General features: G+C 43.2%; 3 protein-coding genes and 1 long non-coding RNA gene across 8 annotated transcripts; 1 reads left to right on the top strand and 3 right to left on the bottom strand.

The window, feature by feature from the left end:
• Window positions 1–6,715: 6,715 nt before the first annotated feature.
• Window positions 6,716–18,432, bottom strand: MLANA (melan-A). The gene is made up of 5 exons (XM_083482375.1): window positions 18,274–18,432; window positions 16,206–16,300; window positions 10,886–10,982; window positions 10,101–10,205; window positions 6,716–7,362 (listed from the first exon to the last, which is right to left on the bottom strand). Exons 2-5 carry the CDS (start codon window positions 16,277–16,279, stop codon window positions 7,294–7,296), a joined length of 345 nt encoding a protein of 114 aa, XP_083338501.1. The 5' UTR covers window positions 16,280–16,300; window positions 18,274–18,432; the 3' UTR covers window positions 6,716–7,293.
• A 2,161-nt stretch (window positions 18,433–20,593) lies between these two features.
• On the bottom strand, window positions 20,594–38,555 carry LOC310696628. Its single transcript, XR_014520658.1, has 3 exons — window positions 38,469–38,555; window positions 21,874–22,006; window positions 20,594–20,633 (listed from the first exon to the last, which is right to left on the bottom strand). It is a non-coding gene; the product is annotated as an uncharacterized lncRNA (long non-coding RNA).
• On the top strand, window positions 29,825–71,512 carry ERMP1 (endoplasmic reticulum metallopeptidase 1). 4 transcript variants are annotated; one of them, XR_014520630.1, is made up of 16 exons: window positions 29,825–30,280; window positions 38,462–38,763; window positions 39,740–39,867; window positions 43,783–43,888; window positions 46,298–46,444; window positions 47,727–47,819; window positions 48,445–48,657; window positions 51,355–51,572; window positions 53,462–53,636; window positions 56,850–57,040; window positions 58,335–58,487; window positions 59,945–60,147; window positions 60,709–60,824; window positions 62,674–62,840; window positions 65,617–67,703; window positions 67,738–69,514. XR_014520630.1 is itself a non-coding variant. In XM_083482252.1 (16 exons), the coding sequence occupies exons 1-15, from the start codon at window positions 29,949–29,951 to the stop codon at window positions 65,779–65,781; spliced, it is 2,709 nt and encodes a 902-aa protein (XP_083338378.1). In that variant the 5' UTR covers window positions 29,840–29,948; the 3' UTR covers window positions 65,782–65,799; window positions 69,001–69,514. The 4 variants fall into 4 exon arrangements, 3 of the variants coding, with proteins under 3 accessions (XP_083338378.1, XP_083338380.1, XP_083338379.1); XM_083482252.1 differs by having other exon boundaries at window positions 29,840–30,280; window positions 65,617–65,799; window positions 69,001–69,514; XM_083482254.1 differs by lacking the exon at window positions 67,738–69,514 and adding an exon at window positions 70,726–71,512 and having other exon boundaries at window positions 29,848–30,280; window positions 65,617–65,799.
• RIC1 (RIC1 homolog, RAB6A GEF complex partner 1) lies at window positions 69,980–112,128 on the bottom strand. 2 transcript variants are annotated; one of them, XM_083482211.1, is made up of 26 exons: window positions 111,493–112,128; window positions 103,157–103,264; window positions 97,481–97,557; window positions 93,647–93,754; window positions 92,235–92,377; window positions 91,901–92,034; window positions 90,636–90,727; window positions 88,066–88,154; window positions 86,672–86,816; window positions 85,780–85,828; window positions 84,827–84,970; window positions 84,334–84,537; window positions 83,782–83,820; window positions 83,463–83,573; window positions 81,937–82,026; window positions 81,270–81,430; window positions 79,847–79,985; window positions 78,395–78,511; window positions 76,903–77,631; window positions 75,783–75,941; window positions 74,881–75,017; window positions 74,340–74,626; window positions 73,535–73,729; window positions 72,802–72,979; window positions 72,449–72,637; window positions 69,980–71,947 (listed from the first exon to the last, which is right to left on the bottom strand). In XM_083482211.1, exons 1-26 carry the CDS (start codon window positions 111,631–111,633, stop codon window positions 71,659–71,661), a joined length of 4,254 nt encoding a protein of 1,417 aa, XP_083338337.1. In that variant the 5' UTR covers window positions 111,634–112,128; the 3' UTR covers window positions 69,980–71,658. The 2 variants fall into 2 exon arrangements, with proteins under 2 accessions (XP_083338337.1, XP_083338338.1); XM_083482212.1 differs by having other exon boundaries at window positions 90,636–90,724; window positions 111,493–112,119.
• Between the last annotated feature and the right edge of the window lie 8,467 nt (window positions 112,129–120,595).

Genomic DNA, 120,595 nt, shown 5'->3' with positions numbered 1-120,595 from the left:
ACTAAGAAAAGGTTTTCTAGCAAATATGCTGGATGGGGTGGGCTACAGATGCTGCAAGCTGGAAGAATTGGGGAATTGAATCTTATGTGAGAAATTGCTGAAATTCTGAATGCTCCTTCCTGGTAACAGATAAGCCTGGGACAAGGGCTGCACTTGTTAGAAGGACGGAAGATGAATAAAGAACTGGATTGCCTGTTTTAAGAAACTGAACTTAAAGTTGAATTAAGCAGCAAGCTCGGGAACTGTTCTCTACATAAAACAGTTTGAAATGTGACCTTTCAAAACTGAACCTATCGGAAGGATAGAAATCTAAGTCATGCTTATTCACACTTTGCTTAATTTAGTTGGGCAGGATTTTATATTTGCAGGGCTAGGCTGTCTTTAGCCAAGTCTAACTGGGAGTATCAGCCAGAACTGGCCTAAACATTTTTCCTCCAGGTGTCCTTATTTTACCTCAAACTTTACAGTAGGCAATGAGCAATAGCCAGGTTTCCTCTTTTTTTTGTCTAGTGATAGCACTAGAGTTATCATAGAGATTCATGTTGTGGTAGGTGACTGTCACTAAACAAATGTTTTTTGTTGAACAAAATTAAAGATTACGAATTGTAGAGAATGTTTAGGATTTGATAATGTTTTGTCTCCGTAACGATTTCTGTAATATAGATCTTTGAAAATGCTAACATTTAGAGCCTGTTTCCCCTTCACTCAAACCACTAGGACTTCCAAGCCATTTGTAGAAGAGTCTCTTAGATGTACATCAAACTCTGCTTCGGGCTACATCTAACATACCTTGAGGAGGGGGGGTGTTGGGGGTGTGTGCGGGTATATTCTGCAACATATTACTGACACAATAATAGTTCCACTTTTTTGCTCTGTGCTGCTTGCCCAATGTTACCAAATCATTGCTGTCTACTGCTGGCTCCAACGCAACAAAGGTGTGTGTGTGTGTGTGTGTGTGTGTGTGGGACAACCACTGCAGAACATTTATGAGATTTCAGCATATGGTTACCAGACGTCCCTGTTTCCTGGGGACAGTCGCCGGATTTTCAAATCTGTCCCCGGACAAAATCCATCCTTGGAATGTCCTTGGATTTCATTTAATGTCCCCAGATTTATATTTTAAGTGTTGCAGATTTATTAGAAGGGAACGAATGTTGTGTGATTGGTTCAACGGCACAAGACACATCATATGGGGACTTCTGGCGAGGTAAAATGGTGGGCGCCATGGCAGCGAGCAGCTCCTGAAGCCAGCCAGAGCCAACTGCGCTATCAGGCTGACTCTGGGCTGCCGCCACTGCTTAGGGGGAACCGGGGACACCCAGCACATCAACGGGGGGAACCGCTGACTCCCCCACGATCCAAATCAAGCTGGGGGCAAGAGCCCCCAGCCACCCAGTTGACTGCCCAGCGGCGCTCTGGGGCCAGGGAAACCCCAGAGCCGACGCAGGGAGAAGGAGGAGAGGAGAAGAAGGAAGAGAGAGAAAGAGGAAGGAGCAAAAAGAGGGGAGCCCCAACCTTGCCACGCAGCTGCCGCCACCGCTGAGGAGGAGAGGTAGGAGAGCACCAGGAGGGCAAGGACACGTGGCCGAGCCCAGGCCCGACCCAAGCCTACTCCACAGCGGCTAGTGCTCCAAGAGAGCATGCTGGGGCCCAGAGAAAGGCCACGCGACAGAGGAGACCACAGAAGAGAAGATACTACTTTTTAAAAAACAACTTTTTTTAATAACTTTTTTTTCTCTTTTCAAAAAAAAAAAGTGTCCCCAGATTCGGGGGGGGGGATGGTAACCTTATTTTAGCAGGAAGTTACAGGATGTGCACTGAATGGAACTGAAGCAATATGACTGCCCAAAATGTTGCGGGCACAAACAGTATTAAAAGCAGGATTGTCCACAACTTCCACAATAGCATAATCGGCACAAATCATGAATGCATAATGGAAAGATTCGTTATTGCTTGATATGGAGGGGCATGGTCGTTGAAATTATTGGAGGCAAAGTTGTTTGATTAGAGAAAAACCATTGCTGACATCATGTAATAATAATAGAGAACCCCTTTTGGACTTTTTGTGTGAAAATGAGAATGAATGAATTTGAAACACTTGGGTCTGAAGAATGGAAAAAATATTACTTAACAGAAAGTAGAATGGTTGGGTGTCAATTTAGAGTGAATGTTTTGAATAATTTCTTTTATCTACTAACAGACGGAAAATCGGAAGTCCTTTTTATTTGTCTTTCTTTTCTTCTTTTCTTTCCTTCTCTCCCCCCCCCCCCATTTTTTTCTCTTTCTTTTTTCCCTTTGGTGTCCTTTGCTCTGGTCCATTATTGAAGGTGATAGATGGTTGGTGGAAGGACCCTGAGTGAGAGGCAGGGAAGGGAAGACCTCCCAGGACGAGAGACTGGGGGGAAGAAAGGAAAGCTCCCAGGTGGGACCTGGGAAGGCCCACCACTTTCTGTGGGTGACAAGGATTAAGAGCTATCTTTGAGAGTCGACTCCACATTTTCTTTTTCCTTGCTCTTTGTTTTTATTGAGATTAGTTTATTTTATCTTATTATGAAAAATGAAATCTCATGAGGAAAAGTGAATGCACAATTAATGGCATTCAATTAAATTTAACTCAGAATAGATGCATTGAAACTAGGAACATGGCTAAATTTGGTTCATTAATTTGAATAGATCTACTCCTGAGTAAAACTGAGTTGAATGTCCCCTATAAAAATTAGGTCTGTAAGTGCCCTTGCTGTCAGCTCTCAACTCACCACTCCTTGGTTCTTGGAAGTGCCTCTTACTTTGCCTTGATCTTTTGAGTACCTTCATGGTATGGAATTGATGCTTTTGAATTATGGTGCTGGAGGAGACTCTTGAGAGTCCCATGGACTGCAAGAAGATCAAACCTCTCCATTCTGAAGGAAATCAGCCCTGAGCGCTCACTGGAAAGACAGATCCTGAAGCTGAGGCTCCAATACTCCCTGGAAAAGACCCTGATGTTGGGATAGCTTGAGGGCACAAGGAGAAGGGGACAACAGGGGACGAGATGGTTGGACAGTGTTCTCGAAGCTACGAACATGAGTTTGACCAAGCTGTGGGAGACAGTGGAAGACAGGAGTGCCTGGCGTGCTCTGGTCCATGGGGCCACGAAGAGTCGGACACGACTAAACGACTAAACAACAACAACAATGGTATGGAAGGGAGGTTGGGTAAGAGGGATACTACAATTGTACACAGACATATTCATGGATATTCGTACCTTCCCTGAAAGTCAATACTGTCCCCTAGCTGCAAAACTAGAGGTCCACAACCAGAGAAATGTGCTGCACCAAAGTATGTTGGTGCTCCATTCTTTCCACGAGCTGCTGTTTGGTCAGTTACATATGCTTCAGGTTACATACGCTTCAGGTTACAGACTCTGCTAACCCAGAAATAGTACCTCGGGTTAAGAACTTTGCTTCAGGATGAGAACAGAAATTGTGCTCCGGTGGCGCGGCGGTGGCAGGAGGCCCCATTAGCTAAAGTGGTGCTTCAGGTTAAGAACAGTTTCAGGTTAAGTACGGACCTCCGGAACGAATTAAGTACTTAATCCGAGGTACCACTGTATTGGGAAAAACCCTTACCTTTCACATCCTGATTTACAGTCCTTGTTCTTGTCTGCTACTTTGGCTATCTTCACTTTGTTTGCAATAAAACAGAATGTTATAGTAGATATGGTAACTTCCTGATGCCACACAGTAATGATGCTGAGGGCAAACAAAGCCTTTCCATTTCCCCACCAGCATTTCCAACATTAGAGGTACACAGTTGGTTTACTGCCAAGAAAGTTAGGCTGACACTGTCAAAGGGTGGATTGGGTTTTGCTGCGGTCAAAATGTTCACAGAGCACATTATCTTTCACCCCATTTAAGTGCAACACCAGTATTAACTGCGCATTAGCTCCCCTTAGCTGCTCCTGGTTATGGCTGAGACAAATTACCACTATTAATTTTATCATGTATGTGCTACAATTTGCTTGATTAATGTCTTCCACCTGATTGCACATTTAGTATCATCTCTGTTGGGCTAGACAGTTCCTTTACAAAAAAGCAAAAGCAAATGTGGACTGTTCAAACGGAGTCCAGTATCTGCAAAGATTTCCTGCTGCGTTGATAATAATAAATACAATATAATTCACTCACAAATGTAACCTGATGACCAATAATTCTCATGTTTCAGTTACAATCAGATTAATTGAATTCGTAAAAATTGTTTTGGACCCTTTCCCCTTTGCTGGTACTTATCCCAAACCGTGTTGGCATGCTCAACAGTTGCAAAAATCAAATTGGGAAAATGTATTCGGAATTAACAAGTTCAACAGTTGCAAAGATCAAATTGAGAAAATGTATTCGGAATTAATAAGTTTGGTTTGTATACAAAGCTGAAGAGAAATCCAGCTCCAGGAAGTGCATTGGCCATTGGAGGTACATTTAGAGGTCTGAGGCAGGCATGGCCAAACTTGGCCCTCCAGCTGTTTGGGGACTACAGTTCCCATCATCCCTGACCACTGGTCCTGTTAGCTAGGGATGATGGGAGTTGTAGTCCCAAAACAGCTGGAGGGCCAAGTTTGGCCATACCTGGTCTGAGGAACTGCCCTGGGTGTTAGAAAATCAATTTCACTCACCCCACCAAAAAAGCAGACAAAACACCTACACCCAAAAAGCAGTGGGTGCTGAGATAAGTCACCCAGGGTGCCATGAACACCATACTATATGCCCAGTGCCTACACTATAATGGGCTTGGTACTGGAAACATATGCTGAAACAATTGTATAGGATAAGTCTTATTTGGACAGCAACCACAGTGCTGTGGGATACGTAGTTTAACACGTTTTCCCATGCACATTTTCCTTGGTGTAAGCCTCTCCAAGCAGCTATTGGCTTTGGAGCAATGCAGGCGCACAGATACAACACAGGCAAGTCCAGTGCTTTCTTTTCTATTAAAAAATGTTTAGGGGTACTCTCATTTATTATTATTATTATTATTTATTAATACCCCGCCCATCTGGCTGGGTTTTACCAGCCACTCTGGGCAGCTTCCAACAGAATATTAAAATACAATAGTCTGCCTTCAGGTGTCTTCTAAAAGTCTGGTAGTTTTCTCTTTGACATCCAGTGGGAGGGCGTTCCACGGGGCGGGTGCCACTACCGAGAAGGCCCTCTGCCTGGTTCCTTGTAACTTGGCTTCTCGCAGTGAGGGAACTGCCAGAAGGCCCTTGGTACTGGACCTCAGTGTCCAAGCAGAACGATGGGGGTGGAGACACTCCTTCAGGTATACTGGACTGAGGCCGTTTAGGGCTTTAAAGGTCAGCATCAACACTTTGAATTGTGCTCGGAAACGTACTGGGAGCCAGTGTAGGTCTTTCAAAACTGGTGTTATGTGGTCTTGGTGGCCGCTCCCAGTCACCAGTCTAGCTGCTGCATTCTGGATTAGTTGTAATTTCCGGGTCACCTTCAAAGGTAGCCCCACATAGAGTGCATTGCAGTAGTTCAAGTGAGAGATAACCAGAGCATGCACCACTCTGGCGAGGCAGTCTGCGGGTAGGTAGGGTCTCAGCCTGCGTACCAGATGGACCTGGTAAACAGCTGCTCTGGACACAGAATTGACCTGTGCCTCCATGGACAGCTGCGAGTCCAAAATGACTCCCAGGCTGCGCACCTGGTCCTTCAGTAGCACAGTTACCCCATTCAGGACCAAGGAGTCCTACTCGTATTGAAATACTGCCCCTCAATGATGCCAAACTTAGATTCACAACATATTTAGGGGTATGCATACCCCTGCGTACCCCCCAGAAGAAAAAGCACTGGGAACGTCCATTCTCCCACAGGTGATTGCTTCCTAGAGAGTCTGAAATTGCAGAAATGAGAAAAACAGTTAACCTGGTCCCAGAGTAATGGCCCCAATCCATAACCTCCATGGTAACTATAAAGAAAATAAAGATGTAGGTAAAACTTGCCATGGAATCTTCCATATCACAAGGAGGCTATGTACACGTGAAATGCAGCAAGGTCATTGCTGTTCACCCCAGAGAGGAAACAGGGCTGTCTTCACCCACATGCATTGCTTCCTAGATTTTCCTGCCCCTGCAAACCATCCCCTGAATGTGGAAATATTCCCTTAAGTTACTCCATCCAGGATTTCCCCCTGAAATGGCTTGACACCAGCTTTTCTTTCTCCCCATAGAGTCCCGATGTACAGTGGTACCTCGGGTTACATACGCTTCAGGTTACAGATTCCGCTAACCCAGAAATAGTGCTTCAGGTTAAGAACTTTGCTTCAGGATGAGAACAGAAATCGTGCTCCAGCGACGTGGCAGCAGCAGGAGGCCCCATTAGCTAAAGTGGTGCTTCAGGTTAAGGACAGTTTCAGGTTAAGTACGGACCTCCGGAACGAATTAAGTACTTAACCCGAGGTACCACTGTAAATCTTTAGCGGGAGAGAAAACAAGAGAGAAACGGTTTGGCATCAAAATGCAAAGGTGGGTTTCAGGACCCATCAGAATCTCCCCTTCCCCACCACACACTAGAAATCATTATGTTGTTATTTGAATTAAGTGGGATCTCAGATGGGCTATTCCACCTTCACGTCTAGTTTGCCTTGCAGAGAAATAGCTCCTGAGACGATGGAGGAGGCTCCTGAGAGGCCAACTTGTTCGCTGAGAGCTGAGCTGAGCAAATGAAGCACAAGAAGCTAAAAGCGGCTTTATTTATTGGCAAGCTACATAATGAGAAGCATTTAAGAGATAAAATCATTTATTCTTTTAGTAAATCTCAAAAAGAACAAAAGAGTAATAGAATCCATGTGTGAGGGTTATTATCAGTGCTTTTTTCTGGGGATACGCATACCCATAAATATTTTGTGAATTTTTGTACTTTTGTCCATTTTCTGTATTTATTCTTCCCGATTTGAACTATAAAACAGTGATTTTCTTGAGTCAAAATGAAAGTATCCCTAAACTACTTTTTTTTTAAAGCACTGGTTCAGGAAGGCTGGTTCCTTGCTCTTCAGTATTTATTATGCTTGGTATAGCTCCTGGAATAAAATATATCACAGCATCTCTTACACTGAATGACTCCAGGCAACTGGAATGAAGGTACAAAGGCATGAGCATTCCAGGTATCTCATACAATTGGGAACAGCTGCATTTTCTTAAGCAATAATGGCTTCTAGAAACATTTGCAACAGCATGCATTATTTTTCAAGAGGTGTAGCTAAAAATCAAAGATGGTGCGTGTAATCGTTCAAGCACTGGATTTAATGGTTCCTGCTTCATGGTGCATATGGCGGTGGCAAAAGGGTGGCAGATATTTTGTCATAGGCTGGTGGAGCATCAGGCACCTGTGAAAATGGAAGTCAGGAAAGGGAAAATAATAACAATATAATAATTTATTACTTATACCCCACCCATCTGGCTGGGTCTCCCCAGCCACTCTGGGCGGCTTCCAACAGGAGATTAAAAATACATGAAAATATCAGTCATTAAAAAACATCCCTAAACAGGGCTGCCTTCAGATGTCTTCTAAATGTCAGATCGTTGTTTATTCCTTTGACATCTGATGGGAGGGCGTTCCACAGAGCAGGAGCCACTACTGAGAAGGCCCTCTGCCTGGTTCCCTGTAACTTCACTTCTCTCAGTGAGGGAACCGCCAGAAGGCCCTCGGCGCTGGACCTCAGTGTCCAAGCCGAACGATGGGGGTGGAGATGCTCCTTCAGGTATACTGGGCCAAGGCCGTTTAGGGCTTTAAAGGTCAGCACCAACACTTTGAATTGTGCTCGGAAACGTACCGTTATTCATATGCTAAGTTGTAAATACTAAGGTGCTTTATAGCTTCCTTAAGCTAATATTGTGTTTCTTAATGCAATGCGCTTCCCATAATCATCACATTCAAACATCATTATGTCAACATTGCTGGCATCTGTCTGTCTCGAGAGACAATGGAGCATGCCTCCGGGAGTGAAGCTGAACCACGGTGTTAGCATCAACGAAGTGACCCGTGCCCTGGGCTGCCCAAACAACAAGACCCCCTTTCAGCATTGCTGATGTGGTCCAAAGGAAAGCAGAGCAATACGTTTGGCACTAGCTTGGTCGCAGGAGCTGCCAGAAGGAGACCTACTAGACACCATCCAACCATCTTAGCAACTCCACTCTGTATTTGTGTAGGGTTTAATCCTTAGCCTTTTCTTCTCCCGAAGATATCCAACAAGGCAGCTTTAGAATCAGAGTTTTCCTCTTCCTAGACGGACTACCTTCTCAGGTTGATGAGTCCCATCTCTCCCTCACTTCCCTTTACACCACTATTGGTCTTGTTTGCTGAATCTGCTGGAGCCTATCTTCACATACAGGGGAAGTCTGTTACTTGCTGAGGGTTTGAGACCCATTGGCTACCTTCACTTGGCTTGGCCAGCCAGTCCAAGCCGCATGGAAAAGCACATGAACTTGACTTTTGAAGAATTTGTAAGTAAACCATTTTCTATGCTAAGGGAAGAGGGAAGTTTTGGAGCTCATAAGGGAATATTTTAAAGGTCTAACAGACTACATTTCCACACTTTATTTCGCTGTATTTTTTTATTTATTTTAAATCTCTGCTGCGGTTCACTCACCGAAGTGTAATCGTCCGAAACCTGGACCTCAGCATGCAGGAATTCTTTTCATATACCTATTCCCCCTCCCCTTGCCAACCAACACTATTGAGAAGTAGTTCCACAGGGCACTAAAGCCTCATAAAGGCTTATTGAACCTCAGGGCCCATGGGCTCCACCACCAACCACCCCATCAGAAGATCTCAGGAAGGAAAATTCATTTTTTAAAAAAATAATTCAGCCCCTATGACTCTGTACCAGTGTGATGTTGATTCTTCAGCAATAGTTACTGTATTTTTCGCCCTATAGGGCAAAACAGCCCATAGGGCACACCTAGTATTCAGGGGGGGGGGGAAATCAAGGAAAAAAATATGATTTCCCCCCCGCAGCTATGGGAGCAGCGGACAGGCCGCACGCAGCCTGTGCGCTACCCCAAGACCTTCTCTCTGCTTTTGCGGGAGGTGGCGGAATTCCCCCACCTCCCGCAAAAGCCCACAGGAGTCGCGTGCGACTCCTGTGGGCTTTTCGGCCAGGAGGGAGAAGGGCCAGTCAGTCCCTTGTCCGTCTTCGGGGAAAAGCCCCCAAGAGCAGCACACTCTTTAAAGGGTGCGCGGCTCCTGCGGGCTTTTGCGGGAAGTGGGGGAATCTCCCGCAAAAGCCCACAGGAGGGAGAAAGGACTGACTCGGCCAGTCAGTCCCTTCTCCCTCCTTGGTGAAAAGCCCCCAAGAGCGGTGCGCTCTTTAAAGGCTGCGCGGCTCCTGCGGGCTTTTCGACCCAGCTTGTGGGGCTGGCGGTGGAGGGAAGAGCTGCTTTCCCCCACCGTCAGCCTCCAAACCAGGTCGGAGAGTAGCGCGAAGGCATCACGCGCCTTCCCGCTGCCCCCCGATCCTCTGGGGCTGGTGATGGGGGGAAGCGCTGCTTTCCCCCACCGCCAGCCTCCAAACCAGGTCGGAGAGTAGCGCGAAGGTGTCGTGTGCCTTCCCGCTGCCCCCCGATCCTCTGGGGCTGGCGATGGGGGGAAGCGCTGCTTTCCCCCACCGCCAGCCTCAAAGAGCAGACTCTCCTGGCTTCAGCGAAAGCAACGCGAAGCCTCCGGAGCGCAGGCTTCGCGTTGCTATCGCTGAAGCCAAGGAGCCTGCATTCGCCCCATAGGACGCACACACATTTCCCCTTCACTTTTGGAAAGGGAAAAGTGTGTCCTATAGGGTGAAAAATACGGTATATATTTGTTCATTTTATGTCCCACTTGTCCTCTAAGGAGCTCAAAGGACACCCCTATTTTAACCTCAGAACAACCCTGTGAGGTAGGTTGGGCTAAGATGCAATGACTGGTCCAAGGTCACCCCATGAGCAACGTGGCTGAGTGGGGATTTGAACCCCAGTCTCTCAGGCCCTAGTCTAAAGCTCTAACCACTCCACTCCACTGGGCCTCTCACTGCACTCTCTGGTGGTCCCAGAAAGGGTTTCCAAATGTTAAGAGAAAGGATAATCTTACCACATGGCTTCTGTTGCTGTTGTATTCCTGCAAGGGCAATTTGGAGCCCAACAAACCACTTTTGCCTTCCGAGATCCTTCCAGTGGCCCCTCCAAAATTCTTACTCTGTGGCACACAGGGAGAAAAGGGCAGAGAAACGAGACATTTGAGTGCAAGGAAAATTAGAAGGTCCATAAAAAACAACAACAACCAGTAATGAGAATTAAGTCTAAGAGTGTTTTGCACATGAGGCCTAAATCTCTTTGTGCCTTACATCACCTGTCTGTAATGTCAATGTGCTTTCTTTTTTATCCACATTTAACATTCACATGTGATCTCGCACAAAATTTGCTCTTTAAGTCACTGAAAGTGGGGTCCTACTTGCTCTCACTCTACAATGCATGTGTGATTCTTAACAAGCTATAGTCTTGCAATACATGCCTCCTGCATCAACCTTTGGCAACCCTCTCTGGGCTGCGTCTGATGGGGGGGTCTCACCAAACATCTGGAGGGCAACCAGTCTGGCAAAAGCTGTCATAGGCTATTGTGCACATTGAGTACAGCCAAGGCTTAACTTACGACAGGGCTAGTACCTGCTCCCTATGTTTAGGTTTAACTCTAGATCATAGGAAGTACAGTACCATACAAATGTACCTCTGAGCAGGGGCAGAGTGTATTTGTCTCACCAGTACTGAGTAACCATGAAGTATATTTGCACATCAGAGTTTAGGGGGAAAGATTACTGGACTGTGGATCCCGGGAAGAACTGAGATTCAGCATTTTTAATTTTTAATTTTTATCCTTACCAGAAGGCTTCTATAACCATTGCGCTTTTTGTAATACCAACAGCCAATAATCAGCAAAGCTGTAAGAATCACAACAAGAATTCCAATGCCTGCAGCCCTGTTTGGGAAAGAAGAAGACACCGTTACAAAACACATATGGGAACAAGGAAGATTTTACTATATCCTGTGCAAAGCACAGTTTTAACACAGGGCCAAGCAAACCAGGAGACGCAACAACCGGTTTTGCTTTTGTAGCTTTGTGGGGAACGCGATAAGCACAGAGCCTAGGACTTGCCGATCAGAAGGTCGGCGGTTTGAATCCCCGTGATGGGGTGAGTTCCCGTTGCTTGGTCCCCGCTCCTGCCAACCTAGCAGTTCAAAAGCACATCAAAGTGCAAATAGATAAATAGGTACTGCTCCGGCGGGAAGGTAAATGGCGTTTCTGTGCACTGCTCTGGTTCACCAGAAGCGGCTTAGTCATGCTGGCCACATGACCTGGAAGCTGTACATCGGCTCCCTCGGCCAATAAAGCGAGATGAGCGCCGCAACCCCAGAGTCAGCCACAACTGGACCTAATGGTCAGGGGTCCCTTTACCTTTACCTTTAGGGAACGCGATAAGCATGTTGAATCAACTCTATGAAATTCTGCATATTCAGTACAGAATTTGTGCAAAAAGATACACAGGCAGCTAGGAACAAAGAAATAAATTGGGCTTTTGATTATGGGCTGCAATACAACTGGCACGCTGCATGATGAGGCTTCCATCTGAATAGATTTTGATATGGAATTATCTCCTTGTCATGACACTGACACAATAGGATTTAGAGGGGATGAAAGGGCTGAGTTCAAAAATATTTCAGTACCAGCTGCATGCTGCAGGTGGAAATGGCATGCACATAACTGCATCTCACCGAAGAGACAACCTCTCACACAGCGGAGGGGACAGGTGCGTCCCCCTGAGGGTGATGGGACATAAAAGTGAATGCGCAAATGATTATTTGTTTATTTGTGGTGTTTATAGTCCACCTCTCACCTGAAAGTCCCAGGGTGGAAAATACATAAATACGCTGAAATTGAACAATGGCAATAAAATGGGAACAATGAAAATAAGAAATAAGGCAGGAGAGGCAGTGAAAACAAACTTATCAGAACTCAATGCGCCTCTGCCAAAGGTTTGGGCAAAGAGGAGGCTCTTCACCTGCCATAAAAAGGAAGCAGAACTGAAGCAAGATGCCCCTCAGAGAAGTCATTCCAAAGGCACCATGCTACTGCAAAGAAAGGTAAGGTAAAGGACTCCTGGATAGTTAAGTCCAGTCAAAGGTGACTATGGGGTTGCGGCGCTCATCTCACTTTCAGGCCGAGGGAGCTGGCGTTTGTCCACAGACGGCTTTCCAGGTCGTGTGGCGAGGTTGACTAAACCGCTTCTGGTGCAGCGGAACACCAAGACGGAAACCAGAGCACACGGAAACACCGTTTACCTTCCTGCTGGAGCGGTACCTATTTATCTACTTGCACTGGCATGCTTTCAAATTGCTAGGTTGGCAGGAGCTGGGACCAAGCAACGGGAGCTCGCCCTGTTGCGGGGATTCGAACCACCAACCTTCTGATCGGCAAGCCCAAGAGCCTCAGTGGTTTAGACCACAGCGCCACCCACGTCCCTTGCAAATAAAAACCTCCCATGGACACCCTCAACGTAAACCTCACTGGGTTCTCAATAAGATGACATCTTTATGTCGAAAGTCCGGTCAAGCTTGGGATATTCAACTTAGGAATGTAGGAAGGTGCCTTAAATTGAGTCAGACCCTTGCTCCATCTGGCTAGATATTGTCTACCCAGACTAGCAGAGGCTTCAAGCAGGATTCTTTCCCAGGCCTCCCTAGAAATGCCAGAGATTGAATCGGGGAACTACTGCATGCAAAACGGATGCTCAACTACTAAGCTACCACTCTTCCCAATTGCATATATTCCCCAAAGCATATCTGCAGAGCAAACTAAGCCGATTCCATTTCCGACGGGATTATTGTCAGGTGTGTGTGCAGGAGCCAGGCCCTGTGACCAATAGGACTGCAGGACTGGGGCCTTCCTAAGTTTGTTCTGAAGAGGCAAGGCACGGCCACACAGGTGAGGCCGATTGGTAACTCACAGCACCTGGTGGCAAGAGCCGGGAAGGGCAGCATTTCCCCTTTGGCTCTTTGCCACAGCAACACCTTCCCTGCCTTGCCGCGTTTGACTCCTTGCTTCTTGATCCTTGGACCTTTGACTTCGTGACTTTGTGACTCCTTGCTTCTTGATTTTAATTGTTTTAATGTTGTATTTTAATCTTGTTTTTAAGTTGTATTCATTCAACTCATTTTTATTATTGGTTGTTAGCCGCCCTGAGCCCAGCCTTGGCTGGGGAAGGCGGGGTATAAATAAATTTTATTATTATTATTACTACCGGTATTATTGATCCTCGGACCCCTGACTTCATGACTCCTTGCTTCCTGACCATTGGACCCTCGGCTTCTTGACTCCTGGCTCTCTGACCCTTGGACTCTTGGCTTTCTGACTCCTGGCTTCTGGACTCCCATTCCTGCTCCCACCCCGCCATCTTGCCCCCGGTCCCAACATCCCCAGTCAAGACTTCAATCACCCGTGAACCGGACCATGACAATTATTTTCACAGCTATTGCATGTGGCGTTGTGGATGCCCCCTTCATATGTGAGCACAACCGCTTCGTGTGTAAGCCCAACCCCATCGTCTCATTTCCAGCACTCCTATGAACTCAAGTTCCTGGTGACACCTGAAAAACCATTACAGTATAGCGTAAAGTAGCAGAGAGTGGGAGCGTAAATAAGCAAAGTATGTTTTCTTTCTTTCTTGAATAAGGCTGAAGAGAAAGGGCGACGAGAGTCTCTGTGCTGCAAGTGAAGCAACGAGAGCTGAACAAATCAATAAGATATCATAGAATCATCAACTTGTGGAGTTGGGATGAGGGTCACCTGGTCCAAGCCCCTGCAGTGCAGGAATCTTTTGCCCAACGTGGGGCTCGAACCCACAGCCCTAAGATTCAGCATCCCATGGTCTACCAACTGAGCTATGCCAGCCTCTCAAATCAACCTTGGGCAACCCTCGGTGGGCTGGGTCTGATGGGTCTGACTCCAACCAGAACGAAAGACACAGAGGAAGATACCAGAGGCCTCAGAGGAATGTGGGAAACGCTCTACTTGTGCAGAGATGTGTTTGCTAGCACAGACATCTGAGTCACAGGAAATCCCAGAACACAGACTGTTGACAACTTTGGGTCCAGCAGATAACAAGGCAACAGCGTTCTGATCAAAGCTCTGTAGAGCATCACCTATGACTCCCCGCTAACCCAAATCGGCTACATTGGACCTGACCCCCTCAATCAAGTGATTGTGTAAGTACGAATGTAATGCAATTAGAATTATGAGCATAATTAGTGTTGCCAACCTGTTACTGAGAATTTCAGTAAAAGGTGAATTAATCACTGTGTTGTCTTATCAACTCCCATCTCTCTAAGATTCTTGCTCTGTTGACCAGGGCCTTGACCGCTTGCTAGCAGGAGGTATTTTAAGAGATAATGTTGCCATCACTGGCCTCTTTAAAGGTAAAAGTACCCCTGACCATTAGGTCCAGTCGCGGACGACTCTGGGGTTGCGGTGTTCATCTCGCTTTACTGGCCAAGGGAGCTGGCGTTTGTCCACAGAAAGCTTCCGGGTCATGTGGCCAGTATGATTAAGCTGCTTCTGTGAACCACAGCAGCGCACGGAAACGCCGTTTACCTTCCCGCTGGAGCGGTACCTATTTATCTACTTGCACTTTGATGTGCTTTCGAACTGCTAGGTGGGCAGGAGCTGGGACCGAACAATGGGAGCTCACCCTGTCGCGGGGATTCAAACCGCCAACCTTCTGATCGACAAGTCCTAGGCTCTGTGGTTTAACCCACAGTGCCACCCACGTCCCTGAGACTGGCTTCTTTAGGTCTACATATTCATATGTAGGTCCTGGCTTTTGCAATGCTTACTGGCCCTCAGTCCTCACAGTTTTGTGACAGTCTATTCAACTACTGTTGTTAGAAGGGTGGGGTACGATTTGGCTTAAATTACTGGGGAAAGTCAGGTTTTGGTTTTCATTAGAAGCCCCCAAGCTCCCCCCCCCCCCCCAGTAATTTGAGCCCTGGGCCAGGCTGCTATTGCCTCTTATGGTGTAGTTTAGACTGTGCCATTCTCAAGTTACCCCTGGTCTACTGCATAAACTGTGAAGAACTGAAGTCAGGGTGGACAATCTTCAAAAGCCTGGAGAAATTAGCGATTGGATGCAGCGAACCAGCACATCAGAAACCTAACAAGAACAACACATTCATACAGAAACACCCTTAGGACAACCACAGTTGGGGATAGTGGTTATAAATATTCTCCATTCATTCCACAAAGTATGAAAGTGTACATTAAAAGCAAAAGGGGGAAAAGGCACTTTACATTGGCGAGTCGAATCCCATCTCTCTCCCACCCTGAAATTTGTTCCCCCCTGGCTCCGTTTTCAGTCTTGTTTGTGGCCAGTTTCCCCTCCGACAGCAGTAGGGCTGTGGCTGCAGCAGCTCAGCTCTTGCAAAGCTGTTCCTGGGTGGAAATGAGGTTCTGCAAGGTGGAAGCCCCTGTTTTGTAGTTTAAATTAAAACCCAGCAGCTGCTCTCTGCAAGTTGGGTGGGGGGAGGCAAGGGTAGAAAGCAAGCCTGCCCCACCCAGAGAGAGGGGGGGCAGGGCGAGGGGTGACCCAATGCCCACTGAGGGGCCTTGTTAAATCTGCTCAGGGGCAAATCCAGGCAGCCTCTGGCAAGGGGGGGCAGCAACAGAGCCTGTGCCATTTGGGGTGGGGGACGTGAGAGAGGCCCACCCCCAATGGCAGAATCTCGTATCCCTGTGTGGAATCAAGTGTCCATGAGTTCCAACGTCATTCTTTGTTCTTTTTCAAATAAAACCACTACCCTAGAAATGTTAATCTGAAAGCCTAGAGGAAGCATCCAGGGATGCCTCTCTGAATAGGACTTGTTCAGGTCCTGCCCACAGAGAAGGGCTTTCTCCTTCCCCCCCGCCAAGAGACTGGCCAATACCCAATAGCACAGGGCCAAGAAGAAGGAAGCTTCGTACATGGGCAGAGGCTCAGCATACAGGGTGGGAGGGGGAGTAAAACAGGCACCCCACCCCCCCAGGAAATGGGTTATAAATGGATGAGCTGAGAGCTTGACCCTAAACTCAGATGGAGAAAACCACTCTCCCTTTTGCGTATTTGGAATGGCATGGAAATAGTTCGTCCATAAGTCCGATAGCTCTGCTTACTCTTCCGCTGAAAGAGAGGTGGATCCCTTTCCTCGAGCAAAGTTGCCATCTAGGTAGTGCTGTCCCCTGGGCATCTTGTTTGGTTCAGATCACACCTACAAAATGGACAAAGGGGTGACCATTTTCATTGTATCCTTGATAATCTTGGCAGAAACACAGCCTCACTTGTTGACTGGACAGTTTCTTAAGAAACAGCTCACTGTTTCCCAAATATGCATAGCTACTCAGCTGAAGTCTTGGTTGGGGAACCATCTAGGTCAGGCATAGCCAAACTTGGCCCTCCAGATGTTTTGGGACTACAACTCCTACGATCCCTAGCTAACAGGACCAGTGGTCAGGGATGATGGGAACTGTAGTCCCAAAACATCTGGAGGGCCGAGTTTGCCTGTGCCTGATCTAGGGTTCAGAAAGGTTTTTGTTTTTACGTTTTTTAAATTGTATTTTTTTTGGTCTTTTCTAGTTTGCTTTAGATATCGTCTCAATCCTTCGAAAGAGAAAAAAAGGATGCTAGGAAAATGATTATACATTGATCCATTAAAGGCAAATGTTTGCACTGACCACTAAAAGGAAATCTCAGTGACTGAATGAGCCGGTTGCTTATTAAAGTATTTTAATAAAGTTCTGCATGTGAAAAATCTAAGTGAAATAAATAGTCTCATCGATATTTCCCCACCCATTCACTTCTTTGCTTCCATGCCTTCTGGGCGGGGGGGGGGGGGCATTTCAGACTATTGTAATCTGCAGAATATCTATACAGTGGTACCTCGGGTTACAGACGCTTCAGATTACAGACTCCACTAACCCATAAATAGTACCTCGGGTTAAGAACTTAGCTTCTGGATGAGAACAGAAATCGCGCGGCGGCAGCGGGAGGCCCCACTAGCTAAAGTGGTGCTTCAGGTTAAGAACAGACCTCCAGAATGAATTAAGTTCTTAACCCAAGGTACTACTGTATACATAGCAGGTTAAGAGCACATGCATTTTAGACTGTATGGTAGGCGAAAGGCTTTGCATTCAGAATCATCCTATATTTAGTCTCTTGCATCCCCAGTTAAAAGGCAGAACAGAGAACAAGTTATGTGAAATATTCTGTCTGAGCCCCTGAAGACCTGCTGTCAATCAGAACAGACAGTTCAGGGCTAGCTGGTCAAACATTCTGGTAATGGAGCAAAGAGACAGAAAGTGGACTGCGGGGCAGGTCTGACTTTGAAATTGTACCCTTGAACGCTATCAAATTTAAACATGGTGTGCTAAAAACAAAACCCACACTTTTAATTCATAAAAGAAAGGGGGAAACGTTTTAAATAATAAAAAGTGGGCAGAGTGTTCTTACAGCTAGATATCATCGATTATTTAATGGCTCCTGATCACTGATTGCAGGAGGGAGCTGGGTCAGTTATTACACCAAAACGTAATAAACCTATTTAAAAAAATGAAATAAACTTCCAGTCCCTGAACCACTGTTTGAAGAACAGAGAGAGATTCCAGGATTTAGAATTCGGTGACCCTTGATTTTGAAAAAGACACACTGGAGCATTGTGTAACTTTAAAAAATCAAAAACTTAATAGGTTTTGCTATTAGGATGTGAATGAACACAAAGGCAGTAGACCAACATTGTCTTAAGTTTATATTGCCCCGTGCTTTTCCTAATGTCACAATCTGATGGATTTATCTGCTTGTCATTTGTGTAAATACCCAAGGAAAATTAACCAGCCATATCAAATCAAACTGAATGGCTTCATCCAGAAAAGCACACAGATAAACATTTTGGCCCACAGCTATGCTACTTAAATCTCATTAAATGAAAGGAGATTGAAACAGCCTATCAAGTGTAGGATCGCAATCTCTGATTTCAGCAGTGCACAGAATAGAAAATTGTGCTGTGAACTAAAATTACAGAGCTACCACAGTCAGGTAAGGGGGGGGGGGAACCCATGCTAAAGGTCCCACAATTTAAGAAACTTATTTATTAATCAAATACATTTTCCCCCCAAGAGATAAGAAAACTGGTCAAACTGAAATTAAATACAACATGAAAATCTTGTGCAAGAAATAAACAAGGCTTACCTTTCTTACAGACTCTGGCTGAGTGCTAAGGCATAACCAGATTTCCTTCCTCCTCTCTCTCTTTTTTCCTTTTTTAAATTTCCTCCTTAGGACTACTGAGCTCTCATGACCATCACGAGTCTGAATTCCTGGCGGTGCAGCTTTTTGATCGCTTTAATTAGCGTGAAAGGCTAAGACCAAAGAAATGGTTTCTGTTCTTTCCATTTCTTCCCAAACCCCTCCCAGAGGGAAGTCACATTCAGTTCAGTGGGACTTGCTCCCTCGCTAAGTGTGTCTAGGATTGCTTATGCAAACAATAGAGAGTAGCTGTTCAATTATTGTGTGCAGCAATCCAGACCTCTTTTCTTGAAGCCCTGTAGAGGGGCAGAAGCAAATGCTTAATACAAGTACAGTGGACGCTCGGGTTGCGAACGTGATCTGTGCGGGATGCACATTCGCAACCCGCAGCGGTGCATTTGCGCACGTCCGGGTTGCGATTCGGTGCTTCTGCACATGCACAAAGCGCGATATAGTGCTTCTGCACATGTGCGACCCCCGAAACCTAGAAGTAACCCGTTCCGGTACTTCTGGGTTTCGGCAGGTCTGTAACCTGAAAAAACACAACCTGAAGCGTCTGTAACCCGAGGTATGACTGTACAGTGGTACCTCGGGCTAAGAACTTAATTCGTTCTGGAGGTCCGTTCTTAACCTGAAGCTGTTCTTAACCTGAGGTACCACTTTAGCTAATGGGGCCTCCTGCTGCCGCCACCACGCCACCGCCACCCGATTTCTGTTCGCATCATTAAAGCAAAGTTCTTAACCCGAGGTACTATTTCTAGGTTAGTGGAGGCTGTAACCTGAAGCGTCTCTAACCTGAGGTACCATTGTACAAAGAACAGCTGCCGGTATGATCATTTCAGCTCAAACTGCACCTGAATTCTAATAACCGGCCTGATGTGCCTCCGAAGTTGTGGGGATGCCATTGAGACAGTCCTATATAAGCTCCATCATTTTTGACATCAAAGAGGGTGCTTGCAGCAAGGCCTCTGCTCTTTAAAATATGGTGAGATTAATATGGAGAGAGACATTCCTGCAAGCTGGTTAAGGGCTCAGCCTGCAACCTTGTAAAACAAATGCAAAGATTTTTTTAAAAAATAAAGTTTTACACAAAAGCTACCTATAGAAAAATAGAACCAATAAGAAGGTGGAGGGGACTAGATGGGTTCATCCGAATTAACTGCCCATACAGCAGTAGTGATGTATGGAAGTGAGAGCTGGACCATAAAGAAGGCTGATCGCCGAAGAGTTGATGCTTTTGAATTATGGTGCTGGAGGAGACTCTTGAGAGTCCCGTGGACTGCAAGAAGATCAAACCTCTCCATTCTGAAGGAAATCTGCCCTGAGTGCTCACTGGAAGGACAGATCGTGAAGCTGAGGCCACCTCATGAGAAGAGAAGACTCCCTGGAAAAGACCCTGATGTTGGGAAAGATTGAGGGCACAAGGAGAAGGGGACAACAGAGGACGAGATGGTTGGACAGTGTTCTCGAAGCTACCAGCATGAGTTTGACCAAACTGCAGGAGGCAGTGGAAGACAGGAGTGGCTGGCGTGCTCTGGTACATGGGGTCACGAAGAGTTGGACATGACTAAATGACTAAACAACAACAGCAGCATTGAACTTGAACTGGTAGCAGGAGATAAAAAAAGGGGACGTGTATAGATGCTAGGGGGACGTGGGTCTAAACCACAGAGCCTAGGGCTTGCCGATCAGAAGGTCAGCGTTTTGAATCCCTGCGATGGGGTGAGCTCCTGTTGCTCAGTCCCTGCTCCTGCCAACCTAGCAGTTCGAAAGCCCATCAAAGTGCAAGTAGATAAATAGGTACCGCTCTGGCGGGAACGTAAACAGTGTTTCTGTGTGCTGCTCTGGTTCGCCAGAAGCGGCTTAGTCATGCTGGCCACAAGACCCGGAAGCTGTCTGCGGACAAATGCCGGCTCCCTTGGCCTGTAAAGCGAGATGAGCACCGCAACCCCAGAGTCATCTGCGACTGGACTTAACAGTCAGGGGTCCCTTTACCTTTATAGATGCTAGGAGAGGATAAATTTATTGATTAATATCCTTCCTTCCTCAGGTCTGTGAGTTCAGCAGAGTGCATCTCTTAAAATGGTCTCTGAGCAATGGACCTAGCTACTAGGGCACAGATTTTCTGCCTGTATTTTTCACTGTCCTGTCCAGCTTTAATAAATTCAGTGGGGGGTGGGGCACAATACTTGCGTAAAAGAGTATAATACTCACCACCTGGTTTTCTATAAATGTTTCCAGCATGGCTTCAGGCCACCACAACAGTTGCATCAAAATTAGCACCTTTTCCACGCTACTTTATCCTACATTGCACAAATGGAAAATAGCCCATGGAAGCAGGGTAGAAAGAGCCATGAGGTGTGGGGTGGGGAGCAGGGGGGGAATAGCATGAGACCCAAAGTCAATGAGAGGCTTTCTTGTACTCCTTATGGCTAAAAACAAACCAGGTATACTTTCTTCCCTCCCGGAGAAGAATTCATCAATAACTGCTTGCAGAGAGCGGGCATCACATAAAGGGGTTCTTTGTCATTGCTAGCAGCCAGGCAGTCACAAATCACCCATGTGATGATAATGCCAGTGCATTTGTGCTTCGCCATGGGCTGATCTTGCATTCAGATGACTCAAGATTCCAGATGTCAAAGGTCTATTATTCTCGAGAGCGATGAAGAGATCCCTGTTCGTGTTAGCGAATGCCTTCGGAGCAGGCAGTTGCAGAAAAAGTAATATTAATAACCGAGCAGTTTGTAAGGTGAAAACATGGGCTTGATCCTGGTCTTGGTTTTGCTGGGGGTGGGGTATCTTTATTAGTCTGCTTGTATAAATTCCAAATTTGCTATACTAACTGCCCCCTCCCCGTTTTAACTCCTATGCAGCTGGCAGCAGACCTCTGTTTACAGATCTATTTCTTTTTTAAAATCCATTTTTGTTGTTGTCTGGTAACACCCACCAGAAGTCTTTCTACCAGTACCATGCTACTCCTAAGTGGTCAGTCATTGACCTGGAAAGGTGAGCTGGTTTGGAAGCCCTGCTTGAGGCAAATGATGGCCAAGGTGACCCTGGAAGCAGCTGTAGCATGGAGCTCATCTGCATTTCACATTACTGGATGTAGCCCCAGGCATAACTAAAGGGGGAGGTGATGGTTAATACGAGCCACCTGTGTTCCCAGGTGATGTAGCCTAAAGGTAAATGTAAAGGGACCCCTGACCATTAGGTCCAGTCGTGACCGACTCTGGGGTTGCAGCGCTCATCTTGCTTTATTGGCCGAGGGAGCCGGCGTACAGCTTCCGGGTCATGTGGCCAGCATGACTAAGCCGCTTCTAGTGAACCAGAGCAGCACACGGAAACACCGTTTACCTTCCCGCCGGAGCGGTACCTATTTATCTATTGCACTTTGATGTGCTTTCGAACTGCTAGGTTGGCAGCAGCAGGGACCGAGCAACAGGAGCTCACCCCGTTGCGGGAATTCAAACCGCGACCTTCTGATTGGCAAGTCCTAGGCTCTGTGGTTTAACCCACAGCGCCACCCGCATCCCTGTAGCCTACCTGGGTCTATAAAGATTGTGTGTATCTTCATTTGGGTGCTGACAAGCCATCTTCTTGCTACAGAATATTTTCCACCGAATGCTGTGAGCTGGGGCGAGGAGGGAGCCTTTGGACCTCTGCTGTAAGTTTGTACCTTTAAAAAAATAAAAAGTTAGACCTGATCTCCTATCTGTCTTTGGAATCTCTGTGTATCTGAACTCTTGCGAGTCCACTACTCGCTCGGTCAGCTCCAGTGCCAGATTTATGTATAAGCTAAACCAGGGGGTCTGCAACCTTTAAGACAAAAAGAGCCACTCGGACCCGTTTCCGAAGAAAAAAAAACTGGGAACCGCAAAACTCGTCATTATAAAAATAACTTTTTTGTCACTTTTTTATTATTTCTTTGTTTGACCCCTCAGAATTACTCCTCCTCATAGAAATAAACGTTAAATTAACAAGTTACCTTTTTTTGTGTGTATATTCTTCACTCCCCTTCAAAACAGTGACCAGCGTACATGCCCCCTTTCAATGCAGTGACCAGCGTACATGCCCCCTTTCAATGCAGTGACCAGCGTACATGCCCCTTACAATGTAGCGGGCGGGCGGGCGGGAAGGTGACGTCGGGACGGTGCGTGACTAACACATGCACCGCCCCCATGCGACGTCACAGCCAGTACAGCGCCTGCCACAGTGGGGAGTGTCGGGGCGCACAATGCGCCTCCTCCCCTTGCTAGTATCCGCCCCGGAGCCGCGGCAAAGGTGTAAAAGAGCCACATGCGGCTCTGGAGCCGCGGGTTGCCGACCCCTGAGCTAAACGAACTATAGCTTAGCCCCCCCCCCAAAAAAAAAATTAAAAGAAAAATACCTGGATGTACATTTCCAAAATATAAGATAAAAAAACAAATAAAATAAAACCTACACACAGCAGCAGTGTTTTGTGTTGTGTAGGCTCCTATGATGTAGGTAATAGGCCCTGTCATTATCACTGGTTTGCTATTATTATTTCATGTTATAGCAAGTTTCTAAAGACTAGATTATGCGTCTTTGTAAATTGTGTTTCTAAAGGGACTTTTGTTATTGCCAAATGCCAATGTGTTTGCATTATTAAGTTTGTTATGAATAAAAAATCATTTTAAGTTAGAGCTGAATAATTATTTCACTATTAATATACTTCTTAATTGTATTTCACTATTAATATACTTCTTCTTAATTGTATTTGAGTTCAACAATTACTTTGATAAAATACATATTTGCTATGTGCAAATGGCTTTAGATCCCTTTTAGGTCCATAAGTTACCATATAGCATATATTCAACACAAAAAACAGGGACAATTTGTTGTTGACAAAGGACAGCTGGACATATAAAGGGCCCCATTACCTTCAGTAGCTGAGGGCCTCATCAAACCTAAATCCGGCCCTGGTCAGCTCCTGTTCATGAAATAGGAGAGGGTTCATTTTGTCCTTCATTTCTATACAGCTTTATATTTTTAAGGAAAAGAAAAATCTCAAAAACAGTTTACAACACGTTAAAATGTCAAATGAAACAATCTGGAATAAAACGTTACTGAAGAAAGTCAACTATAAACTAAAATACCTTAAAGTAGGGTTGCCAAATGTCCAGATTTTCAGGGGGGAATTTGAGGAAATCGCCAAAATGTCCAGATTTTCAGGGGGGAATTTGAGGAAATCGCCAAAATGTCCAGGTTTTTGAAACTCCCCACCCCCCGCAAAGGTCAACTTTTACTTCTTTAAATATGGCAACCCTATCTTAAAGATGACAAATAACGCATTACAAAGGAGGTCAACTACAAAATGCACATTTAACGGAGTAAAGTTAACAAAATGAACTTAAACATTTCAAAGGAAAACATTACTAAAGGAAGTAGAATATGGAATGCACATTTAAAACAGCATTTATTCCCTTTCCTTTCAAATAGTTCTTCCCTTTCCTTATATTTTATTGTGAGCCTTCAGTTGTTTGTAGTATGGTTAGTTTTCAGATGAAACAAAACATGTTATTTTTTTCATTTTCCTCTCTAGAGGGAGCTCCTGTAACATGTCAACTTATAAAGGGTTAGAAAGCTTTCCAACTGCGTCTCTACACAATTGCCAGGTGTGCAAGATTTGTACAGATGCCTCAGGATGTCTATGGAGTGCATCTCCCAGCTCATTCCATTTCTTAATGTCATAAGTACCCCCCTCTGGAAACCAGGGGCACAGTCTAGCAATCTCTAACAACAATTTTTCTACTAGGGGTGCTAAATGCTTATCATGCCCTGCCTGAGCTAGCAAAAATAACAAATTATTCCTATGCTTTTCCTGCCCGTGTGAAAGCTTGCTTCCCATGATCTCACAAGACGCGTAATAGATGCGCGTCTTTGGGGCTCGTTCCGAGCGAATGAGATCCTAAGTCCGGGAATCGTTTTGCAGGAGATGATCCACCACGACTGAGGTATAGCAGGTTGCTAGCTCCGAGGGGAGTCCAATCCTGGGGGTTTCCTTTTGTTGAGGTTTCCTTTTAGCTTTGCCTCACACACTGAGGTTTTTTTACAAGCCTCACACAGTTTCTTTTTTAAGTTTGCCTCACAGGGGGCACCACTTGAGGCATTCTCAAAGTAAAGGAAGGATTGAACTCTGATTAATAAGAATACACACAGAGGCTTGAACCAGGAAGACTCTGGGAAGGGTGCGTATAATTGTCTCTCTCTCTGCCTCTACCCCTCGGCCCAGGTCGTTTTATTCACAAAAGAACTTTTTACAGAGTGTTCGTAAGAACCAATCAGATTTCTTCTGAGCATTTCCACAAACCCCAAGTGGGAACAAAGTTAAACTACCAAAACTAATTAAGCACACATATTTCTGGAGTAAACAAAGAACAGAACTACAAAGGAGAGCATTTGGCAACCCCAGAGGTGAAAAACAAGTGATATACATGATAAGAAGGATAGCCAGGAGGACAGCGATCATTATCACCTTTATGCGAAACCTGTTTCCTAGCACTAAGATTAACAGCCTAAGATTAACATATCAGAAAAGCTACATCAAAAGAAGCTGCCCACTATCTTTGATGACCCAGGATGCCTGCTGTGTACGTGACTTGTGAAGAAAGAGAAATGGAACAGGGATGCAGAGGTATGGATTGATCAAGAATCATATCAAAATAGTTTAAACCCAGTCAATGCAATGCTTTCATTGCTGACACAGATGGCTTACTCTATATTTATTATAATTCCTCATAGCAATCCCACCTGATCACTACATGTGTCACCCAGGAGATCGCAGCCACAGAGATAAGAAAAAGTTGTTTTATTGTCTGGAGAGGTCATTTCCTGGTTTGCTGCAACAAGGCAACTGGGTGTTGGAATTTTGGGCCCCTAACAATTTCGCGCCCGGGGCAACCCACGCTATGCTACTGAAACAGGTTGAAGATTTCACCAGAACCTGCCACGGTGCAACGTAGGTAAGTGATGCTTTGGTAGGGGCAGTAGCTGGAGGGCACTTCCTGTACCCTCCACAACCCGGGATGTACCACCGCTGGTCATATAGCCTCAGGAGCAGGGCTAAAAGCAGTCTCCCTGTACCCGTGTTTGTTCTCTCCCCCCCCCCTTTTAAAGTTTGAATAGAGCAAATAGTGCATCATGCCAAATCCTTATAAATTTTATAATATTGCATCATATAAGTGGGGAAGATTTAAAGCACAGTCTGGTTGTCACGGTCTGGTTCACGGGCGATCAGAGTCCCGGCAGGGGATGTCAGGACCGGGGGCAAGATGACGGGGTGGAGCAGGAAGGGGGGTCCAGAAGCCAGGAAGCCAAGGGTCCGAGGGTCAGGAAGCAAGGAGTCAAGGGTCCAGGATGAAGAAGCAAGGAATCAAGAAGTCAGGGGTCCAAGGATCAAGAAGCAAGGAGTCAACAAGCCGAGGTTCAAGGATCAGGAAGCAAGAAGCCTAAGGCAGGAAGCGTGTTGCTGTGGCAAAGAGCCGAAGGGAAATGCTGACCTTATATCCCTTCCCGGCTCTTGCCACCAGGTGCTGTGAGTTACCAATCGGCCTCACCTGTGTGGCCACGCCTTGCCTCTTCAGAACAAACTTAGGAAGACCCCAGTCCTGCAAAGTCCTGTTGGTCACAGGGCCTGGCTCCTGCACGCACACTTGACACTGGTGGATGGAAAACTGGAGATGTGATTTCCCTCTGCTCATGGTTTTCTCTTGAAAACTACTTCTAACCAGCCAGCTTACTTCTACACATGCAGCCCCGACAGGAGAAAAATGACTAGAATGTAGAGATTCTAAGGCACAGCAAGCAGAAGACCCTCCAGCCACACTTCATCCTCCCTGCTGACCATCGCCCTGCAATTTATGTTGACCCAATTCTGTTGACCATCCATGTTGACCCAATTCTGCCCCATGAAGCAAGAGTTTTGAAATTTGCAACTGGTGGTGCAATATGAGAAGGGCTACACTATTAAACAACATGCTGTGCACCCATGGGTGGGAAGAGCTGTCCACGGGGGTAGGGCAAGCGTCTCAGGGTGTGGTGATGTCACCCCCCTCAGGGATAACACCCAGGGCGGACCACACCCACCGCATTCCCTTCCTCTGCTAATGGAGCCTCTGTAACATATTCTCCTGGCAAGATTGGCTGTAGGCCTACTCTTCTTAGAATAATAATAGTTGCTTGGATAAGCCTACCTGCAGTTTCTCTGATCTTAAAAATGTTGCGAAGGGAAGGATTTCATAACACGTCATGTTGCAGACGGCTTTTAGTTTGACCTCCTTGTCCTTCCCACTGCTTTGGCAGAGCTCAGATAAAATATTAGAAGAATGAGCACAATTATTTCTCCTCAGAAATACATGTGTGCCTCATTTCTCAGAACTTTGTGGTGCAGAAATGTGGAAAATGCTTCCTTTCAAACAGTGAGGATTGGGTCTGTTACATCTACCTCCCTGAAGCTCTGACTCCCTGACTAACACTTGGTTGCTAATTATTTTAACTGTTTAGAATGGAGCAATTGTTGCTGTTGTTTGGTCGTGTCCGACTCTTCGTGACCCCATGGACCAGAGCACGCCAGCCACTCCTGTCTTCCACTGCCTCCCGCAGTTTAGTCAAACGCATGCTGGTAGCTTCGAGAACACTGTCCAACCATCTCGTCCTCTGTCGTCCCCTTCTCCTTGTGCCCGCAATCTTTCCCAACATCAGGGTCTTTTCCAGGGAGACTTCTCTTCTCATGAGGTGGCCAAAGTCTTGGCGTCTCAGCTTCAGGATCTGTCCTTCCAGTGAGCACTCAGGGCAGATTTCCTTAAGAATGGAGAGGTTTGATCTTCTTGCAGTCCACGGGACTCTCAAGAGACTCCTCCAGCACCATAATTCAAACCCCTTTCATGGATCACTGCCTTGCTGTGGCGAAGGGGCTTGAATAACTCAGAGAAACTATGACCTATGCCGAGCAGGGCACCCAAGATGGACAGGTCATAGTGGAGAGTTTTGACCAAATGTGATCCACCTGGAGGAGGAACCGGCAAGCCACTCCAGTATCCCTGCCAAGAAAACTCCATGGACAAAGACAACAGGCAATGGAGCAATTAAAATTAGTTTAATTCATTCTCCTGTTCGTTTTAGGAATTTATATGCTGCCCTTTGATTATATTTTTGCAGCTTGCAAATAAAATAGTGTCTCACACACCGCTCCAATCTCTGAGCAGTCTGAGAATCCAGGGGTTCCATACCTAAGGTCCATGGAAATGAGGCACTGCGGAGACTGTGGTGTCTTTATGATATATGGTTTATTTAACATGTATACAACCTGAGCCTACGTTGGAGGGGTTCACAGCATTAACACCCCAAGAGGGGTCTTGCTTCTCCTATAGCCACAGAAGCCTTGGATTCAAACATGAATCCACCATTGTGCTCTTTCCCTCTCCAGCTTGCTGTGTTTAACAAACTGCAACCTCTTACCCCTAGGTCACATCACCACCACTGCAATCCTAAACTCAACTCTGCTATCTCAGAGCTGAGGGAGGGGTACCTTCCATTTTCCACAGGGCACAGAAAGCCATCTCTCTGACTTTCTTTTGTCTTTGGTTAATGACTGATTTACCAGGTGATTTCCTGAATATGGGAAGTTAGTTCAATGGCTTAGCCTGTATCTTAACACTTGGCTAAATCCACCCATTAGACCCAGGAAATTAGGGAAATCTGACACTCCCAAACCCTGGCACCCCCAACTCATAACAGTACATAATAAAACAAAGCAGTATAAAAACATAAATAAAACTGAGGATTTAAACACCTTTTCTTTTTTTTAAAAAGTAATTTATCCTGCCTGACTGGAAATCCTGTGTACAGTCAAAGTGTGGAAAAAGTGGTAGCTTTTTAGCAGGGAAGAGAAAAATAACTACACATGCTCACTGACTTTATCATCACTTCAGCTGTTCCAGGAGTTTTTTCTGGTGCTTGAGAACAGTAATGGGGCACAGTCACATCAAATTTGTCACGGTAGACCCTTTCCCTGCCTCTATGGGTGATGCAGACACACTGCTGAGCTATGAGCTATGGTTAAAGAAATTGGAGTTCTTGTTGGAAATGCACTGAAAAAGATATACCAAGAACTCTGGCCACAACTTTCAATTAAAGAATAATTCCTACTCAAGAGTTGAGATGAAAAACGTGTATATTCTGCTAAGAATCACAGTTGTAGCTAGTAGTAAATTTAAATATAACAGAGAAACGCAAGAAAACTTGGATTCAATTATCTAAGACGCATGTCGAAAAAGGAAACATAAAAGAATTAAATGATACAGACTTCCAACAGATTTATAGTCCTCAAAAAAAACCGAGCTGAAGAAGGCGTTTACTCCGAAACAGGGCCCTGTCCTGGTCACCACTACTGAGTCGTACATCTGATTCACACTCCGGATACTCCGTTTTGGCCCTATTTGATCCTTTATTCTTTATCCTGATTTTTTATATATATGGACTCTTTTTGACTGCCATTGAGACTTGTATAAAACAATTGTTGTGCACTGGTATCTCATGTACCTTTGTACCATATCACTGCATATTTGAAACTACATTATTTCTGTACTTAAACGTTGTATCCAAACTTATTATGGCTTTAAAACCATCGTACTTACATGTTATATTTAAATTTACTACTAGCTTCAACTGTGATTCTTAGCAGAATATACACGTTTTTCATCTCAACTCTTGAGTAGGAATTATTCTTTAATTGAAAGTTGTGGCCAGAGTTCTTGGTATATCTTTTTCAGAGCTATGAGCTATGAGCACACACTGAGGGCACTGGAAAACCAAAATATTTTTTTAAAAAAATTTGGAAAGAGTTTGACACTTGATCTTTCGAAAGAAGCGCTGAAGGAGGCATCCTGGCAGAAACAAGAACTTGGTTCGACTTTCGACTTCCTCCCCTGCACACTCTTCCTTCATTTCCCCGTTCTTTTTATGACTTCTCCCCACCTAAACCAGGGGGCGCCCCACCGACAGCAGATCAAAATAACGCCAGGAAGAAGGAAGAGCCCTGGCAGTGTGTATACAGGGCATAATGCACGCGTGCACATCTCGCCGTACATGCAAGTTTTGCGTCCTTGCAAAAAAACCCAAAACAAAACACCAGCAACGCGGCTTGCTTTTTTTGAATTGCATCGCCACCAATATCCTCATGTTGTTATTTGCATCCCTCCCACCTCACTGGCTTTCTTCAGACGCATATTTTGCTTTTTCCCGGGGGTTGGTGGGGGGAGCACCCCAGTTTGCCCGTCTCTAGGGACCTCTCCAGGTCCGGCTCTGCGCACGACTCGTGCCAAGAAGGAGCGTGGGCGAAGACCAAGGAGCGCGCAAAGGCGCCCTCGCGCAAAGTCACCGCGCTTGACCCTGGCGGGGTGGCGGGCGGGACCAAGAGAAGGAGAAGGAGGAGCGCCGTCTGACATTTCCTGCCCAGGCTACCTTGCGAAGGGACTCCTGAGCCCGCCTCCCGCTCGCGAAAGCAAGGTGGGTTGGCCCCGGCCGGGCGCTTTTAGCCCTCCCGCCGTTGCCATACTGCTGCTGCTGCAAGCCAAAGCCAGGCACCCGGGGTCTCCACCATGGAGCGCAGCTCGGCCGCCGTGGGTGCCGTGAGGCGCCTCCGCACGCATCCTGCTCAGCAGCACCAGCAGCAGCACCCTCGCCCAAACCAGCAGCAGCAGCCGCCGTGGCGCCCGGACCAGGAGCCCGACGGACTGGACGGGAAGAAGCCGGCGGGCAGCCGGGGAGGAGGAGGAGCGAGGGGCCTCCCGCTGCTGCCGGAGGCGCGCACGGCCCTGCTGCTGCTGCTCTACTTGCTGGCGCTGCGCGGGATCGCGCACCTCTCCCTGCGGAGGCTGGTGCAGCCGGCGGAGCGCCGCCCCGGCGAGGATTTCAGCGCCCCGCGCGCCAGGTAACCGCAGGTAGCGGCGGCGGCGGCTCTCTCTCGCGCGCTTGCCGGGTCCCAGGTCCCTTCTTCCGTGGGGTGCGTGGGTGGGAAGGGTCCAGGGACAGATGCCCCCCCCATCAAGTACATAACTAACTGAGGTTCTGGCCCCCACCCCAACATAAAGTCTGCCCACCCCCTCGAACGTGAACCCTAGCTACACCCGTAGTTCCTTCCCCCGTCCTCACCGCGCACCTGCATCTCTGGGAGAGGGAGACATGGGCGTAGTCGGGGAGCGGGAAGACGGAGCCACAATACTATTGAAAAGCACTGAAAGTACACAATTATCTGAGGTCCTGTGTGCCCCCCCTCCCAGCAGAAGCCCCCCCCCAATGTCCTCAACAACTTAGGAGGATCCCCTAAAAAAAAGCTTTGGCTGCCCCCCTCCCCAACAAAAATCTTGGCTCTGCCCATGGAGAGAGAGGTGGAATGCTCTCCTCTGGGACTGCCAACTTGGCCCCACGCCCATGGGTGCCCAGGGCCATGGGTTCCATACAGTGTCTGGCCCCGGGGTGTTGGCTCCTACGCCTCCTCCTGGACTAATTTACTGATGTACCCTGATGTACTTTGAATCTGATCTAGGCAGGAGTTTCAAACGTTGTGTCATTGTGTTCCCTATGTTCTTTTTGATAGTAGTAGCTAGCAATAAAGGATAGCTGCTGGGCCTGTGTACATGGGGGCGTGTTATACATGGAAAAATACAGTATGTCTTCTTTAGCTATTAAGGTGCCTTTAATGTGTAGGTAGGAACGAACAGGGAGCACTTGTGTTTTCAGAATCTCTGTGGTTTAATTGAATTACAGTAATTTTATTATTTATATCCCGTCCGTCTGGCTGGGTTTCCCAAGCCACTCTGAACAGCTTCCAAACATATGTTAAAACATAATAAATAATCAAACATTAAAAACCTCCTGATACAAGGCTTCAGATGTCTTCTGAAAGTCATATAGTTTTTTATTTCCTTAACATCTGATGGGAGGGCGTTCCACAGGGAGGTGCCACCAACAAGAAGACCCTCTGCCTGGTTTCCTGTAACTTTGCTTCTCACAGTGAGGGAACCTCCAGAAGGCCTTCGGAGCTGGACCTCATTGTCTGGGCTGAACGATGGGGGTGGAGACACTCTTTCATGTATACTGGACCAAGGCTGTTTAGGGCTTTAAAGGTCAGCACCAACACTTTGAATTGTGCTCAGGAACATACTGGGAGCCAGTGTAGATCCTTTAGGACTGGTGTTATATGGTCTCGGCGGCCGCTCCAAGTCACCAGTCTAGCTGCCGCATTCTGGATTAGTTGTAGTTTCTGAGTCACCTTCAAAGGTAGCCCCACGTAGAGTGCATTGCAGTAGTCCAAGTGGGAGATAACCAGGGCATGCACCACTCTGGTGAGACAGTCTGCGGGCAGGTAAGGTCTCAGCCGGCGTACCAGATGGAGCTGGTAGACAGCTGCCCTGGACACAGAATTGACCTGTGCCTCCATGGACAGCTGTGAGTTCAAAATGATTCCCAGGCTGCACACCTGGTCCGTCAGGGGCACAGTTACCCCATTCGCGCTCAGGATCAGTTGCCCCAAAACAGTACTTCTATCTTGTCAGTATTCAGCCTCCATTCTGTTAGCCACCATCCGTCTTCCAGCTGCCTCCAGACACACATACAAGACGTTCACTGCCTTCACTGGTTCCAATTTAAAGGAGAGGTAGAGCTGGGTATCATCCGCATACTGATGAACACCAGCCCAAACTCTGTATGATCTCTCCCAGCGGCTTCATATAGATGTTAAAAAGCATGGCAGAGAGGATGGATCCCTGAGGCACCCCACAAGTGAGCGCCATGGGGTCTGAACGCTCCCAACACAAGGGCTAGGATGTATGAGGTTAGTGGACAACCACAGCAGAAGATAAATTCCACTGAATGAAGTCGGACAAATCCTGCCTTGGCTTCCTAGAATTTGCTACCAGGCTCAGGTTAAGTTACTGACTTAGGTATACAGAGCTCTCTATACCCTGGGTTGCAAGTATTTGAAGAAGTGCATCTCCTGCTACCTGCTAACCCACGCCTTAAGATCAGTGGAAGAGGCCTTCCTTTTGCCTCCCTCAGGGGCTGTTTGTTGTATAACAGCATGGAGCAAGCAAGGCCTTCTGTGCTATGGCCCCCTGTATGTTAAGCTCCCTCCCATTAGACCTGTGGTTGCCTACAGCTTTCAGATGTCTGCTTAGGATGTACCTCCCCGCCTGCTCCTGCCTTCCTGTGGAAGTGGCTGGTCTTGTGACCGGCCGCTTTATTATTTTATTATATTTATTGTTTTAAGATGCTGCTAATGTTTACTGGTTTTATGGTTTTCATTTTAATCCTTGTAGTGCATTTTATTTGATGAAGCGTTGTATACCACTACAGTGGTACCTCTACTTACGTGCACCTCTGGTTATGTATCCTTTGGACACGTACGCAGAAAACCTGGAAGTATTTTTCCGGGTTTCCTGCATGCGCAGAAATGCTCTACTGTGTGCATGCGCAGAACAGGCACCTTCGGTTGTGAAAAACTCAGGATCCGACCGGAGCTCCGGAACGGATCGCTTCCGCAGCTGGAGGTACTACTTTATTGGAGTCGAAAGGTATGTTATAAATCCAATGTGTAATATCTGAGGGGTCATCACTGACTACCGAGAAGATTTGGGATGAAGCGGGCTGTACAGTGGGACCTCGGGTTACAGACGCTTCAGGTTACAGACTCCGCTAACCCAGAAATATTACCTTGGGTTAAGAACTTCGCTTCAGGATGAGAACAGAAATCGTGCTCCGGCGGCATGGCAGCAGCGGAAGACCCCATTAGCTAAAGTGGTGCTTCAGGTTAAGAACAGTTTCAGGTTAAGAACGGACCTCCGGAATGAATTAAGTACTTAACTCGAGGTACCACTGTATCTCGCTTAGTTTGGGAGTTTTGCAGAAGTAGCATGAGTCTTGCGTGTGTGGAGGAATTGAGAAGGGAGCAGACAGGATCTTGTGCGCCACTATTTGGAGAGGAAAAGAAGCCGTACAAGAGCCTTTCACTACTTCCCCTTTGGCAAAAAACCAACAACTAGTCAGGCTGTATTTCTTCCGGCTGGTTAGTCATCCTAGCAAACGCTTCTGAGTAGGACACCTTGGGGGCATATTTCTGCTAGAACCTCTCTTTCCACATTCAGAAGATGTTAGATAGCAGGTGCATATCTGTGCAGACACAGTGTTAGAAACTCAGATATGTAAGCTGGGGCCAAATGGCTCCTTGCACCAAGGTTGCAGTCTCCAAAATGGAATGTCTGTTTGCCATTTTGGGACAAGACGGCTGTAAAGTCTTATTTTTCAAATGGTGGACTGACTGTGATTGATTATCAGTTAGACAGCTGGCTAGCTCAGAAGACCTTGAGCTAGGTTAAGAACGTAAGAGAACTCCAAGAAGAGAAGTCACTTGATCCAAGGACTGTCCACATATATATTGGCTTATTCTGACCTTTTTTTCTTCCTGGTGACATTGCATTCGTAACGTAGGAATATTCTTCACAACGGTGAGCAGGGCAGTGGGACAGAGCAAGCAAAGTCAAGCTATAACAGTTAGCTGTAACGACATTCACTCTCCTTCTCAGGCTGCGCAGAAAAAGCGCTTTGGTTCCCAAAGTTCATTCGAATTGTGCGGATAAAATACAGTTGTACCACGGGTTACATACACTTCAGGTTGCATTCGCTTCAGGTTACAGACTCCGCTAACCCAGAAATAGTGCTTCAGGTTAAGAACTTTGCTTCAGGATGAGAACAGAAATCGTGCTCCGATGGCGCGGCAGCATCAGGAGGCCCCATTAGCTAAAGTGGGGCTTCAGGTTAAGAACAGTTTCAGGTTAAGTACGGACCTCCGGAACGAATTAAGTACTTAACCTGAGGTACCACTGTATAGCGGATAGAATTCTCCATGGTGGGGTATTAGTGTGTGAAAACGGTCCAGATCCTATGGTTCCCAGGCATGCAACTCCAAATGGTGGAGATCTTCACTTGGTCGCAAGTGGCTGATAAGTCAGTTGGAAAATTTGCCTGCGCTTGTCTGGTTTCAATCTCTGACAGTGCAGGTAAATAAGTTTTACTTTGGGTATTTTGAGCCCATTCATGTTGATCATAGTTGAAATAGAGTAAGGCAAGAATCACATTGTTATTAGCCACTGTGGGTAGTTTGTGGGCAGTTCCTTTTATAACCTGCTAATCAGCCTCCAAAAATAGAAAAAGCTGTTATGGGATAAAAACTGGCTTGTGTTCCCACAAGGCTCGTAATTAATCAGAAATAAAAAACAAGACTGAGAGCCAAGGGGACGATGGTGGGAGGAGGCAATGGTTAGTGTATATTTCTATTCCCAAGGCAGATTACAAGCTGAAACAGGCAATAAAATAGACAGCAAAGATCACGCACCTGATCACAATCTAATCCAATACAAAAATAAAATAAAATCATAATGAATGCATAACTATAAAATAAACAACTTATATCAAATATTAAATACCAGCAGTTTACACTTAACAGCTTACAGTTAACTGTTACACTTAACTGCTACAATAAAGAATTACTAAACAACAGTAAAAATAATGAGCAATGCGTAAAATAGCACAAAACATACAAAACCTTGTAAAGGGATCAAATTGAGAGATAAGGGTACACAACTTATAATTTATTCTTTTTTTAAAAAAATAATAACCCTGAACTGTTGCTGTTCAATTCAGTGCCTTGTTTCTGTTTTGGAAGGTATTTAGCTTAAACTTCTGTAGTTTCCTTGTTCAGAGCAAATCCAAAATATAGACACATAGTTCTGGAGTGTAGACAGAGTTTCAGTTGAACTGGCTTTTATTTACTTCATAAAAACTTATATTATTTCTTGGTTATAGAAGAAACCTCCAAGTGGTTTACAAAGGCTGCTTTTCTGTAACAATTCAGTATTAGTATAAACAAGGGAAAGTGTCCCAATTTGTATTTAAGGGTTCTGTCATTCATTTCATTTTCATTTTTTAATTTGTATTTCTATCTTACAATACTCAAGGCGGTTTACAAGCTGAAGAAACAAAATCTACATCTTATAACAATCTAATGCAATACAAAAATGTGATAATAAAACATAAGTTTAAAATAGGCAACCTCCATCAAAAAAGTAACATTCAACAATCATTAGAATAGTATAAAATAATAATATCAACATATAAAAGTTAAACAGAAATCCACTCAACAGTTACAGTAATATCTAAACTATAATCAATAAAACAACGGCAAGCCACAGTACATAAAACAATACAATACACATTGAGAAGCAGAGGGTGGAGCAAGGCTTCTGTTAACATTTTTGCGTGGGACCCATGGAAATGAGTGTAACTGTAAGGAACATGGTATAGAAAAACAACTTTTAAAATATTCTTATCACCTCCTCGTCTCCCCAACACCAACAGTTTCCATTCCTTCAGTCAAATTTAGGAGAACCATGTGCTGAAAGTCTGTGTCACTTGTTGCTTCAGTACTCTTGAACCAATCTTGTGCAAGTCACTGCGAATAAATATTTCAGATTCCTAGGTGTACGCTCACATTTCGGGCGACTTTTTGAAACCTGATTACAGTGGTACCTCAGGTTACATACGCTTCAGGTTACATACGCTTCAGGTTACAGACTCCGCTAACCCAGAAATATTACCTTGGGTTAAGAACTTTGCTTTAGGATGAGAACAGAAATCGTGCTCCGGTGGCGCAGCGGCAGCAGGAGGCCCCATTAGCTAAAGTGGTGCTTCAGGTTAAGAACAGTTTCAGGTTAAGAACAGACCTCTGAAACGAATTAAGTACTTAACCCGAGGTACCACTGTATTGAGTTTTAAAACTGAGCTAAGAAGAACGCATTGGAACTACTTTCTAGTCCTTGCATTATTTACATTTACCATGAGGAAGTTCATCACCTCTTTCATCAAGTTTTAGGTAAAGTGAGCCTTGGAGTTCCTGTTTGTTATTTTCTTATCTCCTCCTGTTTGATGTCAGGTTTTATGGAACTTCCTTTCCCCCTTTTATTTCGTACACATGCAGCTCTTTGTAGTTTTTAGCAACAGATCTCCCTTTGCACCTCAAACCTAAACCAATTTATTTGGAACTAGATCATATTGATTTCAGTATAACACTTCCAGATGCATATGTATAGAATTGCAGCCTTTGGCAGCAATGCTCATAAACTGCCCTAGTTTTAAGTCCTGCTGGTTTCAGCAGGACTTAGTTTCAAGCAACTTTAATTTTCAAGGAAAAGCAGTGCGTTAAATATTTTGCAGTTTGGCATGTGCGACTTTGTGTAGCCACCAAACATATGCAGCATTTTATAGGTGGTGTCTGAAACAAACACCTGAGAAACTGAAGTGCAAATTATTATTTATATTCTAATGGAACTCTCCCGGGTAATGACTATACACATACAGGGTTGCTGTGTCGTTTGTGTTATCTGTTAGATTATTTTTGTTTTTAAAAAGAAATTCTGGGTTTTAATGTATTTATGCATGTGTATATGTTTTTTGCTTAAAACGCTTTAAGACACTTTTGAGTTGCTATGGAAAAAAAGTGACCAATAAACATAAAAATAAAAACTTTTGATTATTATTCAGATAATGCCCTGGGCATTAAATCAGATGGTTAGTACGTTTCCAAGCACAATTCAAAGTGTTGGTGCTGACCTTTAAAGCCCTAAACAGCCTTGGTCCAGTATACGTGAAGGAGCGTCTCCACCCCCATCGTTCAGCCCGGACACTGAGATCCAGCGCCAAGGGGCTTCTGGTGCTTCCCTCATTGCGAGAAGTGAGGTTACAGGGAACCAGACAGAGGGCCTTTTCGGTAGTGGTGCCCACCCTGTGGAACACCCTCCCTTCAGATGTGAAGGAAATAAGTAGCTATCCCATCTTTAAAAGACATCTGAAGGCAGCCCTGTTCAGGGAAGGCTTTAATATTTAACGCTGTATTGTTTTTAATACTTGATTGGGAGCCGCCCAGAGTGGCTGGGGAAACTCAGCCAGATGGGCGGGGTATAAATAATAAATTATTATAATTATATTAGGGTGTGTTGTGTATATGGAAAGATACATATGGTATATTTAATACAGAGTTGGACCTACGGTAGGTTACACCCTCAGTTAAGTATGAAACTCACTGAGTGGGCTTGAGGTAGTCCACATTGGTGTGAGGATAAATAGAATAACCCCACATAGGTGGAAGATTGCCAGATTCCAGTGTTCATGAAATATGAATGGGTTTTAAAAAAATCTCTGGGCATAATCACTGTAAACATTGGGTGACATCCAAGTTTTGTGTGAGCGGATGTCGTCTTCTTCTTCTTCTTCTTCCTCCTCTTCCTCTTCCTCTTCCTCTTCCTCGTCTTCCCCCAGCAACCTCTCCTACAGCCACAAGATCTTCTCCATAGAGTTGGCAGAGGAGATTCTGGTGTGGGGACACAGGAGGCTATGGGGCGGCCGAGGAAGAAAGGGAAGACCTATTTGCTCAGGCAGGAATCTCTTGCACAATTGGGTGGGTGGGCATCACTAGATGTCCCTCTTGTTCCTTTGAAGTATTACAATCAGCAATGTGCCCATATTTGTACTGCTATTTAACATATTTCTAGCCTTTCTTCAGTGGTGCATGGAGACTAAGCTGCTAAACGGACATTTTGTTCTCCTCCTTTGGTAGTCAGTGGAACGTTAAGCCCCATTGGCCCTGTCAGGGGTCAGCAAACTTTTCCAGCAGGGGGCCGGTCCACTGTCCCTCAGACCTTGTGGGGGGCCGGACTATATTTCGGAAAGAAAAAAAAGAGAACGAATTATTATGCCCCACAAATAACCCAGAGATGCATTTAAAATAAAAGGATACATTCTACTCATGTAAAAATACGCTGATTTCCGGACCGTCCACGGATTTAGAAGGCGATTGAGCCGGATCTGGCCCCCGGGCCTTAGTTTGCCTACCCATGCCCTAATAGCTTAAGGAATGTTCTTGCAATTATGTCATTGTTCACACCAACAGATCTAGCTTTCTCTTCAGTGGCCTGGTAGGAGTAGCTGCTCTTTTGGAGCTGAGTTTGCATGCATTTGTAGGTTTTAATACATTCTTCTAATGCCCTGTTATGGTCTCCTACAGGACTTACCTAGAAAACATTACTGCAATTGGGCCCAGAGCAGTTGGAAGTCCGGAAAACGAAATCTTCACAGTCAACTACCTCTTGGAACAAGTTAAAGCTATTGAAACTCAAAGCAGTCATGTCCATACCATCTCTGTCGATATCCAGAGGCCCACGGGCACCTTCAGTATTGATTTTCTTGGAGGCTTTACCAGTTACTATGACAACATTACTAATGTCGTGGTCAAGCTGGAACCCAGGACTGGAGCAGAGCATTCGGTGCTCTCCAACTGCCACTTTGACTCTGTACCACATACTGTCGGTAGGTAACATCAGAAAAATTTTGTATAATGGGGGCAGGGGGGCTGCCACTTCGCAAGAAATTTGTGTTTCCCCCTTTCTTTAAGAGGTGGACCCCAGCGAAGGCCCAGATCTTTCTATTCACTGATTCTGGTGGAGAAATTTCTAAGAATTCTCCACAAATGCAATTTATTGAGCTGACCTAAATATTTTATTTAAAGTTGCTTATGCTTTGTAAAAGGGACACAAGTGGCGCTGTGGTGTAAACCACTGAGCCTAACGGCCAAGGGTCCCTTTACCTTTACCTTATATGCTTTGTAAGTCTTAGTTGTTGGGTACTTTGTAGACATCGTCAGCTTCACAGCACGCTGAGAATATTTTTACTTTTCAAAAGCTTATATTAATGGGGTGAATTTGTATACATCCCCCCCCCTTTACTTTTTCTGCAGATTTAAAATTAGTTGTAATTTACTGGTTATCCAGCTTAACATTTTATAAAAGGCAAAAAAACTCTTACCTAAACGTAATTTTGTTAACAAGACTTAACCTGCCTACAAAGGCTTATCCCACAGACTTTTCTGAATCTGGGTAATGAAATTTTTGCACAGTAGTTTTTTGTTTGTTTGCTTTTTTGTTTTAAAAAACGCTCAGTAGTTTTATAAAACTATTAAAATGTCAAAGGCCATCCTGGCTCAGAACTCTCTTGATAATTTTGTGCTTTTACACAGTCATTTTCCTTTTGCTTTTTGAAATGCTAGCAAAAGGAAGGACTGCATCTGATTTTATGCCAAGCGCTTTCAAGCACTTACAATTGGCAAGGAGGGAGGAAATTCTTCGTTTCGTTTCCATAATCCTCTTAGGGTGTTTTCATGTAACAATACAAGGCTGAAAGAAAACCTTTTTAAGGCGTTTTACTCAAATGAGGTTTTAAAAAATTGTGCAGCAGTTGTGCATCAATACACATAAATTGATTGCGCTCTGTATATTTTCATTTTAAGGGGCCAGTGATGATGCGGTCAGCTGTTCTGTGATGCTTGAGATACTGCACACCCTTTCTAAATCACCCAAACCATTGCAGCATGCTGTCATATTCCTGTTTAATGGTGCAGAAGAGAGTGTCTTGCAGGTAAACGTGGATTTAGGAAACAATAAAATCAATGAAAAATCAGAAAACAAAACAACTGCATTTCTTTATAGTATTGGTTTATATTTTGCATCTGAAGGTCCTCAGAGTGACTCAACAATGTGTATGAAAACAGTGAGATTGGCTCCCACCTGAAGCCAGTCAGTGAAAAGAATACAGGATGGCATTAGCAGCATCAATGCATTAAAAAAGTTTTCAGAGGAGGGGCAGGAGAGGAAGCAGAGGAAGGGCGAATGCAAGAGCCGCTTACTTTGGCTGCTGCCATGTTTTGCAGTAGCTCTGGTGTCCTCTACATACTGTTGGCACCATAAACCCCAAATCCTTTCCCAGCAGTTTCGTGTAGAGCAGTGATGTCCAATCGGTCGACCGCAATCGACAGGTAGATTCTTGGGCGATTGCGGGACCCTTATCGATTGCGGGAAGAAAAGTAAAGTATTTTGAATGTTTCTGACCCCTGCCTCCTCGCTCTGTCCCTACATAGCGTCATAAGGTCAATCTTTTGTAGTCTGCTTTGCACGCATGTTATCGTTGCAGTTAATTGTTAGCCCCCAAGAAAAGTTGAAAAACTTTAAGATAAAAAATTGGATTTAAGAATTTTGGATATGCTTCGGGTGAAGAAAGGGTAATTAATCTGCCAACTACAGCCACTGAGGTGCCAAGAGTGGCGGGAGGAAGAAAGATGACATCAAAGAATAACATCTAAACTGGTATGTTGGAACGAAACGGAAAGGAGGGGGGAATAATAGTTTATCTTTTTCTACTACAATAATACCTAACAAACCCTCCCCCCCAGAAGAACCGTCTACATTACCTATAGCAAGTGAGATTGGGAAATATAAACTGTGTGGAAATAATAACATTAACTAAAGCCTTTGCTCTTTGAAATACTTGGAAGAAGATAAAAGACTCTCCTGTGACATGCTATTTAATCGGGATCCGCCATTGTGAAACAGACTGAGTTGCAAAGATTAATATTCATAGGGAGAGGCGAGCTCTTACTTTGTTATTATAGCTGTGTTTCAAGTCCGATTTGGCAAACCTCCCCTGGAAAGACTAATGTTTGGTGCAACCTGTCAGAGAAAATTAATGAGCAAACGCCTAGACTTTATTTCATCAGAACTGAGAGAAGATGGCGTCTGCAACCAGAGAAGGACTTTTGGATTGAATCGGCATAAATACCAGCATGTGAGGACATACTGCAAATAAAAGACTTACCAGCTGCAAAAAAAAAAAAAGGAGAGTCATACAATGTTCACACAGAAGCATATTATTGTTCACTTCAGCCCGCCTGTGGGAACAACTCAGAGGCTATGAAAGAAAGAAGGATAACAGCAGGAAGTTTTAAAGAAGGAACTATTGGAAACTCAAGGCAGTAGAACCTTGAAGCATGGGAAGCCCCAACAAAAATTTATAATTTGGCAAAATATTTGGACTTTATGATATGTATTTGTATAATTTGGAATATTTAATGTGATTTGATTGGATTGTTAAAATGGAAAACTTAATAGAAATTATTCTTAAAAAAAAAAGTTGAAAAACTTTGGCCTTCCCCCCTTCAAAAAGCTCAACAATTAATGCCCCCCTAAAAAAAGCTTGGGACACGGGTGGCGCTGTGGGTTAAACCACAGAGCCTAGGACTTGCTGATCAGAAGGTCGGCGGTTCGAATCCCCGTGATGGGGTGAGCTCCCATTGTTCGGTCCCTGCTCCTGCCAACCTAGCAGTTCGAAAGCATGTCAAAGTGCAAGTAGATAAATAGGTACTGCTCCGGCGGGAAGGTAAACGGCGTTTCCATGTGCTGCTCTGGTTCGACAGAAGCAGCTTAGTCATGCTGGCCACATGACCTGGAAGCTGTACGCCGGCTCTCTTGGCCAATAAAGCGAGATGAGCACCACAACCCCAGAGTTGGTCACGACTGGACCTAATCGTCAGGGGTCCCTTTACCTTTTTAAAAAAATCTCAGGAACTCCTTTGGCCTTTACCCCCCTAACCCTAAAAAAGCTCTGCAACTGTGGCCTTTCTCCCCTAAAAAAAGCTCCACAATTTTGGCCCCCCCCCAAAATCTCAACAACATTGGCCTTCCCCCCCTAAAAAAAGCTCATGAACTCTGGGCAATCCTTGCCTTCCACCCCCCCCCCACCCCACACAGGCTCTTCCGTGCCTGGTTTAGAGCTGGAAAAGCTGCAAGCACTATGGCACTGCAATCTTGAGGGAAGGCACTGTTTTGCTTGTTACTGTACGCTGTGGGTGACTTTTGGGCTGATGAGTACGATAAAATGCTTTAAGTAAATACCGTACTTTTCCACCTAGTAAGACGCCCTCTATTTTGGGGGGCTCAAATTTAAGAAAATGGGGGGGATTACCCAGGGTTGTTGAGCTTTTTTTAGGGGGGGGTTGCCGAAAATCGCTCACCCGCACGTGTCACAAAATCCGCCTCCCGTCTGTCCCGTTGCCCGCAGAAGCTGCCAATCGCCTGCCCAACTGCTGGAGCATCAGCCAATCAACACCACCCATTGACGCAGCAACCAATAACACATCAGTAGCCTCTGCAGCAACCAATCAAACGTCCACCCTATGCACTACCCATGTATAAGACGACCCCCAACTTTTTTGCATGAATTTTAAAGGAAAAAACATAGTTTTATACAGTGGTACCTCGGGTTAAGTACTTAATTCGTTCCAGAGGTCCGTTCTTAACCTGAATCTGTTCTCATCCTGAAGCAAAGTTCTTAACCTGAAGCAATATTTCTGGGTTAACGGAGTCTGTAACCTGAAGCGTATGTAACCCGAGGTACCACTGTACATGGAAAAGTACTGGAAGTCTCCCAGTGCCACCTTTTTGACCCCCAACCTCCATGAGTAATCAGAGCTACCGATCAATTGATGCATTGACTGTGTATCCAGTACCCGTCCCCTTTAAAGTAAAGGTAAAGGGACCCCTGACCATTAGGTCCAGTCGTGGCCGACTCTGGGGTTGTGGAGCTCATTTTGCTTTATTGGCCGAGGGAGCCGGCATACAGCTTCCGGGTCATGTGGCCAGCATGACTAAGCCGCTTCTGGCAAACCAGAGCAGCGCACGGAAACGCCGTTTACCTTCCCGCTGGAGTGGTACCTATTTATCTACTTGCACTTTGACGTGCTTTCAGACTGCTAGGTGGGCAGGAGCAGGGACCGAGCAACGGGAACTCACTCCGTAGCAGGGATTCGAACCGCGAACCTTTGATCGGCAAGTCCTAGGATCTGTGGTTTAACCCACAGCGCCACCCGCGTCCCTATACCCGTCCCCTTTAGCTGGCCCAAAAGACTACTGTGCTCAGTGGTATTCAAAGTGGCTGAGAGTTGTAGCAGAACTGAAAGAGACACAGGTTTCCTGTCCAGTTCCCAGGATTGACCACCCAACCAGGGCAACCAAAGCAGTTTCTGTCCCCAAACAAGGCTGAATTGAGGCAGATTGAAATGGATCCAGATATTGATGTTGTGCTTTAAAGGCTTGAGCATTCCTAGGACCCAGCTATGCAGCTGCAAATAGAACGTTTTAAGTGTGTGTTAAGTGCACATTGTACAAACGTGACACTAGATGGCGATGGGGAGCTTATGGCAAATTCAAACTATTTTTCAAAACGCTTAAAGCGTTTTCAATGCGAGGCCAAAATTTGATGCCCCCCCCCAGCCCTCTTGCTGCCTTCAAAAGGAAGCTCCAGCAGCCAATCAGAAGGCACAGAAGCCCCGTCGGACACTTTGCAGTTTAGCTAGTTCTGTGCTCTTGCGACAAGTTATTTCCTTGCCTTACAACACTGTCTCCTAACGTTTTGTGAGAACCAGAATTGCTTTTGTGTGATGAGACGCTGATTCAAATGTCTCGCCATGTTTGACGTTTCTTGTTTTTGCTTCTCATCAAGGCTAGTCATGGCTTCATAACTCAGCACCCCTGGGCTAAATCAGTTAGAGCATTTATTAATCTGGAGGCTGCTGGAGTAGGAGGGAAAGAACTTGTGTTTCAGACAGGTAAGAGGCTTAATATCCCCTATCATGTATCCCCTATCATGCTTTCTTTTTTTTTAATAAAACAAGCAAATCCAAAACAAAACTCTACTCGAATACAACTGATGCAGAATCCATTGTTGTTATTATTATGTTTAAAAGGTTATCATATAGTTGAACTTTCATTGTGGCTCTGGCGAAAGCAAACAGGTGTAAAATTAAAGGTGGGGAAATCAGGTTTTTCCCCCACAGTCAGAATAATTGCTGACTGAATTAGTTATCCTTGTTCTTAAGTCATCTGATCTGATATTCAGAGAAGGTTAATAGTAAACCGTTCAGCCCCTTGATGTTCCAGCTAGCATTTAAACTGGTTTGGCAACTCTAGATGTGCCAGAATTTCTGTATTAAACGGGAACATGTTTGAAAGATCAGCAAAAGTGAATGAATTTCTTACATAAGGCCTGTGTAAAATGGCAGAAATCGAGGCTGGATCTAGACGCGGCAAAGAAGCGTTTCGGTTTAAAGTGTTGTAAATTTAAACAGGGAAAACAGGTAGAGAAAAACCGGGACTCCATGTTGCCACCTGGTGGCACAATATTATCTCGCAATACAACGCATATAAATCGCTTTTTCTTTACCCGTCTAAACACTGGTCATTGATAGAGTTGGTTTCAAGTTCTATTCAGTTCGTATGCTTTTGGCCTGAAAAATCCCCTCCTCCCCCTTTCTGTTATAGCAGGAATCTACTCCTACATAGTAGATAAACCTGCAATTGCAGTTTTGTGTATGCTTCTGCCTCGGGGTGATTACAAGAAGTTTAAGTATCAAAGAGTAACCTCTGCACATGCTTAACTTTTTTCTGAGTCTCACTAATAATCTCTGTATCTTTAACTGCAATTTCAAGTAGTCTCTTCTCCTGCATAATTACAAGAACAATGTAGGAGGCATATTTACCAGCAGCAATTTGGTTTGGGAAGTTTGCCCGTGTTCCACCATGCTAATATTTATTGCTATTCTTGCAAACACTGACTCAAAGAATGACACAAATAGAATTCTAGACACTAGAAATGCGTTCCTCTTTCCTCCTCTGCTATTGGATTATTTTATATTGATTGAATTGTTTTTATTGTTTGTTTGTTTATTTGAATGGATGTATGATTGCTGACTGAACACTGTTGTTTATTTTTATTATTACTGTTTCAGCTGAGCTTGTAAAGCTCTCTGGGGAAGGTTTTTATGGAGAGAGAGAGAAAAAATAGTCAATGTATCAAAACATTGCTCCCATCAGGCAACAAAACAAAAGAGCAAGTAGTTCGTTCAGAAGTACTTTTGCCTGTATTTTTAGTTCCAGTATTGCTAAAGATGAATGCAAATATCCCTGAAATTTGGATTACAAGGAAACAATTTGAGCATCGATACAGTTCACAGTTGATGGGGAGGGGGGTTGCAGCTAAAGGGGTTGGGCTCAGTTCAGCCCCTTCTTCAAATAGCAGGACCTGGGGCTCCCTTGGGAGGATCTATATTTAATAAAATAAAAATGAATAAATAAAATGTTTATGGAAGAGGCTGAGATCCAGTGGAAGCTTCTATGCAATTCCCATCTCCATCTGTTCCCAACGGTCTCCCAACCCTCTGAAGCATAATTTTTTGGGGAAGCACAAAGGGGCTACAATGGGAAGCGGTCATTGTTCGACCCTTCCTCAAGGTCAAAGGTCTCTGGATCCAGCACAAATTACTTCCTGTAAATCCAAATTTCGGGACTATTTGTATTTGCCTTTAGCTATGCTGGAACTAAAAACACAGGTGTCATAGACGCAGTTTCTTGCTCTGCATAATATCCCCACCTTATGGTTTCAACATTAAGATACGTAAAGGAGGTCCACGAAGGAAATGTTTCCTGACCCAGATTCCCCTGGCTATGACCTCTGAAGACCTTCTCTGGATAATCACCACCACCACCACCACCACCACCACCATTTATTATTTCTACCCCGCCCATCTGGTTGGGTTTCCCCAGCCACTCTGGGCATCTCCCAACAGAATATTAAAAACACGATAAAACATTAAACATTAAAAGCTTCTCTAAACAGGGCTGCCTTCAGATGTCTTCTAAAAGTCAGATAGTTGTTTATTTCCTTGGCATCTGATGGGAGGGCGTTCCACAGGGCAGGCGCCACCACCGAGAAGGCCCTCTGCCTGGTTCCCTGTAACTTCACTTCTCGCGGTGAGGGAACCGCCAGAAGGACCTCAAAGCAGAACATTGGGGTGGAGATGCTACTGAGCAATATGGGACTGAGAGGTCCTGGTAAATAAATGTAGCAGTATGAGTCAAGCCTGTGTCTTTGTGATAGGTCAAGCTACAGATCAAATACAGAGCGCAAATTTAAAATCGGACAATTCTTCATTTTTGCAATTGTTTCCTAATTATTCCAGGACCTGAAAACCCCTGGCTGGTGCAAGCATATATCTCTGCTGCAAAGCACCCTTTTGGTTGTGTCGTGGCTCAGGAAGTGTTTCAGAGTGGCATTATCCCCGCAGAAACAGATTTCCGCATTTACAGAGATTTCGGCAACGTTCCAGGTATGTTGCTTGACCGTTTGGTTAGGCCTTTATTTCTGCTTCCCTGTGTGTGCAGGAGAACGAAAGAAAGAAGGTAGAAAAAGATGGTTCTCTCCTGTGAGCCGTGCAAACAGAAACGTGTGATCTGGAGCGTTAGGGCGCAGGCTTAGCCATCCAGCGCTCGAAAGAATTTCAGGCATTTCTTTCCTGGGGCGATAAAACTAATGGCAAAGGGGCACAGGGTGCACCGATTCCGAAGCAACAGCAATAAACTGCAACTTGAAAGCACTTAGAATCTTGATCCTGTTCCAGGACAATCCAGACCCATTCAGGGCAGTGGTGAGGTGTGATTCTGTGCCAGAGCTGCTGCTGTATCCAGAACCCTGTTGCTCACACCAACCAGGGTGGAAGGCAGGGAGACATCAGTCAAATAATGACAGTGGGGTCAACTCTGGCTCTAGTGGCTCTGCCACGGGGGACAGAAATACTGGTGCCTCGCTGCAGGCAGAGGCTGGCAGAGCTGGGCAGAGGAACCATCCAGTCAATGTTCCCCCTTCAATTTAATAATAATAATAATAATAATAATAATAATAATAATAATAATAATAATAATAAAATTTATTATTTGTACCCCGCCCGTCTGGCTAGGTTTCCCCAGCCACTCTGGGCGGCTTCTAACAAAGATTAAAAATACATTGAAATGTCAGACATTAAAAACTTCCCTGAACCTTCAGATGTCTTCTAAATGTCAGGCAGTTGTTTATCTCTTTGACATCTGGTGGGAGGGAGTTCCACAGGGTGGGGGCCACTACCAAGAAGGCCCACTGCCTGGTTCCCTGTAGCTTTGCTTCTCGCAGCAAGGGAACCGCCAGAAGGCCCTTGGAGCTGGACCTCAGCGTCCAGGCCGAACGATGGGGGTGGAGACGCTCCTTCAGGTATATCGCTATATCGTCAAAACTGGTTTGATGTCCATATCGTGTTATCAGTTTCTTAATTTTTGACCTGGCAATATATTGCAAATTATGGTGCATGCATGCTATGCAAAAATCACAATGCAGGGAAAACTGCAAAGCCAGCCAAGGCTTCTCTCGATTCCTGCAGCCCCTGTTGATCTCTGTGCCGGGCACAGGAGAAATGAAGGGGGAGGCCAGAGGTCACGGGTGAACATGCAAATTTGCACTTGGGGAAAGAGATGGGTATATAAGCAGTTTGTTTCATTTTGTGGAAAGTTATTTGGTTTAGTTAAATAACACCTTGACTATTTTTTTAGTTTGATCACATTACCATGAAATTATATCAACAGGGATAGACCTGGCTTTCATTGAAAATGGTTACATCTACCACACGAAGTACGACACTGCAGACCGAATTCTGACAGATTCTATTCAGAGAGCAGGTTGGTACTCCGAGTTTCTCAGGGATTTTATAGCAATTTAAATCAAAACATTGCTTTGCACGCTGGTTGTTGCAACTCAAAGCCACAGGCGTGCTTTCGTATTCCAAAGAAATCAAACCTGTGGGGAAGGAAATCCAAAATACCACTGGGGTGGGTAGGAATTAATTGGCTCTATGAATTGGGCGGCCTACACTACTTGGATTGTATACTTTAATCAGTGAAGGCAATTTATAGATTTCACACCCTGATTTTACATACTTTTAGCTATCTCCTGGTTACGCCTTCATCTGCTTTCTTTTATCATCCTTGGCATTGAGTTTCAGTTGGAGAATTATTTTTCCTTTTTGCCTTAGTTTGCTCTACATTTTAGAGAAAATACATAGAGTTTCAGTTTAAGAGTTTCAGTTTGTAATGTTCTTATAGTACTGAGAATGCTTGCATAAAGTCCGGTTATAGGGTCACTTTCCTTTGTTTTTTGTTTTTACTCCTTTTGATCATAAAGTTCCAATTCCTATTTTGTTTTGTAATGCCATGTGTGGAATTTTATGTGAAAACAATGTATGGGAGGGGGGGGCGGAGGGGAGAGAGACGAATTCTAAATATATGCTCATATTTTTCCCCAAAGGTGACAATATTTTGGGTGTGCTAAAGTACTTAGCGGAGTCGGACAAACTGGCCAAATCTCATGAATATCGACATGGAAATGTTGTCTTCTTTGATATCTTTGGCATGTTCGTTATGTCCTACCCAGCTCGTGTCGGCTCCATTATGAACTATATCGTTACAGCCGTTGCGTTTCTTTATCTGGGGAGAAAAACATTGCAACTGAGAAAAAGAGGTACTGGTTATAATTCCATTTATGAACAGGCAAACGGGCCCTTTGAATGATTATAGCTTTCTCTTAAGTCTTTATTTACCATTTTATTTATTTCCCAGCTTTCCCCCAAGCAGCTCAAGGTCCTATACACACTCCACCTCCCCCCCCCCTCTATTCTGCCCTTGCAACAGTCTTGTGAGGTAGGTTAGACTAAGGTGGAACCTAGACACATATTTAAAAAGTCTTGAAAATGCTTCTGTGAAAAAAGTTTCGGGAAATGTATGGAATTTGACATAGCTCGCCATCGCCACCTAGTGTCACATCTGTATATTGCACTTTACAACACTCTTAAAACATTTCATTTGCAGCCATATAGCTGAGTCCTAAGAGGCAGTGAGTATCTCAAGGTCAACCAGCAGGCTTCATGGCTGAGTGGGGATTCAACCCCCTGGACTCCCATCTCCTAGGGCGATGCTGTAATCACGACCCCAAATTGGCTTTTAGTTTTCGTTGCTGCGCTTAATGCATTTTACCAAGAAAGCCGCTAACAAGTTTTAAACTGCAGGAGGTGGAGAGCATGCACTAAAGAGAGAGCGTCAGTCAGTCAGTCAGTCAGTTTTATTGCACATAGCCAAAGGCTGCCACAATGTACACAGAATCATTCAACAATTAAAAGAAAATATACTGGATTGATACAAAAAACTTAAAACATTTATGTTATCAAGACATTACCTATTCTAAACAGAGTTATAAAAGTACCTTAATATACAAATTAAGACATTAAACAATAAAATTTATAAGCTAAAATTATCACATGGCCACAAATATATTAAAAAATAATGTTAATTAATACAATGTGCAATTATATTCGAAGTTTAGTGATAAAGATAGAATATAGCTTGATGTAGATAGGGTCAAATAAATTCATCTCCTTTACAGTTGGTTATACCTTGGCTATATAATTTGCTCTAAGTTTCCTAGCGGCAGTTGCAAAGAGTGCTACATGCCAGGTCACATACTTATCTGTGTCTGCAAGGAGATATAAAATCATGTCAGAGGCGTTCTGGCCAGGGGACCTTGTCATGATAGGTGCTAAAAATCTTTCTCTTGCTTCATAATACAGGGGGCAGTGCAAGATATAATGCATAAGGTCCTCTACTTTAGGACATCCCCTAATGTAAACACATTCGTTTGTTGGTATGCATCAGAGAGAGCACCAGATGTGTGTCATTTGAAAAGGAAACCAAGACACCTTGGCTGAGATCCAATTGTAGAGTTGGAAGGGACCCCAATGTCATCTAGTCCATTGCCGGAATCTCAGGCAGATCATACATTACAGATGGCCATCCAGTCTCTGCTTAAAAACCTCCAAAGAAGGAGAGTCCACCACCTCTTGTGGGAGTCTGTTCCACTGTCAAACAGCTCTTACTGTCAGAAAGTTCTTCCTGGTGCTGAGTTGGAATCTCATTTCTTGTAACTTGAAGCCATTGGTTCAGGTCCTGCCCTCTGGAGCATTGCGGTTTTGGCATAAAAAAAAAAAAAGTAAAGGACCCCTGGACTGTTAAGTCCAGTAAAAGGCAACTATGGGGTGTGGTGCTCATCTCGCTTTCAGGCCGTGGGAGCTGGTGTTTGTCCGCAGACAGCAGACAGGACCTTCTCGGTAGTCGCTCCCGCCCTGTGGAACGGAAATAAGCAGCTATCTTATCTTTAAGATTATCTTTAAGATTATCTTTAAGAGAGCCAGTGTGGTGTAGTGGTTAAGAGCGGTAGTCTCCTAATCTGGGGAACCGGGTTCGCGTATCCGCTCCTCCACGTGCAGCTGCTGGGTGACCTTGGGCCAGTCACGCTTCTCTGAAGTCTCTCAGCCCCACTCACCTCACAGAGTGTTCGTTGTGGGGGAGGAAGGGAAAGGAGAATGTTAGCCGCTTTGAGACTCCTTAAAGGGAGTGAAAGGCGGGATATCAAATCCAAACTCCTCCTCCTCCTCCTCCTCCTCTTCTTCTTCTTCTTCTTCTTAGAAGACATCTGAAGGCAGCCCTGTTTAGGGATTTTTAAAATATTTAATGCTGTATTGTTTTTAACACTTGATTGGAAGCCGCCCAGAGTGGCTGGGGAAACTCAGCCAGATGGTGGGGTATAAATAATAAATTATTGTTATTATTATGTGGCCAGCATGATTAACGCGCTTCTGGTGCAATGGAACACCGTGATGGAAACCAGAGCACACTGAATCACCGTTTACCTTCCCGCCACAGCAGTACCTATTTATCTACTTGCACTGGTGTGCTTTTGAACTGCTAGGTTGGCAGGAGCTGGGACAGAGCAATGGGAGCTCCCCCCGTTGCGGGGATTTGAACCACCGACCTTCTGATCGGCAAGCCCTAGAGCCTCAGTGGTTTAGACCACAGCGCCACCCGTGTCCCCAAGGCTTTTGCATAGCGTGCGAATGTACACACACACATCAAGATTTCAACATATTACCAAGTCAAAAAATATGAAACTGATACCACAATATGGAAGAGGGGACATGTTTGTTTTCTCCTTCTCTGGAGAATAAATAGCAAAAAGGTGAGGCCTGGCCATTTACCACCCAGTTCTGAAAAAGAGAGGTATCATTGTTCCTTTGGTTAGGTGTGCCTAGTTTGGATCCTGTAGCCTTGGCAGTTCCAGCTAGAAGAAATGTATTGATCTGGGCTTCATGTCTTTCTCGTCCTGCAGTGAGTTATCTGAAGGAACTTGCCATCGCCTTTGGCTTCTCAGTCCTCAGTTGGCTTGCTGTCTTGATTGGCGTCCTTATCATAGCTGTGTTCATCTCTCTCCTTGGACGCTCCCTTTTCTGGTACACCCACTTCCATGCCTCCGTTCTTCTGTATGGAACTGCAGCCGTGGCTGGACTGATTCTCTTGCATACATTAGCCAAGACATTCTATTACAAAGTAAGTGTGGCATGCAAAAATGTAGGACTTGAAATAATAGCAGTTCTCTGGTTTTCCTTTAATTATAAACATACAGTGGTACCTCAGCTTACAGACACTTCAGGTTACAGTCGCTTCAGGTTACAGACTCCGCTAACCCAGGAATATTTCCTCAAGTTAAGAACTTTGCTTCAGGATGAGAACAGAAATCGCGCGGCGGCATGGTGGCAGCGGGAGGCCCCATTAGCTAAAGTGGTGCTTCAGGTTAAGAACAGTTTCAGGTTAAGAATGGACCTCCGGAATGAATTAAGTTCTTTACCCGAGGTACCACTGTGTAGGCCTAAATCCAGCACAGAGTTAGGCGAACTTACCGTAATCCCATTGAAACATGAGTTTGACCAAACTTCAGGAGGCAGTGGAAGACAGAAGTGCCTGGCATGCTCTGGTCCATGGGGTCACGAAGAGTCGGACATGACTAAACGGCTGAACAATAACAAATCCCATTGAAACCAGTGGATTTAAGCCTGCCTAACTCTGTGTTGGATTTAGTCACAAGACTGCCTCATTCTGACCTAGTCTGATGGTCCGTCTAATCCATTATTTCCCACCGACTGGCAGCAGGTCTGCGGGGTCTTTGGCAGTACAGTGGTACCTCGGGTTAAATACTTAATTCGTTCCAGAGGTCCGTACTTAACCTGAAACTGTTCTTAACCTGAAGCACCACTTTAGCTTATGGGGCCTCCTGCTGCTGCCACGCCGCTGCTGCACGATTTCTGTTCTCATCCTGAAACAAAGTTCTTAACCTGAAGCACTATTTCTGGGTTAGCGGAGTCTGTAACCTGAAGCATATGTAACCCAAGGTACCACTGGAGTTGTTCCCATCACCTGCTACCTGTTTCTTTTCATTGGAGATTTTTCATGTGCTGCCCTGCTGAGCTGTGCCCCTTCCCTTAAATTGGGCACAGATGCAAAACTCATAGCTTAATTCTGTCGGCTGCGCACTGAACTGCTTTCTTCTCTAGGTTGCAAGATTAGGGGAGCCAAGGTCCTTTCTGTCTCCTCTTGCACAGATTCAGCAATCGGCCTAATAATTGTTGATCCAAAAACTCCAGGTTTGGCATGCTGCCTCATGTGGGTGGGTGGGTATGAGAGAAACTGCAGGCAGTGCGTTGGCGGGAGAAGCTCTGTGCTTTAGGCACCATTCATTCTGAAGTGGGGGAGTAAATCTAATTATGCTGTTCCAGTCTGGCTGTGTTGTATTAAATAAATTAGAGCCAGTTACTGTTCATAGAGTAACAACTTTGGCAATAAGCATTGTGCAAAAATAAATAAAGACGTTATAAATTGCAACAAATGGGCTGTGCTCTTCATCCCCCTAGCTCAGGAATTCAAGCTTTATATTGGTGGTGTCTGGGGCAGCAGTCTTAATTATGTTCTTTCAATTTTACATTAGCAGAAGCATTTTGGCTTGCTAGGTGGAACAGTCCCCCCCTTTCGTCTCCTTGCACGCTGTTCCAGGAGTTCTCCTGGCCCAGCCCCCCAAAAAGATTTTTTGGAGTGTGTGTCAGAAAAAATAGTGTTTTGCAATTGGACGTCCTTGAACTTGAGACTGTTGAATCCTGCCCTGTGTAACATAGCACATTTCTCTAGGCTGTTTAAGTACAAACATTAAGAAAAACACAGAGATGGTTATCCGCTTACCTGAGAACAAGCCCCTTTGAACATGGTGGGACTTGACTTTTAAGCAAATATGCACAGAACTGCTCTGCCAGTCTGCTTCTTAAGAAACTTGGAACGTTTGTTGCTGACATTTCATAATGCACAGACATTTAAATTTGTTGCTTACATTTCGTAATGCACAGACATTTAAATTTGCCTCTCTTTTCTGTCTGCTTGTTTTGTTTTCCCAGAATACAAGCGAACAGTTCCTGGGAGAGCTCTTCTTTGATGTTCCACTTGTTTTTTGGTCAATTATGTTGGCTTTGCTTACTTACCTAGGACATTCCTCAGCATTTGTCAGTGCAATATGGATTGTGTTTCCACTGCTCACAAAATTAATGACCTATAAGGAACTGAAAGAAAAAGGTATGGTGAGGATACCTCTGAGACTTGCCTTTGAGAGTTCTTGTAAGGATTGCAAAAAGATAATATTTGCAAAGAACTTTAGGGTGTTCCTATATAAATTATTATGACTTTCTATGGCAGAAATTCTAGTGGAAATGTTCACAGCTGGGGAATAGTAATAGTAGTAGTAATAATAATAATACCCCAGCCACTATGGGTGGCTTCCAACACATACAGAAACAAAATACAGTGGTACTTCAGGTTACATACGCTTCAGGTTACAGACTCCGCTAACCCAGAAATAGTACCTCAGGTTAAGAACTTTGCTTCAGGATGAGAACTGAGATCGTGTGGTGGTAGCGGGAGGCCCCATTAGCTAAAGTGGTGCTTCAGGATAAGAACAGTTTCAGGTTAAGAACGGACCTCCAGAACGAATTAAGTACTTAACCCAAGTTACCACTGTAAAACATCAAACATTAATAGCAACAATCTGATGCAATATAAAAAAGTCACAATAACTTTAAAATAAACAACATATCAAATAAAGCAATATTCAGTAATCCATTCAAATCTAATAGTAAACAGTAAAATTACAAGCATATTTACATGTTATATCCCCAGAAGCTTGGGGTGGCAGACTTCGTTCTTCAAAACCCTACACTGTATTTTATATAATTGACTTTTTATTTCTATTTGTTGAATATCGTATTGTTGTTTTATTGCTATGGCCAATGGCTGACGCAAATAAAGATTCATTCATTCATTCTTCCCCTCTCCATGTGATCTTCACAACAACACTGTGTGTGGTAGGTTAGACTTCTAAAAGTTTTTCTCTGGTCCAAGGTCACCATGTGAGTTTCATAACCAGGTGGAGATTTGAGCCCCTGGCCAGGGTGCAAATGGAGAAGGAGACTTGCTTTTCTCCTCTCTCTCTCTTTTTGTTACTGTGGAAAATGTGAGGCAGCTGAGGGGCCTGAGGATCACCTCACCTCAGTGGATCCCAGGCTCTCTGCCATAGCAGAGCTCCTCCACCTTGTAGACTCTTGCCTTCATGCCACCCTCTTGTCCCTACAATGAAGTTGTAGACGGTAGATAGATGTTAATGAAGTTGTGGACAGGGTGCTGGCGTTTTGCGCCTGTTTCGCACTGGCAGATAGCACGATAGTATATTTGCATCTTAAAAAGCAGAGACATCACCTTGCCAACAAAGGTCCGTATAGTTAAAGCTATGGTTTTCCCAGTAGTGATGTATGGAAGTGAGAGCTGGACCATAAAGATGGCTGATTGCCGAAGAATTGATGCTTTTGAATTATGGTGCTGGAGGAGACTCTTGAGAGTGCCATGGACAGCAAGAAGACCAAACCTATCCATTCTGAAGGAAATCAGCCCTGAGTGCTCACTGGAAGGACAGATCCAGAAGCTGAGGCTCCGATACTTTGGCCACCTCATGAGAAGAGAAGACTCCCTGGAAAAGACTCTGATGTTGGGAAAGATTGAGGGCACAAGGAGAAGGGGGCAACAGAGCACAAGATGGTTGGGCAGTGTTCTCGAAGCTACCAACATGAGTTTGATCAAACTGTGGGAGGCAGTGGAAGACAGGAGTGCCTGGCGTGCTCAGGCCCATGGGGTCACGAAGAGTCGGACACGACTAAACAACAACAACAATATTGATAGCCAATCAGTCTCCTAAGCTTAAGCCAAGAAAGAGTATTCTCTATAAGATTGAATATCAATATACGTATCAAGACTTTGAGATTAGAAACCCGGAAAACTACCTGGGGAGTGTGCTACCTGCAAGCCCCAGTAAAAGGGCCCCATCGGGGGCGAACAGCGGCCTCTTGATTACTTGGAATGCCAGGGTGAAACAGGTGCAAAATGCCGGCACCCTGTCGTCTACAACTTCGTCTACAACTTCATTAACATCTATCTACAACTCCACTAGCATCTCTCGGTATTGTGAATAACACCGAGCTTACCTTTTGTTGGTATCTTCATGAACTTACCTAAAAGACTGAGTTAAAATCTATTGAAACCAGACATTATAAGTTCATGTTAGGTTGGGTAGTTTGAAGGTCTCTGTGGCTTTGTTTAACGTTTTGTATTTTTCTCAGAAGGTTGATAAAGAATATATAATTTACTATTCTGTGTACGGTGGTACCTCTGGTTACATACACTTCAGGTTACATACGCTTCAGGTTACAGACTCCGCTAACCCAGAAATAGTACCTCGGGTTAAGAACTTTGCTTCAGGGTGAGAACAGGAATCGAGTGGCGGTGGCGCGGCGGCAGTGGGAGGCCCCATTAGCTAAAGTGGTGCTTCAGGTTAAGAACAGTTTCAGGTTAAGAACGGACCTCCGGAACGAATTAAGTACGTAACCAGAGGTACCACTGTATATTGATCGCCAACGTGTTGCATGGGTCGCACAACCAATTATGCCGCCAGCTTTGCAAAAGCTTCTGTTAGTGCAACCTGTTGTGCACACAGTTATCTGCAAATTCACTTAGGCAGACATAAGTAATTATGCCCAAACCTCGCAATCTACTCCACAGATTCAGACACCCAAAGAGCCGGAGTTTGCCTGTTTCCTTACTTGGTGCTATTCGCTGGCCGGTGGCAGCCATTTTCAGACCGAAACCACAGAGAAGGGGTGGCGGGGAGCAAGACTGGATGAATCAGAGAGCAGGAGAGATTGGACAGATCGGTCTTTCCTTCGTCTCTCTTGCTGGTTGGCTTCAGAACATTTTAGGAAGAAACCATGGCAGAAGGGGGAGGGAAATCAGTGGGATTCGTGGACTCATTGAGCGAATGCTTGCTTAACGGACTATTTCCAGGGAACGCTTTGTGGGTGGAACTTTGTATATTTAATTTCATATTCATCATGCTTGCCCATGCTTGCACAGCAGCCCTGGTGTTAGTGGTGAAAGAACATTAAATCTGAAGCAAGGTCTAGAATTCTATATAAAATATAAAATAAATAAAATTTTATTATTATTAAGGCACAGTCTGACCCCCTCCTTTGGTAATCCTCACAGAATGGTTGCCCAATGGTTGCCATTAATTTGATTTTGTATTGATTTTAAAATAAATTGATTTTAGACTGCTGTGTTAGTTTTATTGTTGTTAGCCGTTCTGAGCCCGTCTTCAGGTGGGGAGGGTAGGATATAAATAAATTATTATTATTATTATTATTATATTGCCAGCAACTTCTTCTTCCCCCCCCCCTCTCAATGCAGGTGCCACAATGAAATTTCTATTAGTTTACCTCCTTGGAATGTTTATTCCACATGTCTATTCATTATACCTCAACTGGATTATATTTGAAATGTTAATTCCCATCTTGGGACGCAGTGGTTCAGAAATTCCACCCGATGTCGTCGTGGCTGCTTTTATCGTTTTGGCGACGATGTTTCTGTCTTCCTACTTTGTAAGAATGCTTTCAGAAATACTTTGTGTTCTACTAATTCAGCTGATTCACAGTGCAGTCCTAGGCATGCTTTCTCGGAAGCAAGTCTCATTATATTCATTGCTGCTTACTGCAGAGAAGTAGTGTATAGGGTCCCAGCATTAAGAACCTTTGATCTGTAGGTTAAACAAATGCTGTGACAATTCTTGTGTTTTCAAAAAATAAAGATGCAAATACATGTGGCTTCTTTGCGCATGTGACCATGAATTTCCCGAGACCATTTTTCTCAACATCTTTCTGTTTTAAGCTGTGAAACATGTGTGGCCCGAGAGCTTGTGAGTGACAAATTGCCATGGGCTGTGCTTCAATTAGCTGCTTTTTAAGTTTTCCCTCTTGCGAAATAGTAATTAACATGTCCACACACAAAAAAAAAGTTAGCAGGTTGCTCACGTTCACGATTTTTGGTTTTTTCGGCAGGGCGCTGGGAGGTCAGCAAATCTGCTGTTTCTTCTGGAATAGATGCAAATTATGTAGATGAATTAGCGTAATGAATTGTGCCCATTAAGTTATGTGGAAGGGGAGGGAACCGTAACCCCAACTTCCAACTCCTGGAAATTCTGCACAGAACTCCTCTAGCATCTTAGATTTCACCAGTCATCGCCAATACTATCTTCACAACCCTTAAGGAGCAGGAACATTTTCTTAAATTTTAACAATAGCTGATATTTTCAGAATGTTTCTTTCTCCTCACTAGTAAATACCATGCTAGTTTGCTCCCTCCTGACCTTACTAAAGGAGAGGTATGAAAGGCCCTGGTTCAGATCTCTGCTTAAATAAGTCAGATATAGGCAGACCAGATTTCTTTTATTTTCTTTCTGCTGGAACCCCAAAGCCCACTGAATGGAACCAGGTTCCTAGCCTTAGAATTAAGAAACAGGAATGATTTCTGCACATGTGCCCAGTAGTTCATTTACAGTACCACTCCTAGTTTTCCTCCAAGCTTTGTTCATTCGAGCGGCCTAATTTAGAGAGAAAAGCCTTTTTTTAAAAAACAGTTGGGAGCTGATTTTTTTCCTAAATTGTCCAGAGATTTGCTGGTAGATCCCTTTCTCCCATCTGCCTGTCCCCTAAACCATGTCCTTGTTAGATCACAGGCCCTCATCCAGATTTGTCATGCAGAGTTGTGTTTGGGAGAAGTCTTTGCGATTAAATAAACCTAAATTTCAAAAGCTTGCAGGTTCACTAGTTGGTTTTTCTGGATGTGTGTTTACAGATGAAGTATTCTTATCCTTGTTTTTTTTCTCCTGTTCTTCAGCTTAAATTCATCTACCTTGCCAAAAGTACAAAGATGTCAATAATAACGTTAGCAACTGTTTCTGCAATCATGTTCGTCCTGGTTTGCAGTGGAATCTTCTTCCCGTTCAGTTCAGATTTTGCAAACCCCAGACCAAAGCGAATCTTTCTTCAGGTAAGGAACCTTTTAATGCTGCTGAGGGCGTATCCATGCAGCTGTTAACGAAAGATGTGGTGAATGAGTGAAACTCAGCAAGTCTTTGAAGCTGTTGGCTCATAATGCTCTGTGTAGCCACTGAAATGGACCAGAGATAAACACAGGAAACTTGGGGTGATGCTGTAGTAGTGAAACACTTACCTTCCAACCCTTTAAATCTTTTATGTATTTATCATAGCCGTCCATGACTTTTTGTGCAGTTCTGTGTTTGAACTGCAGTAGTTTGAGTTTAGAAACTAACATTTGGTTCCGTTTGGGAACAAGTTGGAATTTCTTCCTTGATATATTCTTCAGAAGTTGATAAATGTACATTTATTGCTCGTTAGAGTAAGTTCCCATTGATCCCCGAAGGGAAAGTATTTATGGACACTTCTCAGACTTAGGTTCTCATGACATCTAGTCTAGTATGATTCTTTGGAGCTATATGTCAACCCTGAAGGTTGATTTGTATGTCTTAATTCAATCGTTGGAGTAATAATAATTATTATTTATACCCCACCCATCTGGCCGGCTCCCAACAGAATGTTAATAATAATAATAAAGTGATAAAACATCAAACATTAAAAACTTCCGTAAACAGGGCTGCCTTCGGATGTCTTCTAAAAGTCAGATAGTTGCTTATTTCCTTGACATCTGATGGGAGGGCGTTCCACAGGGCAGGTGCCACTACTGAGAAGGCCCACTGCCTGGTTCCCTGTAACGTCACTTGTCGCAGTGAGGGAACCGCCAGAAGGCCCTCGGAGTGATGGAGGTGGAGATGCTCCTTCAGGCATACTAGGCCGAGGCCATTTAGGGCTTTAAAGGTCAGCACCAACACTTGGAATTGTGCTCAGAAATGTACCGGGAGCCAATGTAGGTCTTTCAGGACTGGTGTTATATGGTCTCGGCAGCCGTTCCGAGTCACCAGTCTAGCTGCTGCATTCTGGATTAGTTGTAGTTTCCGATATACCTATAGGGCTCCATAGTGTCTCTGGGTAAACTCCCAAGTACATTCTTAGCTGGCCTTTCGCTCACATTCAGCCCCACAGAGCATTCTGTAATGCCCTCTTGCAAAATATTTTGGACGCCACCCAAGTTGGTAGTTGGTTTTCCCTTGAAGATGGAAAGTAAACTCTTGTCTCGCAAAATTGTTGCCTCCATGGTACCACATGGGCTGTGTACACACCATAAACGTAAAGCACACAGCTTTCCCCAGAGAATCCTGGAAACTGCAGTTTACCCCGCACAACGCTACAATTCCCAGAAACCTCAACAAACTACAGTTCCCAGGATTATCTGGGGGAAGTCATGTGCTTTAACTGTATGGTTTGTGCAAATCCTTAAGGCTGGTCTTTGTGGATTGTCATAATAAGTCCACTGAACAGATAACCCGGAGTCAAAATTTTATGCTGAGCCTTTTAGGGTCACTTTTCCAGCACATGAGTCGAAGATTTCATAACCTGGATGGGCAGTTGGTGAAAAGTGATTCTGGAATATGGATTAATGGGCTCGACTATGGCGGGATATCTCATATCACTCCTCATATACCTGAACTCAACGATTCCATTAGAACCAAATGCGAGGAAGGCGCACCTCTCTGTGGATTTCCCTGGATCCTTCCCGTGGACTATTTATTCAAGTTGGTAACATCGTCTCCTCAATGTACTATTTAGTGTTTTAATAAGATTGAGAGCGGATGTAATGCTTTTAAAAACAAACAGACAGTGAACTGGTATTTAGGTTAGGTTTACAGTGGTCCCTTGGTTCTCAAACATAATCCGTTCTGGAAGTCAGTTCCAAAACCAAAGTGTTCCAAAACCAAGGCGTGCTTTCCCATAGAAAGTAATGCAAAACGGATTAATCCATAAGCTTTTAGGATTTTTTAAAGTAGAATTCTTTTTTCTTTTGGGCATCTGCCAACCAAAACGTTGATTTATTCCAACACGTTTGGTTTTATAAGTTTGTTTTTGTTTTTTTATATGAAAGATAGTCGTTTGGATTTACTTTATGTGTTTGTGGCTGGCTGTAAGGCCATAACTTTAGTTTCCAAACCTATCCGTGTTTGACGCTGTGATATGACCAGTTGTGTTGTGCAGAGTCTTTAAGTTGGACAGATTCAATACCGAGCAGTAATTTAAAGTACTTTAGAAATGCCGTTTTGGAGGGTCACATTAATCTTAAACGCAACCTCTTCTTGCAGGAAAAATTGGTATCTTCCTGCTCCAGCCATCACTCCCAAGAAACCAGCTCACTTTCGGCTTCTCTCCAAAGAGCGAACGCCGTCAGATTCTACAAAGTTCACCTTTGAAATAACCGGTGAGTTGTGTGTGTTATTGTATTTTTATTTGCTGTTTACCGTTGGGGAGATGTTCTGGTTTCTGCAGGTGGCAATGCTAGTCCTAAAATACTGAGAGGAAGGCTGCTGACAAACAATTCCCTGTCACTGGCGGCCTGGATAGGTCAGCATGGTGCTGATAACACAGAGGTTGCAGGTTTGGTCCCCATATGGACAGCTGCGTATTCCTGCATTGCAGGAAGTTAGGACTAGATGATCTATGACCCTAACAGTCCAGTTTCCCAGATATAGGAAATTTTGCATGCCACAGTTGCAGTATGCATGAGAGAGCTTCTGCCTGTAATAGGCTCTTGTATATGAAAAGTTATGTCACAATAAATTAGTTGGTCCTTACAGTGCCACAAGACTTTGTCATCTCTGCAGCAAGCAACTCAAGGGCTACCTTCTGGCGATTTGTTTAAATTTTTATGCTGCTTTTTAGGCCTTCAAAGCAGCTTGCAGACTAAAGGCAAATAAGCGATAAGAATGAGACAAGTACAAACAGAAGCTCAGTGCACAGCTTTCTATATAAATAAATATGTATATGTATGTTTCTATTAGGGTTTATAAAGAAGAATACAAAGATTGTTGTCAGATATATTTTTTTGTCCAAAACCAAAACATTAAAGGCAAAAAAGAGAAAGAGAAGAAGAGGAAGGAAGGGGAAGAGATAGAGAAAAAGGAATAGAAAAAGATTGAAAAGAGAGAGAGAAAAGTTAAGAAACTAAAGGACTTCTGATTCCTTGTCTGTCTACTATATAGCTGAAGTATAACACCTAATAAAGCCACTTTCTATAAATCATTATCTTCAATCCTCAAATCCAAACATCATTATTTCTTCTTCTTTTTCATGCAAAAAGTCTGTGAGAGATTTCCCATCTTTAGTAAACGTTTACAATGACTTTTCTCTGATTAAACATGTCGACTTTGCCCTCTCAGCTAAGTCCGTTAGTTTTAACAGCCGCTCTTCCATCGCTGGCAATAATGGGTCATAACATCTTTGAATGCACAACTTCCTGAATAAAACACAGGACCCACATATGCTACTGATTAACACTGGAGCACCTTTGGAGAGAGTTGGATGTGCGAATCCTAGACTCATACAACCAACCTTTCTAGTTGTCCTTTGGCTGAACGAACCAGTTTGTTGTATAAGGAAAGGTAAAGGGACCCCTGACCATTAGGTCCAGTCGTGGCCAACTCTGGGGTTGCGGCGCTCATCTCGCTTTATTGGCCGAGGGAGCCGGCGTATAGCTTCCGGGTCATGTGGCCAGCATGACTAAGCTGCTTCTGGTGAACCAGAGCAGCGCACGGAAACACCGTTTACCTTCCCGCCGGAGCGGTACCTATTTTTCTACTTGCACTTTGACGTTCTTTCGAATTGCTAGGTTGGCAGGAGCAGGGACCGAGCAACGGGAGCTCACTCCGTCCGTCGCGGGGATTCGAACCGCCGACCTTCTGATCAGCAAGTCCTAGGCTCTGTGGTTTAACCCACAGCGCCACCCGTCCCTTACAGTTTGTTGTATAGTCATACACTAAGTTTCATGGTGAATGGGTTCCTGCTGAGGAACCATGAGCAGCTATTGAGTTCAAGTCTTATTTGTGGACTTCTCAAAGCATGTGGCAGGTCATTGTGGAAATTGAATGCTGGACTGGACTGACTTTTTCAGCTGATCCAGCTTCGTTTTTTTGCCTTAAAGCAAGCAGTAAGGGACATAAAGAAATTCAGGAGAAAAAAGAAATTCACGATAGTTCTGGGTACACCTGAAAAAGTTCCTGTGTTCTTCATTCTGTGCTCATGTAGAAATCTCTGTCTGCCGTCTACTTTAGGTCCAAGTCACATGTCAGTGTTTCTTCGGCCACATGAAGGTTCAACACTGTCCAGGTGGTCTCTGGGAGATGGAATTCCTCTTGCTAATAATGTAGGCAGAGATTATTTTATATATTATACACATGGACTCCAGGCCTCGCCATGGCGCTTCTGGATAGAAATGAAGGTGAGGCTATATCAAAAACATGCAATCGTACTTCTTAGAACTCTGTTAAAATGATTTGCTTTTTCGGAACACGGTTACCAATGGTTCATCTGTGTGTGTGTGTGTGTGTGTGTGTGTGTGTGTTTGTAAAGAAAATGCAGGCTTTTTATGCTGTACATTTTCGAACTCAGTTCCCTCCTGCCCCTTGGCTTGTAAGTCTACTCTTCTTCTCCTTTGCACACATCCTAAAAGGTTTGCTTCCAAATGTGCTTCATAGGCAGACCATCTATTTCAGGGATGGCTCACCCATGGGTCACCTGTAAAGCTTTTTTATGGCCCTCCCCAAACCCCTCTAAAATCATCATTAACACCCACTTGCCCACACCTGCCCACAAGGATGCCAGCTTGAAGAGGGGAGCCCTTGCCCCCCAGTTTGATCTCCTGACCATAGCGAAGAGAGCCCATATTATCTGTACACTGGGCCTGACGGTAAAATCCCAAATTATGGCTCTTCTATTTCTTGTTACAAGTAGAGACGCTTTTCTTTCTTTCTCTTTCTTTTAAATTTTATTTATACTTTTCAAATACAGTGGTACCTTGGTGCTCAAACTTAACCCGTTCCGGAAGTCCATTCCAAAACCAAAGTGTTCCAAAACCAAGGCGCGCTTTCCCATAGAAAGTAATGCAAAACGGATTAATCTGTTCCAGACTTTTAGAAACAACCCCTAAAACAGCAGTTTAACATGAATTTCACTAACTGACGAGACCACTGATCCATAAAATGAAAGCGATAAACAGTGTACTGCAGTCACACAGTCAATCCATCAGTAGCTGAAATGGGTTCCACACAGTCACAAAAAAAACAACAGAAAATGCTGCAAAAACAAAAACCGCGAAATAAATAGCAAAGATAGACCTCAGCATAGCACTGAGAATGGAAGTGTGGCACTCAAATTGGAAGTGTAACACTCAAAATGGAGCATGTTCGGCTTCTGAAAAAAGTTTGCAGATAGGAACACTTACTTCCAGGTTTGCAGTGTTTGGGTTCCAAGTTGTTTGAGTACCAAGGGTTTAAGAACCAGGGTACTACTGTATAACTGATTTTACATTCATTTTGACATTTTAAAACTTGACTTCCTTCCCACTTTCTGCGGTTCCTTAAATTTATTTTTACTATCTTCTGCATATCCAAATTAACTTAACTTGCTCATTTATTTATCTTCTACATATATTTTTTATACCCTTATATAGCTGCAGCTTATTACAATAATCCTGCCAGTGTTTTTATCTGTTTACAGTTTATCCGTAAATATTCAATAAACCATTTCCATTCTTTTATAAAAAGTTTGTGATCTGGATTTCTTATTCTTCCAGTAAGTTTCGCCATTTCTGCATATTCCATAACTTTTCGTATCCATTCTCCCTTTGCTGGGGCTTCTTCTTTCCATTTTTGGGCAAGTAGCGTTCTTGCTGCTGTAGTCGTATACATAAATTAATTTCTATATAATTTAGGTAGTTCTATCATTATAATTCCCATACTTGTGCTTTTCATACCTCTAGCACAATCTGTGTAGTCATAGCTGTTTTGTTCCTCATTTATTAACCTGGTTTTTTGTTTTTGTTTTTTACTTCTTTTAATTTTCTACCTAGTCTGATATTTAATAGGGAGAAAATTCCTTCTGTATCCCTGCATGACATAGAATGGCTTCTGTATAGGCTGTTTCTTCATACTGGATTCCCTTTTTAGCTAGCAGCAAGCAGCAAAAATGCACATCTGCTGTATATCAGAGGGTGCCTTTGGAAACTTCAGCCCATCCTAGAATGTGCATGTGATTACAAGCCTAGTGTTTCTAATTGTATTAAAAGGTCAAACCCACAATTTTCCTATGAACCAACATTTCTACTTTTGCTTTTTGTGAGCCTTTTTAAAAAATGAGCACAGATTGCTCCACCTCCATATAACTTGTTTGTTGGATATGCTGCGTAGCTCCCATTTCAGTATGCTTCCTCGTAACGTGTGTCTTAGTTGTCAAATTGGTTTCGGTATCATTTGTGAGCTTTCAGCCTGCTAAATACCATTTTCCCTTCTTTGTAGTCTCTGTGAAGAGCACACAAGCTTCTGTCCTGTTTGCAGGCCCCGAGTCTTCTGGATCTGACACCCTTCGCCACCTATACCGTATTTTTTGCTCTATAAGACACACTTTTCCCCTCCTAAAAAGTAAGGGGAAATGTGTGTGCATCTTATGGAGCGAATGCAGGCTGCGCAGCTATCGCTGAAGCCAGAAGAGGAAGAGGGATCGGTATGCACAGATCCCTCTTGCTGTTCTGGCTTCTGGGATAGCCATGCGAAGCCTCTTCAGGGCAATGGGAGGAATGTTCCCCCTGGGACTGAAGAGGCTTGACACGGCTATCCCAGAAGCCAGAACGGCAAGAGGGATTGCTGCTTTCGCTGCGCAGCGATCCCTCTTGCTGTTCTGACTTCGGCTGGAGAGGCGCTGCACAGCTTTCCCTCTCTGCGCAGCGACCCTTCAGCAAAGCGGGAGGAGAAACGGAGCCCCTTCCATTTCTCCTCCTGCTTTGCTGGAGAGGCGCTGCGCAGAGAGGGAGAGAATTTTTCCCCCCTTGTTCTCCTCCTCTAAAACTAGGTGCGTCTTATGGTCCGGTGCGTCTTATAGAGTGAAAGATACAGTAATTGTACAATGATAATAAGGGACTTAGAAGTTTCTAGAAATCATATTTAGCATGACAGTGATCAAATCTTTGCTTAATCTGGCTTTGCCTTGGCTTGTTTTTTCAGGCTTCTGAAGAGCCCACTAAAGGAATGGTCACCCTTTCTGTGGTTTCGCAGTATTTATTTGAAGAAGATCACAACTCTCCTCAGTTAGAGGCCTTAGCTGAAAAATTTCCCAACTGGACTTTTACCTCAGGCTGGGTCTCCACCTATGATCAATTTATCTTTTAACCCAGAGATAACACAAAGGTAAATTGTTTCCCATACATTGGATGCAGCTTTCGCTCATAAGGAGTTGGGAAGAATGAGTATTGTTGACAAAAAATACTGTGTAAAATACTTCAGCCACAAAGGTATTTCTATGGCAGCTTGAATACGTAAAAGGGGGTGGGGGCATGGGGAGAGAGAAGGAAACCTTTGTGGTTTTTATGCAAAATATCACCTACTTGAAAGCTGCCTTTTAGGAAGTGGTTTTGGAGTTGCCGTCCTGGGCATCTTGCAATAAAAGGAGCTTTGCGCAGGCATTCCAAGCACAATGTAAAACCCTCCGCAGGCTTTAAACAACCCGAGTTCTGCCTTCCAGTAACATTTTGACTCCTCGTGTTCTTAATCGGCTAAAGTAAGGCTTTGGGTTGGAGACTTTTAAGACTGTACATCATGGAAGATAAAAGAAGCGCCAGTGATCGTTACAGTTCCAAAGTATTGATGCCCATTTAGAACACCATCTATAATCAAAGCTCTTTAAATTCTTAACTGCAGAGACCTTGGCTATTGCTAATTCTTGCCTGCTCTGATTTTACGGTTTTTCTTTCTAAAAACTTTTATATGTCCCTTTTGGGGCATTGTACTGATGCTCGACTGCAGTGTCTCCGAGTAGAAGTTGGACCAACCCCAAAATGCACTCACTTTTCTATGGGGATCAAGTGGAACGAAGGCCAGGCTGTATCGGATGCAAGCGCACAGTGCTATTGTCTCTTTGGACTTCTAAGCACTGAGCTAGCCACTTTCGCCTTTTGTATGCAGGTGTCTTATCTGTGCGTTGGGTTTTCATTCTTGGCAATACCAACTATTCAGCAGTTGCTAAAATTGTCAATGGTCAGTTCCTATTCTTTAGTTGCTTCCTTGCAAGTTAGTAAAAACTACACATTTCCACTGCGTTATTAGAAGCTTGCAGGAAATCAAGTTGCACATGCATAAAATGTGCTCCTTTAAAATATGTTGGAATGAGGAAACTCTTGTTCAGAGAGATTTTGAACACAGTATGCTCATCTGTAATTCCTTCCACTTAAGATTACATTGCTCTACTCTTGTTTCTATCGAACTCAATGGGACTTGCTTTTGAATAGGTACGTGTAGCATTAATGCTATTCATGTTTGGGATTTTGCTATTAATGACTTCAGCTTCCAAAGCCCAAATATTTTAGTGCATCGGGGGGAAAGAAACATGTTCCAAAAGGAAACATGTTGGGAAGAATTTGCCTAGGAGGCTGAAAACAGCCCGCCATAAATTAGAAGCCATTTGCAGGTGAAATAAGCAAAACATGAAGTGATATAAAAAAGAAAAATTGTTTCACACAGTAATAACTTTGGACAGAAGGTTGAGGTCCCATCAAACAGTTTTTTGGGGGCAGGTTTCTAGTCAGATCATAGAAAGCACTTCCAGTGGCAACCCATATAGAACCCTTTCCCCTTCCTACCTCTTCTGCTTCATTTGCATAGCGAAGGAAGGGGGAGAAAATGGCATTTTCATCAAAATGAGTAACATAGGCTGGACAGTCTCTCTGCTGGAGGACATGTGAAAGTGGCATATGCCAGAATGTTCAGAGAACTTAATTGTATAAAATACTACTTTATTCTCTAGAGCAGGTGTCCCCAAACCTGGCCCTCCATATGTTTTGGGTCTACAATCCCCATCATCCCTGACCACTGGTCGTGTTAGCTAGGGACGATGGGAGTTGTAGTCCCAAAACATCTGGAGGTATGGGTTTGGGGATACCTGCTCTAGAGAGTATAGGAAGAAAATCAGTGCTGTGGGCAGAAAACTTCCATTTCCCAGTTAAGCTATAGTAGGAGGCTGTAAGGCTATGTTGCTCCTTTGAGCTCCTCAAGACTCAGGTTTGTGGTGCTGCTGTCAAGTTGCCAAATCACACAGCGTACAAAGCATGTCCTCTAGCGGCTTTCACACAGGTGGGGTAGGAACAAAACCATATGCAAAGGCCAAGATGAGAATTAGCTTACTGCAATTCTACCGTGAAGTAAGTTCCGTTTAAGGGAGTTACCTCCCAGTAAAAATAATTAGATCAGGATGCTATTTAAAATCCCTGGTTCTTCAGCTTTACTGTCCAAATATTTTTTGATTTTTTTCCATTCAGATGACTTCTCAACATTTCCATTTGCCTCAATTTTTTAAATGCCAGTAATCCTGCATTGCGTTAATATTACCTTATTAATGTCTTGGAAAATGTTGCATAATTATAATTTGAACGTTAAGGTCAACGCCAGCCTAGATGCCTGCGTGCCACTGAAACAAACAGCTGTGCATTTAGCTTCTCCTTTGCTCTCTATAGCCTCTTGTATAACTTGTGTCATGACATTGTGGGCTGCATTTTCCTCTCTCCGTTCTAAATCACTGAATGGTGATTGGAAATTGAGAATCCCGTGATATCAGAACACAAGGCGTGTTATACTCCCCGTTACAGAGGGGTGGGGAACCTAAATATTTGGCTGCTCTATTGTGAGAAATGTTTAGTGGAATGAATCACAGCTGGTCCTAAGTAACAGCACTGCTTTGTACTTAGAACTCAAATATTTCAAGCAAAGTCCAACACATTGCCTATATTATTACTGTCTTAATTGTTGTAGCTACAAACCTGCATTAAATATGTTATATTAAAAAGTGCACAAACTCTTTGCACTAAAAACAACTGGTTTTGCATGTAGTATTTTCCATTCATAAAAAAAAAACTACTCGCAAAAATATAGTGTTTATCTATCCTAAATCTCTTGCGGATCTTAATGTACTGCATCTCAATGTACTGCTTTTGCAACATGCGTTTAAAATCTCAGTGCACCTTTTGCACATAGTGTGTGTTCTCCAATAAACTGAGATTGGAGAAATTCAGAACTCACCAAGCCTTCCCCCCAACTGATTTACATTGTGCCTCAAAACTTACATAACGGTTTGAAAATGACTCTGCATGATGTAAATATGGAGTAATGAAAAATACCTACATGTCTCAGAGCATGCTTAGGAACATCAGGGCAAGTAATAACTATTTTGTTCCTTGAAAGAAAAACTTTGCCTAACTCAGGTTGTATATTTTATTAAGTAGCAGAATGAAATAGTGGGATGCCTTTTTTGTGAACTCCTGCCTTTTTTAAAAAAGTACTTAATTGTTCAGCACATGAATTCTCTTGTTGATCATTCTATCTTGTCTTCCCTTGTTCTAGCATTGCACTGAAATCCCCAGTATGGCATTCTTCAGCTTAAAAGTTCTCAAGGATAAATTGAGTGTGTGTGGAACAAAAATCCTGCAGTTATTGCTCCTTGCTAGCCTAACTATGGGCCTGGTTTTTGTCATATACATTACAATATAGCTGATGAGTTGTTAAATGTGTGCTTGGGTGTACCACTTCAGACTGCATTTATGGAGCTCATAGGACTGTCGTATTCTACCACCCCAGAAACATCCCTCTTTGGAGAGGGTGCCTGCCAGGGAGATTGGTCCTAGCTTTGCCTTTTCCTAGCTGTGCTAATCTTCCACGCAAGAATCCTTTCTTCTTCTTTTTTTTAAAGGAAGCAATCTATCTATGAGCCCCTCACCTGCTGCCTAAAGCGGTACATATATGCTTACCTTTGTCTTCTGTTTGAGAACCAGGCCCTGGTTACAGATGTTGGAAGAAACACACGAGCTCAGAGAATGGAATGTATGTAAAAGATAACCAATGCTAAATAAATTGATTTATGAAAAGGTTTTGTTTTCTGGTCTAATCTGTTTAGGTGCCTCTGTAGCTAGAGTCAAGGATGGGTATAGCCAGTAGATTCGTTCTTAGGTTTTCTTCCCAGTTTCAGGGGCCATGGAAGGATAAGGGAAAATACACCTTTCGTCAGCATAAGTCATTGCACAGGCTTCTAGTAGCATGACCTTGCTAAGACAGGCTCGTCTTGAGGTCAGTGGTATAAGCAGCAGGGAGCAAACAGAAACCTGGGCGAAGCATTGAGCAAAATTAAAGGTAAAACCCTGCAGGGGGTGGGTTGGCGCAGTACTCATCAGCATGCCTCTTAATGCAAGAGAGGCTTTAGTGAGTGGACATTACATATTAAAAACAGATTAAACATTTCTACCTGGAAAAAATAAAAGCAGATGCTTGTTCCCTTCATGTTACACAATGCAGCATGTCAAGCTAACAAGAAGTATGGATTGTTACCTCATTTCCACCCTTCGTCATTTATTTGAAAGTTATTGCACATGTACCAGTACTAATGGCAAAGTCTAAGCAACAGTAATAAAACTTATCTAGTTACATTTATCCATTAAAAGACAATTTGATCTTGTCCCCTGGAAAAATATACAAAGTTATAATCTGTATTTCTATGCTCCTTCTGAATGTTCAGAACACATTACCAGTTCAGAATTCATATAGAGAAATGTATGAACAAACTGAGGTTGTGGCAGACAGTGATGCTTCTGCATAATAAAATGGTTTTGGTCCATATCAGTATTCATTATACCCCACATTATAAAAATAAGTGTTAGTTTTTGTATAAAAAGTAGAAGTGTTGCATTTCTCTTTTTTTCCTGTAACCCCAATTGCACAGTAGAAACCAACCAATGCCTACATTTTAATACTGTTACAGGTATTTAATATTATACATATTGGGGGCAGCAGATAAGGGGAAAAATAAGTACCTCAAAGCAACCATGAGCCTCTGCTGCAGCCAGCTTCTCTTAACATTGTTGTATGAAAGTTAAAATAAACATTTGCAATTAGTTACAAGTATATGCATTATAAAATATTTGCAAGGTGGTAGTTTAAGTATATACACTGTACATTGTCACTAGCCAGCCTTAAGAGCAATAAGGTGGTTCTATTTACATAAAACTAGTCTTGAGAGAGAAAATGTACAAGTGAAATAAATAAGAACCTTCCGTTATTTGTTTAAAATCTGCTTAGGATACACCTGAATAGGTCCGAAAACAAAACGATGTCCCTAGCAACTGTTTCTACTGCTGTGGAAGAGTTCGGTGAAAGTCTCGTTGCATCCTGATGGAAGTGCAACTATGCTTCAATTTTCCTGGAATTAAAGGTCAAAGCATGCAAGACAGAGAGGGCTCGGCTCCCCTTCACTGCAATACAAGCACCAGAAGCATGAACAGAATATACAGGAATATTCACAAAACATACAATGTATTTTACAATTATTTAATATAAAAAGTCTAGTGATATCAAACAGCATAATCTATAAAACAGACAGAGCCTAGCTCCATCAAGCCATCGTTTCCGGCAATCAAGCTAAGCAGAACATACGAAGTTGTTATCCTAGTTAGCTTCATTGTTGATTTTTTTAAAAGTTTGGGTTCAAAAACCAGGCAAGCTGAACATTAGACAAACACTCCTCTTAAATATTGTCTCGTTTTCCAGAGGGGACCAGTTTAATTTAGAACCTCCGGATATTAGGTTGCATTCTTCTTGCATCCCAAAGGAACTCAACTTGTGCACTGATATATATGTCCTTCTGCATGATCAGTTATCCAAAACAACAGGAAACTATTTGAGGACAAGAGGGGGGGCAGGGCGGAAAAAACCAAGATCTCAAAAAAAATTTATCTTGGTATGAAAACTACAAATATGATATTCTTGCTTTCCACATAGCCAAGTTTATAGACAAAAGAGCCAAGACTGCTTACTAGGAAGTTTTCACAGATTTAAGAAGGTTCTTTAGTTAATGCATTTTTAAAAACACACACCAAAAAAGCATTAAAAAAAAGAAAAGTTTAACTGTTGAAGGCTTTGATTACTCCCCCCCGCCAAAGCAATGTTCTTAAATGCCATTACTATGATGCTGTGCTCTTATTCATATGATCAGCCAAAAGTTTTCAGGCAGTGTTAGGACACAGTGCAGTCATAACTGCCTTCTGGGAGTGGGTCCTCCTCTTCCTCCTCTCCAATCATGTCCTCATCGTGCCGCGTCATGGTGCTACTGCCAGGGTCAGTTTGAGGACTGACACTGTGGCCAGCTGAACTTCTGCTTTCTTCTGCCCTCGGGCTGGCTTGCTCTGCTGCTCTCGAAAGGTTTGCAGGCTGAAAGGCTTCCTGCTGCACTTGTTCCTCTGCTATCTCGCTCAGTTTCTGGAGCTGGGGCTTGAGGACGGTTAAAAATGGCTTGTACCCAAGGCTAAAGGACATAAAAGAGAAAAGTCATTCCAGTTAATTATCTTAAAACTCCTAATTCTGGCTTTGACCTTCTCCTGGTCATTAAAGTTCAGAACACGATGTACCTCGCACTAAACATACTCAAAACGTTTTGCTCATAAATTAATGGCTGTGGAAACACTTTTAACAGTAAAAGCCTGTATTTACTCATATGGTGTCCCAAGTTTCCCTTATTACCCTGAAGGTGCTCCCACCATATCCCAAGTCACTGTGATTTGAGATATACATGCATACCCTGCTTGTTCTATGGATAGATACAACCTGTTCTCACACTACTGTTTAGTTTTTTATATCATGCCGTTTATATCATGCCTATTATTGAGGTCACTGAACAGTTCCTGGTTGAGACAGGTCCAACATTAAAAATTCATCCTTTAATCACCAGTGTACTTCGGTGCTATGTTGAACTGCATGCGGATTTATTTGGCAGACAGTGGGAGGGGATAAGGCTCATGAAACTTACCAGTCTGTAGAGGCCCATCTATCTACTGCCTGCAATCCCATCTTTATGTTCTGCAACATCTCTCCATCAACCTCTGAAGATTGCATTAGGCTAAAAACTTGACTGATTATTGAAGATTCCCGGAGAATAAGGCCTATAATAACGCACCAGTCCAGACATCCTGCTTCCATAAAAATATGAAGCAAATACCTACAGAAGAGCAAAAAGTTGAAGCAAACAGGGTAAGGCAAAACAAACTTTTTAACACCACTGCAAGACTGCTGTCCCCTCTAACCCCAACCTGCTAAGATTGGCTTCAAGGAGACATAGCAAATACTCCTCACCCCTTTACTACAAATTTCAACCTAACTTACCGCAGCTGAACCTGTGATTTATGTGGCCCTTTACTGGCCAGCTCCAAGGAGATATGTTCCAGCTCAGATTGTGTTAAACTCAGTGTTGAGAAGTTCTCATCCACCATTGTCCAGTCTCCGTCCACGATAGAGCTTGTTTCCGTCAGGTCTGTTGCTGAACCAATGCTACATTCATCACCTGTTGAAACACTTTCATTTTAATGTGGAACTTAGAAAATCAGTACAGTACTGATCATGTCTGTTATAGCGAACCCAACAGAATGGCAACCTTGAGATCTGTGGTTTCCAAACTGTTAAAGGGAAGCCTTGGCTTTCCCTTCAGTAAGATCAGGAATTAAGACAACTTCTCTGAAATAAAGCTTGCCAACCATGGCTGATTTCCACCCGTAATACTGAATAGGTTTTAAAAGTGTGCTCAGACTTCATACAGACTGTTAGTGAGGCCTGTTTAATACCCCAAGTGTAAATGAGTGAACATTCTACAATATGCCCTGGAATTCTCCACGGCACACTATGGCAGTCATGCTCTAAGCATTTCTAAGCCATTATTACCAGCACTGTTTTTGCTTAATCCATTTCCTTCTGTTCTTTAAGAATTCCAGAGAAAGACTAGAAAGCAGAAGGGAGCCGCGAGATGTGCAAAGTATTCCCTGCTCCCCTTTCCCTCAAGAAAATGTGGAACTTAAATGTATTCTCAAAGGAAGCCGATAGCGGGGATGAAGGATTCACATACCTTTATTTAACAAAGGGGAGAGAAATGCCTCCTGCATGTGAGGACCATGGGAAGATGCTGCATCCATCTCTCTTTGGGAGGAACTAATGGCACCGAGCCAGCTGTGACTTCGTGGCACGTTTGGAATGCCACTGTCCACTTCCATGTTCAGAAAGCTGTCAGCAGACTGGGATTTTAAGAGTTGTTCACCTATTACTGGAAAAGAAAGCACATTAATAAGCGATGGCTCCCGATAGCCAATGAACACGTGTCAAGATTTCATTCTGAGAGCCAGTGTGGTGTAGTGGTTAAGAGAGGTAGTATCGTAATCTGGTGAACCGGGTTTGATTCCCTACTCCTCCACCTGCAGCTGCTGGGTGACCTTGGGCTAGTCACACTTCTCTGAAGTCTCTCAGCCTCATTCACCTCACAGAGTGTTTGTTGTGGGGGAGGAAGGGAAAGGAGAATGTTAGCCACTTTGAGACTCCTTAGGGTAGTGATAAAGTGGGATATCAAATCCAAATTCTTCTTCTTCATTCATACAATAGGACTTTGAATCTAAGCCAGGTTGTGTGTGTACACCAAAACAATTAAAATTGCCTATTGTAATTATTTAAGTGCAATGTAATTTGTATGGAAACTGATCTCTGAAACTCTCTGAATAGTGAGATCAACTTTTAACACAAATACAACCAACTTGGGAATACAAAGGAATAAAGAAGCTCTAGGCAATTGCACTTTTGTTCCTTCCAGATGTTGGTCAGGCCTAGAAGCTGCTTTTACTTCCTAGTTGTGGAAACAAAAAAACACATTGAGGATACAGTACCTGTCCTGTACTTTCCATTCTTGAGAGGAGAATTTATGGAACAAACTGGAATAATTGGAAACGGCCAGAGAAAGTCATTGTGCAGTTTCTTCAAAGCTGTTACAAAATCCTCTACACGGGCAGCTCTGGTGCGCTCCTTACACAACCAGCCTATCAGCTCAAAGCCCAGCTGGGCAGCAAAGCAACCAAGGTCCTTAAGCCTGATTTCTTCCAGGAGGCGCCGGGCGTGTCGCCATAACATCATATCAATGTACATATTCTCGGCACAGTCGCTGTCTTTACTCCACCTATGGAGAGAATATCAGGACACATGACTAAAACCCAGTTAATTTGAGATTAGTTTCCATGGTACTTCTTTGCTGATCTATGCCATGTCTTCCAAGGACCATGTTGGACTACTATTCTCACTGTGAAAATAGGATACTAGGAGGCCGATGAGCTTGATCCAGCATGGACTTCTTAGGTTCTCAAGAGACTAGGAAGAGACCTTGTACATTCCGTTCTACCATCATGAGGATTATAGCCTCTGGTATCACATTACCTTTTGCCGGATGGACCAGAGGGCATGCTCAAGGTTTTCTGCAAGTTAAACTTGCCAGGAGGAAGGCTTTCTCCAGATTGGGACAAACTAATGCTGCGATTTCTGAAGAATTCAAAGCCACCACTTGAAGTAGGTTCCTACATGGAAGAAAGCACAAAGAAAAATATTATACAACAGCAGGGTGGGGCAGGCGGCATGGCCTGAGAGCTAAGAGAAGACACATCATTTTTTTAAAAAATCAGAATTTACAATATTTATTGATTATCTCTTGATCAACAACTATGTAAGGCATATAAAGTTATTACTTCCTTATTTCATTTTAATGTCACTTGTCAATTTTGACATAATATGGTTTGTTCTCTTATACAGCTGTAAAGGCAAAAGGGGCTAAAGGACCCTTGGACGGTTAAGTCCAGTCAAAGGCGACTATGGGGTTGCGGTGCTCATCTCGCTTTCAGGCCGAGGAAGCCGGCGTTTGTCCACAGACAGCTTTCCAATTCATGTGTCCAGTATGACTAAACCGCTACTGGCACAGCGGGACACCGTGACGGAAGCCAGAGTGCAAGGAAACACCGTTTACCTTCCCGCCACAGCGGTACCTATTTATTTACTTGCACTGGCGTGCTTTCGAACTGCTAGGTTGGCAGGAGCTGGGTCAGAGCAATGGGAGCTCACCACGTTGCAGGGATTTGAACTGCCGACCTTATGATCAGCAAGCCCAAGAGGCTCAGTGGTTTAGACCACAGCGCCACCTGCGTCCCTGTACAGCTGTAGATCGAACAGATGATACCCTTCAGTGTCACATGGAGCACATTCTTTCTGCTATTAAGTATATATTAAATTACTCTTTGATAATTACCCAGTAACATATATGACAGATCTATTGTGTTCATCTAACAAACCTGAGTTGTTGGTGTAGGAGGAGGTGTCTCTGACTCCCCAGAGCCAATGGCTTTCAGAAATCTGATCATGTGACGACAGAGGTCCCACTTTCCCTGCTCCAAGGCGGTATTGAATAGCAAAGTTGCATGCTGCCTGCTAACTGCTGGAACTTCCATGTTCTAGAGGCAACACAAAACACTTTTAGATGGGAGCCACTGAAGTGAGAGTTCATATATTATTTCTCTTACAAGGTTCAATAAATAGTTCAAGAAATGAAAAAATGAGGATTGTGGATGGAAATGCACTTTGGACCATATGTCCTCCATTCACTGTGGAAATCTAATTTTACAAGGACAGGAAGGAACACCATGGACAGAATAATTGCCATACACAGGAAGAACAAGGACATAGCTTGAGTGCCTCACTTGTAGTTTTAGAAATCATTTAATGTGTCAACACAAATAGAAGTTACTAATACTGCAGTTGTTGTATAAGGGATTATTATTGTGATCCGAATGTAATTGAAATTAATAAGATTTTGGAATGCAGAAATAAAGAAATCATCAAACCATCAATTCTAGCAAGCGAGGGGGCCATCTAAATTATATAATTCAGTATTTGAATGATTGGTATTAGTAATGGTATTATAAATTGGCATTGTTATAATGAGGCTATTATTGGATTGTAATTGAAAACTAATAAAAATTATTATCAGGGAATCTAAATCACCACAGCACCATTTAAACACTCCCAGGCCTGTCACAAAAGAGCCAGTAGGATGGCCTGGAGGCAACTACTGTAAGGATCAATGCCTCCATATGGGAACTTCCATGCTTGAAGAATGCATGGGAGCCACTAATCATGTTTGTTCCTCTAAAAAAAACACCACTTGTGCCACAAGCCTCCCCCTCCCACCTCAGAAAGCTTTGTTTCAGTTGTTTCTGTTGAATTCAACTCTAGTCATACTCGTGAGTAGACCCTCTGAAATGGGCATGACTTACTTCCATTCACTGCAATGGGTCTATAGTCTGAATAGAACTTAGATTGATATAACATACGCAACAAGTAAAATGGCCCATCGCTTTTGTGCAGCATGCTCGCAGCATCTCCCTTTGGAATAAAACGAATGAATGCAGTTACCTGTAGAATAATAAGGTAAGAAGCAGCTGTGTCTAAGTCCTGGGCCATCAAACACTCTTCAAACAAGTCTTTCGGGTTCCCGACAGCAGCAAAGAGATAATTCCATAGGGCGTATTCTGTCTTCCTAGCACAATGAACAACTGTCTGCAGGAAGAGGGGGAACTCTGTGATGAATTTAGCCACAGTGGGAAGCAGAGGGTCGGGAATGGGATCCCGCGAGGTAGCTTCTTCTTCCAGCACTTCGTGCAGCATCAGTTCGAGCACGTGAGGAAAGTACGGTAACGTGGCACAGGAGTGAGCCAAAAGCAAGGCTTGTTCGCCCAGGTTCCTCACCAAAAGCTGGCGTAAAATGTGATGGAGGTAGATCTGAGATGTTCTCTCGACAATACAGAAAGGGAAGAGAACCTCTAAATGTTCTGCGGCGCTGCTGTGAGTGTATAAACAGTCATAGAGCACAGTGTCATTCACAGCACCAAGAACCAAGGCATCTTCAAACAGGACGGCCAAGGGGTATATGTTAATATGGAAAGGCAACATGATCCGTCTTGAAAGAAAGGAATGCGGTTTGCGGTGGTCCCTGGGAAACAAAGGAAGCCAGACTTTCATACCTGAGCCACCGCAGCTGAGCCACAGAGCCTCCAGTAAGTGTCGTTTCTGTTTGTTAGAACGGCATGTAGTCCAAACATTTTCAACAGACTGGGCAAGAACAACTGGAGCACAAAATGGCAGCTAAAAACAAAAGCACAATTCCTTTAAAAACTACTTTCTTTTTACCTTTTCATACAAGTTTATTCTAAAAGTCTGGTGTGAGCCATTCCTTTCCAGCCTCATTTTCTATCTCGTGGTGAATATGTGTAAATATTAGATTACTAGTTCACCCAGATCTCTCCTTAACTAAACAGTTTTTACATTTCTCTTGTTACCCCTTAATAGTATTATTTTATTTTTAAAAAGCAAGCAAGAGCAGAGTTCTAACCTGGAAAGGTAGCATTCTCTATTATTCACCTTGTTAATCATCAATAGTAACATAACATGGCTATAAGTATAGAGAGGTGAAAACACAGTTTGGTAAAGTACTGCAAAACTAATGTCCAATTTGCTAGGAATTCCAGAGGCTCATTTTAGTCCCCCCTTTTCCTCCATTGGCAAAGAGACCAGAGTGTTTCACACAATTATTTATGTTTTGCGACAAAGGAATGTGTGACTATATATACATTAATCAGAGTCAGTCTCCCTAAGTAGCTGTGGTAGGCAGGCATGTGCTATTTAAAAACAAAAAATGAAACAGTTTACAGTGAGAATCTGTGCACAAAGCAATTTTTTAAGATGGTTTGGAAATCAAGTACATACAAAAGCTGGAGCTATCCATTCAGAGAGAGTCTTAGATGGTTTAACTACATGGTTCATGCTGTGTTATAAACCACTGCTACACATTAACAATGCATATTCTTTATACTGTTTTAGAAAAATATATTCTCATAGGTTAACTCACAAGTTTCCTTTGGTTGGGATTACTCTCCTTCTCTCTTATCTGTGGACCAGATCGATCCCTCTGCACCATAATTAACTGTCCTGCTAAGTTTAACATGATGCTCTCTGCTTCACAGGCCTTAAAAAAGATAAAGCTCTATTACTTCCTTCACCTCTACAGAATCTATCCCCTTTATCCTGAAATGTGAATGGGTTAACACCACAGTAATAATAAAAGCATCTTAATGTAGACTTGTTTATTCATCCTCATCCAGTCCACCACTGATCACGGACATGAAGGACCTCACTGGCTCACCTGGATTAGATGAAAAGTGAAAACAGAGCTGGGTGTCTTCAGCCCCTGGGTGACACCCATTCCTGTTAGTCCCTCTGACAATCTCTCCCGGTGGTTTTGTGGGGGGACGGGGACCTTTTTGGCCCAGTGGGCCAGGTCCTTATTTGTTTCCACCCCATGGGCCAACTCTGACATTACGCCATCAAGTGATAGACAAGTGGGTTGGTTCTGCCCACCTGTCAAAGTCCCTTGCGCAGTGCCCCCCAAGTGCCCCAAAGCCAGCTGGAGAAGTGCAGTGCAAGGGGCTCTGCCATCGCTATGTTCTGCATATTCCCATCTAATTGAAGGGGCCAAATGTTAGCTCCCCAAATCAGAAGAAACTGTCGTCCCCACCTTTTAGGTGCCTATTGGCCACTTCCTAACTGGCCTTTGATTCTGTGGGGAACACGACTTCACAGCCAAATTCCTGTAGAAGCAGCTTTGCTAGCCCAGCGCTTGGCATTTGGGAGGCGCTGAACACATGCCGTGCCTCCCAAACAGTTCAACGTTTTGAAGATTAAAAGCAGCCGTTCAAATTGGGCCCAGTTAAACTGGTACAGAAACAGTGTAATAAGCTCTGATCATCCAGCCCTAACAAGCAAGATTCCAAGTTATCTCCAAAAGCAGCTCTGCTTATGTCTCATGGGTGTCACTAGTGCCTGCCTTTTGCTATGCAGGGTCACAACTAGTGTACCAACCTGAGCTGGTAACACACCCCTGGCTGCCATCACCACTCATGCTTCCACAAGCAGAGCTGAGTACAGAAGAACTCCCAAACTGTTAACATAGCCTTCAGGGAGGGCTGAGTCTGATTCTACCCAGAAATGGTTCCACCCAGATCAAGGCTTTTTTCCTACCTACAGCACTTAAATACCCTTTGGCAGATTTAGTGAGCGGTAGGCTTTAGAATCATAGAATCACAGATGCTGAAACTTTGCTTAAAGGTCATGAAATCACATGCTGCTGTAGTAAATAAAATTCAAGCATCTCTCTGGACAGTTTGTTTAGTTTCAAACGATGTCTTAAGCATTGTACCAAGAGTTGTCTCACTGATGAAACAGCCCTCAACCTGTTGCAGTTTACACAGCAGGGTTAGTGTATATTTCCCCTGCAGTCCTCAAAAACTGTACCTGTACATACCTGCTGTGGCATTTTCAAGCTGATGCCGGTCTCTGTTCTCACGGATGTTAAAGTAACAGACACAACAAGGAAAGGGTGAGGGATATATCGTGACATAGAAACCTCCTGAAGAACCTGAATACTGGTAGTAGGATTGGGACTGAAAGGCAAAGGCAAAAATGGTGACAACGCTCCTAGCCGTACAGAATAATAATTTCTGCCATCTGCTGAACTTAAAGATCAGGATAGGGAAACGAGAGCCACCTTCCACCAGGGGCAACCTTCCAAGAGCCATGTTGCTTGTGGTGGGTGGACCTTGAAGCAACAGTGGGTGAGGCCAGAGACTACCTTGGCACAGTCAGAGACATCCCATCTGTGAAAAGTCTGAGGTTTATGGGTTCGCTCCCCCTCCATCCAGGTAAGAAGGATTATTACAGCTCAAGGGCATGTTCTAACTAGGCAAAGGCACTTCCGTAGGACACGGAGCAGGGTCAATGAGGGGTGCAGCCTGGGGATAGGTGTGTGTGATTTGGGGAAAGAGTCCTGAAAGCCACATTTGGCCTCCAGGCCTGAGGTTCCCTATCACTGTTGTAGAGATCCTCCAATACCTTAATTCATCTGTTTGTTAATTTACAGATAATGAAAAAGGCTCCTACAATTAACAATGCTATAAATATTTTAGGTAGCTGTTCCCTATGGGCAGGATTCAACTAAGCAGTTGTGTGCATAGAATGAGATCTACTGGTCTTCTCCCCTGCTAACATCCCCCAAATCTGCTCTGGAGGTTTCAGGAAAAACCCAGGACAGATTTTGGGAAAGGAGATGGGGAGAAACCCCATTGTGTGAGCAGGCCTTGAATTCCACCCCGGGTCTTATTCAAGCAGCAAATAAAATTGAGGAGTGTCTTATTTACTACATTTATGCCCCACCTTTCTTTCAAGGAGTTTAAGGCTGCACACGCGGCTTTTCGTTTTATTCTCACAACAAACCTGTGTGGCAGTTTAGGCTGAGAGAGAGAGAGACTGGCTCAAGGTCACCCCAATGAGCCTCGTGGCTTAGTTATTACTCTCACCACAACTCCACAAGAGGCTATAAACTTAGCAACTACCCAAAATTTTAGCTTGGCATGTGAATTTTCTTGGTGCTAATGCTAAGGGGAAATGAGACGTCACGTTTAAAGTCTGCTTCCTTGGGATCTGGCCCTCGAGGGAGTTGCACGGGTGAATGGGGCATGACGACAGAAATGGACACAAATATTCTTTGTCTCAGTGCTAACTACAGTATACAACTGAGCTTGTAAAAAGCTGCCTGCTTTTCAAGATGTTCCAGGAAGGGTTACTAAATTTTATCCCGCCCACCGCTTTCCTTCTCTTACACACAAACACAAACTAAAAGCAAAAATGGGGAAAAAGGTTATAAATAATTGTTTTCATAATATACTTACCCATTAGGTTTTCTTTTAATACTATAAAGGCAAATAGAACAGTCTGCTCTAAACAAAATTACAATGTCCCGAAAGACACTGAGTAATAATGTTTCTGCCTGCACTTTGGTGATATGGGCAAACGCGTTGTCCAGATTGGCTGTTCGCAAATACACCCTAAGCTGAAATATAGAAAAAAAGCACCCCACTATTATGAATTGTATGATAATGAGTCTAAGCAGAAAATGAATTTACGAATACTCAAGACCCACCCGCAAGAGAAATTTGTTAAGCAGTCTGCTCTTGACCTACAGGTTCATCAACAGAATCCATGGCCTCGTTATTATGAATTGGCATTTCAGGGTGTGTGTGACTGCAAATGTCCCCCTAAGCACCCATTACTTATCCCCCACCTCCATTCTTCTACTATTAGTGGTGGGGCAGCCAGGTAAGGGGCACATGGCACAGGTAACTCAGAGTACAGACTTTCAGTACAAACTTAAGAACCATGAAGTTAAAAGGAAAAGTTTCCTTAGAAAAGTACAAAATAATACGGTTTTCAGGAATTAAGTTTTCAGAGCTTAAGTGAATTCTACTGGTAGATGTAATGAAACCATCCTTCCCTGACTAACAGTACCATTAAGCACAACAACTAGCAAATTGTCAATTAAAAAACCCCATGCCTTACCTCTTCTTGGCGGTCACTTAAGTTATAGCATGCAATAACAACAAAATCATTCCACCAGGCTAAGCCACCAGTCACAGTCATGTTTTGTTCCTTAAAGTTAAAAAAAAGCAAGCATTAAACAACATTTCTTAAAAACAACAACTTTCATTCCCGCAGTTTATCCATAAACGCTAAATGCATTTGTAAACTTGTGTTTGCAACAGGAACATAATTTGTAAACTATGAAGCAATAAAAATCAGGTTCACAAAGGCTCAGCTAAACACTTTACGGTTTCAGCATTCTACATACTGTTGTTGTTCAGTGTGGACATGGCTCACATAAAAAAAGAGAAGCAGCAACACGTACAGAAAAAAAATGCCTTGTGTTTAATCAGACTTTTTGTCCATTTGGCCTAGTATTGTTTACTCTGACAGCTCTCCAGGGTCTCTTTTGCATCAACTGCTATAAGATCCTTCTGACTGCAGATGCCGCAGGTTGGACCTGAGGCCTTTAGCATACAGAGTATGAACTCTACCAATGACCAGGCAGCATTCCACTCCATCCACAGTATGTGGAATGTGTGATGCTGCTGCCTGGTTAAGAGTCAAACCAGGTGTGTTCATCTGGCTTGAAAGTCGTGGTGGGGAATTAACAGAACGCAGAAAAACAGGGAGCAAAGACCTCCCCCTCCTTATGTGATTGCATCCTGCTGCTCTGAGCAGTTTTATTCCCGCCAGCTCATTTCTGGTATCAAAACTGAGCTGAGGAGGAGCAGCTTAAAGCAGAAGAATATTGCAAGCAAGGGGGTGGGTGGGAAGAGTTTTACTTCTGCTTTCTTATGCACTCCACTTACTATACAAAGTTAAACCTCTATATCCCTACTTTATAGACAAAAGAGACAAGATTGGTTTTGGTAAACGTGCACATTTGCTTTGGCCCCCAGTGGAGAGGTGATCACCCTGTGCCTTCCTTAGTCATCTCTGCACTTCTCTTCCAAACTGAACTCCATCAGAACTGTCTGCTGATTTAAGGTTACAGCAAGAGCAAGTTGCGAGGCATCTTGGCCCTATCAACTGCCCACATCTTCTTTTTGCATCACATATTATCAGCGAGAAGTCTAAAACTGCGCAACCTATTCTGTCAGCGAGAACGCTGACAGCTCCCCTCTTTGCTAGATAAAAACACCACCACTATTGCAGCAGGTAACTGTTCTCTGCTTCTGCAAACAGCTCTGCTGTTTGGATCCTTTAGGAATCACTATAGGAAAGCTCTGTTTTTTGGTAGGCATACCCTTTTTCCCTCGAAACATAAATGTTATTTTATTTATTGCATTTATATCCCACCTTCTTCTGCAAGGAGCTCAAGAGTCTTTCCCTCCTCGCTTCCCTCCTCGCTTTACTCCCCACAACAACCCTATTCAAAATTATGCAGAATGCCTCCATTTCACAAAATCTAATTATTCAAAATTATTTGAATTTAGGAAAGCATTTTTTTAACAGTCTCATTTCTTTATTCCTTCACAGATATTAAAAAACCCACTACTCACCTGGGTTATGTTTCCAAACAGTTTCCATTTTTTGGAAAGCAAAGAGTAATGTGCAAAACCAAACTTGCCAACTACAGCTACATTCTGCCCCATCTTATCAATAGCTGAAAACTGTTCACAGGAAGGAAGGAAAGAAATAAAACTTTGTTAGAGCCTTAATAGGAACAATGAGACACTGGTTCACTACTTGCTTTCTCTACCCCCACCTCTGTAATGACAGCTAATGTAAATTTCCTCATGCTATATCATTCCTTTAAATTTAATCTTTGCATTTATATATAATCCAAAGTTGCAAAATAAATATTTTAAAACAACTCACCCTTATAGGCCAATTGATCTCTAAGTAAGTATTGTGTATCTTAAAAAGAGAAGGAGGAAAAAGAATTAACAATCATAATAAAAAATTGCTACTATTTAGCATGCTTTTCTTTCAGGTATTTCCAGTTTTCACCTTGTAAAATCCTACATGGCTCAAATGCAAAACTTATTTGCAATTTGCTTTGGAAACAATGGCCACATGGAGGTACCATTCAAGAGCAAGGAAAGACAATGAATATGTACAAGATTAGCAGTTTATTTTTCTTCCAATGCCATAAAATCATTTTTAATTAGGAAGGTACTGTGCAAGTAAGACTTATCATTAACAGGATTCTTTGTTCTTAAAGAACAATAGATACCACTGGATAGGACGTTGGATTTTGATATACAAGACTCAGGCTCAAATTCCAACACAGCTAAGCGGCTCATGTTTTCATCTTGGAAAGTCATTAGTTTTCACCTGATCCTCTCCTATTGCATTGCAACAAGCATATAATAAATAAATAAATGACGAGACGAAGAAAACAGTAACAATGCCAACAAGGCACCTTACCTGTACAACATGCCAATGTCTATGCCCTAATAAAGTGCTTAAACCCTGAGAATCTAAGCTCCCATCTGAAAAATGGCCTCTTTCTCTGACAGCTTTATGTTCAGAGTGTGTTGCAGAATTTCTAGGATTCTGAGCTTGTATTGCATCGCCACAGTTCAAGTACAAGCGATCTTCTCCCTGAAGGAGGACCTGCTCCTGGTTGCTCTACGAATACAGGAATAAATGCTTCAAGTCAGCAAACAATGAACAGTAAGAGAGATCAATAAAATTCCAATTAAAATGGATTAAGTTACTAAAGAAAATTGTTTTAAAATGGAATCACTTTCATTTTTGAAAGGCTTTAGTTGGAGAGTGACTCTTGCATAGTAGTGTTACTAGGGGAAACAAGGAAAACTTTTGTTCTGTAATCAAAACAAGAATAAACCTGGCCAAAAATGCACGAAAAGTTACTTAGAAGTATAATACATTAACAAGAAGATTTAGGCATACTTACTATGCAAGGGTTAACTGTGAGTGCACTCTTGATGAACTGAAACTGTAAGATACCAAAATGCTGGGATTCATTTTTGCCCTCTCTCTCCACCCCAGAGCTATTTGCATCAATCACCCATAGATGATAGCCTTCTGCTCCCCAACTCTGAAATAAATAAATAAAAACGATCAATTATTTAAAACTGCTGGGGAAAAAATACTGGAGGGGAAAACATTTTGTAACAATTTCCATGCAATAATCCAGGGGTCTATTTTAAGGCTGTCCAAAAATAGGGGTTTGTTGCCTTCCTCCTCCTTCTCCACGACCCCTTTCTTCTGCTGTTCCTTATGCTTTCCCATTTGTTACTGTCTGGTCTCCTCCCGACCCCTCCAATGGCCTAGAGGTGACACATACAAGCTTTCGTCATGCCAGCAGAAATGGCAGATGAGACCACTGCACAAAAGTTAGCCCGCCAACCATATTATATAGCACTTGCCTTGCCCATCATGATCACACACTAGAACAGGCATAGGCAAACTCCGGCCCTCCAGATGTTTGGGACTACAATTCCCATCATCCTTGACCACTGGTCCTGTTGGCTAGGGATGATGGGAATTGTAATCCCAAAAATATGGAGGGCCGGAGTTTGCCTATGCCTGCACTAGAAACTATATGACCACATTTGCTGCTACCTTTGCTAGAGGAAATGCAAGGTGGTGCCAAGTGGGACAACAGCTGAAAGATTCACCCAGACAAAAATAATTTTGGGGAAGCCTCAATGGACTTGAATGCAATTCCTTGATTAAACTGGGTGGCAAAAATAATCCTGAAAACTGCTAAACTGAAACAGAAAGGGAAAGTGCTAGTCGAATACAATGGGTTAAATCTAGGTAGGTTTATATGGGATGTGCTTAAAATGAAATTTGACCATGCCACATGCATGTGACACAGATAGATGCTCAAACAGTGCTTACCATAGAGCTGATCTTCAGAGGGTCTTTTTTGGTACCATCAGACCGATTACTTAAAATGAAAACAAAACAGATTCAAATGAGGCTTTTTAATGTGTTTATATGCGTGTTACATGCATGTTAACAAGAAGGGATTTTTTTCTGTACCCAGATATATTAAACTGAAGGAAAGGCCCTGTCTTTGAGAAAGTACATACCTCCTATTCTATTTTCAGAATATCAATATTTCCCTCTCCCAATTCTAGTGATTCTTAGCAAATGACAAACGTTTTCTCTGATCCACCAGATATTTAAACAATATAACTACAGCATGCCAAATTCAAAATTGCACTGGGCATGCAGACGACCAGCAAGCACTTCTGCAACCCTAGGTACATCCCAGTAAAAACACAGAAAGCAGAAAAAGCACAGAAACCTACAAGACCTACACTTTCCAACTATAGGTGGGAAACACCTGATCATTTTCAGAAGCTCCAATCAGTTAAAAAGAAGGTGCTGATGAGGTTAAAAATGGGCAAATTAAATGAGAGGAGGGGTGGCAGATAGACACATGGGATGCAGGAAAAGAATCTATGGGAAATGTAGTGTGATTCAGAAAGAATAAGCTTTTGTGGCCTGAGACAAAGTCTGATTCCAAAAATTGATAATATTTTTAAGTGTCTGATTGTTCTGAAAAAAACAAATGCAGCCCAACATAATGTAATGAGCATTTTACTGGTCCATTAAAAATCTATTTTAAATGGTTTGTTGAGCTACCAGAAACAACACGACTATGGTCATGGAAGTGTTGCACAAAATACAGAACAATGCACAACAAATAAAATGCTAAACAGGAGATGCGTCGGGCCGTTTTGCTAAGCTGCCTCAGTTACAACATTGCTTAAAAGATACTTACGCAAAGTCTCCTCCTAGAGTACAGATCAGCTGGGCACCAAATACACTCCATAAGGAGAGGCCTCCACATTCCCAAGTCACCATAACAACACAACTATCAGGAGACCATCTGATTAGTTTAACAGCTCCGGTTTTATTCCAAATGTCTATTGAAAAGCAGAAAAATCCACAATGTAAGATCATGAAAAGCTATGCATTTGCTTTTTAATCATTTTTAGTCATTTATGGTAAATTATTTAGTTATTTAGTCATTTATGGTAAATTATTGATACTCAAAAGGCACAATCCAGTCGAATCAGGTTCAGCTACGCATAGAGAGCTCCATCTCCCTCCCAATCCCTAACAGTATGAGGACTCAGAAGATGAGTGGCAGATGCATGCCTTTCATATTCCCGTTCTTACAGGACATGCACAGGCTCTTAGCTTTTTGGATCCCTGCCACAATTCCTTTCAGGTTAGTAAGTCAATTTTGCAACCAGAAATTTACAGCTGTCGCCCAGGCACATGAGACAGCAAAATGAGACTTCCAACTTTACATGACACACTTGGTCTAAACACACTGGTGCTAGGTAGCTGCACCGTGCGTATTTTAATCACCAAAACACAAATTCTATGTGCCTGTGCTGTATAAATAGTAGAAGGAAATGAGGTCAGCATGCAGGACTACTAATCTAGAACTGGGAGATTCTATAGAATTCTATGGCAAGATTGTAAGCGTCAATATTTTAAGACAAAGACCAATGTTCCACCGGTTTTCAACAGCAATGTATAGACAACTAAAGTAGGTTTTTAACAAGGAGTAATTCAGAAGTGATTGGAATAGAGAAAGCATAGTTGTATATGGGTTAAAAATTACCGGTAACCCATACTTAAATATAGTGCTGCCTTTAAAGGTAAAGGTACCCTTGACCGTCAGGTCCAGTCGCGGACAACTCTAGGTTTGCGGCGCTCATCTCGCTCTATAGGCTGAGGGAGCCGGCGTTTATCCGCAGTTTCCGGGTCATGTGGCCAGCATGACTAAGCCGCTTCTGGTGAACCAGAGCAGTGCATGGAAACGCCGTTTACCTTCCCGCCGGAGTAGTACCTATTTATCTACTTGCACTTTGACGTGCTTTCAAACTGCTAGGTGGGCTTATTGCCACCTGCCATCATTTGCCAAATGATGGACTTGCTACATTGAATCAGAATGAGCTATATCAGGGATGGCCAAACTTGGTCCTCCAGCTGTTTGGGGGCTACATTTCCCATCATCCCTGGCCCCTGGCCCCGTTAGCTAGGGATGATGGGCGTTGTAGTCCCAAAACAGCTGGAGGGTCAAGTCTGGCCAACAATGGGCTATATTAATAAAAAAAACCCTTTAACATTCTATATCCATCTTGGCATGATCAGACTTACCAGGATATTGTTTTGGTGTTAACTCCAGTTTATGAGACAGCTGCATGGCCCCCGTAGAATGATCAATTGTATAAACTTGCACTGAACCACTGGAAAAGAGCAGTTTTTCAGCATTTAGAAATCTGTATTTTCCATGGAAAATACATTTTCCAGGAAAGTAAGTATTTTAAAATAAATCCATTGTGTTAGTTTGTGCGCAGCATTAGACTGTAAACAGAAGTTGCAATCCTACGTAGAATTACTTGGGAGTCAACTCTGTTGAACTCTGTGACTAAACTGCAATAACCAAATACAAAAGAAAGCAGTAGCACCTTAAAACTGATACACCCCAAGAGCCAGAATTAAACAAAACAATTCTATAAAACTGTTAACCCGAAAGCTCAATGGAAAAGAAAAGCCTCGAGAACTTCCACAGCCTCTCAGACGGAGTTGGTGAACAGATTAGAAGGAATGAATTGCTATGCAGTTTTGCCCCACTAATCAGGTCTAAAGGCAATGAAAGATATTTTAAGGCTGTGTACTAAGTATATGTATATTTATTTTGGGTTTCTCAATATTTATAAATCAAGTGAAACTGCGTCTAACAATAGTCAACCTTCGCATTCCAAAATCCTGTTTATTCTTCAGGGAAGTGTTTACATCTGCTTGCTCTTACCAGCTCATTCACTAGGCATTTCTCACACTGCTTTGCCATTTCCATCGCCTTCAGTAGTATCTCTATATAATCACCTCCCAAGCTACAAAGGGAAGTGCTAGTGCCACAACTGCTGAGCATCTTGTATCTTTAAAACATGGTTTCAATAGGTTGGTAACCCTAATAAGCAAAAGCACTAGGTCCAACCTGTGTACTGAACAACCTGGTAAACCAGGGGTTGGCAACCTAAGGCCCATGGGCCACAAGCAGCCCATGGGGGTCGTTTAACTGGCCCATGGGCACCTGCCACCCGCTCAGTCGGCTCCCGTGCGCCACGCTAAACTGACGAGGAGCAGAGCAGGGACCAACTTCTGCGATGCTGGCCAGCTTCCCATTGGCTGTAAGAAGCTCTGCGGAGACAATTCAAACCTGGATCTCGGCAGAGAATAATTAAGTTTTCTCAAGCCACTTAGCATTGCGGATTCAATGGGAAAGAGTTTTTGTTGCAACTATAAAAACGGTTCCCTCGCCAACTCAGAGAAGGCAATATAGTACGGGGTGGAGAAGCCAATAAAGGAGAAGATCCAGCAGAACTGAGAAAACCAATTCCGATTGGGAAATGGTTTACAATTCCAAGATGACTTAAACAGCAGAAATACAATAACGGCAACACATGTTTACAGGCCTTACCCTTTTCCTATTTTTTGCCTGTTACAAGATCTGTAGCCCAGATCCTTGGTATGTATGTGTGTGAGTGTACTCCTCTGTGTATATTAACTTAGGGTTAGTATGTAAGGTAGTGTAACACCTTAACGATTTTAAGGAAATATAGCTTTGAACCTACATTTGAACACACACAGCAACATTGCTGTTTAAGTTCACTATCCAGTTCCATCCCCAAAACTGAACTGTGACACAAAAAAGCCTTATATGACAGGAACATCTAGACTGTACACATCCTGGGAACACAAATAAAACATCAACCGGCTCAGTTAGGGTTTTAGAGATCCCTTAAAGAATATAACTTTTATATATTCAAGCTAAGAGTTAGCACCTCAGCTTTCTAAAGTGGGACTGTTTCACGTATGTATTTCGAATAACCAACATTCTACCAAAGACACTCAAGTTTTAGGATGTCAAACCATACGGTACTATTAATAATTAGGGCTAAGAATTTCCAGCAACCACCTGTTCCTTAGTTTTCAAAGTTAGTGGAAAGTAGCTTATGATATCCCTCTGTTAAATGTTCCAATAATCAAAATTGGGGAAATAAAAAAGTCTGCCTGCCCCAGAAATGTACAGCATCAATTAATTCTGAAGCAACATTAGGGGTGAGGGAGGATAACGTGGAGAGAGAATGAATATTGGTGGGAAGAAGACCAGACATATGTCATGAACAGCCACATATATGTGCATTGCACAGGCATATTCCTGACAAAACAATCATTTACTTGAAAAGTCCTAAAAAAAATAATAATAAAACATTCTGGACAAAGCAGAGTACTCTACTAAGTGAACAGGTAAAAACAGGAAGCTATTGCCAGCACTAAAAAGGGAATATTTTCCAGATCTGTTATTTTTACATATTTAGACATTCTGAACTATGCAAAGAATGTTAAGCATTTACTTATGGTGGCAAGATTATCTATAGCAAACAACAGAAAGCTCAGTATTTCTCCAATATGGCATGTAATTTCCTAGGTGCTTCATTTCATGAATGTGTCTCAAGATATAGTTTCCCCAAGATATAACATGTTTTGTACTTTTCTTTAAAGAACAGTACAACATTTTCTAGGACACCTCAGAAACTGTAAGTGCAGCAACATTTTCTAGGACACCTCAGAAACTGTAAGTGCAGCTTTATTTAAGAGTAGATAGGCTACAGGAGATACTAAGTTCATTCCTTTCAAATTCCACATGAAGACATGCAACTTACTTTGTGCATCCAAACGCCATCAACCTGTATTTGTTATTTACAGCCACACAGGTTCCATCCAAAACATCTTGCGCCCAAACGCCATGGAGCTGCTGCAAGAAACATTACAAAGGATTTTATCCCATGAACCTGTTCAGTGTTGACCACAGGCCATGTTTGTGCAATCATGCAGCCCCAATCCCTACTGCTTTGCTCCTTTATTTGTGTGAGCAAGCAAACCAGCTAGAAAGGTTCACTTAACCATAGCATCCTGCTTTGTCTGAACTTGAAACTATGGTTAAGATCTTCTACATAAACCACGACCGGGAAGACAACTTTAAACTACAGCTTTCAGATCATGGCTTGGAGGCCATTAACCTTAGTTTCCTGGTTTAGACGTAATGGGAAACCATGGCTTACAGGCTAGTTTCACCAACTGCACGGAGGGACGAGCAAAGCAGTTGTGGGCTGATTAAGCATTGGCTTAAGAGGTCAGCCATGTGAATGCACTCATAATGTGCTACATTTTGAAGCTATGCATATTGTACACTTGAAAATTAAGTGACAAAGAGCATTCAAATCACTGGGGGTTCAGCATCTAATGGACATGGGAAACCCATGGCCCTCCAGATGCCACTGGATGGTGTAGCTCTTTCAAAAGATATTTAGACTGAATTATTTAGCATAAAAGTCAGCAGCTGAAATAGTTTCCATATTTGCATTTCAAAATGCAGCCAGGCATCACTGATAATAGGAACCCCATAACCATTCTGTAAGATTTACAAAAAAGGAACATAACAAATAACAAGTTAAAGTAACCAGTAAAAGGGCAGTTTAGTTCAATACAGGACTGAATCCGTATGGTGCTAACAGGCATGCTGCTTTACTTTAAAAGGACAGTATGTACAAAGGATTTGAAAATAATCAGTTCACATAATGCAAAATGTGAGAGGAAAACTATAAATCAAATTTAGGAAGATAATGCAGAATTTTAGAAATTAAGTGTAGTAAGATTAACTGTACACCTGAAAGAACTTATTTTAATGTCATACATGAAATATTTTTTTCTGCCCAAAGATTCCTCTCAGTTATTTTCATCAATGGCATGTTCAGGGGGGGATGGGACGACACCCTCATACAGCATTCCCTAAACCATTTCGACCATATGAAGTTTCATAATTTATCAGCTGTGGCTGATTAATACAAAGTCTAATGCATGGCAGCAAACATTTAGCTAAATCTGAAAAATGCAGACAAGTAACTAATCAAATGTTAGAAAATTATACCTCTGCTGTGAATCCACTTGACATTGGTGTAATGAAACCAACTCTGCCATCATTAAAGACAACAGCAAACCCATCAAGAGTAGCACAGTATTCCATGTCTTTGATGTGCACATCTTCAAATCCCAAATATGAACCTGATAGTGAACAAGATCAATTATCAAAAAGGCTATTTGATACTGCAAATTATTTCTTTCTTTCATCAGCACAAGACGTGGTACTATCCACAGCTACAGAATAGGGGAAATGTTCGTGTCAGCTGTAAGGACCGAGAAAAGTAGATTTCATTTTAGTGAAGCGTTTCCCTCCCATTTACGCCCAGGCAGAGACGTAATACCTCTAGAAGAATGCAGATCCACCGAAAACGGGACTGTGCAGAGGTTTATGGCTTTCCTTCCATTCATCATGCCATCCCAGTGAATAAGATGCAGGAAACCATCAATAGTAGCAACAAGGAGATCCTCCAGCATGGACTGTAAGCTACAAGAAAGACACATCATTCCCCAGACACTGAGGCTGAAAGAAATAGGTCCATTCACTCTCTATAAGACGCACCAGACCACCTAGTTTTTGGAGGAGGAAAACAAGAAAAAAAAAATATTCTGAATCTCAGAAGCCAGAACAGCAAGAGGGATCGCTGCGCAGTGAAAGCAGCAATCCCTCTCGCTGTTCTGGCTTCTGGGATAGCTGTGCAGCCTGCATTCGCTCCATAAGACGCACACACATTTCCCCTAACTTTTTAGGAGGGAAAAAGTGAGTCATATAGAGCAAAAAATACGGTACTTTTCAAGGCTTATTACATTTTTTTCGTTGATTAATCCAGTTTCCTAATGAGAATATTTCTACCAACTTCACCCACAGTGACAGATAAATTGTTTGTTTTTTACACAGATAAATCTGAAAATAAAAGCGTGCATTCCTCTAATATGGGGAACATTTGGGGAAAGGAGGCAAACCTTCTCCCCTGCACATTTACCCTCAAGAGCACACAGTTATTAAAGTGTTATTTAAAAGACCCCAAAGACAAAAAAGATCATTTCGGTACTGATTTAATATTGAATGTATCTAAGAGCAAGTCTTTGAACAATGCTATCAGTCTCCTCCAACTGCCATACAAAACCTGAATATCATTTCTTAATTCATTCCAATTTTCCTTTCTAGAGGAGCAGAGTATACCCTCAACTTTTCCAAAGCGCGGGAATGGGCTTTTTGCATAAATATCAGAAAACAGAGGGCTTGCTAAATCATAGAAAATGTACAGTAATAATCCAACAGCTAACTTCATCTAATGGCAGAATAAATATTCCATAGCTGTCCTCACTTGTCATGCAAAACCATGGTTTAGTGTGATGTGCATGAGCAAGAATGAGTGGCCGTGAGCCTCTGACTTATGTGTTCTCCACCCCACCCCACATGGCCAGGAAGAGTATGGCTTTAGGATGGTTTGTTATGCTACTCTGACTGACAAACTGTGGTTAATATTACTTATGCTGAACTTAAAACAAGCCAGCTTCAATTATAGCTTATTATTCTAAACAGTTAATGCTGACAACAGTTCTTGGATCAGACTGTAGTTAACCAAAATTGAAAGTAGGAGGGGAAGAGAGTGCATGCATGGTTTGGTGCAATTTCATAACATATCTTATGTATATCACAGCAAGATTCTCCTAGGCCATTTTTCTTTGAGAGCACCACACAGTCCCATATTCTCAAGGCCTCAAGTGTTGCATAAATGATGATTCGCCATACCTGGTTATAGATGCTTGCAAATCCAACACTTGCTTCTTCTCTAGATTTAATGATGGGGCACATTGTTCTTCCTTATAGTGTGGTGTTCCTTTCATATGGGGGCTTCCTCTTTAAAAAACAAACAAACACAGAAATTAAAAAATATATCAAAGTGTGTCATACTGTAAATTTCATATTTTAGGAGAAAAACATGGTGGTGGGACCTAGGGATTTTGAAAGTCTCCCTCTATCTTAAGTAGAAGTTACTTTAAATAGGGACTATTTGCACTAAAGTGAATCACTGCTCAATCAAATGAATAAAAACAGCCAAAATGATAGTTGCCACAGCAATCTAAACTAAGTTCTGTTGTGTATAAGAGCTGAAGTCTCTGTGATCCTGTGGGTACAATGATCAGGAATGTAGAAATATAGTTCTAGGAGCGGTCCCTCCTAAATAATGGGGGTTTGGTGGAAGAGAGGAACTCTCAAACCTCTCCAAAGCAGGCTTCCAGAGTCTCATTATGTAAATAAGGAAGGAATGCCCACAACAAAGTAAACTTGAAATTTGCCAGCCTCCCTCTCTCACCCCCAACTCCCAAAGCAAAGCTCAGTTTGCTTAAAAAACACTCCCATACACACCCCTTCTCTTCTTTCAGCTCTTCTCTTCTGAAATAAGGCCTAATCCACCTCTCTCTGAAAATGTGCCTCTTTAACATAGGAGCAAAGCACTGCTGGCTTAAACACAAGCTGCTTTGGAGGGGAAGAGTGGGCTGAAAAATCAGCTGCTTGGGGCAGAAGGACCAAGGCTGCTCTGCAGCTTATGCAAATAGTACCACAATGGGGTCAGATTCACTCTTTAGTACATCAAAAGGTCTCATGGGGAGGGGCCAGAGGCTCAATAGATGATAACTGCTTTTCAACTTTTGTGCTGCCTCAAGTCAGGAACCTTGCCCTGCCTCTCCCTAGCAAACCTTGCAACGGGAAATCTCCACTAGGTTGCAAGAAGTTGCAAAAAGTGATGAGTTGCAAAAAGTGATGTGCGACTTGTTAATTTTGAACACTGGGAATAATGGGTGTGGTCCACAACATCTGGAGGCTACCCCGGTCCCTGAGTTCTCTGGAATATAATCAAGCTAAGAAGGATATTTCTGGAATGGAGAACCAGTGCCCCCTGCAACCGATATTGTTGGACTACATCTCCCATCAGCCCGAGGCAGCATGGCCAAAGGACAGGGACATTTACACTTTTATTGTATGGTTTTTATCTTTTTAATGCTGTAAACTGAAATGATATATTTGTATGATTTAGCAGTAAATATTTTTATAAATAAATTGATTTTTTTTTCTAGCAACATCTGAAAGATCACAGTTTTACCACTCTTCTTGTATCAGTGTAGCCAGAAGTATATAATACTAGACTCAGAGGGGTCAGAACAGTACCATCTTAGCACCTTGCTTCCACCCAGTCCCCCAAATTAGAAAAAGAATCATCATGCATGCTGCAGCATGCAAAATGCATTCTAATCAAAGGCAAAAAAACTAAACAAAATCAGGGCCGAAGTCAAGAAAACCTGTTGTGGCGTGTACACTAAGGTCTCCTCAACAAATTTGCCCGTGTGACCTCATCTCAAAGAAGAACTAGATAAGCTTGGTTTAACAAGTTTGGTGCACAGCAGAAGAATCATAAAAAATACACAGTCCATGTCAGTTAAGGTAGTCATACGCTTTTCAGCTCACAGCATCATCACAAATTCTTGCCCAATATGAACTTATCACAGAGTTTCATTTTGACAGTGACAATGTAAGACAGAACCAACACTGCAAAATACTTAGATATCTGCAGGTAGGAAAGGAATGATCACTGGAAGATGTTTTTAGGATGTCTTGAAGATCTAGATGATGGAAAGGCAGTATATAAAACTGTCAAAGAGCTTCCAAACGGCATAGCTGCTCCTTCAGGGGGAAGTGCAACCCCATCAAGGGCAGACAATTGACTGATTTTTCGGACATGGGAACCACTCATCCACAGGGCCTCCACCCTGTCAAGATTCAAGAGCAGCTTATTTTCCCTCACCCATCCCACCACCGAATCCAGACATTGGTTCCAGGGCCCACACAGCCTCTTCTGATTCACTTATTATAGAGGAATAGACCTGTGTCAGCAATATACCTATGCATGTTGCCCCAAAGCTCTTAATGTCCATATAAATATTAAATAGCCCTGGGGACAGAATAGTGCCCTGTCGAAACTCAGAGCACAACCACAAGGGGGATGGAAAGGACTCTCCCAGTGCTACTCTTCGGATTTGGTCCCATAGGTAAAACCAGAAACACTGCAACACAGTGCCCCCAATTCCTAATCTATGGAAATAGCTCAGGAGATTACCATGGGCAATGGTATCGAAAGCCACAGAGAAACTGAGGAGCACTAGAAAAGCCTCTTGTCCCATTCTCTAAAGGTCAACCAAGGCAGACTCAATCCCATGGCCATGCCTAAACCCCTCTTAATCTCTGGTGTCCAATCATTACAATCTTACTAGGGGACAAGAGCTCCTAGGAGGACAGGGGGAGTGGAAACCTCGGGTGCTTCTGGAATCACTAGGCTTGGACCAAGAGGAATCAGAATGAAACCAAGGAAAAGCAGAGATCCAAAATTCTTTCCTGCCCTGTTCTTCCCCCACTCCAGCCTCAGAACACATTCCACTCTGTTCTTCTCCTCCCCACAAATCCAATTCATTAAACTGCCTTCCCAGATAAAATTCATTCTTCCTCAAAAGAAAACCGCACAACATTACACTTAAAGTCTTAAATGTCTGAAATGACCAGCCATATTATGGCATTGCTCTCTAGCAGTTGCCTGAAAACTGCTTTATTTCCTGTATAATCTTACTAGGAGGGAAGTGGACCAGAATTCAGCCCCAGGCAGTGGCAGTTCTTGAATATTCAGGCCAGGAAGCAGGACCTCTCAATTTCCATTCTCCCTCCTTTGGCAGCTACAACTGTGAGAGAAGCATGTGGCATATGCAAGCAAGGTGCTCACAGAATTGTGAAGTGCTTAAATGTGCCATACAGCCTTGTGAGCCTGTTTCAATATATTGATTGCTTTGACCTTTAATCTATGAATGTATGCTGTGACAGAAAGTGGAAGGAATGTTTCATCTGTGCTGCCACATCAGCAATTGCGGCACTTCTGTCCAAATTAGACATCTAAAAGGGCATCAGGAAGGTCAAGGGGAAAGGAAGTCATGAGGAAAGTCCTGCTTATAGCGAATAAGAGACCCATACCATGCAACATCTCAGTATGTTCACAGTTTTATTTCATTTATTTAACAGTTAGGTTCTAAGTTCTCAACATCAGCCCAACTGAAATATAACCGGTATAAAAGTGTCCCTACTGAATTTTCCTGAATAAAATTATGAATTTCCACATGGCATACTCAAAACATTTCTGCCTAACATTAATTTCTAGTGCTATTTTTATTTGGCTTCTTTTACATTTTAATCAGCTTTCCATCACCACATTAAAACTGAACAGTGCTCTTTATGCTCACACTGAACATGGGCTTAAGGCCAACACTGACAATCTTCCAAGTTCCACTCTGAAATGGAAGAAAGACTATGCAGCTGGAGCAGAGCCACTTGGCTTCTTTCAAATATCAACTACTATTCATTTTTCGGTTTTACTCTAATGCAGAATAGCTGAGGAAGTCAACAACCCCCCCTCCACTTAATGTCAGTTCTGTAATTGCCAGCAAGAACACTCTAGGAAACCAGTTTCTACATAGGACCTTTCTAAACAAGCGATTCTTAGCCATATACAATGTAAAGAAGTGAAGTATTTCTTGGAAGACTTACTTGGGATAAACTGGCTCATAAAGATACTTGTCTCTTGCCAACGGAAGATGAAAAAACATGATGTATCCATTTTCTGTCTGAAAGAGGTAAGATATAAAAATCAAAGAAGCACACACGTAAAAGTTCTCACAGGAACTTCGAGCTATTTCAATACACTGTGCGTTCGGTATGTTTTATTGTTTTTCATGTTTTTAACATCTTTGCTTCTATTTTATTTTTGTTTGTCACCCTGGGAGGATGGGATAAAAATCTTATAAATAATAATAGTGAATTAAAGAGAAGCCCATGGATGAGACCCGACAGAAGCTCTGATTTCCCATTCCCTTCCTCCCCACAGCAGTCCCAAAAATGCCTCTTCTAGGGATTGGGGACCCTTCTGAATGGAGATGCCTGTGGTGCAGGGGAGCTCTCCAAAGGGACAATGCCCATATAAGTACTTTGATAAATCTCATGAAGTGACATTAATAAGAAATGAAAATATGTTTATTTATGACTGAGACATATTTGCTAAGGATCTGAAATCAACCCTAGGTCCGGAGAAGCTTCTTAGCTAGCGATCAGGGTGCAAGGGAAAAAGTTCATCTTAGCTACTGTTGCAATTTCAGTCATTTAATACTGGCCGAGGATGTTTCTCAAAGCGGCAAGGCTGAAGGAGAAAAATTGAAGGTTTCAAATTTCTTTCCAGGCATGGTTTCCTGTTTTTCAATTAAGGATACAGAAGCAGAAGGAGGCCATACACTTGTTAGCCTATTTCTTTAGCTGTCCCACCTAGTCACATTTCTTTGGTCTTAGAAGCAAAACTAGTAAAAATCCAAGAGAAATATATTTCTTGAAGTGCAAAGTACGTACAAAATGAAAGTTAACACTATCTATTCCTAACTTGCCTTTACTGCTCGGTCATCTTTAAACAATTTGCACACACTAGCGACAGTATCTTATGCCAGGAGAAAGAGCAGAAAAAACACTATGTAGAACTCTCATTCTAACATTAACTTTCTTGAATTCCATCCTCAATCTTAGTCGATAATGTTACAAGGTTCATTTCTGTTCACACGGCCTTCAAAAACAAAATATAGCTATATTTTGCTACGCAATCACAATTCAATAATGCTCCACAACTCAATGATACTGGGTAGTTTTAGAGTTGCCACCAGTCACTGTGGAATTTGAGTCAAATAGCTAACTTTCACAACTGGCAAAATTCACAAAGATTTCATCTAAACGTGTTCCATCCAAGTGAACTGAATATACTCACTTCATTCATCTGTATGAAACAAGGAGAAGAGCTTAAAACTGAGAGTGGAGGCCATGCTTGCGTTCTGTCACAGGTCCTTCAGACAACAGAGTCTGTCACCTCAAGTTTCCCCAATTTCAACCCCCTTTCAGAGCCAGCTCCAAGCAACTTTTAGCAATAGCTTGGCGCTTCAAGGGAAAAAATCCAGCTAGTTCAAACAAGACCCCCAAAAAACTTTTGTTAGTCCAACTGGCAAATAAGCTTCTATTATCAGCTGCCATTTATGCTTTTGTAACCTCAAGATTAGAAAACTGCAATATGCTGTTATGTGGCACAGCACTAAAAATTGTTCAAAAGCTTCCATTCTTGGTAGAGGTAGATCACTGATCACGTATTATTTATTCAGCATGTGACCTGGCTCTGTCTTGTCTTTCAAGCACGATGGAAAAGAGCTAGTTTTAATGTATTTAAGACAAATAGGCTGACCACTGCATAGTTTAACAACCCATTATCATGTTCCACTACACAGCTCATGCCTTATGTATAAGATCACAACTCTGTACTCTCTGAATAGAGCTTGGGTTGCATGCATTAACTAATTTGCCTAGCCATGGTAAATGAACAGCATAACATCTAAGTGCAGCCAGTCTGTGCTTTTATAAGAACAGTAACCACAGGCCAAATAGCAATAGACAAAAATGTTCACTCAAGTGTTATAGCTCAGTTTTGACAATCAAAAGGTTTAAAACATCTGGCCCAACTGATCATGTTATCAGACAATATTGATACCAACATGTTCAAGTTTGCAGTTTGGTTTGGTGCTGCTAATATCATCCCTTTATGGTACATGCAGAGTGGATGTTTAAAGATATCATTGTTTACTATGTTTCAGTGTCTATTTAGTTATCACAAGGATTTCAAATTGTAAGTGGTTTCTGAAGGATATTCATTACCACTTGTTGCCAGCAATTGATTCAAAACCATTATTGAAACAGTACTTTGGAATTTACTAAAGGCTAACTTTGGTTCTAAATAAAGCCTGTGAAGAACCTGACAGTTGCAGGCTTAGATTTTTATTTTTATATTTTCTAATAAGCATGAGATGTTAGTGCTTAATGTTACTTACAACGCTTAGGAGAACAACTTTCCAAAAGAAATTTACAGTCACAAAGCTAAAAACAGAACTTTGTGAACATGGAGAAGTTCACTGTCTTGTCACCAAAGAACAGAGGGACAATTACACAAAGTAAAAAAGTGAACAATGTAAGCATGTCTACCTTTTTTTAGGAATTCGCTTTAGATGTCAGTACTGCAAGCACAAGGTCTATGCGAAAATAGTTATTTATAAACTGGTTGGGGCAGGAAATCCTTGAAGAATTGAACATTCTTGTTTAGGCAAGTACATACTTGAACAAATTGAAAACATCAATGGTATGTATGAAGCTTTTGCATATTTAAAACATCCATCTTCAGTCAAATCTTCCAAATGATAGTACGTGTTGTTTTGTTTAGGCCTGTCATAAAGCTAACTTTGCTGTAAAAATGAATCTGTTCGAAGGGAAACCTAACCTCCTTGGTGTTTCAGAACTGAGCACAGGAACTGAGCAGTTTCTGGTGGCAGCAGCTAGATGCAGTGCATTAGCAAACACAAGCTACAAAAGAAAGCTAAGCATTTAGCAATTCAGAACTGGGTAAACATGGATTTCCTAAAACATTGCTCTGCAACTCCCAAGTTCTAGGCAGAAACCATGAAAATCTTTAACCAACATCGTTCGGAAGGGGGTGGTTGTGAATTTGAATTTTTCATATAAATAAGTAGGTGTGGTGTAGGGCTGTACGATAAATCCGGCATGTCTACTCACAAGCAAGCCCTACTGAATTCAGTGAGGCATACTCTCAGGAAAGTAGAAGTTTAGTTGAACTCATTGCGGCTTATGCATGCACAGATTCCACTTAAGACCTCTGAGTGGGGAAGCAGATGTAACTTGACTAGTAAATCACTTAAACTACTCTTAAATGTATTATCGGGAAGTTTATTTAATATTTTTATTAAATCTACTACTTCCTTACATTTTAAGGCCCTCCACCGCCGCAGGGAGCCTCATCAAGGCCCTCGGCTGCTGTGGGGAAGCATGGTGCATCTTCTGCTGCCATGGGGAGGCCCAGCAAGGCCCTCTGCTGCTGCGGGAAAGCACGGCACACCCTCCGCTGCCGTGGGGAGGTACGGTGGGACCCTCCACTGTCACGGGGAAGTATGGTAGGACTCTCTGTCACGACAGGGAGGCCCAGCAAGGCCCTCGCCTACTGGGGGAAGTGTGGTGCACCCTCTGCTGCTGCAGGTAGGTATGGCAGGACCCTCTGCCACCGCGGGGAGGCCCAGCGAGGCCCTCCACTGCCGCAAAAATATATTGTGATATATTGTGATATCGTGATATTTAGCTAGTAATATATCATGATGTTGAAAACCAGATATCGCTCAGCTCTATACTTATGGAAGACCCATTGAAATCAATCAGACTTATCATAAATAATTTAAATCACAATGAAATCAATGGGGCAAATCTAAGTATAACTATGACAGTTTATTTTACCAATATCAGGGCACTGAAGGGCAGATTCAATCAGAGTTAGCAACACCAGGTTCACCCTAGCTGATGGAAAGCTCAGCTGAAGATAGCATGAACTGTCACACATATTACCAGCATTGTTTCCTGGCAATAGTAAAATGACACATAATTACAGTAGATAATTATAGTAATTTAAAAACTCAAACAACCCTTAAGAACACAATAAAGCCTGCTGAATCAGGCCAATGGCCCATCTCAAGATGCCTAATCTCAGGGTGTGGTTTGAGCCCCATGTTGGGCAAAAGACACCGTAGGTTGGACTAGATTACCCTCATGGTCCCTTCCAGCTCTACACTTCTACGATTCTTCTCCAGCATACTATTCTCCCAGTGGCCAACCATATGTCTGTGGGGAAACTTGCAAGCAGGACATGAGAACAGCAGCACCAAACCCACCTGGGATTCCCAGCAACTGGTATTCAGAGGCATACTGCCTCTGATGATGGAGGTAGAACACAACCATTGTGGCTCGTAGCCTTGCACTCCATGAATCTGTCTAATCCTCCTTTAAAGCCAGTCACGTTGGCAGCTATCACTGCCTCTTGTGGGAGTGAACTCCATAGTCTAACTAGAAGAATGCAAGAAAAACTTCTCTCTAGTCACTTTCTCCATGCCATGTATATAGACTTGTATAACGGCACTGAACTATCAACAGCTTTATTTCCAATTTCCTTCCTAATAATACGTAGCATGGAATTTCCCTTTTTCAGAGCTGCTGCATCCTGGGTCAGCAGTTTCACTGAGCTATCCACTACAACCCCAAAGGTCTTGTTCCTGGTCAGTCACTGTCAGTTCAGATCCCATGAGTTTATATAAAAAATTAAGATTTTTTTGCCCAACATATATCACTTCACATGTGTTTACACTGAACTGAATTTGCTATTCTACCACTCATTCAGTCAGTTTGGAGAGGTACTTTTGGAGCACTCCATAATCTCATTTTGTTTTAACAACCCTGAACAACTGAGTATCATCAGCAAACCTGGCCACCTCACGGCTCAGTCCTTACTCTATGTTATTGGCCTTTGACTGTCTCAAAAGACAGTTTTGGGCAGTAAGCTCCCTAAACGATGAGATCAAAGCTTCCCACCTCTCACTTACCTTTCAGTTCCACAAATATTTCTACCCTACTGGTTAATAAAGACCACATGTTCTGCTTATGCAGCACTCCCCCCTCCCCTTACTACAAGATTTAGCTCTCCTGCCCAATTTGCACAGCAATTTGCTAACTGCTCAAGATTAGAATGTGGTGGACTTAAATTCTTATCAAGCAAAACATGCTCATTTTACAACATGCATACTTTCCTCAAAAGATTTCTTGGGCAGAGACCAGTTTTACATTTAAGCCAAGCTCTCTGTATCACCATTCCCTTCTCACATTGGTAAGAAGCAGCTGGTAATACGAGATATATGCCATTGTAACACAACAGCTCATTTTACTCCTGTAGGTTTCAGCTACTGTACTTGCTGGTGCAAATAACCAGAAACTGTAGGGCCATGTCCACCTGGTCATACATTAAATGTCTTCTCAATCATTCTCTGGGTTTGGCTAATTTCAGACATTCATTTTTAATACATGAATAGGAAAAAGGTAATGTGAATAAATCCCCTTGAGCTGTTTCCACTTAGCAACATTATATCAGCACATATAAATTGTATGTTACTGTAATGCAAAAACATATAGTATTCGCTACGAAAAAAGAATACTAGCATTCATGTAAATATAATTTCTCTTTTTAAAGCATGCTGGACTCCTTTGGACATTAAACCATAATTACCATATCATAAAAACCTCCACAACAGCTCCTTTACTCACCGAAACAGCTATCATGGTGCTGTCAGGCCTCCACTCTGCTTGGTCATAGGGTCCAAATTGCAATGCTGCTTTTGACGATTCTTTGTAGCTTACGATTAACACACTGGGCTGTGGGGAAAAGGAGATCCAGTTAAATTCTCATACATTCCAAAGCTAACTTTTAAAACAAAACCAAGCTTATTTTTTTACAGATGCAAGTCTCTAAAATAGCTATAGGAAGTCTCTGGGAGACAGAAACATTATTTAACTGATTCACTTAAGTTTAGCGAGCCACTTTCCAGCAAAGTATTAAGGACTGAGGCCAGGAAAATATTTCAACTTTTCAAAAACTTCAAAATTTAGGATTAAATCCAAATGATTAATGCTTCTTTGGAGAGGGAAGATAACACTTGCCTTGAAGGAGGTGGACCCAGAGCTGTTAAATACTATTGTCCAGTGGCAAATATTGCCTTTCTGGACAAGGTGCTTGAGGTGGTGGTCCAGCTTCAGGGATGCTTGACAGAAGCTGGTTACTTGGACAGATTCAAGTGCGGCTTCAGATCTGGTCATGGCACTGAAATTGCCTTGGTTTCTCTGGTTGATGACATTTATCAGGAGAGAGATAGGGGGAGGGCAACCCTTCTTGTTCTCTTTGATCTCGCAGTGGCTTTCGATACTGTTGACAACAATATGCTTCTGAGGCATGTCAGGGAGGTAGGGGTTGGGACACTGTTCTACTTCCAGGATCGTTTCCAGAAAGCAGTCATGGGAAGCTACTGTTCAGGACCATGGGAGTTTTCCTGTCGTGTCCCACAGGTTTCCATCTTGCTCCCCTTGCTATTTAACATCTATATGAAGCTCCTAGGATCAGTCACCAAGAGATTTGGAGTGAAGCATGACACTCAGCTTGTCTCTCTGTTCCATCTTAAGTGTTGTGTTTTAATGCTGTTACCTTCCCTGTGACCTTAGAGTGAAGGGCATGTAATAAATACCGTATTTTTCGGCCCATAGGGCGCACCTAGTTTTTTTTTGGGGGGGGGGGAATAAAGAAAAAAATATTTCGGGATGCAGGCAGCTCTCCGCAAGCCGTGGGAGCCCAGCGGGAACTCCTGCGGGCTCCCAAGGCTTGTGGATAGCTACCTGAAGCCTGGAGAGCAAGAGGGGTCGGTGCACACCAACCCCTCTCGCTCTCCAGGCTTCAGTGAAAGCCTGCATTCGCCCCATAGGACGCACACACATTTCCCGTTCATTTTTGGAGGGGAAAAAGTGTGTCCTATAGGGCGAAAAATACGGTAAATCATAATTGTGTATGTGTGCTTGCGAGCAGATTTCCCCTTCCTCTCTTCCCCTCTTAGCCTCCTAGAAGCATCCCAAATCCGCTGGGGTGTGTGTGAGACAGAGTGGGAAGGAGAGAAAGGGAAAGTCTGCCTGCCCAATATTTAAATTTTACTCTTAATGTAGACGGGTAACAGTTTGAGCTCATGCCCACTAAACTCCAACTCTATAAAGTACTCATAGGAATACCCACTATAGGTTTTCAACTGCCCTCCAAAAATAGTTTGAGGGTGTTGTAGGTTATGTACCTGGCTCATACTGTTAGGCAGCCTTGTGAATAAATAATACATATTCCAAGGTAATGCTTTTCTTTCTCTATTGATGTTTGAATCAAGATGAAGAGTATCATGACAAGAACTTGATACCAAAGCATTCAAGAAATATATGGATTAGTGTCGTTTTCAAATTGTTAAATACTCTTTTCAAACCCAACTGAACAAATTTCTACTTTCCCCATTACAGTCCTCTAAACTAAAACCTAGCAAATTTTAATATCCCGCATGCACAGACATGCCCCCTAAGAGGAGCTGAAATGAAAAGAGAAGTTACTGCTGGCAAACATTAATTCTGCTCTAAAACCTGGTGCTCATTTGCATGTAAGAATGATGAAATCACCACAAGGTAACACTTGCATGATAAAGATTCCTTCAAATGCACACTTATGTTGCAATATCTGAGATTCATCCAAGTCTGGAGCATTGTAGCTTTTGATCCTCACATAGCTGTGCATAGCGCAATTCACAACAGAAAAATAACAAGTAAAAGAAAACTCACAGCAATGCTTCAAACATATTTAAAGTAACAGTATGAATCAAGGAGAAGGGAGTCATAATTTACATGCACTTCAAAGCTGAAATTAAGAGCATTTGCATGCCCTCATTATCAGGATAACTATTACTTGCACATGTTATTGTTTCAATCTTGTTTATTATTTTCTACCAGCCTCATAACCAGTCCTCCTCTGGAATTCTGGGAAACCAAAAAATCCGTGCAGTTTTGAAAGCCATTAAAGTAATTCGTGCAGTCTGGCATCATAATTCAATATGGTGTCCAACTGTACCCAAACAGATGAAAGCCTGCTCCTTTATCCCAGAAGCCATCATGCAGAATTTGGTTACAGTATCTTTAAAGCTGTCCAAATGCATAGCAAACATATGAACAAGTTTTCAAAATATATAGTGGATTTATTATACTTATATGCTGCTCATAAGCAATTTCTTGAGGTAGCATACAATAAATAAAAATTTCATTTTAAAAACTTACATAAAAATAATAAACATATATTGGGCAACTGAGAATAAGTCAAATACAGCAGAAATCTTCAAACAGCAAATTTTTTTAAATGTCAGCATTCCAAATAAGAGACCCTGTGGAACCCTCAATGCTATAAAAAGTCCTTAATAATCTCTTTCTAAAAGTCAGAGAAAATAAAAAAGGCCCCACTAGCACACTGTATTACTGTGGAGTTTAGAAAAATAAATTCAGGTATCAAAATATCACCTAGCAGAAGCTCACCGCAACCCGCTGTGATGATAGGAGAGGAAAAGGACAATGAGAAAACAGGGCTGCCACAACCATGAAACGGAGACAGGAAATTTGCAATATTAACTTCCTGATTTGAGACCACTGCAGTCCTGTTTGTCTATTCCAGGGATGTCCAACCCATCGACCGTGATCAACAGGTCGATCCCCAGGTGATAGCAGTCAATCTTGGTCGATTGGGGCGGGGGGAGAGCAAACACGCACGTGCTGCTGTGACCTGGCTAGAGTCGGTTGTTGCTCGGCTGCCAGCACCAGCACCCTGATATGCTGGCGTCCTGGAAGCCCCTGCCAGCAGGCTGCATCAAGTTCACTCAGGCAGGAGGCTTCGCCGGCCGTGCCGGTCTACCCATGCGATTGGGCAGTGGTAGAGTGCTCATTGCACCCGTTCTCTGCTTTCCCGCAACAGCCCGACCGGAGGGGAGCACAGAGCAGGAGCGTCACTGTAGACAAAGGCCCACCTAAACACCATTTTGGATGCGAGGCAAGAGCAGCAGAGTGTTTATTGTTTCATTAGCAATTTATGCCCCCTGAAAATGCAGCAGAACTAAGGGCCCCCAAAAAAGCTCCACAACTTTGGCTTGCCCCCCTAAAAAAGCTCCACAAATTTGGGTTCCAACCCCTACTCCCCCAAATGGGTAGATCACTACCAGTTTTTAATTCCTGGAGTAGATTGCAGTCTCTTGAAAGTTGGACGTCCCTGGTCTATTCTTTCCTTCACTGAAGTGAAAGGAGCAGACCAGTTTGAACTCTTCCACTAGTGAAGTAAAATGATAGGATGCAGGGAAGAATCATACATTTTTAAGAGTACAGTGGTACCTCAGGTTAATTACTTAATTCGTTCCGGAGGTCCGTACTTAACCTCAAACTGTTCTTAACCTGAAGCACCACTTTAGCTAATGGGGCCTCCTGCTGCCACCATGCCGCTGGAGCACGATTTCTGTTCTCATCCTGAAGCAAAATACTTAGCCTGAAGCACTATTTCTGGGTTAGCGGAGTCTGTAACCTGAAACATATGTAACCTGGAGCGTATGTAACCTGAGGTACCATTGTATATGCATTTTACTAGGGACTGCATTGCCACCCCTCAGCCATTCCCCCACATTAACCACCCAGACTTTTTCCTATGCCACTAAGATCACTTTTCACTCTCCCAACCCAATTTTGAAGCCACTTCCCCTTCCCCTCTTTTTGTGCATCCCCCTCCCTTGAACATAAAGCACCCCGTGGTAACTTTCTGCAATTTCCTCCTCTCTCACGTTGCAACTATTAAGCACCCTTTACCACTCCATCCCATTATGAAGCCACCATGGCCTCCTATTCTGAAGACTTTTCCTAGCCCCTGGTTTCACCTTCAACCCTATTTCCATGCCCCCTACTCTCTCCTTTTAGCAACCCCTTTTGCACCTCCATTTTCACATTCACCCCCTTTTTCCTAGCCCCTCCTTACTCTTCTCAACTCTGCACACAGATCACCCACACTTCCATAGCTTCTCTCTATTCTGTAACCCCCTTTGTACACATACCCAGTAATGATGTATGTATGTCACAGTACCATTAAGGAGAACACTATCTTGAAAACAAGCCCATAATGTAGCTTGTTCAGTTAAAGGAAGTTAATTTCGGTTGACGGATGTTGTATATCTACAGGTGTTTGCCTGCTGATGAAATACCTGTACTAAATTACTGCATTGAACCTGGAACTTCATGTTGAAGACAGCACACATGGTACCAGGAGTGAAATACATTGTGTGACGGTACTTAGGAACATTTGAGGCCTCTACATCCTTTATCTCTCTCACGTGAGGAAACAGAAATAGAATAAGTTTGAGTACGATGAGGAGGGAGACAAGCTGAAAGGGGGAAAATTGCAATTTTAAACAATGACAGAAGTTAAAGTGGGAGGGACACTGAGAGGAAAATGGTGTCTTCAAACAACTGCAAACAAACAAGCCAGTTTTAATAAGGAAAAATAGCAGAGATGGGTACAACACAAAAGACAACACCAAAAACCGAGCACAACATAACCTTTCCAAATTCCTTTCTTGCTGCACTCAAACTGTCATTGCTCCCTCTGTGTCACTTTGCCCTACTGAAACATCTGCCATTGTTTAAAACAGGCACTTTCCCCTCTCAGTATCCCTCAATCCCTGTGCACATACAGACTCTCACAACAGAGCATCATGATAATTGTCTACAGTGGTACCTGTAGAACTTAATTCGTTCTGGAGGTCTGTTCTTAACCTGAAACTGTTCTTAACCTGAAGCACCACTTTAGCTAATGGGGGCCTCCTGCTGCCGCCACCACGCCGCCGCCGCGTGATTTCTGTTCTCATCCTGAAGCAAAGTTCTTAACCCAAGGTAATATTTCTGGGTTAGCGGAGTCTGTAACCTGAAGCGTATGTAACCTGAGGTACCACTGTACTTTGGAAGTTATAAGCCTGTTTGTCCCCCAAAACCTGGGGATTAAATGTATACACTGAGAGCCAGTGTGGTGTAGTGGTTAAGAGCGGTAGTCACGTAATCTGGGGAACCGGGTTCGCGTCTCCGCTCCTCCACATGCAGCTGCTGGGTGACCTTGGGCCAGTCACACTTCTTTGAAGTCTCTCAGCCCCACTCACCTCACAGAGTGTTTGTTGTGGGGGAGGAAGGGAAAGGAGATTGTTAGCCGCTTTGAGACTCCTGAAAGGGAGTGAAAGGCGGGATATCAAATCCAAACTCTTCTTCTTCTTCTTAATTGTGTACAGTACTGTACCCTAACCTACTTAAAGTCATCTAAGCTGCTGGCCATCACTACATGCTGTGGCAGTGAATTGAAATTAATTACACCAGGAATGAAGGAGCACTTCTTTTTGCCCATCCTTAACCTACCATTAACTAACTTCACTGGGTTACCCCAAGTTCTATTATTTTGCCAGGAAGAGAAACTCTCTCCCCTTGCTGTAATTTTAATAATCTCTCATGAGGTCCCAGAACTATCTTTAATTAAACTAAAAAGTCACAAAGGTTATCTAATATTCTTCATTTTTATTGCCCCTTTCTGCCACTTTTCCAGATCTACAATATCCTTTCTTTTTAATGGAGCAGTGAGAACAATAAAGTGTTGCAGTTATGTTCCAAGTAAATAATACTATCACAAATTATTGGCATTAGGACTTTGGTCATAAACGTGTTAAAGGTTTTGAAATATGACAACATCACACAGAGAGAAAGACTGAAGCCGACCTACTTGAAGTCATCACAGGTGACAAAGGGACACTGTAAAACATTGCATCATAGGTATTAGGCACCAGCTGAACTAGAAGCTAAGCAATTCACTAGCATCTGAAACTTGCTTTCCTTTATTGCCATTTTTAAAATTGATAAAAGATGTTTTGACCAACTTAAAGCAACAGACTGGAGTTTGGTTTTAGTATCCTATCAACGTCTAGACTAGAGGGGGGAAACACATTTCCCTGCAGCCTTTGAAATTTCAACTATAGAGCATTTTGCTAAAGCATGAACACCATATGGCAGAGACAGAAAACCTGTGACCCTCCAAATTGTTCAGTTAAAACTTCCATCATCCATAATCACTGGACCACCTTAAATCTGATCAGAGTTGCAGTTAGTTCCGGTTCCCTGCCATATGGAGAAGCTGGTAGGTAACTATTGTCAGAAGAACTGTCATTGCCAAGCTGTGCTTGAAAGGTACAGACTCACTGTGTAAAATTGAAAGAAAGTATGTCTTTCCAGATCTAATGAATGGTACTTGACTCTTCCTGAATAGAAACCTGTGTAAAAACCGAACATTCAGACTTAAGGTGTATCGCCAAAATTGGTCTTTGTGGATTTTCACACTGTATATGTGTAGAAATCATGAAAAAGCAATGATCATTTGGGGTCAGAATGTAGGTATAGGCTGCATTTAATGTTATCCACTGTTACTTTTAAAAGTTTAGTGGAAATATTATTGGAAATATTAATTTATATGTACCAACTATCATTGCTATAGTACAGCAGAAGATAGAACTGAAAAATAGATCAGATGTGCCAACATTTTAAACTGAAATAAGTATTTGAAAAAATAGGGACTTTAGCTTCAGCAACTAATTAACCTACAAGAGAACCAGACAATCAAAACTGTGGGGCACTGCCCCTATAAATAAGCATCATTCAAACCCAACTTTCTCATATTTTTAGAGTTATTTATGTCAGTAACGAGCCCCTGGAAATCAATCAATCTGAAGGCTGCAGGCAAGAAGGCGAGGAGAACTATTGGGAGGCATCCCTTAATTTAGAGGACCCTGCCCTATCGTTCAAAAGACCGCACAACACAATGATACTATGTATTTGCCGTAAGTCTTGCTGGCATTCCCTTTACTAAGTCAAGTTAACATGAAACAACTGAGAAGTAGGCCAATCATTTCCAAATTTGCTGTCAAAGAACAGAAGCTCTAACCGAAGTCACACATTGAAAACCCGACTGTGTAGGGATTTTGAAGTCAGGCTTTTAAGCTTAGGGTCAAACCCATTAAAACAACAGCCCTCTGATCTCACTAAGCTCAGTCAAACCAGTGTTCAAAATTTGCCAGGCACATTTGCACCTAGCTATTGACCACTTGCGACTAAGTGAGGATGACGCCTGACATCACCATCTGGAGGTGCATGCTTGGGGATTCTTGGATCTGGACTGTTTCCACACACTAATACCCCATCCTGTAGAAGTCTATCAGTTATATTTCATATGCACCCTCCCTGTGGAAACGCCCTCCCATGCCATGTCAAGGAGAAAAAGAACTACACAACTTTTAAATGACACCTGAAGGCAGCCCTGGATCGGGAAGTTTTCAATGTTAGACGTTTTACAATGGGGGGTGGACTGGGTGCCACAGGGGAACGCTGGGTGCCACGAGGGGGGGCCTGCAGGGCATCCGAGTGTCACGGGGGGTGGGGAGCATTGGAGCTGCATGGGAATTGGTAGGTCAGGCTTCCTCAAACTCGGCCCTCCAGATGTTTTTGAGACTACAATTCCCATCATCCCTGGCCACTGCTCCTGCTAGCTTGGGGTCATGGGAGTTGTAGGCCAAAAACATTTGGAGGGCTGAGTTTGAGGAAGCCTGTGGTAGGCGGTCCTAGGCATCTCCTAAAAAGAGCCTGACCACTTTGAAGCATCTCCAATAATAATGATAATAATTAATAAATATTATTTATACCCCACCCATCTGGCTGGGTTTCCCCAGACACTCTGGGCGACTCCCAACAGAATATTAAAAACACGATAAAACATCAAACATTAAAAACTTCCCTAAACAGGGCTGCCTTCAAAAAATCAGAGAGTTTATCTTATTTAAACCTCCAACCCGCTGCGTTTTATTATGTTTTTATATTCTGCTGGAAGCCGCCCAGATAATAATAATAATAATAATAATAATAATAATAATAATAATTTAAAAAAATAATAGAAGCGGGCGACGGCCCAGCGAGGGTCTCCTCCTACTCACCCTGTTGTACCAGATGCCGAGCTGGGAGCGGGACAAGACGGCGAACAGAGTCCGCTGCGGGTCGGCCTGGATGCGGAGCGGGGGCTCCCTGGCCTCGGCGGGGCACAGTAGCCTCTTCGGCCACCCGCTCAGGAAATACATGGCTGGCGAGCAGGCAGGCAGGCAGGCAGGAGGCCGCCTGTCCGGCGAGGCACTAGCAGGCCGGAGCCAGGAGCTTTCCCCTCATGGGCCTCCTCGGGCGAGGGAGACTCTGCCCCGCGCGGCCTGCGGAGGATCCGCGGAGGAGGAGCCGCGCATAATCCCCGCCTGAGGGGCGCTGGGAAGAGACTGAGGGGGGCGGCTCGGAAGAAGGGGCTCCCTCCTCTCCGCTGGGCCGGGTCGTGGGGAAAGGGCCGTTACAGCTCAGGACGGAGCCCTCGCGGCGTCGCCTCAGCCTCCCCCCGGGAGCCCTCGCTCGCTCTCCCCGCTAAGGCTCCCTCCGCCGGCGCCGACATCTCTTCTCCTCAGCCGCGTCAAGGCGTCTGGTCGCCGGAATATGCCGGCGGGTGGGAGGGAGGGAGGGAGAAGAGGCGAACGCGCACGCGCACAAGCGTCGGCAGCCCTCCGTTGGAACGACTCGGCAACCCCGCTGGGGATAGGAGAGGGCGGGCGGGCGCGGGGGGGGGGAGGGAAAAGCGGAGACACACTAAAGGCGTCGCTATTGGTTCAGGCGCCGGTGAAGGGGAGGAGCCGGAAGTGGCGTCGTCGGAGCAATCGCGAGGCGGCCATAGAGAGAGAGCGAGAGGGCGCCGCTCGAAGGCTGGGGCTGGAACGCGCGCGCCCCCTGGCTTCCTGTTCTGCGCGGTGGAGGAAACGCGACGTGTCTCTGCCCGGAGCGGCTGAGCGGGCAGGCGGAGGGTCGCTGGTGGTGGGTTCATAGCTGGATTCGGTTCATATAATTCCTTTTCTTTTTTTCGAATAAATTTTTATCATGGCCACCAATATTTCCCCCATGAAAATAGGGACGTCCTATTTAATAATAATAATAATAATAATAATAATAATAATAATAATAATAATTTGTATATGCAACCCATTAAACATTAAATAACTTCCCTATACTGGGCTGCCTTCAGATGTCTTCTAAATGTTATATAGTTACTTCTTTCCTTGGCTCGCGGTTGCATAACTCCATACCCTCCAACATTTGTTTGATGAAAATAGGAAAAGCAAGACATTCCGGGTATCATATCAGAAACCGGGATGGCTTCTGTAAATCCGGGACTATCCCTGGAAAATAGGGACACTTCGAGGGTCTGTTTTATTAGGAATACAAAAATTAATATCTTTCCTTATTTTTTGCCCAAATTAAGACTTTTATCTAAATGCAATAGAAACACAAAGAGAAAGGAATAAATAAAGATAGAAGTAAAGAAAAATAAATAGGGAAGAGGTTAAAAGAAAGTGAGAAATGAAATTCAGAAAATAAGGGACTTCCGATTCTTCGTCCGTCTGCTATATATTGTCCGCTATATATTCATTTCATCCACTCCAGTATAACACCCAACAAAACCACTTTCTGTAAACAAATAGGTTCTTCCTTTTCTGAGCTCTGATCTCCGTTGTTGCACCGATCTCAGATGGTTAGATACACACGGGCTGTGCAGGTTCATGTGAAAAAGCTGAATACATGCAATTTTGAAACTCCTTGCTAAGTCTTGATACCGCAGAAGTTTCTGTAGCACCTGCAGTTTCCTTTTTCCCAATCAGTTTAATTAAAAGTTTTCAGATTTAAAAAACCAAGCCACACAGATCTAATATGAACAAACAATACAAAGAGAAAATGGAGGCAATAAAAGGAAAATGAAAGAAGAACGGAAATTGTGTGTGTGTGCATTATCCCCTTCTATCACCATTCTGTCTTAATCTTCAATTCACATACAGAGAGAGATGTGAGTCCTTGCACCTCCCACCTGGGATAGCTTCCACCTTTCTCAGCCTCTCGCCTTGAGAAATACCACTCTAAGCTGTCTCCCACACAGGTCCCTTTCCCTTCTGTCCATCTTCTCTCTGTATGTATCTTCTTTTATCCCAAATATAAATCTTCATAATTCAAAACATACATGTAAGTGATAATAATAGTGAACTAGAGACCAGTGGATTCCCAACATGTACACTCAGGACTCTGTAAACACTTCTCCCTCCCAAACAAACCATTGACGGTCATTTTCTTGAGGGAAATCAGTTTCATTCTTGATTGAGAACTAGAAATGAAATTGAAACACTAATACGTGCTTAAGAGCAGCTGTAGCCCTGTTGTTTGCTTTTAGCTTGAGGAACATTTTTTAAAACTCCCTTGCAGTCTGAAGTCCATCTCACACTTGACCTCTGATCTCCTTTAATGGAAATATGATTGCTCATTTATTAAGTAATTGGTTCTATAAATAAAATTCTTAACAACTAGTCAAATACAGGTACCAGCAGAAGCATAATAGGTTTGACAATATCTGCATCTAAAGACATTTTTTCATGTTAGAAATTAAACTTTTGTGGGTTCATGTGTTTTGTAGTAAAGGGTAAAGGGACCCCTGACCATTAGGTCTAGTCATGGATGACACTGGGGTTGTGGCTCTCATCTCGCTTTATTGGCTGAGGGAGCCAGCGTACAGCTTCCGGGTCATGTGGCCAGCATGACTAAGCCGCTTCTGGCGAACCAGAGCAGCGCACGGAAACGCTGCTTACCTTCCCGCTGGAGTGGTACCTGTTTATCTACTTGCACTTCATGCTTTCAAACTGCTAGGTAGACAGGAGCAGGGACCGAGCAACAGGAGCGCACCCCGTTGCAGGGATTCGAACCGCCAACCTTCTGATCGGCAAGTCCTAGGCTCTGTGATTTAACCCACAGCGCCACCCGTGTCCCTGTGGTTTGTATTATGCTTATGTAAACCTTGTGTTTGATAAACACAATTAATGTGTTCAGATCAATTCAAACAGAAATGAAAAGAAAAAGCAATCCATACCTTTCTTTAAAATAACCAACAAAGATGAATAGAGCAAGAGCAAAGTCTGTATATACTAACCAGGTTCAACTGGTGCATTTGCATCAAAACAGCCCAAGGCATAAATATTTACTAAAGAAACAGCATTATCAAGTGCCTAAAGGTAGTTTCCAATGCTTGTCAATACAAATTTCCCATTTATTGAAGTTATAAAATGTGGCCACTAATCTGCCTCTTGCAAAAAGCTTACGAAGAAGGAAATCTTCCCACTGCTACAGTTGGTAAAACTGAAAGCTTAGATTGCCAAACCAGTCACTAAAGCGAGTGTTGGCCAATTAGACATGAACAGGTTGCAACACACTAAGCCTCCATTGTATTAGCATTCGGAAAACCTTGTCGTTGTCAAAGCCAAGTTCAGAAAAACACAATTTATGGAAAGAAACATGGCTTTCACATCATACTTTCTATTTTAAACAGGAGATATCACACACTGAAGACTGGAAGCCAATGGTTGTCACTTCTGAACCCTGATGTTGGTTGCGGTTTCTGAAGAACACTGGCAAATGCTCACCATGAGCAGAAAACTTGACTGCCTGTTTAGAAACATGCAAAACAGAAATACTTGGGAGTTGAGAAAATGAGATTTTGTCACATTCCACAAATTTGCACGCATGGCTGAAAAATGCACAAAAGTAAATGAGCACCCAACCATTGCAGTTAGTGGGGCTGTATCCATTTGGCAAATTCATTCAACAAAATCATTTGCATCCTCAGAAACAGGAAACTTGTCATAGCAGACTTTTTCTCTTCTGCATCTGCCCTGAGGTTTTGCCACTTAATTTTTTCACAGGCAAATGCATCCTTATTACTAAGAGTAAAAACCAGAACATCATTGCAAAACTTTTCTGTTACGCAGTCTATATTTTCCTCCAGGTACTGTGGCGTGCAGAATATTAGATTGATGCATAAATCTATCTAGAGTCATTGTCAGACAGTATGTCCTAGAGAGCTGTGAAGTATAGGTATATAAAATTAGGATCATTACATATTCTGATGTAATTTTTTATATTTCTGGTGCAGAACCCCTTTGCTCAGAGAAACTGCTGCTGTGAAAACAGCAAATTGAGTTCCAACTGAACATGCACCCCAGACCTTACTTTGGAGACAAACACTTGTAGTGAATCTTAATGTTTTATTTTGTTTTATTTTATTTTATTTTATTTGCTCAGTCATTTTCCTTGGCTTTAGCTAATGGGGCCTCCTGCTGCCGCTGCTGCACGATTTCTGTTCTCATCCTTGAAGCAAAGTTCTTAACCCGAGGTACTATTTCTGGGTTAGCGGAGTTTGTAACCTGAAGCGTCTGTAATCTGAAGCGTCTGTAACCCAAGGTATCACTGTATTTGGTTTACGAACTCCGCAAAACCAGAAGTAGTGTTCTGGTTTGCAAACTTTACCTCGGTCTACAAACGGAAGCCAAATGGTGGAAGGCCACCGGCGGCAGGAGGCCTCATTAGGGAAAGTGCACCTCGGTTTAAGAATGGATTTGGTTTAAGAATGGACTTCAGGAACGGATTAAGTTCGTAAACTGAGGTACCACTATATTTTAAAACATGAGTGTATGATGCTTCAATGTAAATTAAAAAACAAACACAAGGGGGAGCTACAGAGCTTGATGTATTTTTGAGACTAAAATGTGGTTCAAAGCAGACATTGCAGCTGACTCAAAAGCAGTTGGATATTTGGGACTTCCGGTTCCGGTCGCACCCAGCGAAGAAGCGCGGAAAACCAGCTCTTGGTTTTTCTGGGCTAGGCAGAGGCTTGGGGAGACGCCAGGGCGAAGCGCACCCCAAAAACCCTAAGGGGGGTACCCTTAGGGGAAAGATACCCAGCAGCGTGGAAGCGGTCGCACCGTTCTCCTGAGTCTGGTACGAGGAGACAACGAAGGACCGCGAGCGCGAAATGGGACGGTAACGACTCTGCAGAGCGACGCCTCGAGCTTCAGCTGGAAGAAGCGACGGACCGCCTTAAGAAAGGAACGGAACCCCCCAGCGTTTTTAAGGCGTTTTCTTTGCTTTCATGTAAAAACGCAGTGTGCAAGGCGAAAAGCTACTTGTGAAGCTGGGCGGTCCTGGAGGACTTTAGATTGTTTTTGGGAGTCTGCATGGTGGAGGATATAAGATGGCGCAGGCGGAAAGTCGATGGCGTAAGGAATGTTTGAGAAGCTTGTTTGAGTAAGAATAATCTGTTGTGAGGGTTAAAGAAAGGACCGCAGTGGATATTAAGGATTAACTGGACCCTGATGTGTTTTTTGCAGTTCGTTTTTTGGGGACGCTTTGGTGGTTTTACAGGGATAAGCACTTCCTGGCGCTGATAGTTTACAACTGTTTATTTAAGACCCGGAACGTCTAATTGTCTAAGACACCTTCGAAAGGAGCTCGTGGTCTACTTTGGAGGAAGGACGGCAGCAGTGCTCGCCCACCCGCCCATTTTGGGAGGATACCTCAGGGTGGCTGGAATCAGACGAGGGGTCTTAAAAACAAAGGAGGTGACGTGATGCCTAACTGGTGCTTTATAATTTGACTGGGATACCGACTGGGATACTGTTATATCTGGAATCCGAATTTTAGACGCTGACCATATTCCGGACCATAATTATAACCTGAGCTACATGTATAATCTATAACTATAATCTGGACTCGGACAACAAGGGTTAAAAGTGGACTAAGCAGTATCATCTTTAATCATCTTTAAGTTTATTTATTAGACTATTAACCTTCTGCCTACTAGACTATCAACCTTTTGCCTCTGAGAAACAGAGCGGGCTGGAGAAGTAGACCGGTAAGGAGAAAGGGATCCCCAGGAGTGGGGAAGGTTTGATCCTGTGCCCCCCCCTCAACCCCTCCCTTTGGACTGCACAACCTTTTGCGCTGGACTGCTTATAGGACCTCTGCCCGGGTCATCTGAAGTTTAAGTTTGGACCTTTACCCGAGGCAGTTGTTTTATTCGGCTTGGAAATTGGCTCTCTTTTCTTTTTTTCCTTCTTTTCCTCTTTTCTCTTCCTTCTCCCTTACTATGGACAATCTTTGTTTATAATTGTGGTTAACTGGAGGGTTGAAAAGGGAAGGAAACAAGGGTGGGACTGAAGACTGAAGTGAACTCTTAGGTGGTGATAGGAGGAGATGATGGGAAAGGATGGAAAGGATTGGAAGAAGGGGGGTGGGACCCCTGTAGAAAGAAAGCTGTCGAGACAGGAGGAAATTAAAGATTTAGACAATTTGTGGGCTAGAATAAAGGAGGAATTTAAGCAAAATGCAATATATATGGAAAACAAATTGGGAGAGGTCCAGGAGAGGATTGACAAAAAAATAGAAGGAGCAGTTGGTGAACTCTCTACTAAAATCCAAGATCTTTCCGCAAAGTCTAAAATGATTGAGGAATCTAATAAAAAGCTGCAGAAAGAAATGAGGGAACAAAAAAAGGAGACAATGAAGGTAAAAGAAGAGCTCGGGGAGCTGAGCAATTCCCAAGATAAGATCTGGGATAACCTAGCCATGGCAGATATGCGGTCCAAACAGCTTCATCTTAAATTTAGGGGAGTAGCGGAGGACAGGAATGAGGATATAAGAGGGAAGATGATCAAAGAACTCTCCAATTGGCTAGGTATAAGTGAAGAAGAGATGGCCTCTACTGTAGAAAATGTATTTAGAATGACTAAGCCTAAACACTTGAAAGCAAGCAAATTCCTGGGGGATTGCTTGGTGATTTTTAATTCTTTGGAAATGAAAAACTTAATTTTGAGAAAGAGCTATAACAACAGATTAAGAATTGATGGAAGGCCTATCATTATTTATAAAGAAATACCAGTGAGGCTGCTTCGTAAAAGAGAGGGTTATAAACAAGTGGCAGCAGCTTTGAAGAGAAACGGGGTCCCATTCCGATGGGAATTCCCGGAAGGGATTAGCTTTTTTTATAAAGAGAAAAAGTTCAGGTTGCTGGACACACAGGAGGCGGATAAGTTTCTGAGAAGATACGAAAAAGATTTGGGAAAGATAGAGAGTAGAGTAAAGAATAGGGAAGAAGAAGAAGGAGAAATAGGGGGCAGACAGGAGGAAAGGGGGGGAGCAAGGGAGGGGGTAGGGGACTCAGAGGAAGACGATGATGAGGCCGTAGTGGGAGGGGAGACGGCAGAAGAAGGGGAGACCTAAGGAAACTAAGGCGTTTAGACTATAGCCCGCAAGTTCGGTTGAAGGTTTAGAAACAGACAAAGGCAAACAATAACACACACACTAAAATTTTTATCTTGGAATGTAAATGGGTTGAATGATAAGGTTAAAAGGAATAAAGTTGAAAAAGCTGTGAAAAACAAAAAGTATGATGTAATCTGCTTTCAGGAAACACATATCGCTAAGAAACATAAACACATCCTGGCGAATAAAAGGTTAGGAGTAGACTTTATTAACTCTGATGAAAAAAAAAAGAGAGGAGTAGTAATATATGTTAGAGAGAAGTGGGAACCAACCCTGATATGCAAAGACGAGGAGGGCAGAATCCTGGGGGTTCAATTAAATTTCCGGGGGGGAAAAATCAACGTTGTGACGGTATACGCACCGAATTCAAATAGAACAGAGTTTTTTGAGAAACTCGAAAGCATGTTATTAGAATTGGAAGTCCACAAACTAGTTCTGCTTGGGGATATGAATGGTGTCCCGATGCTGGATTTGGATAGGAGTGAAAAGAAGGGGAAATTGGCTGGGGGGAAATTGCCGAAATCTTTCGGTGATATGGAAGGAAATCTAGATCTAATTGATATTTGGAGGCACCAAAACCCCTCTCTTAAACAGTTTACTCACTATTCTGAACCCCATCAGAGTTGGGGTAGAATTGACCAGATCTGGACGACAAGAACACTCTCGCTGAGGGTGAAGAGTTGTAAAATTTACCCCAGGACAATATCGGATCATTGTGCCTTAGACATGGAAATAAAAAATGAAGTGAAGGGACAATATAGGTGGAGGATGTGTGAGAACCTATTTGACAATGAAGAGGTGAGGGAAAAAATAAAAGGTACCCTAAAAGAATATTTAGATTTAAACATGAACAAAGAAACACCAATAGATGTGGTTTGGGACGCCAGTAAGGCGGTGCTGAGGGGTCTCCTAATACAACAAAACAGTTATAGAAAAAAGGTAAGGGAGCGTAAGAAAGAGGACATCCTCTCCCAATTGAGAAATTATGAGAGAAAATTGGTTATAAATCCAACAGATGAGGATGCCATCCGAGCCTCTAGGGTGCTTCAATCTCAATATTCGGCATTACTAAACCAGGAGATAGAATGGAAAATTAAATTTACAAAGCAAAGATATTTTGAATCGGCAAATAAAATGGGGAAGCTGCTGGCTTGGCAGTTAAGAAAAAGAAAGAAACAAAATGTGATAAATAAAATAATAATAGAGGATAACATCATAGAAGACCCAGAGGAGATAGAAAACAGGTTTACCCAATTTTTTGAAAAGCTGTATGAAGGAGGAAGAGAAGATAGTCTTGAAATTAAGAACTACCTGGACCATAATGAGAGGAGATATATAACAGAGGAGGATAGGATATATTTGAATAAGGAGATCACAGTAAATGAGATAAAGGAAGCCATCGGTAGGATGAAGACGGGGAAGGCCCCAGGCCCAGATGGCTTATCTGCAAAATACTATAAAACATTAGGGGAGTACTTAGCCCCAGTGCTTAAAGACGTGATTAATAACATCCTACAGGGAGGGAAGATCCCGGAGTCGTGGAAAATGGCTTATATAACCTTGATCCCCAAATCAGAGAAAGAAAAAACAGATGTAAAAAATTATAGACCAATCTCCTTGCTTAACAACGATTATAAGATCTTCGCCGATATCATGGCAGGTAGACTCAAGAAGCTTTTAACAAAATATATACACAAAGATCAAGCAGGATTTCTCCCTAACAGACATCAGAAAGAAAATGTTCGCCACATACTAAACATCATTGAATATTTAGACATGAGAATAGACGTCCCTGCAGCATTGATCTTTATAGACGCCGAAAAGGCTTTTGATAATGTCTCCTGGGAATTTCTATCACAATGTCTGGAGAAGGCAGGT

This window comes from Podarcis liolepis (assembly GCF_965112155.1).
Source record: "Podarcis liolepis genome assembly, chromosome: 17".
Taxonomy (NCBI): domain Eukaryota; kingdom Metazoa; phylum Chordata; class Lepidosauria; order Squamata; family Lacertidae; genus Podarcis; species Podarcis liolepis.
This window is presented reverse-complemented; position numbering and strand designations above follow the sequence as displayed.

Excerpts from the sequence above, each read along its gene's own strand:
- RIC1 (XM_083482211.1), bottom strand. The coding sequence starts at position 111,633 with ATGTATTTCCTGAGCGGGTGGCCGAAGAGGCTACTGTGCCCCGCCGAG. Across the intron at positions 88,155-90,635 it reads ATGGCGTTTGGATGCACAAA|TGGTTCAGTGCAAGTTTATA; the intron begins GTAAGTTGCATG and ends GCTCTTTTCCAG. Across the intron at positions 79,986-81,269 it reads ATTAAAAGAAAACCTAATGG|TCCCAATCCTACTACCAGTA; the intron begins GTAAGTATATTA and ends TTTGCCTTTCAG.
- MLANA (XM_083482375.1), bottom strand. The coding sequence starts at position 16,279 with ATGCCCAGGGGACAGCACTACCTAGATGGCAACTTTGCTCGAGGAAAG. Across the intron at positions 10,983-16,205 it reads ACCTCTCTTTCAGCGGAAGA|GGCTGCAGGCATTGGAATTC; the intron begins GTAAGCAGAGCT and ends TTTCCCAAACAG. Across the intron at positions 10,206-10,885 it reads ATGGTTATAGAAGCCTTCTG|AGTAAGAATTTTGGAGGGGC; the intron begins GTAAGGATAAAA and ends TGTGTGCCACAG.
- ERMP1 (XM_083482254.1), top strand. The coding sequence starts at position 29,949 with ATGGAGCGCAGCTCGGCCGCCGTGGGTGCCGTGAGGCGCCTCCGCACG. Across the intron at positions 48,658-51,354 it reads ATTGCAACTGAGAAAAAGAG|TGAGTTATCTGAAGGAACTT; the intron begins GTACTGGTTATA and ends CTCGTCCTGCAG. Across the intron at positions 60,148-60,708 it reads CCCGTGGACTATTTATTCAA|GAAAAATTGGTATCTTCCTG; the intron begins GTTGGTAACATC and ends CTCTTCTTGCAG.